This window comes from Cricetulus griseus, chromosome 4 (genome assembly GCF_003668045.3).
Source record: "Cricetulus griseus strain 17A/GY chromosome 4, alternate assembly CriGri-PICRH-1.0, whole genome shotgun sequence".
Classification (NCBI taxonomy): Eukaryota; Metazoa; Chordata; class Mammalia; order Rodentia; family Cricetidae; genus Cricetulus; species Cricetulus griseus.
This window is the reverse complement of record NC_048597.1, coordinates 155,413,094-155,538,546: the sequence shown is the minus strand read 5'-3', so window position 1 is coordinate 155,538,546 and position 125,453 is coordinate 155,413,094. Positions and strand designations below refer to the sequence as shown.

At 50.3% G+C, this 125,453-nt stretch overlaps 1 protein-coding gene across 1 annotated transcript; it reads right to left on the bottom strand.

Annotated features, from left to right (window-relative positions):
• Positions 1-4,462: 4,462 nt before the first annotated feature.
• On the bottom strand, positions 4,463-97,828 carry Nectin1 (nectin cell adhesion molecule 1). Its single transcript, XM_035444207.1, has 9 exons — positions 97,750-97,828; positions 51,659-52,009; positions 50,890-51,192; positions 50,459-50,576; positions 48,863-49,014; positions 14,208-14,355; positions 12,797-12,872; positions 11,906-12,001; positions 4,463-4,609 (listed from the first exon to the last, which is right to left on the bottom strand). Exons 1-9 carry the CDS (start codon positions 97,826-97,828, stop codon positions 4,463-4,465), a joined length of 1,470 nt encoding a protein of 489 aa, XP_035300098.1.
• Between the last annotated feature and the right edge of the window lie 27,625 nt (positions 97,829-125,453).

The following is a 125,453-nucleotide window of genomic DNA, read 5'->3' as shown; positions in this document are numbered from 1 at the left end:
AGAGGGACTGGGGAGAAAGAGGATGGTGGAGGTTAGGATGGGAGTGACAGGGGCCAGGGAAACAGGGTACTATGTGTGAGGCCGGTATGGCAGCCTCCAGCCCTACCCTCGCCTCTGTTGAGATTAATTGATATCAGCATTAGCATAAGAAAGGCCCAGGTGTTACAGGCTTGGGCCCCCATTTGGGCCTTCTATCACCTCCTGTGGTTGGAAGCCACTAACAGGAAAGAGCCAGCTGGACCGCCCTCCTTCACAGGTCTTCTGCAGGCAGACCTGGTCTAGTCCGTGGACATCTGGTGCTGGTGTTGGGATTGGGGTCTGTATGAAGGGACCAGCTCCCCTTTTGGCAGTCATAGCGGCCAAACACGTGCTTGTATGACCTTGTCCTGGACACTAGAAAGTCAGATGCCTGCCTCGTGACAAGGAACCAATCAGAAGTTAGCTGGTGGCGCTATGCTTTACGACCCTGGGTGTGCTTTACGGACAAGCGCAATGACGCACAAAGCATAGCAACCACCCTGGGAGGGCCTATGGGCCATAACAACCAGTTGACCAATCAACACAGGGCAAACCCTCCAAGGCTGGAGGCACACCAATCGTGAGCCTGTGCGTACCCCTAGACACTCCCCTTACGCTGTCCTATAAGATCTCTCCGGAGGCCCTAGGAGCTGTCTTTGCTAGCCATCCGCCATGGCGGGTGGGTGAAAGACCCAAGCTAACAAGGGGTTAGCTCGTTAAATTACAATAAAGCCTCATGCAGTTTGCAGCAAGCTCTCGAATTCGCCTGGTGATTGGGGTGACCGCGGTCGTGGCCTGGGACCCCGGATACCTGAGTTTTCCGGGGGGTCTAACATGTAGAGTCAGGAAGCTGACAGCATGGAACTTGTCAGTGTGGCTTGGTGCTAAGCCATGTTCCATCTTCAACCTGAGAATCAGCCATGTGGTACAGTGAAGACAGCCTGGGGGGGGGCATAGGCTAGCTTCACGTTTCCCCCATGCCTTCATGTATGACTTTTGGGACATCGTTTCACCTCTCAAGCTGAGTCACTTGCTTGGCAAAACAGGACCATAACACCTCACAAAAAAACAGTGAGTGGCCACATTTGACTGCGCTGCGGGACCTCTGAGGTCTCACAGTTCTGTGAAATTATACCATGTGCCTTCCTAAGGAGGGTTTGAGGAAGCTAACCCTGTTATTTTGCAAATGAGAGAACAAGCTTCCTGAGGCTGAGGGACTTACAGGAGTCATATCATCCCCAGAGGATGCTTCAAGCCAAGAACAGCTTCCTAAACGGCCACTGAGTCCCACTTTCCACCCATCCAGGCACCATCATCCCTTGGGGGACATGGGGTGGGCTTGTGAGAAGGTAAGAACTGGCCTTCTCAGCTGTGGGAGCCAAGCTTGAGTGATCCGGTGATGAGGTGGTGTGGCCGAGTGTCCAGCAGAGGCAATGGGGGGCTTTGTAGTGGCCACTACATTCTGTGAGGTTCAGACTCCGGGAGTGGAAGCTTCGTGTGGGTTTGGGGGGCCCAGAAGGGGAGTTTTGGGGCTTTTCGAGACAGCAGCAGGCTTTTTCCTCGGCAGTCTCACGTTCATCTCTATACACTACCACACCAGAGAACCTGAGAACCTATTGTAGGACAGGCACAGTCGATTTGCTGCCTGCATTTTCTTCTTTAATCCATGCAATAGCCCCACAAAGTCAACCCCAGCTCTATTTAAAATGTACTTTCACATGAGTTCAGAGAGGTTCGATGGCTTCTCCAAGACCACAGAGCCTACTAGGGGCTGGCTAGGTTAACTACAGCTCATTTTCCGAGCCCCCAGCCCAGGGACCTTTCAGGCACACTCAGCCTGGCTGGGGCAGCAAGGATCTAGCTGACCCTGTCTTCCCAGGGTGGGAGCATGTAAGACTCTGGCCTGTCAGGGAGAGTTACATTCACAGAGTAGGGGGGTGCCCTGACAGAGCTTTGATGGGGGAGCCTGACTTTGATCTTCTTTTGAAGTTCTGGCACTTGGACCAGGGACTTCAGTGGGGGGAGTGTGTGGGGAGGGAGGAGATGAAAGGGTGGGTTGGGGGGAGAGCATAGAGGGAGGGGGTTGGGGGAGGGCCAGGAGGAAGAAACAGATGTGTGAACAAGAGGAGGGAAGTCAGGCAGCTGCGGAGGGGGAAGAGAGGCGGATGGGAAAGGGGCTGGGTGGAGCAGTGACAGTGAGGGCAGACAGGAGTGGACAGGCAAGGCCAAGGGGGAGAAGGGGATGTATGTGCTCAACGGCCTGGGGTGGGGTCGGGGAGCAGGAGAGAGAGGGCTGAGGTGCATGCCATGGGGTCCTCATTTCCTATGTCCTCCACACAGAAGTTTGGGCTCAGGGTGAACCACACAGAGGTACCCTACCTCCCTCACCCCCAGACCCAGCCTTAAGTCCTTCTCTCCCAGGAGGAGGCTCTCAGGCTGGTTCTGCCCAGGCTGCTTATGGTTAAAGTTCTGGGCTGAGGTCTCATAGAAGGTACCCCATGGCCCCAAGGTGGGAGCAGGGTGGATGGGGGGAGGAGAAGGGAGGCAGGAAGGGAGGTGGGAAGGGAGGATGGCACCTTGAGACTTTTATTAAGGGTCTATAGCCTAGGCTTGTGCCCAGTCAAGGCGGAGGGGTGGATGGGCCCATGCACCTGTTCCTGTCTGACATTACAGTTTTTGCTGTGGGGCTGCCTCAAGAGCTTGGTGGGAAGGGGCTCACAGGCAGGGAGGGCTGCATGCCAGCTGCACAGCTCCCACCTCCCCAGTCCACTCCACACCTCATTCTTCATGCTCACCCCACCTGCTACTCTTCAGGTCCTGTATGAGCTCTTGTCAGCTCCTCCCTTGTCTTGGGCATCCTGGTTCAGCTGCTCCGGGACAAAGCCCCCCCCCCTCCTCCACGTGGGAATGTTTGGCAAGAGAAACCCCTAGAGGAGGCAGCAAAATCTGTCCCTTTCTTGGGTTCCTGCCAGAAGCACCCAGGATTAATTTATCCCCAGCCCCAAGGACTTCAGAGAGGCTGGGAGGTCATCCAAATGAGGATTTATAGGATTAACAGCTTTTCTGTGCATCTTCTCCTCCACTCCACCACCCCCAGCCTGTCTCCCTTACCCTGAGCCTCATGCCTGGAGCCAGACCTCACAAGAAGTTGCAGCAGCCCCTGGGAGGTGAGGAGGACAGGTGGGCACCCTCCCTCTTGCCCACAGCACCCCTTCCTGGTGAGGTGATATGGAGCTGGAATGAGCAATAGGCCAGTGGTCCCAGAGCCAGCCTCTGGAAGGATGGTTTGCACATGGCCCTTGCCAGGCCTAGCTTGCCTTTGCTTTCTCTCCTACGAGGCTAGAGGCCCAGTACCATCCACCTGAACAATAGGTGGGGTGCTGGCTTGCTGAGGCTTAATGAAATGTAGCAGCAGAGTTTGGGGTCAGTTTGTTGGTTTCTGAACCCAGCTGGCTGATAGGAGTGACAGACATTTTGCAGGAGTCTCCACAGAAGTCCTGCATCCCTTCTGGGAGCATCTCCAGCTGCCAGCCCTCACTGAACCTGCCAGCTGCCAAGCCCATGTCACCTCTCATTTTGCTATCTGTCACTCTTGGCCCATCCTACCTCCTCCGTCCTGTTTAAACTAGCCCCAGTCCAGGGCTCCTAGGCCAGGTATATTCATGTGCAGTTAGAGGGTGCCCTTTGTACCTCAGGGAGGCTCTGTAGATCCTACCCCCCTACCCCTGCTATCTTCCCTAGCCAGTGCCCAAGCTCTCTCTGCTCTCTGACATCCCTGGGACTTGAAGTATCTTCCAGGGCTCAGCTATGCTGAGACTCCAATGGCCACCTATCTCTGCCAATCAGCTGCCTTCAGCCTATGGGCCCAGAGGTCTTGAGTTGTCTACTCTAATGGGTACCACTCATGGGCTAGGGACCACCCTAGCCTTGAAGCTCTCAACACCATACCTGGTATAATGACAGTTAATTGAATGTGACTGCTCAGTCAGGCTGATGAATGTCAAAGACAAATGTGGGCACCCAGCCCTGGTGCTTGGGACCCCTTGGTAAGAAAGGGAAGTAGAGCATCTGAGTTCTGGAGAGGGCTCAAGGGCCATCTATATCTCTGATGCTGCAAGTGAGCCGCCTTCTATGGATATGAGGGCCACTGGGGCTGGTGGGAGCTCTGGAGATCACTGGGTCCACTCTCCTCTTTTCATAGGTTTGGAGAGAAGGGAGACAACATAGTAAGGTTGGTAGTAGGAACAGGACTGCATTCCAGACATCTGAGATCTTGGTCGCCTTCTACTTCACCTGGCTCCTGCCCCACCCCAATTGCTGGGACCCAGCTCTGCCCAACTCCAGTCCACCATGCATTGGGCACAGTTGTTGTCGGAAGTGGGAAGAGTAGGACAGCGCTGGCCAGAAATACCTGTTGTCCAGAGCTGGGTGACAGGTTAGGGGGTCAGTGCTCAGGTGGGCTCAGCTGGATGGTGGCATACTCAACAGCTTCTCCTGGCTCCGGCACAGTGGTCTGCGGCCCTGGTACAAGTTGGAGAACGGAGGTGTCCAGCTCGGCATAGTGAACATCACTGTTTTTTAGGCAAGAACTCTGGGAATTGGACAGAGGGTGGAAGGAGGCAGACCCATGTGCAGGGTGAGATGGGAGGGTGTATGTGTGTGGAGGGAGTGGAGGGAGGCATGGAAGATTGGGGAGGAGAGGAGGGGCCAGAAAAGCAATCCATTAGTGACAACAGAAAGCTAAGGTATGGGAGAGATGTTTTATGAGAACGGGCCAGACGGCATCATTTGTGTGCTCTGCTAAGCTGTGTCCCTTTAGACCAGTGATTCTCAACTTGTGGGTCATGACCCCATTGGGGTTGAATGACCCTTTCACAGGGGTCGAATATTAGACATTCTGTATATCAGATGTTTGCATCACAATTCATAACAGCAGCAAAATTACAGTTATGAAGTAGCAGTGAAAATAATTTTAAGGTTGGGGGGGTGGTCACCACAACATGAGGAGCTGAACTAAAGGGTCGCAGCATTAGGAAGGTTAAGAACCACTGCTTTAGCTCCTGGGTGCAGGTGGGAAGAGCCAATGGGTTTCTTGCTCCTACTGGGCTGGGCTCTGAGGGTTGATTTAGATCTACCCGCTCATTTTTCAGAGGGAAGAGAGGGGCTCTGGTGTGCCTGGGGTCACGGAAGTTTTCAACAATACGCTGCAAAAGAGTCAGGATGTCTGCCTTTGGGTTTTAGCTGAGCCACTTGCTGTGACTTGCCAGGCAGCTTGTTCAACCCATCCAAATTTAGTTTTTCATTTGTGACACGGAGACATAAAATTTATGAGCATTATCACTCCTGTTAGAGCCCAAGCTTCCCTCCCATCCCGGGCTATTTGTGGTACTGCCTTACTCAGGCTCTTGGTTTGATGTGGAAATTACCAGGAGCTGCTGAAAGGCGGAGACCCTCCCCATCTTGGTGATAATTCAACACTGGAGCCCAGCCAAGCCCTTCTTCCTAGTCCTCAGTTTCCTTTCCAGCAAAATGTGAGGGTGGCCTGACCATCTTAGGTCTCTCCGGCTTTTACCTCTGGCTCTTCACAGCTACCACCTCCTCCAAGACAAAGTGCTAGCCTTTGGGCAAAAAGATAGAATGTCCGTCCACGGAGCCCAATAGGAGGGCTGGAGACAGGGGACAGGATTAGGGATCCATGCAATTGGAGGGCACCCCTCCTAGGTTGGCCCTAGGCTGTGCCTACTCTTGGTTGGGTCATCTGAGCAGCAGACAAGGTGTCCTGATTTTGGTTGCCCTCCAGCAATGCCTACGTGGAGCCCATCAGTGCCGGAGGTCAGGGACAGGGCAGAGCTAAAATGAGTGCAATTAGCTTCTGATTTGTCACAGGTGAAAGTCACACCCTGGCACCTTCCTCTGCAGCCTTCTGTCCTCCCAGAGCCGGGCTGTAGTGTGTGGGGTGGGGTGGGGGAGGAGGGAGTATCTTTTGCAGAGGACAAGAGACCCTGAAGGAACTCAGAGACAGAAGGAAGGGGAAAGGCCTGGACTGGCAGGTGGTCTGGGTGCTAACTATGAGCTCAAGGGCCTGGAGGGTGGCTGTGTGTGGGAAAAGGAAATGAAGGTGAACAGGGCAGTCTGCATGCAGCAATCACAAAGGGCAGGGAGTGTTAACTGCATGCTGAGATAGCATGGAGTCGTCCTGCTAAGGCAAGGGTTGAACATGGGGAATGAATCCTCATTTCACATCCCCTCATCACAAGGGGGCCTAGGCCTGGGGTTCCATCCAGGTGTTCCCTGTGATTTCTGTTAAGAGACCACTAGTGTTCTGGTAAGCTCTCTGTAGGTCCTTCCCAATGACTCTTATCATATGGAGTCACTGTGTCTCTGACCCCAGGAGACTGAAGGCAGGGTGCTGGCAAAGGTAAGTGGAGGGGAGAGGGGGTGCTCATTTCACAGACCTCAAGGATTGGGGGCTGCCCTTTGAGCCCTGAATACATTATCTTAAAAAGTTTTAATGGAACCTCCCAGAGAAGGACAGAAAGAAGTGACCTATGGTTCCTGCTGGGTAATGCCAAGAAAATAGGCACAGAGGGTGGAATGGAGATTTGGGTCTAGTTTCCTCACTGTTGGGTAGTAAAAGACTCCAGCCCTAGCAGGAAGTAGGGCACAGGTGTGGTGATGCACATCTGTAATCCTAGAACTTGGGGGCCAGAGGCAAGATGTCAAGCCAGTCTACATAGGGAGTTCCCAGTCTGGGCTACAAAACCAAAACCAAACCAAACCCCACAACAAACAAACAAAAGGGCCAATAAGGAGACTGAATAGGTAAAAGCATTTGTGATGCAAACCAGATGACTGCTTTTGATTCCTGTAGAGAAATGACCCCTGAAAGTTGTCCTCCTACTGCCACACACAAACACAACCAAATTACAAAGAAATTTAAAACAAGCCGGTGGCTTGGCATGTAGCTTCCGTATGTAGAAGATGGCAAGTACAGGAAGCTTTAAGTCAGCCTTGGCCGTGCCGTGAGTTTGAGGTCAGCCTAGGCTACATGAACAATATAATAAATAATAATATAAAAATAAAAATAAAAAAGTAAAAATAAAAATATTAATTTTTTAATATTAATAATAATCCAAAAATAAAAAAGTAAAACCAAAGCAGTACACAGAGTGTCTAACACAAGGCAGCAGCCACCACTGAATATTTCACCAGTAGGTGACCTGGGAGAATGTGTTGGTGGAGGACCCTCTGAGATACAATGAGGCAAAGTATTTGAAACAGATGCAGGGAACAGTGACTTTGGGGACAGCAGAGGTGGCTTACTATGAAGTCATGTGGATATTGATTCATGAATAGTGAGCCATCACCAGGAAAGCTCAGTGTAAAAACCGATCTTCTGGTAGCTTCCAAAGATATCTTTCTCCTGCCCTGGAGAGGATTCAGCTGAGAGACAGGACCTGGGAACAGGATTCACAGAGAGCCAGAGGGCTCTGCTAGGAGTAGGGCTTGCTATAATGCCATAAGGACCCTGCTCCTGACAACCCTAACCTAGCTGAGAGTGCATGGACAGAGGTCCTGAAGCTGGATCACAGAGGTGGCCTCTCTTCCCTGTGAAGAGCTGCTACTGCTCCATGCGGGAGGTTTCCTCAGAGACATCTTTGCTAAGGAACAATGCTGGTTGAAGGCCGGTAATTAGGGTTTGAGCCTCACATAATCCAGCTGGGAACATGCTGGACCCAATTGAGGAAGAAAAATTACATCCCCAAAGGAAGGAATTGGTTAGCTGGCACAGCAGAAGCCAGATGGAAACTCCTAGGTTTTTACAGTCTCTTTTGTAGCTCAGGTTGACTTTCACTTTCTGTCCTCCTATCTGAGCCATCTGAGTAGCTGGGGTTACTGGTGTGTGCTTCCACATCTGACTTTAGGGTGGACTTGGAGGATTCTGACCCAGGGGCCAGAGCAAGAACCAGCTTAACCATCAAGGCCTGCTGACGAGGTGGTTGAAGAAGGGAAGCTAACGGGCACAGGAAACAGAAGTGAGCTAAGGGTGGTGGTGCATGCCTGTAAACCCAGAGTTTGGAAGGTAGAGGCAGGAGGATCAGGAGTTAAAGGCCTTCCTTAACAACATTTCAAGTATGAGACTAGACTGGGCAACAGGAGACTGTTTCAAAAATCAGACAAAAAGAACCCAAACAAACAAAAATAAAGAAAGGAGAAGGCAATACCAGCCATGACCCTAAGTAAGGTCTTCCATAGCTACAGGGCTCTGTCTCTCACGAAAAGAACCATAGACAATCTGAACTTGGGCGGCATGGACAACTCTGTGGTCTCAGGATGTTGAAGCAATTGGCTGTAGCCCTACCTGCCACCCTCTGGGTCCTCCAACTGTGTTTGTGCTGAGGGCACCCATGGCCCAGTCTGTTCCATCTACTCATCAGTGAGGACTGGTCAGTGCAGGTAAATTCCTATGGGATGGCCATGGTGGACTAAGTGTTCTCCATTGCTTGGCCAATCTGTGTTAACATCCTGAGATTTCCCAGGTAATTCTCCTCTCCCCCCCTTTCCTTTCATGGGCAATAAGTCAGCCTTCTGGTCAAAAGCCCACTCTCTGCTCCTTCTGTATCTCTCAGATCATCCTCCCAGTGACCCCACCCCCACATGTCTGATTTCACTGTGGCATCTGTTTCTTGGGGCACTTGAATCAACTTAGTGGCTTCAGAGTCCCCAAGGCCAATGAGTAGAATCTTCAGTTTCTATCCTGGACTGTCTGTTCACAGGGATGAGGAGACAGGAACCTCTCTCCTTAAAGGTAGGGCCCTGTCTCCTCTCCCCTTTCCTCCTTGGACATCATGGATCCACTGAGGCCTTCCCAAAGAGCACACCTAGAGCAGCATAGCTTTCCAGTAGTACCTGGGTGAGCTCCTCGCCCAGAAACCTCCACAGGCATCCAGGGAAGTGTCACAGCCTGGGTTAGCACTCCTGGGTAAATGTGCAGCTTGAACTTGGTCCACTCAGGAAGGAGAACTTAGGCCACTCAGGTTAGGGCCACTGAGCTTGGTTGAGCCTGCAGAGTTGCTACCCTGCAGGCTCCCTGACATCTTCCTGGCCTCTCTGGAGCTCTGTTTCAGCGAGTAGTGCCTGCTACCCGTCTCCCTCTCTCGCCACTCGTTGAGAAGCAGAATTGATGACAACATCAATAATGTGACTTGTATACAAGCTGCATGGACAACAAACCTGAGTACTGGGGATAAATCCTTTGCCGACCAGTAATTACTCTGTAAGGCAAAAGGAATTATACCTTCCTTGGGAACAAGAGTGGAGCCTCCCAAGGTGCTAGACTTTCTTACCCTCTGAAGACCTGCACACCCCACCCCACAGGCCATTCTTTTCAGCCTCTTCCACCCAGATATTCCTGTTATACTGCCTTCTGGCTCACACAGGATAGGGGGGAGACATCTCCTGGACTCATCTCCTGCCTGTGACTGGTGAGCAGAGGTGGCGCCCTCTATTCTTGGTATAGAGGCTCTTGAATAGATAAGCTTACAGAGTCGAGGTTCTCAACATGTGGGGCACAACTTCCTTGAGTTGAATATCAGACATCCTGCATATCACATATTTACATTATGATTCATAACAGTGGCAACATTATAGTTATGAAGTAGCAAAGAAATAATTTTAAGGTTGGGGGTCACCACAACATGAGGAACTGTACTACAGGTTCGCAGCATTGGGAAGGTTGTGAACCACTGTTCTAGAAGATTCTGTTAGTTCAGTTGCAGCAGAGCTGGAGAGGGGCAGACTGCTCAGAAGGGAGGAGGCTTAGAGCCATGAGTATGGGGCATGGTGCTCAGTGGGAACAAGGGAAGAAGAATGTGTAGTGGGGTCTGAGGGATTGGTCCTGTCCTTGAGTTAGAGCTGAAGGGTGTAGTCTGGCTCCCCCTACATCCCAGAGAGGCCTGTGACTGCTGGGTGGAAGGGGCAGCTGGCAGAGAGCAAGATGGAGGAAGTTGTGTGGGGATTAGGGCCAGGCACAGCTGTCTCCTTACATCACAGCGATTATTACGGTGTGTCTTGGCCCACTCTACAGGGGATCCCACTGGAGTCTACCCACAACTTTCCAAATTGCAAACTTCCATCATCTTTTCTCCTGTGCCACAGCCTTGGCCCCTCCTCCTTTTATCCCCTACACCTCAGTCTCCAGGTTGAGGCAGAAGGATAATTTTGCAAATCTTGGAAGGGGGGTGGCTTTCTTTTCTGAGAATGGTGGACCTCTCCACTCTGTTTTACCTCGCCCACAATCAGTCACCTTGCCCACGCTTCTCCTTGCTGGACTGGACAGGCAGACAATAGACATGAGTCCCTCTGACCGGTAGGAAGTTGGAAGCCGCACAGGGCTTGCTCTAAGCGCTTGTGTCTTCCCTTCACTCCCTATGTGCCTGGTGGTCATGCTGACTGCCATACACACAGCACCTGGAAGCAGGCTCCCAGGGACCTGGAGGGTTCATTGAGCCTCACTTTCCCAATTTATCCAGTAAATTCCGACAAGACTTGCGGTTTAGATTGTTATGAGAGTAAATGAAATAGCATTTGGAGAACAATTGGCAAGATGCCTGGGGCCCAGACAGCACCCTACCCTGCCACTCTGATTCCTTTTGTGGGAGCTGGCTGGGCCATGCTGTAACCCTCTCTAATGGCGATGGCAGTGGAGTAGGGGTTTCTCTCTGAGGAGTCAGTTTCATGTCACTTCTTGTTCTGGTCACCGGGTGGTCTTTGGTACCCTGCATTGTATCAGAAAGTGGAGGCTGGGCTGTTCTTCGGGGTATAGCCCCCCCCCCCCCCGGAAGGGAATGTAACTGCCCTGGGGCCAGGATTTGGCACCTTTACTGGCACTTCCAGCTAAGAGGGAGGATAGCTGTGCTGAGGAGACAAAGGCCTGCGTTGGCCACCAGTGCCAGGAGAGAGGGTGTTATCTTTGGGCCCAGGTTTCTGGGCTGGCACCATATGGTACCACCTTCAGTCCCCAAGCCTTCTGAAAGGAACTGGCCATGGGCAGAGGTAGCAGGCATCCAAGTGCTGCTGGCCTTGTGAGCAGCTGGGAGTGGGGCCAGGAGAAGGAGCCATGAAGGAGCTTTCTGGTGGTTGGGTGCAGGGTATGGAGCTGGGGGTGATGCCTGGGGGAGTGAGAGCTGGGCGTCAGGCTGGGCTTAGCAAATTTGGAAGTCCCGTCTCTCCTCTGGTATATATTGGATACAGCACCTCTTGCCCAGGGGCACTGAAGTGGGCTTCCTTCTCCCCATCCCTCCTGGCTAAGGATCTTGTTTCAATCTCTCTCTGTCTCTGTCTCTCTCCCTCTCCCTCCCTGTGTGAGTGTGTGCGTGTGTGTGTGTGTGTGTGTGTGTGTGTGTGTGTGTGTGTGTGTGTGTGTGTGTGTAACATGAAACATGTGAGCTACAGCATACACAGAGGTCAGAGGATGGTGTGGAGTCAGTTCTCTCCTACCTCATGTGGATCACCAGGCTTGCCATTCCAAGTACCCTTACCCGCCTAGGCATGCTATTGCCTCCCCTGCCCCTTTTTCAGATAAGGTCTCATGTACCCCAGGCTTGCTTCAAATTCCTTATGTAGCTAAGGATGACCTTGAATATCTGACTCTGCCCCCTTGACTTCCTAAATGCTGGAATTACAGGAGTGCAGCACCATGCTGCACAGTTCTGGGGCTCAAACCTAGTGACTGTTGAGTGCTAAGCGTTAAGGGCAAGCACTCTGCCAGTTGAGCTTTATTCCCAGCCCAACGTTTCATTCTCTTGTTTGTCTTCTCCCCTTCTAAGGCAGCTAGACTGTGGGGGAGCTGGGCTGTGGCATTGTCCTAGGGTTTAGCCATCCTTACCAAGGGTCGGTAGATGGGGGAGACCCCCAGGTCATAGTAGGAGGGCTGTAGGGGCAGATCTTCTTCCTGCTGTCTCCCCAGCTCTAGATGGAGAACCTGAAAGGAAAGAGGGAGCTGTACAGACCACCCTACACCCTCTGCAGGTGACCCTTTCAACCCTAGAGTTGTGGGGGAATGCTCGTCCTGGTTCATGGTCCCCATATTCACCATATGATTGGTTGAGAGGCGATAAAGGCACTCAGTACAGGCCAGGCACCTCACAAGGGAATGTGTTTTGGTATTGAGGCAGTCACATGGGAGAGTAACTCTAAGTAGCCAAGGCTGATCTTGAGGAGTTCTCTCTCTCTCTCTCTCTCTCTCTCTCTCTCTCTCTGATTTTTTTCTCCCTAACTCCTTTCCTCTTTTTAAAAACAGGGTCTTGTATGTAGCCCTGGCTGACCTGGAACTTATAGAGATCTGCCTGTCTCTGATTCCTGAGGGGTGGGATTGAAGGTGCAGGCCACCACCCTTGGCTAGGTCTTGAACTCTTGGTTTCCCTGCCTCCATGTCCAGAGCACACTACCTTACTCAATCTATTCAGTGCGGGCATTGGACCCAGGATGTCATGCATGCTAGGAAAGTAGTCTACCAATTGAGCTACATCTCTACAGCTGGTTGAGCAGCAGTGAAATGTTCTTCTGAGGGAGGGCTCTGGTTAGGATAGCCTGAGTTTGTCACTTCTCAGGGTGGGGCAATGGAAGGATTTGACCTAATCTGGGGACAGTGACTGACTGGTTCATGGAGTCACCAAACTCTCTTCAGGGTAGACTCCCTCCCTGAGACTAGCTCTCACCCCCCCCAATCCCTGTCTCCTTAGGCCGGGGATCTTGCCCTGTGCTGCCCTAGGCCCACCTGAATGCCCTCAGGTGCAAGTTCACTCTGCCTGTTGGGAGGTGGCTCCAGCTTCTGGGAGGGAGACAGGTCCATCCTGGAGGAACAGAACGAGAGTGAGTTTAGTACAGGCCCGAATGGGACTTTTGTCCCTGTCAGGATACCTGAATGTTACTATCCCCAGAGCCCTGAGTTCTGCTACCAGATAGCAGCAAGAGGACAGGGTCGAGGCATGGCTACTCCCTGGTGAGGAGAGTTTGAGGGTTATGCGTCCTTCCTTCCCAGGTATCCTTTCGGTAGTCCAGCCCAGCCTACCTTGGACAGTGTAGGAATCCTGTGAGTCTCAGGTTTCCTAGCTCCCAGCAATAGTGAGAACTCCAGAGGCTGCACCCAGGGCCAGGGGAAGGAGAACACAGGGACAAAGTGTGGGCCAGCGCCCATCTCGGCCAACGCAGTAAATCATATTTAATGCAATATTTTTCAAGTGAAAGTTAATGCAGAAATCCATGACGAACAAAGTAACACTTTAAGTAAAGGAGGATCAGTAATAGCATGCTGAGCCACACTGGAGCCTGAGGCAAAGGGGGAAATCAGTCATTCTAATTCTGTCTCTATTTAAAATGTGGATATTTTGTTCATCCTAGATTTTTTTTACACTGACTTTTAATAAAAAAAATATTGCATTCAAGCTTGGCATGAGGGTTGAGGCAGGAGAATGGTTTGGACCCAGGAATTTGAGGCTAGCCTGAGCAACCCAGTGAGGCCCTATCTAAAAAAAGCATAGCAAAACAAAACAAAAACCCAAATCCTCAAACCCCCCCAAACCAAAACCAAACATATATATGTATATATGAAAGAGAAGAGCTAAAATGTTATTGATGGTGATGACTAGAGTTTTGAGCTCCTTCATAAACTTTATACCTCAACAGTCTCCAGCCCCCAGCTCACCCTTGGTCAGTGGCTAGGTCCAGCGGTTCTCAACCTATGGATCATGACCCCTCTGGGTTTGCATATCAGATATTTACATTATGATTCATAAAATTACAGTTATGAAGTAACAACAACATAATTTTATGGTTGCAGGTCACCACAACATGAGGAACTGTATTCAAGCATTAGGAAGGTTTGAGAACCACTGGGTTCGGAGAAGGTAAAGCTGTAATAGTTATATAGCAGCTTCTTTGGCCACAGTCTTCCTCATCTGTAAATTGTGTGTTGACTTTGAGCTGCTGTGAGGGTGAACTGCATCTCTGTGACAGAGTGTAGGCACAGGGCTCTGCCCACAGGACTGTCCTTCCAGCGGAGACTAATGCCTGGCCTGTCCCACATGTGTTGAGGAGCACCTGATCCCCTGAACTCCTGAAAGGTGAGTACTCCTAGGAATGTGAGAGCCACCAGGGACAGCAAGGGAGATAGGCTTGTCCACACTCACCCATCTATGTCAATTCCTAACTGGTTCTTCTGCTGCCAGTGGTACAGAAGGAAGACAGCCAGAGTCACGCCAAGGACGAGGACCATGGCCAATGCACCCCCAAGGAGCCTGGCTGCACTTCCTGGGCCCCCCTGGGGGAGGGGCTTTTCTGGAACCAAGAGACCAGGAGGAGACAGAGACAGAGAGAGGAGGGAGGGAGAGAGAGAGAGAGAGGCTCATGAGCCAGTAAGAGTCAGTAAGGCCAGCAAAACCTAGAAAATTAATAGAATCAAACCCTGAGGCACACATCCCCTGTCCCCCACTGTACTCTGGTTCTAGAAGGGTGATTGCCTGGCTAGGCCAGGAGGTGAGAATCTCTCCCAGAACTGTCACTTCAGTGCAGGTTTGGATCCAGATCTAGGGCATGGAGGTGTGTATGGGAATCCAGGGTTGGCTGAAGGTGCTCAGAGATGGGGCCCCCCACCCTGTCATTCCATTTCTGGCCCTGCAGGGGAGATCCCTGACGAGGAGTTTAATTCCTTCCCCTCCCCACCCAATTAACCAAGCAAATGAGCTAATTGGAGCCCTGCCCTCACAGCTCTGGAGAGGATGGGATCCTGAGGGGAAGAAGGCTAGGAGATTAGATGGGAAAGGGGTGCCTGGAGGCTCCTGGGGGAACCCTAGTCTCTTCAGTCTAGAGAGGTTGGAATCACAGGGAGCTGTAGTCTGATGTATGATGGCTGAGTATAGCTCCCATCTGGGCTGGGGTGTGGGGGTGGCCCCTCTCAACTTGCTCTGTATGGGATATGCCACGTTTCTGGGCCTGGGATTTGTTGGGGCATAGTGAGCCACCAGCCCACCCTGCAGCCAGGAGTACAGGCAGCTTTCTGGCTCTGCAGATTTGGCATGTGAAGACACGGAAGGTGCCAGGCCCTTGTTCCTCCCTCTGCTGGGCTCCATGTCTCACCTCTGATCTTTGTTAACACTCTGGGAGAAAGAAACTGAGGAGGGAGTCATATGGAGTCCTTTCTCTGCTTCTTCCCCTCCACCACATTATACCTAATTAAACATGGAGAGGACCTGAATAGAGATGCTAAATTGCAGTTTGCAATAAACATCATGTAGCCAATTTTCCTAAAGTGGATTTGACGAGTATCACGCCCCTCCCCCCAGTCCCAACGCTATGAAGGAGAGGAGGAGGGGTGCTGTCTAGCAGGTATCCCAGCACAGCCTGGCTATCACAGAATCTGTAGCCCCTCTTTAGTTCTAGCTTCGGGTATTCAGAGGACAGTCTCTCCACAACAGCTCCACCGAGCCTCAGCATCCCCTCCATCCATACACAGCTGCTGGCCTATGGCTCCATTGGGAGGGCTGTGTCTGCTGAAGGGAGGCCTTGTACTGTAGTTACAGGCTCTTGGGGCTGGGTTGCACACGTGTGTACATGGTGTGCGCATCTATTCACAGGGGCTAGGATGTCTCAGGCTCCTCCTTAGATCCTCTGCCTCAGCATAGTGTCCTTTGTTCACAGACACCTTGGACTGGGATTCTATAGCCAGATAAACAAACTTGTTGATCTCCTCTCCTCTAAATGCTGCCACCATGCATGAGTGCTTCTTGTCTGTATCCCCAACCTTCCTGGTCTTCCCCACCTTCTTCTAACTCTCCACTCTCTTTTTTCCTCGGGTTTAGCAGATACACACAGGTAGGAGCATCTGGAATGTCCCACAGCAATTCTAGTCCTGGCCACAGATATGTGAGGGGATGAGGCCGTGTGCCTGAGCTCCACCAGGCTCTTCTACCTCCAGGGCTACTTTCATATTGTCAGCTGTCATCACAAGCTAAATGTCTTTCTGCAGCCAATCTTGTCCTCTTGAAGCTGTTCTTCACCCTCCATCCTGAGTGATATTATTTCCTTCCTCCCTTCTATCCTTTCTTTCTTTCTTTCTTTCTTTCTTTCTTTCTTTCTTCCTTCCTTCCTTCCTTCCTTTCTTTCTTTCTTTTTTTTTTCTTTCTTTCTTTCCAAGACAGGGTTTTTCTTAGTAACATCCCTGGAACTCGATTTGTAAACCAGGTTGGCCTCAAACTCAGAGATGCCATGGTACCCAGCTTCCTTTCTTTTCTGAGGAGACACAGTTCTATGTAGCTCAGGCTAGTCCTAACTTACTATGTAGCCAAGGGTGACTTTGGACTCCTGACCCTCCTGTCTCAACCCTGGGATTCTGGGATTAGAGGTGTGTACCGCCAGAGTCTCTGCATGACGGAGCTCAAACCCAGTGCTTAAGGCAAACAAGCACTCTACTGCCTGAGCTACATTTCCATCCCCAGAGTGATCTCCACAAACTGCAGGCCTGATCAGTCCCCTCCCCCCTCACAATCTTCCAGGAGCTCAGGGTGCTCAGCACAGGTCTTAGGGCAAGGCTTTTGAGGCTCATTGAGGAGTGGTCCTGATGTTTCTGTGTCCTCCTCTCCCTACTGTGCTGGATCCTCGTGGCAGGATCCCTGCTTCTTCTCTTGCTCAGGTGTTGTGTGAGCAGCTTTTTGCTGGGGCTTCTCCCATATACCCCTCTCCCTGCCAGATCAACCAGGTATCTGCTGCCCTCCTTTCCCTCCGCTCCAGTGGCTGTCCTCCCTGGCACTCTCTTTCACTGTCTTGTCTGTGGACTGTGAGTGCCTGGGTGACTAGTTTGACATGGCTGTCACGTGCAGGATCACACTGACTTAGCTGGCCAGTCAGTCACCAAAGGGCAGTTCTGGGAGAGGGTGAGCCCAAGCACTGGAATCTTAACTTCTACTAGGGGGCCAGTCTCACCCTGAGCCACCTTTAAGTTTTCCTGGCTAAGACCCAATTAAATCGGGTACCATGGGCCCAGCTGAAGTAGGCTGGCATTTTGGGTGCTGAGTAGGTGAAGTGGTAGGGGAATGAACACATCCCCTGTTTGACACTCAGACATCATGTTTCCCTTCTACCAGTCAATCTGTGGGGCAGCAGCCACACCAACAGGGTAGAAGGGAGGGACAGCATTAGGGCCAAGGACTGGGGTCTCAGTCCCATTTGCTCTTCCTGTCTATGGGTAAGGGCCTTGTCTTCTGGCCCTTTACCCACAACCCTCTGGAACGACTTTGGCAAGGAAGGTAGCAGCTGTCTTAACAAAAGGCGTGGTATCAAATTGTGCAACACATAGCAAAACAAAAAACTATCTGGGAAGGGTTTGTATATGCATCAGGGTGGGTGGGTAGGTGGGGGATTAGGAGAACCAAGATCCCCAGAGGTTGGCAGGCTTTGAGCAAGCCCTCACGTGAGCCAGGGCCAGGGTGAAGGCCTCTGACTTTGCTTTTTCTAGGTTTGCCCACTCAAAGTAGAGCTACCCGCCTTATCCTTGGGCCCTGCCCCATTGACCTGGAGGATCCCCCCCACAAGTGGGATAGGGACTAGTAGAGAGAAGATAAGAAAAGGCATCACGAAAGAGAAGGCCAAGAGAAGTTGGCTTATGTCTGTGGCTTGCCAGGCACTCTGCCCAGCACCTTGGCTGATTGCTTGTTCATTTGATCTTTGCATTAAGCTTGCAGAATTAGATATTGTTATTCTTGATGAGCAAAGTCCAGCTTAGAGAGGTGAAGTCATTTTTTCAAAGTTCTCCAGGTGTGTGTCGCTTTCCCTGGCCCAGGCTATCAGCGTTTCTTAGAGATACTGGTTCCTTTACACCACATGGACCTGCTGTGGCCTCCCTGTCTCTTTGCAAACAGGGCCCCACCTAGCCCCTGCCCCCAGTGAGGGCCCCTAGTTGCTTTGTCTCTGAGCCTCCTCTTGACAGCTGTGAGGAGGGGGCCTGGCGCTGGCCCCAGCTGGAGCACTGGCATCAAGCCCCCAGACACTCTCTGGTTACACCGTGACAAATGTGTTCCCCAGTCACAGCTCCACAGGGTTTAGAGCAGGCTCTGTCACCTGCAGGCAGCCGGACATGGGTGGGAGAAGAACAGTAAGGGGCCAGAGGGAGCTGGGAAAGCACGTGGGAGTGAGGCAAAGACTTCCACAAAGAACCTACACTGAGTGTGAGCCCAGTCTTTGCCAGCCTTGTGAGGCTGCTGTGTGCCCCCTTGCTCTCTAGAGGATGCTCACAATCCAGAGTTCACAGCCACTGAGATCCAGTGTGACTTTCTCCACCTCCTCTCCCTTCCTCTGCCTCCTTTCCAGTCTCATGTAGCACAGGATGTCGACTTCTTACATAGCCTAGGCTGACCTTGAACTCCTCTTCTATTGACAGCAAGCTGCTTTTTCCATCCCACAAATGGAGCAAAAGAGGCCAGGGCTCAGGTATGGCCGTTTGGACCAGAGACAGTGAGGCCCCCAGACTCCTTCGGGCTCCAGCCCGAGGGGCTTCCTGGGGAGCTGGTGATCTGTCTTCCCCACATGCCTGTCCAGGTGACCACTCTTGACTCAGTGCTCTTGACTCGGGGCTATAATCTGCCTCTCAGCTTGCCTGCCTGCTCTGGCTGCCTCTCTTCACAAGAATACCTTCCTTCAGCTCTGCATGCTAGGCACTGGAGCAGGGGCTTTTCCTTGGGGAAGGTGGGGCCAGACATAGGCATGGACACAGCAATTACCCCACTTTAAGACACTTGCCTCGAGAGGTCTTTACAAAGCCCAGGATGAGTTTAGAGAATAGAGTGTTTCTTTGGGAGTTCAAGTTTCACGGAGCATGGACCCCTTGAAAACCTAATAAGAGTTCCCAGAAGTAGAAAGGGACAGCAGCATAGGCAGGGGATTGTGCTATGGGGACAGAGGTATGAATTGTAAGGTGTATGAGAAGAAGCCCAGTTATTGTGTATGGCAAGGAAACGGGCTCCAATTCGATAGGGCGGGGCGGGAGGCTGGTAGTGGGGTCACAACAGAGCATGCTTAGAGTTCTGAACAGTAACAGCCTCTCTCATGCTGTCCCTGCCTGGGAACAGAGACCCTGCCTTTCTGAGCAGCTGGACTGACTGACTAGGCTTTCCAAGAGTAGCTTCCTCAAGAGCCCTTTACCCAGGGCTGTCCTGGGTGGGTGAGCTCCCTAGGAGCAGGCCAAACAGGTATTTCTGGGGGGAGTTTATGGATTCTAGGGGAAAGTAGCTGCCCTGGTGGGAGAGGAAGAAGATGGGGTTTTCATTTGGATGTCTGTTTGCTTGGACATAGGGGAGGGTGGGACAGAGGAAGTGCTGGCTGAGCTCTCTGCTCAGGGCCCATCCAGTGAGTCACATGGCCATTTCCCTAGTCCAGATGTACAAGGTGGCCTCTGTCTGCTGGTTAGAGGGAAAGGCTGGTTAGAGGGAAGAGCTCTGGGCCAGCTCCAAAAGATCCGAGGGCAAAATCCGATACTTCACAGGGTCACCCCACTCTCCAGGTCTAGGTAGAGCAGGTATTTCATGATGATGATTATTATTCTTGGCATTTTTGAGACAGGATTTTGCTATATAGCCCAGGCTGGCTTTGAACCAACTGCTTCGATCCTCCTGCCTCAGCCTCCCAACTGCTGGGGTTACAGATCTGCATCACCACACCTAGCTCATGATTCATTTTAATGTTGCTGTGGTATGCAAGCACATGTCATGTGACCTGTTCTGTGGGGACAAGAAGCTTCAGGTGGTACAGGTCACAACAGATGTGAAGCTGGGGGTGGGTGACATCCCAGGGCATCAGGACTTCTGGTGTGGCACATCACAATTAGTTAGCAGCCATCACCCCTATAAGCCTGTGACTTTGGCACTGAGCTCCTCAGCTCCCTAAGACCATGCTCTAACTCCTTAACCCGACCCCAGCCATTTCCCACACAGCCCCTCGGCTTACTCCTTGTTCCAGCTCTCTCCAATTCTTTGTTTCATTTAACTTCAGTCTTCCCAGGACCCCAAGTATAGCTGGCTACTGTATCAGCAGCTTTCCACCTAGAGATGACTGCATCTCTCTTCTGCCTGTAGGAGCCAACTCTTTCAGGCTCTCCCTTTTGACCCTTGCTGGTGTAGAATCCACCTAGAGGTATGTGGAGGAGCAGCCACAGTATTCTTTTCTTGTTCTAAGCAGCCAATGACTATATAACTCAGACACAGCCAAGCTCTACTCTTTCCTTCCATTTGGATACAGGGCTAGGTATGGCCCCTATTCTACCACCAAGGTGCTCCTGGCCTAGAGCTGCTAAGAGCCTCTGACCATCTCTTCTAGAGCCCCTGCCCTGTCACTACCTAAGGTCTAGGTTATCTGGCCTGCCATGGTAGACCCTTCAGTGAGAAGAGCCTTTCTCTTTTCTCCTTGGCATAGAAGTCGCTTTGGCTTAGAACATGGCTGGAGGTCACTCTGCAGTCACCTTCTACAGGCTCCATCTCTTTCCTCTCTTGCCCTTGACTTCCATTTTGCTTGCCTGGGGCAGGTATAAATGATGTAAAGTGCTCAGCCCAATGCCTGGCACATAGTCAATATGTAATAAATGGTTACTATTTTTGTTATTAGCTATTCAATAAGTAGAAATTGATGGTGGCGGTGCTGAAGTTGCTGATGAACGGGATGAGGCTGTTGCTGCTTCTGGTTGTGGTGGTGGTGATGGAGGTGATGATGATATAGACATGTTAGTACTGCTTCTCTCTAGGTGGAGATGGCTCCTCCTCTTCCTTCTTCCCCCTTTCCTCCTTCTCTTCCTCCTCCCTTTTTGATATTTTGAGACAGGGTATTATGAAGTCCAGGCTGGTCTTGAACCCACTGTGTAGACACAAGCTGGCTCCTAAGACCTGATCATCCTCTCTCTACCTCCCAAATGCTGGGATTACATGCATGTACCACCATGCCTGGCTTAGAAACATAGTTTGACAGAAGTGACATTCAGTCAAATCAGACGTGCCACTGAAAAATCATATCAGTTGTGTCTTACATATACTTTTTTTTCTTACATATACTTTTACTTAAATTATCTCATTTGACATCTCCAAGGCTTAACCTCTGTAGACAGATCAGTAACTGAAACTCAGAGAAAGTTCATGACAAGGCCAAGGTCATATTGCTGGTGGAGATCAGAGAGGAACTAGGGAGTCCTGATTCTCTGTGTGGTGCTCTAGGTAGCATGAAGGAGAATCTTGCCTGGGTCCCCCATTGAACCTGCATCTAGCTCTCAGTTGCTCTGAGAGGGAGACAGGCAGCTCAACCTTGAGTTTCCTACCTTCTTAGCAAGTCACTCAAAACCTCCAAGGGCCAGCATCTCTCCTGGAAGATGGGAACAATGGCACATAGGTTTCAGGTGTTATTCAGGTAACATGTGTTTGAAGCTTTAGCACAAGTCCCTGGACACACTATTTACAAGTATTTCTTCTTGTAGGGCCTCTCAGGAAAATATGCATGCTAGTCTTTCTCTGGCCCTTAGCATTCCTTAGTCTCCTCACAATTATGACCCATTCATATAGGTGCCATTGAGTGCCTTTGTAGACTCAAGATGGAGGACTGAAGCATGCTTGTGTGCATGAGTGCATTCGTGTGTGTGTGTGTGTGTGTGTGTGTGTGTGTGTGTGTGTGTGTGTGTGTGTCTGTTGAGGACAGTCACTTTCCACTCTGCCTATGCTTTTCTGCCTATCTGGAAAGCTCTCTTTGGTGTCCCCAGACCCCCTAGCCCCTCCTACCTAACCATTGCACCTTGAGTTGTCATTAGGAGAGAAGAGGCAGCTTTGAGCCCTTCCAACATCAGGCCCAGCTGGAGAGAGTTACTGGGATTTCATGCACATTCCTGGGGGAGGAGGAACTATCTTCCTAGTGGGGACCTTGCCCTGCAGGGACCTGACCCTCAGCCTCTTGGAGGGCAGGGTATGGCCCAGCCAAGTGAGAAGAGCAGGGGAAGCCATTTGTGTCACATAGCTATCCTTTACCCAACTGGATACCCTGGTTCCTCTCCTTTGTCAGTTCCTGTTTCTCTCCCAGCTGGTCTCAGAGAGCTGCCTTGATTTAGGAACAAGGACCCAAACTGGAAATGTGGAAGGACAGTGAGAAGATAGAGAACTGGTTCTCTACTTTCAATAGCATGGTCTTCTTCACTGGGCTGAGACAGCCTGTTCGTGCCTCTCTGGAAGAAACAGATGCATGGCATGAAGGCCACTGTAATCCCGAGAGGGAGCAGGAGCAGGCCACTAACAGCAGTGGACTACCAAGTCCTAGTTTGCACATTTTCTGGATAAGAGTGGTAGGCAGGGGAGGGAACCTGAGTTTGGGAGCCACTATCCAGGGCCCAGCAGGAAAGGGCTCAAGATTGACCTCATAGAAACCAAACCTCACTCACTGGCTCAGAGTTGGGACCCCAACTCTGGGGTAATGTACCTGGGAGTAATGTAAATAGCAGGTCCAAGGCCCATCCCAGGCCTGGCAAAGATCACTGGAGTCAGGTCCAAGACCTTTGGGGTTGATCTTTGCCTGGGATCCCTATCCACTTTCCCACTCTCAACGGTGGTACAGAGCAAGGACTCCTCCTCCGTGTGCCTTGGGAAACCCTTGTATAAGGGGTGGAAACCCCCAGCAAAGCAGCTCTTTAGCCTGATAAGGGCTCATATCCACTCATATTCCCATGCTTACCTTCCTGGGGCTGAGAGCTGAGAATGCTGCTCAGTTAGGGGAGTACTTGCCTAGTTTGCATTAAGCCCTGGGTTCCTCTAAGGCGGTGGTTCCTCAGAGGGCTTCCTCACACTTGAGGTACTTAAGTAGATCTTGAGGTATCCTTGGTAGGGAAGGACCTCAAAAGGTCACTGAGTATCAGGTCATCACAGCGTGGGTGTGGATGTCAGAGGGCAATTTTGAGAAATTATTTTTTCCTTCCACCATTTGGGATCGGGGGATGGAACTCCATATGAAGATGACATTCCTGGGCATATGACACTTGCTTCATGCCTCAGGTGACCTCACAGGGACTCTGGAAGTGTGCATCAGTAACTCTGTTGGCTTCAAGTCTCCAGGTTTCTCAAAGGCAGCCTTGTGACTCCAAGTGACTCTAGGCCTGGCCCCACCTCAGTGCTTGTGTGTCTAGCCTGTGCCTTAAGATTCTTGACTACTGCCTCAGACAGGACTGGGGAGCTTCATGCAGATAGGAAACTGCAAGCCGATTGAAACCTGTGAGCCATAGTTTCAGCTCAAGCCTTTAAAAAATTATTTTTATTTCTTGTGCATCGGTGCTCTTGCCTCCATGTATGTCTGTATGAGGGTGCTGTATCCCCTGGAACTGGAGTGAGCCACCATGTGGGTGCTGGGAATTAACCCAGTTTCTCTGGGAGAATAGCCAGTGCTCTTAACCACTGAACCATCTCTCCAGCCCAAGTCTTTAAAAAACAAACAAACAAAACAGAACAAAACAGAGTTTCACTCCATAGCTCAGCCTGGCCTTGTACTTATGGAAATCTCTGTTTCAGCCTCCTGACTGAGTGTTGGGCTACAGGCATAGCCACTGTACCTGGATTCCCTCAAATCTCTATTGAATGTTTCTAAGGGAGGACATGAAAAGTGGAAGGAAGGAGGGAGTTACTAAAAGAATGAGTGAATAAATGAACATACTTGTGTGCTTAATTAAACTCCAGTATGGTCTGAGTTGCTCATAAAACCACCTAGTTCTTCAGAATGCCAGTTCTTTTGTGTGTGTGTGTGTGTGTGTGTGTGTGTGTGTGTGTGTGTGTGTGTGTGTGTGTGTGTGTGTGCAGAGAGCGATTGGCTTGGAGTCAGGAGGCCTGGGTGCGAATTCTACATCTGCTACTCATCACTATGTAACTTTGGGCAAAATGTCAAACATCCCTGGCTTTGGAACAATCTTTAGTTAACTAGGGTTGGGCATGTCTGCCTCTTACTTACCTATCCAGGGGGTTAGGAAGATTATAGGACACAAGGTCCCATTTCAGAAGTCCAAAGGACCTTGTCAGTAGAGTCCCTGCTTGCTGTTGACATGTTCATGTAGGGCTTCACTCTGCCCTAGTTCTACCACTTTTTCCAGATCACTTCTGTTTTACAAAGTCACCCTGATACCATCTTTTCCAAGAAATATTCCTTCATGATTCCTGCCTGCTTCTCATAACTCAATTTGGTATTAAACATGATTCTCACAAGCTCAGGCTGTCCCTGCCTGCCTGGGGCACTTACTTTTTGTGGATGAGCAGAAACATGTATGAGGCCCACATTCCCCTCCGAGGAGTAAGTAAGGCTGGTGTGTGCCCCCTTTCCTGGACCTCTGCCCAATGTCTCTTTTTAGTGTACACACACACACACACACACACACACACACACACACACACACACACACACACACACTTTGCTTTTTCCAGAGTCTTTCTAGGTAGCATTCTGGCTTTGAACTCACTATGTAGACCAGGCTGGTCTTGAACTCAGGGCAATCCTCTTGCCTCAGACTCCTCAGTCCTGGGATTATAGGTGTGAGTCACTGTACCTGTCCTTGCCTTTGTGCTTTGCCTTTTTTCATTTTTATTGAATTTGTTCTTTGACAATTTCATATGTGTATAAAGCGAATTTTGACTACTGTAACTGCTCACACTCTCACACCCTGTCAGCCTCCCCTCCTCCCTACAAATTCCTTTCCCACATTCATGTCTCATGTAGCCCAGGCTGTCCTCAAATGTGTGATGTAGCTGTACTGAGGATAACCTTGAACCTCTGATTTTCCTACCTCTGCTTCCTGAGCACTAGAATTTTGGGATTAGTTGTGTACCATCATGTCTGTTTTATGCAGTGCTGGAAATTGAACCTAGGACTTCATGCTAGCAAGCAGTCTGCCAACTGAACCTCTGCCCTGTCTTTGGTCTTTATAGTGGTGTTGGGCAGAGAAAGGAGGGACTGCAGAGAGGTTATAAGAGTGCATAGCCTCTGAGGCAGCTTGGCTGGAGTTAAAGGCCAGCATAAACTTTGTGACTTTAGACAACACTGTCTTTCTTCATTTCCCAATGTCTTTGGATGATGGTTGTAATTCTAATGTCTCCCAGGACTGTGGTGAGGGAGAGGCTGACATAGTAAAGTGTTCTGAGCCAGATCCATTCCTTAGTGTGTGATGCTATAAGTCAAGCTTCTATTAATATATCTGAAGTCACTTTGTGATTTTCAAACATATAAATGTAAGGAATTCTTAGCACATTTAGGTTCCAGTTTCCTCATTTGAGCACTGGGGGAAATGACTACTGAGGTTCTATCTGTTCTAATGCTTTATACCATGACCTCTCTGTATCCGTGATCTGTATTGGAGATTTCCATGTATCTGTGATCTCCAGTCTCTGAGGATATTCAGGTGAGATGGCTCAGTGGGTAGAGGTGCTTGTTCATACAATCCAGTGGCCTAATTTTGATAACTAGAACCCACATATTGGAAGGAGATGACTGACTCTTACAAGTTGTCCTCTGACATTCACACAGGTGCTGCTCCACTCACAGAAATAGAGATGTAAATATAAAAAAGGAAAGAAAATATTCAGAATTGTAGTGTGATTGTATATGGCTGTAATCTCAACACTTAAGGGACTAAATCAGGAGAATTCCCATCTAGGAAAGGGCTAGAGTTATGAAGCTTGGTCTATGTGTTGAGACTCTGCCTCAAAAAAGAAAACAAGGCATTGGCTATGGTTTGGATCTGATATATCCCTCATGGACTCATATGTTGAAGATCTGGTCCCTGGTGCTAACGGAGAGGCAATTGTATCATTAACCTCACAGTGAATTGATCCATTGAGGAGCTCACAGCCGAATGGGCTATTAGGAGGTGTGGCATGGCTAGAGGAAGTGTGTCACTGGGCTGTAGTCTGGAAAGGTACAATGTGCCTGCCCCAGCTTCCTGACTGCCGTGAAGTGAGAAGCCTTCCTCTACCATGTGGTGTTTGGTCTTTCTTACATCTGCCTGGATACAGAGCAGGTGAATGGTTTACAACAGAGCCACAAGAAACCTGTTCCCCCACTAAGGTTTTCTCAGGTGTTTGGTCACATTGGTGGAAACACTAGGACCATCCCTGTACTGCACAAATGCTGACCTTTCCTTGTCATTGTTCTTGAAACAATGTACCATGACAACTATTTACACGCCACTTATGTTGTATCCAATGTTATAAGTAATCTAAATATGCTGTGAGTTATGTGGGTTCTATGCAAACTGCACCGTTTTATTTAAGGGGCTGGAACATCTATGGACTTTGGTATGTGGAAGTCCTGGACTCTAATGAGATCAAGGGATGGCTGGCTCTTAAAACTAGACCATAGCCGGGCGTTGGTGGCAAACGCCTTTAATCCCAGCACTCAGGAGGCAGAGGCAGGTGGATCTCTGTGAGTTTGAGACCAGCCTGGTCGACAAGAGCTAGTTCCAGGACAGCCTCCAAAGCCACAGAGAAACCCTGTCTCAAAAAACCAACCAACCAACCAACAAACTAGACCATAGATCTTTTCCTGGGGATTTTCATGTGTTGAGCCTTGAGGACAAAAGTAGGACATAGGGCAGAACAACAGTGTCTTCAGCCCTGGCCTCTGAGAAGGGCTGCTGGTGGGGGTTGGAGAGGCAGCTCCCTAGTTAGTTGGGCCCTGGTGCCCTGCTTATCCTGGAGCATCCAGGACAACCAGTACCAACCAGCCCACTGCTCTTAGTACCACAGGGCTCAGGGTGTCTCCTGAAAGATTTTCATGTAAGGGAATCCGTTTTTCATTGCTTAAATATGCTTCTTCCTCCAGTGAACAGAGAGGAAAACTCTGGGGACAGAGTCAAGGTACAATCTTCTTGGGGGTCCATCTGTGCCCCCACTAGGACATGGGAAGCCACTCTTGCTGTGGTTTTCCCTGTCAGAAGGGTTTCTCTGCTCATCTCGTCATGGAAGGTTGCTGGGGTCACTTTTATTACCAGGGCAAATCCTTCATTTCTCTGCAGGGCAAGACAGAGGGGGGCTGTCACTGATGAGGTGGGTCAAGCAGTGTGACTGGGCTGTCCCTTCCCCCCTGATGGCTGCTGCTGTAGCCAGACTCCTCTGCAAGCCTGCAGCCACACTATCAGCCCAGGCACCTGGCCTTGGCATCCACTAGAGTAGACATAAGCCATGGAATGGGGCATGGCAATTCATCACTGTCAGGCTGTGAGGAGCTTGGGACTTGCTGTCCTGGCCATGCAGCTTTGTCTGCAGGAGCAACTCAGGAGAAGCTACCATGCTCCCATGTCTCCAGCTCTTTGTTCCACATGCAGACAGGGGCCATGCCCTAGTCACTTCTGTCATGGAATCAGAGAGGTCACTTAGTGAGGCATAGAGTAGGGGAGGAGAGCCCAGGCCTGGGATTCAGCCCAGTCCTCTCCAGTGCATTCCCTGCCTCCCGCCTGGAGTCCAGTCCTAAGCAATGTTCTTCCCCTGCCACTCATGATAGTCACTGGAGAAGAAACATTAGGTGTGCCTCCCTGTCTACTGCCTTCATTTTGCTCCCTGCCCCCAGGAACTCTGTGTTTTGGAATATTAGTTTAAGATGTGTTACATTCATTTATACTGTGGAACATTTGTTTAATGATGCAAAGATGTGTTGTATTCTTTTATGTTGCATTTGTTTAACTCTGTAAAGCTGTGTTGATTTGCCTGCCTAAAACATGTGATTGGTCTAATAGCTAGGTAGGAAAAGGGATAGGTGGATCTGGCATTATAAAAAAATAAATAAGAATTCTAGGGAGAAGGGGGAGGAGTGAAAAAATGAGAAGGAGAAGAGGGGAAGAAAGAAAGAATAAAGAAAGAATAAAGAAAGGTAAGAAGCCCAGAGGCAAAATGTAGTTAAAGAGAAACAGGATAGTTTAAGTTAGAAAAGCTGGCTAAAAATAAGCCAAGCTAAGCCGGACATTCATAAGTAAGAATAAGTCTCCGTGTATTTATTTGGGAGCTGAGTGGCAGGCCTTCAAAGATAGTAATAATAATAATAATAATAATAATAATAATAATAATAATAATTACAGCTCTGAGTTACTTAGGAGTCAACCATGGGCGGGAAGAAAGTTTCTTAGCAAATTCTACCAGGGTGGTCAAGGTGGCATCATTATCTTGCTTCACCTAAGATATTTTTATTTCTTTCTTTAATTATTTTGCAGTGCCTAGAATCAAACCCAAGGCCTTTTGCATGTATGCCAGGCAAGGGCTCCATCATGAGTTATATCCCTGGGTTCCTATTTCTATAGATGAAATTTGGGGGGCACCCAGAAGTCTTTGCTTTGAAGTAAGTATGGTCTTTTGTTCCCCACTAGTGAAGGTGCACCAGTGTGGAGATCATAACCAAGGCTACATATGCCAGCTACTATGTCCAGTTGGAAGCTGAGATGAAGCAGATTTGGGAGGAAGATACTAAGAGGGTGGTGGTCACCACGGCTTGTCCTGTCCGGAGTTGGCATCTTATCTATGGTTGGACAAATATTCTGATAGCTGACTTTTTCATGACTGATCCCTGCCTAGGGAGATACATAGTACTAAAAGTTATGGTAAGAAATGATATTCTCGCTAGGCATTGGTGGCACTCACCTTTAATCCCAGCACTCGGGAGACAGAGGCAGGCAGATCTCTGTGAGTTTGAGGCCAGCCTGGTCTACAGAGTGAGTGCCAGGATAGGCTCCAAAGCTACACAGAAAAACCCTGTCTCGAAAAACCAATATATATATATATATATATAATATATATATATATATATATTCTCTCAGCTAAACATGACTGAGCATCCCACTTGTCCAGGAATTTATGCTGAATACTTGATAAGGAGGTTGTTTTCATTTGCTCCACAGCAGTTGCCTGTGGTGTGTACCACTCTTATTGGCTCTCCAGATAGCTAACTCTGAACCATCTTTTTTCATCCTAGCAACTTGTTGACATAGAGACAAATCTCAAGGACAGCTAACAATGTACATAGGTCCACACAGCAGACATGTGGATGTAGAGAATGAATTCTGTCTCTCTCCTTTCATTATGTTTCACGCACATCCACAGTAAATATATGTAAAATCAGAACTGATGACAGAATCAAGCGTCCAAAAAATGGCAACAGGCTGAAGTTCTAACCTTGATCACTGAGATAAAATGTAGCAGAACCATATGAAAACCATCACTCTCCGGGGTGAGGGGTTGCTGATGGGGGCCCTGTATAGGGCAAGAAGACAAGATTAGAGTGAGCACACATGAAGACTCAAAAGTCTAAACATCCATCTGTCTGTCTGTTCACCCACCCATCATTGTTTTCTCCCTATCTACTTATCCACTCGCCCACTCATCTGATCCATCCATTGTTTCTTTATTCCTCCCTACTCATCCATTTACTCACCCATCCTATCCATCCCACCCACTCACCTGTCCCTCCTTCCCTTCTTCCCTCCTAACCCATCCATCCATCCATCCATCCATCCATCCATCCATCCATCCATCCATCCTCCCAATCTTCCCTCCCCCTTCCTTCCCTCCCCTTTTCCCTTCCTCCCTATCTTCCCCCCTCCCCCTCTCCATTTACTTAGAAACTCAGCCACCAGGATTGAGCCTTTCTATGTTCCATGCCATCCCTATGAAGACAGTTACTTTGGTTGTGCCCACTGCATGAGAGTGGGTAGGTCAGCATCAGGGAGTACACACAATTTCCCAGCCCTACACCCTCATCATCTCCTGGCCAGACAGTTGCAGGCAACAATATTTCATCTGTGCTCACGCAGATGAGAGGAAGATGGTGTTTTGTTCCACCAGGAACACTAGGATAACTGGGGGCTTGTCAAAAATAGACTTTATTTTTTGGAGTAATTTCAGGTTCAGGTTCACAGTAAGACTAAACGGAAGGCAGAGAGATTTCCCAGAGACCCCCTGCCCTTACATACAAACAGCCTCCCACACGCTCAGTACTCCCGGAGCAGAGTGGTACATATTACAATGGATGAACCCACACTGACACCTCATTATCACCTGTAGTCCAGAGGTGACTGGGGCTGGGTGATGCCAGCTTGAGTGCTGCTGGCTCCATACTGGCTTTGAGATCATGCTTTCCCAGAACTTCTGACCAATTGCACCAAGACTTAAGCCTAGCCTGGCTTACCTCCCAAGGGCAGGTGCCTCACTGCCATGGTGCTCAGTAGCCTGATTACTATTCAGGTCAGGGGAAAATAGTTGGATAAACAGTGACCACCTCACAATATCCAAAGGACTGTCCTAGGAGGAAGGCTAAGTTATTCTGTGTGCCCAGATCAGTGAGTGAGACTTGGAAAGGGATTTTTTTTTTCTGTTGGCCAGAACAGCCCTTGGAAGGCCAGGTTACCCTTGAGCTAAGCAACTATCCATCACTAGATGTATTGGGATGCTTGTGGATAGCCCTGCCTTGAAAGAGGTTGGCCTGTATGATCCAAAGGTGTCTTTTGACTGTCACTTTGACAAATTTGATTTGTCTTCAATTCTACTGAGCACCAACTGTATGTCCCTCTTGGTTTAGCTCTGGGGATGAGGAAGGTGCTCTTCCTCTTGGGTACAGTCAAGCGAGGAAGGCAGCTTGTGTAGCTCTTTTACTTGTTGCTCCTTGGCTTGTAGGCTATGGTCTTCTCCTGAGGTTGAGCGTCCCAAAGAAGTTGTAAATGCAAAAACGAACTGTGTGCTGGCTAGTTTTATGTCAACTTGACATAAGCTAGAGTCATTTGGGAAGAAAAAACCTCAACTGAGAAAATGCCTCCATCAGGCTGACCTGTGGGCAATCCTGTGGTGCATTTTCTTAGTGACTGATATTGGAGAACTGGCCTGCTATGGGTGCTTCACCCATGGGCAGATGGTCTTGGGATGTTAAGGAAACATGCTGAGCAAGACTTGGGGAACAAGTTGGTAAGTAGCACTCCTCCATGGCTTCTGCTTCAGTTCCTGCCTCCAGGCTCCTGTCTGAGCTCTTGCCCTGATGTCCTTAGATGATGGACTATGATATGGAGGTATAAATGAAATAAACCCTTTCTTCCCTAAGGCGCTTTTGGGCATAGTGTTTTACTACAGCAATAGAAAGCACACTAAGACAAGCTAGATCCTTCAGATGAGAGGAAATTGGGTGTGAGGAGGTCAAGGGACCTGCAGGGCTCTGAGTCAGCCATCCTCCCAAAGTTTTCATTCACTGTGGAATACAGGCCTTCTCGGGACATTTGGGGCCAGCCCTCAGGCAAGGAAAGGACTTAAAGGTTATAAGCACTGCCACCTTTGCCATCAAGGGAGCTGTCAACTTTCTTCCTGAAGTAACTCACTTCTTCCAGCACCATGAACCAAGAATCTCCATTCACAGAAGGCCTATAGAACCTCCATTCTCTTCTGGAAGATGCCCAGAGCCCCCACATCTAGGAGTGGCATAACACCAGAACACCTGTTTACAGCTATGGTTATCTCCTGGCCCCCTACTTGCTTCCAGGCAGTGGCCTTTGTGACAGGCACCATTGTCTAGGACACTGTGTCTTGGAGGGTAACGATGAAGGTGGTTAATAAAGATAACAAGTAGCATATTCGGTACCCAAGTCCTATGTGCACTACTTTGCCCTGCCATCCAGCTACCCATCTACTTTGCTGTTCCAGATACTACACTTGTTTTGTTTTGTTTCAAGACAGGGTTTCTCTATAGCTTTGGAGCCTGTCCTGAAACTCACCCAACAGATCATGCTGACCTCGAACTCACAGAGATCCAGGCCTGGCCCTGCCTCCCCAGTGCTGGGATTAAAGGCATTGCTTTCTATCCAAGGTTTGTGTTGAACTCACAATCCTCCCCCAGTTTCCTGAGTTCCGGGATTAAAGACAAACATTGTCATACTTAGTCATACTCCTATCTCAGGACCCTCCTCTTCTTCATGATTGACACCTGAGGATGGTTCCAACTTTACATTGGAGGCTTGAATCTGACTGTCTTTTAGACTGTCCTGAGTATCTTGTTAAAAGCTATGAAGCCCCAGAGGTTCTGCCTATATCTGCCTGGCTTGGTGTTTTAAAACCTCACTAATCTTGATTGTCAACTTGATAAGATGTAGAATCACTACGGAAACAAATCTCCTGGCTTGTCTGTGAGCAGTTATCTAGATTAGGTTAATTCAGTTGGGAGGATCCATCCTAAATGTGGGCAGTACCATTCCCTTGGCTTCGGGCTGCAGGCTAAAGAAAAGAGAAGCACTGAACGTGAACACTCATGCATCTCTACCTTCTAACTGTGGATGCCATGCAAGTAGCCCTCAGGGTCCTGATGACATGCCTTCTTCACTGAGATGAACCACACGGTCAGAGAGTGGCTAATCAGAATCAGAATAAACTCTTCCTTCCTTAAATTGCTTCGGTCAGCTATTTTGTCATAGCAACAAGGCAAGTAATTAATACCTTGGGTGATCCTGGATTAAGTACTCTGTGCTCAGTGGCACTTGTAATGTACATACATGGTGCTGTTGTCTTGGTTCTCAAGGCAGACATAACGATTCCTGTGCTAGTCTTAGCCTGGAGTTTAGGGTGAACTGGATATGGCAGAGGTGGGGAAGGGTATGGGGTGTGAAAAGAGTGTGTGTGTGTGTGTGTGTGTGTGTGTGTTTGAGGAGAAGTGGTTGTCAGAGGGAGAAAAAGAGGGGACAATACCTCTGACTATCATCTAAGAGTTGGTGGTACTAAGAGATGAGGAGTGAGCGGTCCCCAGAAGACCTGGGCATGGCTGTCATCAAGCCTATCAAATGGGGCGGGGGAACAGGGGACCATGGGGGTTAGCATAAAGGTCAAGCCTGAGGACTGTTTCCTGGAAACACTGGACATGGAGGCAGGTACAGAGGTGCTTCCAGAAGCAGGGTCCAGCTGGTGCTTACTCCAAGCATCAGAAGTCTCCCTCCACCCGTTGTGCTACCATCCATGTCCCTCTCATTGTTTTAAACCAGTTGTTGGCATCTTTCCCAGGAAGTCTTCCTCAATGAGTCTAATATGATTGGCAACTCTAATCAATGCTCAGTGTAGCTCCTGAGTGCCTACCTTATGCTCCACTATTGATTTTTAGTCAACAGAAACTTGTTCTAGATCTACTGTTTTGGGGTCCTTTCGGTTTCTTGACACCCCACTTACCACTCCTCACCATCAAAGGTGGCCCTGCCAGTGAGCAAGCTCAATATACACTTACTGGGGTATAGCTGGGTTCCTAGTTTCCACTCTAGACTTCAGCTCTCCACATACAGAGGGAGGGGTTGGACTGGCATGGTCACTTTGAACAAATAATGTTTGAGGTCTGCCCAGAGTACCTGTGACCCACCAATATCTGCAGAACCCATATGTATTCTTCAAGGTCAAGGCAGAAGGTCATGTCGCTCCCTTTCAAGCAAAACTAGCAATTCTCATGATACCCTGACAGAGCTGTGCACTGCTAGAGCCCTTGGCCAGGAGGCCAATAACTAATTTGGAATCTAGGGTCCTTGGTGCTCTGAATTCTTGGAGTGGCCATAATCACAGACTAGCACAATGGCCTGGCCTCCGGTGACCCAAACTGTGACATAGGTGAAAGAATGTGGCATCAAATACAGGAATCCCAAACATCAAGTTTGTTCCCTTAGTCATCTGCAGCAGGAGACTGAGTTGGAGAATGGTCCCTAGAGAATAGGGTACTAGCTGGGAGGGGGCAATGGTGCATGCAGGAGGCAGACTTAGCCCTATTCAAGTAGGGACTGCTTCAGGCCATCCAGCCTTGGGTTTCCTGCTCTGGCTGGGGTGAGGCACTGGCCAAGGGTTTTGGGTTTGGACAGAAGGAGGAGTCATGGCTTAACTAGCAGGAAGTTTCTCCTAAGGCTAACTCACTAGGAAGTGAATGTGGATGCTGGTATCCTCAGATTTGGGCATCTGGCCTCAGGCCTGGGGAAGGTCTGGGTCTGCCTTCTCCAGAGCAAAGCTCCGCCCACAGAGGCTGAGCCTGAGACTAATTGGCTTGCCCTCCTTCTTCGAAGCCGGAGAAAGTCTTGGCTAATTTGCCGGAACGCTCTAGTTAAACGCCAATTAGGATGTTCTGTCCACTGCTCTCTTCCAATATATTAATAATGTAATTAAGCATTTATTGCTTGCACAAATTAAAAATTAACTTAAACAGACAGCCTGAAAAACTGAGGAAATAACCGCTTAGACAACCAATTTGCATCTCATTCGAATATCAACATCTAAACACAGCTCTGTCTGTCCTGGGTGCCTTGGTTTAGCCTTCCAGTGAGGGGCTCAGCCAGCTGCCAGCAGCTGTGGGTTCCTCTTCCACGCTGGATTCTGCCTTTCCTAGGGGATCCAATCTTAGGTGTGGAGGAGGTGGCCCTGTTCCCACGCGAACCTGAGGACTTGCTAAGCAGCTGTCTTGGCTTCTGTGGTCCCTGCCCCCTCTAGAGCCCAAGGCTCCATGGTATGGATCTTGGTGAAAAGAGATGCCACCAGGGGTGAGTAGGAGGGGGCAGTCCCTAAAGTCCCCTGTCCTCCCACCCTCAGGGTCGATTTGTCCTGCATTCCAGCCCAGAAGATTGGAAGCAGATGTGGCTGGCATAGGGGGTGGGGGTGGGGGTGAGGGTGGAGGAATAAGAAGAGGTCCCCTCACCCTGCCCATGGGAGGGAAGGGGTAAGGCTGGGACCAGGGAGAGCTGTAGGGGACAGGGCTGCACTACAGCCTTAGAAGGATAGAGCCCCCCCCCCCCAATCCTGTCTTCCGGGGGATCTGTCTAACACAGCAGGTGCTCCGCTGCGGGTTTTCTTCTCCTCAGAGCCACAGGGGAACCGGCAGAGAGGAACAGGATTCCAAGGAGGTGGGCATGAGGGAACCAACCTGGGAAAGGAGTGGTGACTGAAGCAAGAGTTCTGGAACGGGGGCTGCTTGCGGCTAGTCAGAGCAGGGCTTCCTCAGCTGTGTACTTCCGTCATCTCTTTTTCGACCCCACCCCCACATGCCTTGGCCCTGGTCAGCAGACGCCAGCCATCCCCCTGTGCCCTACTGCTGTGCACAGCTCACAGCTCATGGAAGGATTGTTTCATTACAGCCTGCAGACACTCAACCGGAGATGCCTGCAAGGTGCGACACCTCAATGAGTCCCTGACATAGGATCAAGTGCTCTGGTTATCTGTAGTGCTCCTTTGTCCTCCTCACTGTCTGGCTGTTTCTTCTTATCCAGCTTTGCCCACACTCCACTTCAGGGACATGAGGCAAATGGGCTTGTTTTAAACACTTTATTTATAAAAAAGTACATTTTTTTCTCAGTACATTTTCAACCCATCTTTTTTTTTTAATACAAGTAAAAGGGGGTGGGACCCCCCCCCCAGGTCAGAACCAGGAGAATCTTCTGGGCTGTCCCCAGGACCAAAGAGGAAAACAGTGACAAAGAAACTGAAGCAAAGGAAGCTAGTCACACTCAGCGGCGAGAGTGGCAGCTTCTTCTGAATTTTGTTTCCATTTGTTAAAAAACAAAACAAAACGAAACGAAACTCACCCCCCCACCCCCAAGCCCATTCCTCACAGCCAGGGTCAGAAAGCAGCATCAGTGAGACTGGATTTCTCACCTCTGGGTATCTCTGGCCCAGGTCAGCTTGAGCCACCTGCCCTCACCAGGAGAGGGTGTTTCAGTTGGCAGTCAGGCTTGGGGAAAGTCTCTACCTGGATCCCCAGAGGCCTGGGAGCACCCCCCTCCTCCCAGGAAAGGGAACATGGTATCTGCTGGGCTCAGAGGAGTGGCCCCACCCACCTGACACAAGTCCTGATTCTCCCATCTCGAGGGTGGCAGAAGTTATTGCACCAGTGACTGGGGCACAAAGGGGGTGACTGGCAGAGGTGGCACCTTCCCAGGGCTTGGGCCCTGTCCATCTGTCTTGGACCTGAGCATTAGTAAGGGCTTCTGGTTCCTCCTGTGTGTACTTGTGCACACACGAGCCTGTCTGTGCTTGGTCAGTGGAAGGCGTGTGTCGGTGTGCCGGGCATGTGTTCACTGATGTGTGCTGCTGTTCTTTTCAGGTCCTTCTGGTAAAAGAGACTCAGAGGGTTGTTGGACATCAGAACAATATCAAAATCTGTAGGGAAACAGGAGTCCAGGGGTGGCAGAGGGGTAGTGGAGTAAGGGGGCATCAAGAGATGACAACTGGAGAGGCCTTGGCACAGTTAACACACCAAGTTTATTCTCTGTGCAGTAAGGCAGATGCTCAGCTTGGGTTGGGGACACGAGGGTGAAGCAGAATGCCCTCCGTTGTGCTGCACTGGTCCTTCCGCAGTCAGCTGGATGTAGCCACTGTCCCACAAGCACAGGGCAAAGAAAGCCCCTCCTCTTTAGGCCCAGCTACTGACCCCTGCCTCATTTCCTCTCTTAGCCCAGGTAGCAGCTGCCTGGTAGCAGCGCTATAGCTGGGATTTGGATCCTGCTGCATGGACACCATAATTGTGCTTTGCTTGGGGGAAAGGCGTGCGGGTGTCATAAAGGGAGCTTAGGTGTTTTGTCCGGGCTCAGGGCCTCCTCAGTCCATCACAAAATAAGGAACAAGGGATGACAGCAAAAGGTACAAGAGGCACAGGAGGATCCTTTCAGTCTTATGGTTCCATAGGGACAGAAATACCTCCATGCGGCAGTTAAGGTTCTGCCTCCTGCCTTTAGGGTAAGGGGACCAAGCAGAGGGGCCAGAATGGGCATGAGAAGGGAAGTGATGTGACATGGGAGGGACATGAATACTGCTGGGAGAAACAGCCCAGCTCCCCCATCTTCCTCTGCCCTGTGGCTAGAAAGGCCCCAGAATTTTCTTCCCCAAACTCCACCCCATCCAGTGTCCCCAATGCCAAGAGGGGAGAGCCGCCACAGGCTGGCATGGCTTCAGACTTCTGCTACGTGGCTACTGGGCGGCCTGGGCTGGGATTAGGGCAGTGAGGGCCTGGCGAAATGGCTCCAGATGTTGGGCTAAGGGGTGCCAGAGATGGCGCTTGGACGGGAATTCAATAGCAGCACCAGGGAGGGGAGTGGGGTGAGGACTGGGGCTCCCTTAGGAAGCCTATGGCAGGGCAGGGCAGTGCCCGTGGGGCACAGAATGGTCTGCCTCCCCTCTTCCCGACACTTGCTGTCCCTCAGTGTCACCTTGGGCTAAGTTAGCTGAGATCCTAGCTGGCAGGCCCTAGGGCTCTTGCAGCCCACTTTGCCTACCCCAGGGCATAGGCATGCCCATTTAGAATGTGGGAAATCCGGGGGCACAGATGGAGAAACTGAGGCACTTTGAGCTTGGGGACAGAGGGCTGGGAGGGGGCCTTTCTCCATGCACTCAAGGGATGGCCCAGCCCCAAATGGCTGAAGAAGCCAGAGTCCAATTCAAGGAGGGACTCTGCATGCAAAGGAGGACCCTTCCGTGGTCCTCCTCATCTCAGCATGGCACCGGGAGAAACTGAGTAGGGGTCGGACTGTGGACAAGCAGCAGTTTCCTGGGTGCCTCTGCACTTTCTTTGAGACCTGTGACATCTATGCTGGCAGTTCCCTTCAGTCTACCAGATTGTGTTTGCAGAGTTTCCACGAGGCTGGCCTCACCATATAAATACTTCTTTGCCTCCAATTCCTTCCTGGGATCCCAGCCCTGACTTTCCAGAAGAGTCAAGTGTTGACAGATAAAGAGAAATCTGAGAAATGTGCACATCGTTTGAAAGGCTGGCACTACACTGATATCTTAGAGTGGCAGCAGCTGGGGGGGATGGTTCATCCTCGCTGTTTCTGGATGCTTCTGTGGACCAACCCCTCCCTGAGCTGGGAAGGAGAAAGAGCCGAAGTAGAGGTGGGGCCTGGGGCAGTGTTTCACCTGGGCAGGGTGTGAGAGCATTGGGGGAGATTGGCATAGACCCAGTGGTGTGTGTGTGTGCATGTGTTGGCAGAGGCATACAGGAACTGTGGGTAGAGTCCACTCCAGGTTACCCACTGTATAGAGGATGGACTGGGGATAAAGGAAAGGGATTTAGGAGAGCTGGGTCAACCTCCATTTTGTAGACCATAAGGAAAAGAAGAAAACATAAAGCCACCCTCACCAGGAAAACACACTGCCCAGGACCCCAGTAGGAACCTCAGCTCCATTATTTCACAGACGAGACTCCCCTGGGTACCATGGAGAACTCCCCTATAAAACCTTTTGGGTTCACTGGCTGCATCAGCTTAGAGTGGGGGGCGGCATTGGGTTACTTCTGTCTGGGAAGAGGAGCAGCACATGGGGCGGGGTGAGGGTGCTCTTCATCTCGAAGCCCCCTTTGCCTCCATCCCCAATAAAGAGAACACAAACAAATTCCAGTGTTGGGGGTGGGAGAGGACTGGCTCCCCAAACCCTGGAGGGATGCCCAAGTACACAAGACAAGAACAGGGCTCCCTACACAGAGGGCAGTGGATAGGGTCCTTAAAGGAAAGATACAGCAACACCAAAGTCACAGTCGAACACAACACCGTAGGGAAGGGTAGGAGAGGGAGGAAATAAAAAAAAACAAAGCCAAGTGGGGTCTGCCCTGAGCTCCCCTGGCTCCCCAGGAGTTTGGGGCTGGTTTAGGGCAGCTGGTCAAGTCTCTGTCGAGCTCCTGGGGCAGTGGGCTGTGGGGGTGGGCAGGGGACGTGCGGGTAGGGGCCAAGGAGAGGTGGGCACAGACAGAGGCTACAGAAGGCAGGGCTACACATACCACTCCTTCTTGGAAATGAAAGACCCATCGTTCTGAGAAACCATGTTCTCAGCCAAGTCCAGCTGTTCAGGGTCATACTGGTAGCCCAGAGTCCGGTCCCCATAGCCGTCCTGACGGGCCTCAGCTTCATCCACAGTGAAGTAGGGCCGTTTGGCGTCCTCGTCATACTTGGGGTGGGGTCCGCCCACCTTGCGTTCGCCCCCTCCACCTCCCTCCTCTTCTTCTTCCTCCTCATAGCTGCTCCCGCCCAGTGGTCCGGCCTTCTTTTCATCATCTGAGTCATCCGGGTACTGCAGGTTCTGTGCCATGGGCGGGTGATGCTGGGGGATTCCTGCCTTGCTGTAGCCATTGCCGTATACATGCTTCTTGGTGCTGTAGTCACCCTTGAAGGTGTGCCGGCGCCGGCGCAGGGCCACTATGATACCTCCAACCACAATCAGCACCAGCAGGACACTCCCTGCCACGCCCCCAATGATGGCTGTGGGCACCTGCCCCGAACGCTTCCCATGTTCAGGAGATGGGGTGTAGGGGAATTCTGGGTGAGGAAAAGAGATGGAGGGGACAGTGTCAGTGTCTGCTTTTTGCAAGTCAGCAGGGGTATAGGGAGGCAGGGGAGGGAAAGACCCAGGACAGGATGTCCACACCCCATGTTTGAGAAGTCCTGGGGCCAGAGGTTCCCAGCACCTCCACCTTCCTGATGTCATGGCAGTTGCAGCATTGGGAGCTGGAAAATGGCAGGCAAGAGGAGAGGCAGCTAAAGTACCCAGAGCACCTAGCCTTCCATCCTCACCATCCCTGGAGGTAGTGTCAGTTCTGTTCTATCCCATCAGGTGTGGAGGTACATCTGCAGGGACCTAACTGCCCCTCATTCACTGTCGCCTCCTTCCAAGGGTGGTCTGCTGTCACTTCCATTCAATGCAGGAGACAACTAGGGAAGTTAACTTACCCAAGGCTACTTAGCCAATAAGACAGAATATTGCTGCCTTTCTTTTCTTTCTTTCTTTCTTTCTTTCTTTCTTTCTTTCTTTCTTTCTTCTTCTTTCTTTCTTTCTTTTTTTTTTTTTTTTTTGCATATAGACCATGTATACATGCCACCAGTGTCCCTTTGCCTGACATATAGACACTACTGATCCAACACCAGGAGCCTAGTAAGTATTCCGGGACTGATTTCTTTTGCTTTCCAGACACACAGAAAATGGGTTTCCAAGCTTTGGCTGAGTAGATACCCTGTGGGTGCCAGTCATCTGCCAGTGTGCTACAAACTAAGGCTGTGACTCTTGGATATGGTCTGGCAGGCACAATGGGGACCTGTTGGGATTGCCAGCTTGAGCTACAGGGTTGAGACACCAAAGGGAACAGGCTGTAGACACAAAGTAAGGACAGGCAGAGGCCCATGTGTGTATTACAGACCAGGAGCATATACATGTATGAGCACGTTTAACGGCCCACAGGCCTTGCCAGGCACAACAAACGTGTGCATAAAGATATGCAGATAACGAGGACAGACTGAGCCAGGAATAATGGCTCCTACTTGTAATGTCAGGATTCAAAAGACTAAGGCAGGGGGTTGCTGTAAGTTCAAGGCCAGTTTGGGTGAAACTGACTCAAAAAAAAAAAAAAAAAAAAGGACAAAAAGAAAAAAGGAACCGGGTGTTGGTGGCGCACGCCTTTAATCCCAGCACTTGGGAGGCAGAGGCAGGTGGATCTCTGTTAGTTCAAGGCCAGTCTGGTCTCCAGAGCCAGTTCCAGGATAGGCTCCAAAGCTACACAGAGAAACTCTGTCTCAAGAAACAAAAAACAAACAAACAAACAAACAAAAACAAAAAGAAAAAGAAAAAAGGAAGAAAAGTCAATAACATGGACAAAATGGAAATAAGGTAATAAAGGTAAGGAAAAGACTAGAAGACGGTGGAAGGAAGAGCAGATGTGGTGGGTAACTTTTTTGACAACCCTGTTCTCTCTCTCTCTTTTTTTTTCCTTTCTCTTCCAGGTCTCCAAGGTGGATAGGAGAAGGTGAAGCTAGGCCAGACCACAGTCCAAGAGGTCCCAGGGCAAGACACTGGGAGACGGTTCCCAGCACTACCACAGGGTGGCACCGGAGACCACGACTGGCCTTGGTAAGGAGCTGGGGTGGAAGGCTGCTGTCCAGTCCTCTCTCCAGCCTGGCTCAGGAAGGCCAAGGCCAAGGTACTGTGCTTGTCTGGGCCCATGTGTCTGCTCCTGGAAGCCCGCTGCAGCCAGCTCACTCCCTGATTCAGCATCACTCACTCCATCGGAATCACACTCCTCCCATGGGTCCCATGTGAGTGTGTGGGGTGCTGTTGGCAAGCAGGCAGGAGCAGGGCGGAGGTTCTGAATGGGGAAAAGGCTTTCCTGTAGCTCAGGCTGGAAAGGCTAGTGAAAACATGGGGGCCCTAAGAGGGGGGACACTTGCCTGAGATCACAAGGATAAGCTGTAGCCACCCAGATGCTCCTGAGCCCGGAGGATTTGGTTCCCCATTTGTCACCACTGTGTCCTCAGCACAGGTCACAGAGGACCTGGTCCATAAATGTTTACTGCTATCTGTCTTGACTGCCTATCTCTGCAACAGTCTCTGGGAGCAGTCTCAAGCATCTTTTGGTTTCCCGTGTCCCATCTGCTCAATGCCCTTAGAAGGGAAATACCTTACACATCTGTACTCTCAGCCTGCCTCCTCCACTTCAGTTCTCCTCAGATCTGATCTTCTACATCTGCCTCCATGTCTTTCTTTGCTTGGTTGGTTTGAAACAAGGCCCCACAAACCCAGGCTGGCTTTGAACCTGAGATCTTTCAGTCTCAGCCTCCTGAGTGTTGAGGTTACAGGTCACCACCATTCCTGGACCATACCCTTCTGTCTATTTCCTTACTCAGTGAACAAACATACTCCAAGTATCTTTCTCTCTAGTCACAGAATGGCCATGGAACCAAATGCCATGCTTGGAGTTGCAGCAGCAAGAGACATCAAGGATGTCAGGAGTGTAGGAGAAACAGAACGTTGTGGCATGCACTTAGAAGAGGCTTCTTGGAGGCTGGACTTGGCCCAGTCTTGAAGGATGGTATGGCCTCAGAGAGGCCAAGGTAGTAAGCGAGGTGTCCATATGTAAGCGCCTGCCTGCTGCTTCTGAACTGTGCCCCTAGCCCGCTGAAAGAATCCCTGGGTCCTTGGCTTTCCCTCCTCAGTGTTCTGTAACCACCTGTACTGTTGGGCTTTCTCCAGCTGTCCCAGTGGAGGCTTTGTTTTTGGACCTTTGTCCCTTGCTGTCTTTGCTTATGATAGAGCTCATCTCCATTTCGTGACTTAACTGTGATTCCCCCTGGCTTCCCAAGCCACTTCAAGTACACAGCTCTTGCTCAGCAGCAGACCTGTATCTCTGGTCTCTGGTATAGTTTCCCAAACTGTACTGCATGGAACCTTGAGCCTGACTCAGAGCTCAGCAAAAAACAGTAGGACAAACACTTTGAGAAACACTGGCTTAGATGACACATGGGAACCCTACACCCTGGACTATGAAAGAGATATAGGATGGAGTAATTCCCAGCTTCCTGGAGCCTGACCCCATCTTTCTGCCCACAGGACCACCCCAGGGAAGTACCATTTAGGGTTATACAATCAAGAAACTTCTGGAATCACCAACTCAAATCCCACAAGGATTTGAGTTCAGACAAGGCTGTCCATCCTCCTTTGTCATGCTCTCCATTCACCAGCCCTTTCCTGGGGCTCCCACTGCCACTAGCATTTGTCCCCTCTGACTGTCTTCCTCTATTATCTCATTGTCCTCTTGCTGTTTGTAGAAGATTCTTGAGCCTCTCACTTTCTCTGGGTCTCTACACTCTTAGTTGCCCCACCCACACTGAGCAGATTAATTTCCATTATAAAGTCATGGCCTCTCTCTAACTCAATGCCCGTTGCCTGCTGGGCCTTAGAACCAGGCCCAACAAGCCTCTATTACACACCTTCACTGTTGTCCCCACCAAAGGCCTGGGTGCTAATGGTTTGGTTGCTAGCATGGCACCACTGGGAGGTGGTGGTACCTTTAGAGCTGGAGCCTAGTGGAAGGAAGTCCAGTCACCGGGGTGTGTCCTGGAGAGGGATATGGGGACCCTGTCCCTCGTCTGTTTGCTGTCTTCCACAGAATGAATGAGTCACTCTCCCTCATACTCTTTCCATGATGCGCTTTCACCATAGGCCCGAAAGCCTATGTCAAGCAACCATGGACTATATACTAGAATGAACCCTGACCCAAGACAAGTGTCTCACTATGCAGTCCTGGCTGTCTTGGAACTCACTCTGTAGACCAGGCTGGCCTTGAAATCACAGAGATCTGCCTGCCACTGCCCACTGAGTGCTAGGGTCAAAGGCGTGTGAACCTTTCCTCTTTTTAAATTCTTCATCTCATGACAGCAACAGAAAGCTGATTAACACATTATGCTTGCTATCTAGGTGGGTACTCTCTCTCTCTCTCTCTCTCTCTCTCTCTCTCTCTCTCTCTCTTGTGTGTGTTACTAACATAGAGCCTGGTACAAGCTAGGCAAGTACTCTACCACCAGGCTATATTTTTAGTTCTCTTTTACTTCATATTTTGAGATAGGGCCTTACTAAGTCTTTCAAGGCTGGTCTTGAACCTGTGATCCTCTGGCTTCAGCTTCCCAAGTAGCTGGGATTACAGACCCAGTTTCAAGTGAGTCCCTTATTCACAAACAACCCTTTGCTTACACCACACACCCTGCCAGCATCCTTCACTTTATTTAAAACAATTTCAGATTCCAATTTATTAATTACAAATTGCTAATAATATTGTTGCTAATAATAAAGGCAAATTAGGATTAACCATGGTTGCTTCTGATTCCCCTTTCAGTTGGGATAAGGGAAGGGCAGAGGGAAGTGGCCATCCATCCTGGGGCTGACTCACTGCAGCATGACCGCTGTGCATAACACAAGTTCCACCATGGTTACTTTCCTGCTTTCCCAGCAAAGAGCCAATGAAAAATACCGTGCTCTTACATTTAACTCAGCTAGATTGGATTTTCTGACCCCACTAATCACAGAATGACAGGGTTTGCTGTATCATCTGTCTGATGAGAATGGTTGGTGTCCCAAACTACTCTGTAAATTATATTTTGAAATAAATCTAGAATCTAGCCACTTCTCCCCCTTCCATACCAACCACCCTCCTCCAAGACACCACCATCTCTCACCTGGATTATTTATGGCTATCGACACCTAACTGCTTCCACTCTTTGCTTCCACGGACTGTATTTGATATAGCAGCCAGCAAGATCCCATTAAAGTGTAAGTCACATCCTATCGCTACCCTGCCCAGAGTCTCTAATGACTGTTTTCCTCTCAGAAAAAGCCCAAAGTCACAGAGCCTAGAATATTCTCCATGACCTCTGACACCATCTGGCCCTGCTTTCTTGTAGGCTGGAACTTTATGCCATCATCTACTTCAGGGCTTGGCTTGAATATCACCTACTCATGAACACTTTCCCTACCCACCGTCTATAAAAATGCGATGTACAAGTCCCTCATCTCCAGCTCAGTGACCTTTCTCCCCCTGTTCTTTTTCCTGTGTCATCTTCAGGACCCCACAGTCTTCACAAGGATGGAGTTTGGTTTCTTTTGCTCACTGGTTTATTCCAAATACCAAGATGACATGGCAAAGAAATCTTTGGTGAGTGAAAGAACACATTCTCTCATGTCATGGCTTTGCCTTAAAGATGAGGCTCACTCCAGGCAGTGCAAGCATTCAGTCTGGTCCACAGATGAAGTGGGCCCAGGACACACTGGGGATCTCATTATATAGTCAGGATAGGAGTAGAGTAGTGGCTTAGGGGCAGATTATATTGGTTCTCTACCTCTGACCTCCCCAGCCCAGGTCCTCTTTCTTGTTTATTTTTTCTATGCTCTGATGAGGTTTACTGTTCCTGTGGTCCCTTTTGGGACCAAAGGGAATCCATGTTGTTTTGACTACTTTAGTGTCAGGTCTGTGTAGAGCACAGGGATAGCTAAGATGCCAGAACAAAAGTACTAAGTGAGGGAGATAGAAGAAAGGGGTGGTTATGGGAACTTAATTCATGTGCCAGCAGGAGGAAAGGGACATCCTGCTCCTCTCCTAAGTCTGTAGTGCCCACTGGATGAGCCAATAAATAAAACTCTGCCACTTCCTTCAAAAAAACAAAAAACCCTCCATTTGTCATAGCCAGCCAGCAACTTCTGTCTCTGTGGTGGAAGCAGAGCCATAAGGGTTACAGCTAGGTAGAGAGGGAAGAACCTAGAACTGGGATCATCTGCTCTTGTTGCTGGGGGCCCAGCTGGACCCTCTCACATCCTCTTACAAAGTGGCCCACCTGGCCCTGCTTCTGAAGGGTTACAGGCTTCCCTCTGGGAACCTGGGATGGACAGGACCTCAGAGCAATGGGATTTCTCATTCTGGGTCCCTAGTTCCCAAACTAAGATGGGTGGCCCAGTGTGGAGGGCGCTGGATAGATCTGAGGTGAACTGGAGTTAGGGTTTATAGTTTGGAATTAAGCTCCAGGGTTAAAGAAAATGTCTGAGCTTGCTTCCACAACCAAAGCGCAATGTTTTAGCAGGCAGGAAATGACCTACATCAGATCAGGCCAGGAAGTTGTGAGAACTACATTTCCCAGCATGCAATGAGGCCAGCCACAGGGAGAATTGCAAGGCATGGGGTCATACCCTGAAAAATCCTGCTGTCTTCCTGCAGCTGAAGCAGCTGTGTAGTTTCCCCATTGTCTGACAGGGCTCTTGCAAGCTGGAAGAGGAACTCCCAGAGGTATGGGCTCAGCGGCATTCTCATACTCCCAAACACACTGCCATTTGCTGGCTTGGAGACAGGCACATTTGCCCTCAGCATAGCCCCAGGCTTCCATTTGCACACTCAGCATGCAGACAGTGGCTTGCCCGCTCACACTGGCTCATACATGCTTATAGAAGAACACACCCACACTCATGTCTGGGCAGGCACACTTGCAAAGACACTCCCTGTGAAGGCCCACCATCCTTGGTCCAAAAAACTGGCTCAACTGGCATGCCCATGGGATGAGCCCAGACTTCACTCACTGGAAGTAAGAGTTGGGACAGACACACTGAGCTTGAGTGGCTTTCCTGCCCTGCTCTTGGGAGTGGCAACAGGCCAATCTGCCACTTTCTTCCTAACACCCTTAGGGACAAAAGCTATATCCTATTTGGCCAAGGCTGCATCCTGAGCCCCTCCCCACCCTTAGTGATAGCCTTTGAGGATGGAAGAAGATAGGTACTCTATCTACTACATTGTGGGACCACTGACCCTGCACTCTGAAATTGCTTCTCAGCGCAAGGGCCTTGGAAATTGGCCTCTTTGAGGGGCCAGATGCTATTAAATGCATCTACAAATTTCATTGGGTGGTTTCTTCAGCTTTCTTATCCCTATTGCCACAGCTTGGGCCTATTTCACACTAGGGTTCATTCACTGTGACAGTGACTGCCTAGTGTCCTGGTGCCACCATGCAATAATCTGAACATAGTCAAACCAGCCCTGGTATGCTATGAGCCTTCCAGAGGCTCTGGGGCCCTTCTTCCGTCCCCACAACCGCTGTTCCAGGTTCTCACACTCCACGTGTGCCCCCTGCCTACCCCACCCCAGGTGTTCTTCATTCTACTCTCCAAATGTGCCCTGGCCAAAGCTATTACCTGAAAGGATGGTCAGAATGAAATATTAAATTTCCACTTATCCCTCTCACTCATGCATTGCCTTCAGACCAGTGGGCTGGGAGCACAGGGCCCAGCTATGCCCCTTGGGGTGGTCCCCGGAGACTGCAGAGGTCACTTACTGATGAGGGGAGAAGGGTGATGAGGTCACCTGCCACTTAGATAATAAACAGCACTGGAAAGGCTTTTAAACATCTGACTGAATCCTTCAGAAAGGCTGAGAGCTTCTCCCTGTGGGGCTGACCCACAGCTCCCGAGCCCATGCGGAGAGCGAGGAGTGCCATGCTTTCTTGTCTCTTGTCTCCTGGCTAATAGATTTGCCAGCAACAGAGCTGGCATGGTGTGACCCTTTTCCAACTAGAGCTCTGGGTGGCTTTAGATCACCTGTCCTCAAACACACTCCAGAAGTTATGTGCAGATGAACACACACCACCACCTAGATAGACCTGACCATGGGTTCCACAGCAGGTACCGGGTACCCAAAGTGGCTTCCTCCCCACGGCTAGTCTCTTCTTCCTTCTCCTTATCTCTGCTCCTGCACCTGAGCCCCAAGGAGCAGCCCTTCCTCAAGACCATTGCCTTTGCTCCTGGGCTTTTGGAGAAGGGAGGATGCACCCTTCTGCTGGCTGTGACTCTGAGACTGGGCATACTTGCCCTAGCAGTGTCTGTGGCCAGTCTTCTCACACTGATGAGTAACATCAATGAAAGGATGCTTTTAGGCTCCTTACTTGCTCCAAATTTCCAATCAGCCATTTTCCCAGAGTTCTTGGGTGGCAGAGTGGGATGCTGTGGTGGCTTTGGTGTTCCTGTGGAGGGAGTAGTTAGTCCATGGTCATATGGACCATGGGATGTAAGTTGGACTACCTCCATCCATATTACAGATTGGGAAGCTGAGGGTCAGAGAGGCAAAGAAATTATTCAAGGCCACACAGCCAAGAGTCCTTCCACGGACACATTACTGGCCCTCAAGTGACACTGCTCATCACACTGGTTATGATGACTCCTCAGAGGAGGCAGCTGTGCATTTCATCATCCAACCCCAGAGCCTCAGGGTCAGAGCTCAAACTCAGGAGAAGCGTGTGGCAGTCCTCTTCTTCTTGTCTGTTACCCTATAGAACTCCCAAACCCTATCATGGCAGGTTACCTTGGCTGTTAGCAGGCTCCATCCCAGCACCTCTTCTCCTACAAACACTCTCAGAGTCAGGGGTAGGGGGTGAAGAAAGTACTAAGTGACCACACCCTTTGTTCCTAGGTGACAGAACAGCCCCAAGGACAGGTCAATGTGGTCCCTGAATAGCGCCAGCTGCTCTTTGTGCAGATGTATTTGGAATATACCCATGGATGATGTCTTACTCTCAGAGCCAGCAAATCCTCAGGGCTCCCCCAAACCTGTGTCTAGCTAGAATCTGTTGCCACTACCTAGTTTCCTGGGAGCACAAGGTCACTGTGCATATTATATCCTGTCTCCTTGATGGCAGTGGGATGTTCCTTTTTCCTGTTTTGGAAGGTTCTATGTGTCACTTTCTCACACTGCAACCGGCTCAGGTTTGATACTAAAAACACTCCCCCTTTTGAAGTTTGGTGGCAATTTGGTAGCAATTTACTCCTTGGTGCATTTGTTTTGATGCTCCTGTTAATGACAATGATAATGATGGAGGTCACGACAGTAATAACAGAGCTGTGGCCACTTACTGACAGACTGAGTTGTGCTAGGTTATATGACCTACATTATGTGTCATTGGACAGCAGCCCTTTCTTCACGGCAGGTCACACTACCCCATTTTACAGATGAGGCCTGCTCGGGTCACATCCCAGGTGAAGTCTCTCTGTGGAGCATCAGAGCACTCATTTCCCCTGACTGACTCACCCCTAATGTAATGACAGAGAAGAAGCTGGGAAAAGAGCAATTCGGTCTCGAGACATAAGTGTCCAGTGCCTTCAGGGTGCTTGCTCACACCAGTCTCTACTTTACTGTCTGTCTTGTGTTCTGCAAGAGGCCAGCCTCACCTCTGCAGCCCTACAGGTTTCCTCAACTCCAGCTGCAGAGACCTTGGAGGACATGAGCTAGCTTGGCCTGCAGACCTGTCCCACCAAGCCAGCATGAATTCCCTGATGCAAGCAGTCAGTCATTGCTGAAAACAGCACTTCCTTCCCCTGAAGGTCACTCTGACTGAACCCATAACACCCCCCCACCCCCCTCTCCTTAAAGCAAGAGAAAGATGTAAAGAAAGAACCATGGCCGAGGTGGCGGAAGATACAAACTTCTCACCAGGTACAATGAAAGGAGCAGGTGCAGCTATGGAGGAACCTGAGGTTGGGGAGCAGCAGGGGCGGCTGAAGATTCTTACCTGTGATATTGACCTCCACCTGGCCTGAGCGGGTGCCAATGGGGTTGGTGGCCTCACAGATGTAGGTTCCTGCCAGGCTGTAGTTGATGGGTCCTCGGAAGAAGAGGGTTCTATTCTGGGCCTCCACACCCTTGGGGAGAGAGCCGTTCAACCTGTAGGTATTGGGAGACACAGTGAGGGTTTAGGACTTTCCATCCAACTCCAAGAATCAGCAGCTGGGGCATCCACTTGGCTCTGGTGCTATCTACCGGCTCTGAGGGCATATAGTGGGGTCTGTTTAGATGGAGGAAAAAGAATAACAATAATGTCTTGCATCTCAGTTTTCTATTATTCAGTAATTCATGCTTTTTTTTCTTCCTTCCTTCCCTCCTTCCTTCCTTCCTTCCTTCCTTCCTTCCTTCCTTCCTTCCTTTCTTTTTCTTTCTTTCTTTCTTTTTTTTTCTTGAGACAGGGATTTGTTATGTAGCCCAGGTAGTCTCAGAACTTGTAGCAGTTCTGACTGGGCCTCTCTGGTACTGAGATTACAGGGCTTGGGCCACCATGCTTTGCAGTTCATGTTTGATTGTCTCACCACGGAAATGTATTCAAAGCAGGTGGGTACCACTCCCACATTAACAGATGAAACTCAAGATTCAATGCCAAGGACACACAGCTAGGAAGCAGCAGAGCAGAGGCCAGCTGGGTCTGCAGGCTTCAGTACAGTGCTTGCTCTACTGCTCCTGGGTCCTCTTTGGTAATGGGTTGACAACAGCGACACCTGGGTCCTGACCCTAGTTCTCCTTTAGTGGGGCTACTGAGGCCGAGTGCATTTGGAGAAGCTATTAGGATGGGGAAACAGGGATGGTTGAGCTCCTATTCATCATCTTGCCATTGCTGGGCATGTCTCAAGACGTTTTCGTGTGGGGAACATCCTGGGAGTTTGCCAAGTACAAAAGACCTTCATCCTTCCCTTGTTAGCTGTTCTTCAGTTAAGCCAGCAGCTGCTCTGGCTACAGGGCCAGTTGGCCCTGGCAAGCAGGTTCTGCCCACCCTCACCTTCAAAAGCATTTTTGTGCCTGGAAATGCAGGCTGACAGGGAGGACCTGCCAGGGTCCTCCACTCCCTAGAAAATGGTTTAGACTCACTCTTGGCTGCTGCCTTCTGGCCACTCATGTCAACTTTCTTAGCTTTCCCCACCCCCAACACCCTGTCTCAGTCCCACCTAGGTCTCTGTGGAAGGAATGATGGCTTGGGACATCAAGTTGGCTAGAGGGGTATGTTCCTCTCTGAAGGTCAAGAACCAGACTGTAAAGCTACGAATGGGATAGTGGGACACAGGGGTCTACTGCTGCCTCCACCCAGAGAACCTGGGGTTGTTGTACTGAAGGACTAGGAACAAAGACTGGGGTGTTCCAAACACCAGCTTCCCAGGGGACACCTTGATAAAAATAAATAATGGGGACTGGGGTGGGATGACTCACCCAAGGAAAATGATAAAATCCTTTATTAGTGAGTGAAGGGAAGCAGGTCATGAGGGAACCCCCCCGCTGGCAAGATTATTAGTCCCAAACCCTAGCATCCAGATGCAGAGGTGTGTGTACAGTCTACAGCACTCACGTAGTCCAGTGGTACTCGGTGGCTGGGGGGTTGGCATCCGCTTTGCATGTAAGCTTCACATCTGTCCGCTGCAGGTACCAGTTGCCATCAAAGCCCTCAATGGTCACCTCAGGTTCATCTGTGAGGCAAGGGAGGATGTTGGAAGTGGGTGAGGTCAGGAGGGCAGGCAGGGAAGTGACAGAAAGCATAGTTAAGGGAGACGGTGGGGACACAGGGGCAGCTAGAAGGAAAAGCAAGTTGGCACTGCAAGACTGAAGGCGTGGTATTACGAGATGTTACTACACAAGACCTCAGAGTGCAGTTTAGAAGGAGGGGTAGTGACAGAGAATGGTGAAATCGCAGCATCTTGGAGGAGAAAGCAGTGGAGAGACTAAAGGGCAGAGAGGAGGGCACGTAGCAATAGGTAGGAAGGGCCCCTGGCCCTGGCTCACACTGCACGTTGAGTGTGAGGCTCTCCCTGAAGCGGTCCAGGTGATAGTTGACGATGCAAGCCAGGGACTGCCGGTGGGCTTCCCGGCTGGGCACCAAGCGGTAACGGCTGATGACTGTCACTGTGCCATTGGGGTTCCGAATTTCCTGGTACTCTGCCTCGCCCTTTAGCCGTGTTTCCCAGGACACCACACTGGGAGGCTTCCCATTGGCTGAGGTGCAGGTGGCCACCAGGACCTTGTCATCATGTCCCTTCCTGGCTCGAAGCACTGCCTGGGTGCCCTCGATCCAGTTGGTGGGTTTGGCTGTGGGCACAACACCATGGCATCAGTTGAAGTTGCCTGTCACCCCTGCCTCTCAGCTGTGCTTTGCCAAAGCCCTTCTCAGAATTTCTCTTGGGAAGTTCCTCATGCCAGTAAATCCTTCTTGCTGCACAAATAGTCCTGTTGTTAGGCTTCTTAGAGTCTTGGCATGCTCAAGCCAAGCAGCTTTCTTCCTTACTATGGTGTCCATAGCACCTGCTGCATCCTAGTCTCCAACACATTGTCCCTTGGTGGGGGGCTCCAACCTAAATACTGCCCCTGCCCAAAGCTAAAGCCCTACCCCCAATCCTCGGGGAATTATGGACAGTCTGGCTAGTTAAGTGAGAGGCACTATGCCTGGAGTTAAGGAAGCATGCCAACCCTCAGGGGTGTTTGGGGCACTGAGGTACATGCTAAGGATGGCCAAGCCCTCTAGACAGGCAAGGGAAAGAAGCCCAGGGCAGCTTACCCATCACGGTAAGATTGAGCTGGCTCTCACGGTTGCCTGTAGGGAAGGTGGCAAATTCACAGATGTACATGCCCTCGTCCTCCAGCTCCAGGTGGGAGAGGCGGATGGTGCCATCAATGAAGGAGGGTCGCAGGAATTCCACTCTTTTCTCGTAGGGAGGCAGTACGGAAACCCCCATAGTTGGGTTGTAGATGGCCATGTTCTGCTTGGAGCCATTGGTGGACTTCTGCCACGTGACCTGGGTAATCTTCACACTGGGCAGTGGGTTGGCAAAACTACAGTGCAGGACCACATCTGTACCGATGAAGCCATACATGGAGTCGTTCACCTGCACCACCTGTGTGTGAGTGCCTGGCAGAGGGGACGACAGGAAGTGGTCAGTGACAGGCACTACTCCCCACCCCTACCATTCTCTGTTCTTTGGTCTTAACTTTTACAGCAGTCATTACTTCTGTAATTCTTCTTGCGAAAATAATCACAGGGTCTCGTGGTTTGTGCCTATAACCCCAGCTCGTGCGAGGCTTAAGCAACAAGATTGCCATGAGACTTTGAGGCCAGCCCAGGTTACATAGTAAGTTCCAGGACAACCTGAGATTCAAGTGAAACTCATTTCAAATCCCCTTCCCCAAAAGAACTAATTACTTGATATAAAAATCACCCGTTAAGGGGGTAAAGACATTGGCCACCAAGCATCATGACCTAAATTTGATCCCCAGAACCTACAAGGTGTAAGAGACCTCTTTAAATTGTTCTCTGACCTCTACATACTTACCATGGCATATACACATGTGCATAAAGTAAATAAACAAATTTAATAATAAATCTCACTCTAGATAATTCTTAAAAAATACCAACAAGATGATGACATCATTCACTTGTAGCTCAGAATTGAATTCATGCTTCTCATGTCTCAGCTTCCCCCCCGCCCCGCCCTCCCCCCCTCCCCCCCCGCTTCCCCTGAGACAGGGTTTCTCTGTGTAACAGCCTTGGCTGTCCTGGCACTCGCTCTGTAGACCGGCTGGCCTTGAACTCATAAAGATCCACCTGTCTTGAGTGCTAGGATTAAAGGTGTGCGCCACCACTGCCCAATGTCTCATCTTCATGAGTGCTGGGATTCTCCGTGTGTGCCACTCCTATGCCTTGCTACTCTCTCTTTTTTTTTTTAACATGTGTATGTATGTTATGCACACACATGGGGGTCTGAGGTTGATGCTAAGTATCCTCCGCGATTGAGTTCCACCATATTTTTCTTTCTTTAGATAGGGTCTTACTCTGTATCCCCAGCTGGCCTAGAGTTTGCTGTGCTAACCAGGCTGGCTTTGAATTTGCAGAGATCTTTTTGCCTCTCCCTCCTCAGTGCTGGAGTTAAAGGCATGTGCTTCCCAGCCTTATACTTTTTAGGCAAGATCTCTCAGTTGGACCCAGATGGTGTTCATTTGGCTAGCCAGCTTGCTTCAGGGACCCCATCTGTGCCTCCTAGGCAGGCCACTATGCCCGTCTGGCATTTGTATGGGTGCAGGGGACCCTAAATATGGTCCTAAAGTTTTTATGGCAAGCACTTTTACCCAGTGAGCCATCTTCCTAGCTCTCTGTATTAAAAGAAATCAGAATCATACTGTACAGATTGTCCAAATGCTGCTTTTCACTTAGTATACAGGTCAGTGTTTCATGTTAGGAAACATGCATCCACATCCTTTTTGTCTGGTTCTATGGATGGAAACAACCAACATGCTTGGCAAGTTTTCCACTACTGTACTACATTTAAGCCCTGCCTCCCCTTGCCTTCCCAAGATGTCTTTGAGGGCAGTTTTTGGCTATATAGTCAAGTCTGATCTTGAACTAATCATCTTCCTGCCTCAGCCTCCAGAATATTAGGATTATAGGTGGTGCTAGCATGCCCTTTTTGTTGTTGTTGTTTGTTTGTGTTTCTTTCTTTCTTTTCTTTTTTTTTTGGGGGGGCAGAAAGGTCTACTTTCCAAGAAGATCTCTAGCTAGGAGCTTTCCTAGACCTTGGCTCCCTGACAAATGAGCCAGATAATACAGTCCTCTCTAGCTCACCGGTTGCTGGGGAACAAATGGCATACAGGTAAGAAAGGACAAGGGGGTGGGGCTGGAATTGGAGAAGGTGTACAGATGCACAGTGAGCGGGCCCTTCTCCTCCAGCTCCTGTGAGAGTCCCACTCAAGCCCTTCCATTAGGAAGCTCCCAGTCTGGTACTCCACGTTCCCCCAGTACAGCCCTCCCTGCCTCAGAACATGGCTGTTTATACCTGACTTCTCTCCTGGACTATGAACTCCTGCAGGGAGCTCTTTCGCTTCCTGAGTCCCCACAGCCCAGCCCAACTCAGCATCTGGCTTACACAGCAGGCTTCTGTGTTCCTTTCTCCAGTGTAGCAAATATTTATTGCTGGGCAAACTGTGGTGGTAGCCGAGAATGGAGACTCCCGGGAAGGAGCTGGCAGTGGGTGGCAAGGCATAAATTCCTTCCAATCTCCACATCTAGAAAGTTCTTTACTTTGAGCCTGAGACAACCACCCCAGGCCCAGGCTCTGCCCTCCACCTCTGTCCATCTCTGAGTTGGTCAAGTCCCCACGGCTGCATCTTAGTCACATGATTGTATGTGCTTCCTGTCATGGGTGAGTGAGCGTGTCTGGGTACTTCAGATTCTACATCTTCAGATTACGGAGTACCAGCAACAGTACCAAGCCTTCTCCTGACCCAGAGGCAGGAGGATGGCTTCAAGAGAACTGAGGTCCAAGAGTGGGAAGCTGGGGCTTCCCCTTGCCTCCTCTGTGTGGCGGAGAAGTGGGGACTCCTGGGAAGGTCCCAAAGCCCATGTCACCTCAGCACATTGCTCCCCATCCCAGTCTTCCAGAGATCACACAGACTGTGGGATCTTAGGGCTTAGTGTACAGCAGGCTCTCAGGAAATGCATGCTGAGCCATGCACGGTGGGACACGCTTGTAACAATAGCATTCAGGAGTCTGAGTCAGAAGATCTGAAGTTCAAGGCCAGTCTGGACTACATAGTGAGACCATAGTGAGACCTTGGGAAGTGTGTGGAGGAGAGGAGAGGAAAGAGAGAGAGACAGAGAGACAGGGGGATAGAGAGAGATACAGAGAAAGAGAAGGGGACAGAGAGAGACACATAGAGACAGACAGACAGACAGACAGACACACACACACACACACATACACACACACACACACACACACACACACACAGAGAGAGAGAGAGAGAGAGAGAGAGAGAGAGAGAGAGAGAGAGAGAGAGAGAGAGAGAGACTTCCTGAAGACATACACTTTTGGCTTTCCCAAGCCATGTCCTTGGCATTGAGAATTTCATACACATTCCCATTCCTTTTGCCATTCACACTACACAGCCTTAACAAGCACATTGAGTGTTCCTGTCCCCCACCCGCCCCACCCCGGCTGTCCCTTGGAAACAGGAGACATCTCAAGCAGAGGTGTTGGGGGCTGGAGGGGTTGTGAGAAGGGAGGAAGTATGGCACACAGTTGGGGGCTGAATTTCTGCCTACCTGTGGGACCCTGGCAGTAAGTCCCTTTGCCTCTGCAAAGAAGCAGGCTGGCTGCCTTGGGTGTTCAGTTTCTTTCTGGCTCTAACTGTCTCACAGCAGCCCAGGCTGAGCCCCACCCAGAAGCAACCCGTCCAGAGGAGGTCAGTGGGTCAGATGGTCTAGCACTCTTGCTGACTGGTCAGCTGGCAAGCAACTAATTCCTCCATCCTCCCTGACGGGATAAATGGGTGCTCCCTGATGCTCCTCCAGCCTCCACTCCCCAAGCCTGCTGGAGGCTGCCCAGCAGCTGAGATAATGTGGGCATAATTGGGGAACTTGCATCACATAAAGCCAAGAACTGGAAAAGCCAGTTGGGAGGGCTTGGACCACAACTTGAGAGTTGGGGAAAGGGGCATGGGTATCAGGAAGCATCTTGGTGCTAGGTATGGTGGCCCTGGAGGGACACACGACCCACTGAGCCCTCCTACCCCATCTCCTCTCATCCCTTCTGCAGTTGCGGGGCAGGCAGGGGGTTGGCCCTGATACAGAGGCTGATATTCCTATGATGCTTCCCAAGCAGTGACCTCATCCTTCAGGTTAAGTCGGTGCCAGGAGGGGAGGTGGTTGCTGATGTCCCAAGTAAGTTGGGGAGGTTTCTATGCCAAAGCAGGTGTGTGTGTGTGTGTGTGTATGAGTGTGTCCTCCCTACCTACCTAAGTCTATGCTGGTGGAGGCCATTTTTCTCTCCACTGAGCTCTCCCTGAAGCAGCTTCATGGTGGTGTGGAGAGTGGCATTCCTGGTATCCCCTCATTGTACACAAAGGCATTCCTGAACCTTTCTGGCTGGGTGGGGGCATGGAGGACCTCTCAGTAGAGGGCATGCTCATATTTACTTATAGCTGGCTGTTAGCAGAGCCTAGGAGGTAGTCCCTGGGTGGCATGTGGGGCTGGAGTGTTGAGGGTAAAGACTCTAGTCTTCTGGAGTTGAGAGGAGATGAAAGATTAGCAAAATTAGGCCCTGTCTCAACACTCCAGCCTGAGGGACTTGGTTCCCAAGCCTCTATGGTGGCTCCCTGGCCTGGACTAAGCATGTCAAATCAGGTCTAAGTATCTAGCTCTTAGACTGGGTGGCTTTCCAAAGGGAATAGGGCTCATCCTTGAACATGGAGGGGCTGGGTGGAAAGCCTGAGAAAAGGAACAGGACTGATGGGTGCCTGCAGGGGCACGTAGCAGGAAGGGAGGTCTTAGAGTATACATACTGAGTTTTCTCTGTGCCCGCTCCAGCTTCACAGTTGGGAAAATGACATGGGTGGCTCCCAAGCTCTGCATGGCCTTTCTGGCACCCTCATTTGAGGTGAACAATGGGGTTGGGAAGAGTCTGCAATATGAGTTGGCATCCTGTCTCTGTGCCTGCCAGTGGGCCAATGATTTAACCTTTCTGTGACTCAGTTTACACTGAGGGTACACATCTGCAAAATGGGAATTCTAATAGTTAATGCCTGCCCTATAAAACTGCTATTAGGATGAAATGAAGGAGTGCATGGGAAACTCAGAAAGCAGCATTAGCACAAAATATATAATCAATCATGTTGACTGTCATCATCATCGTTGTCGTCAACATCATCACGACCGTCATCAAACAACGTCATCTGTGAAGCAGCAAGCATCCCTTTCTGGGACTTAGTTCACCAAATGTTTACTAATCATCTACATGGCACTAGACTCTACATGGGTGCTATAGGCCCCCCTCTTCTAGGATACTAAGATGGTTCTCATTTCTGACTCACTGGTGAACACTTCTACTAAGACCCCAATGGCAAATAACCACACAACTGTACCCATTACTATTTCCTGCACTTGTGCGGCATCTGTATCCTGTCACTCAATGGATATCTGGCTACCATGGGAAAAGCAGGGACATGCTTGCCCTTGGGCTGTGTCAACCACATTGTGCTTGTCATGGTTGGCCCAAAGGTTTGGGGAATCCGCTGACTCTCTGGTTACCCAAGTAATAAGAAAGCCCTCTTCCCCTGAAGACTATAGACTGGGGCTTAGGACATGTTAGTACAGGAGGGCTCAATGGATCAGGTAACCTGCTACTAACTAGGTCAAGAGGGGTTGGGTCATCTGCCCAAGTATATAGACTAGCAGACCCCTGGCCTAATTCAATTCCTATTCTAAACCAGTTCAATCTATCTTCCCAGGGATCTTGTTCTGGGTGTTGAACTTCTGGGAGATATTCTCAGAAACCTTTGAAAATTACACAAATGCCGATCTCAATACTTGGCCATAGTACTCATAGGTGCTTTGTGTTGGAGTCCAGTGACTGTGGGTCAGAAATGGAATCTAGGGAGCTCAGGCTGGAATGCCGACAGAAGGCTGTTATGTGCACAGTGGGAGGAGTAAAGAGTAGGGGACAAGGGGTGCAGAAATCATGGAGCCTGTGCCCACAGAAGAGGGGCTCTTATATTGTAGGGTACACAAATGGTCTTTCCCTGCCCTGACCTTAATCACTACCTAGATTCCTTCCTGAGCACCCTATACAGTCCAGGTCCAAGACACTGGTCCCTGGGACTTCTGCTCTGATGCCTCAGTTTCCTTAACAGAGCACAGGTGAGGCAGTCGGGGCGACCTGGCTTCTCAGAAGTGCTGAGCCAGCAAGGCAAGTGTTGGACCAGCCCCCCACAACGTCACAGGCCTGCAAAAGCCCAAGCTCAGCAACAAAACACAAAGGCTCTTCAGTTGTGGCAGACAAACCTGCTCCCCAGGGCCCTGCCCTGCTTGCCATGGAGCTAATCTGCAGGGGGGTGGCAAGAGTTCCCACGCATCGGGCGTGGCCACATGAGCAGTTTCTCTTCTTGCCCTTTTTGACTTTAGAACTCCTGTCCTAGCTGGGCAAGCTGGCTCTGGGCTCAGAAGGTGGGTGTGTAAATGGGTACTTTTGTGGGGACCACCATGCCCTGACCTGGCTGGGCAGATCTTTTCCAGGCCTTCATTTTCTGAAACTTGCCTCAGTATCTCCAGCAGTGGCTTGAGTAGAGTGTTATTAGCACAAGAGAGAGAATAAATCTGTGTGTATAGGTGTGGGGTTCTGGGCTCTCTGACAAGGACCTGTGCCAAAACATCTTTTTTTTCTTTTGGTTTTACTTTGTTGTGAGACAAAGACTCATACTGTAGCTTAGGCTACCCTAGAACAAGACTATGCAGCCTAGGCTGGTCTCAAACTCATGACTATTCTCCTGTCTTAACCTTTTGACTAAGTTTCCTGCCCAGCGTGGGATTAGTTATATGTGAGAGCTACCATGACCGTGACACCTGGCTAGAAGAAATCACCCCCCCACACTCTCTCTCTCTCTCTCTCTCTCTCTCTCTCTCTCTCTCTCTCTCTCCTTCTCTGTGTCTGTGTGTGTGTGTGTGTGTGTGTGTGTGTGTGTGTGAGTGAGTGTTTAGGTTGGGAACTATATTGGAAATCCAACCCAGGGCCTTGAACATGCTAGTTATGTCAGTGCCCTTCCAATGAGGTACATCCCCAGTAGAAACCAATATCCTTTGCTTCTAGGGCTTTCTAGGCATGCTCCCTCCCTTCCCTCCAGGAACCAGCAGACAGGACAGGACTTCCGGTGGTGAGAAACAGCTAAGTACAAGTAGGAATGACTCACTGTGGGGAGGGGGAAGGGTCCCTGAAACCCTGCTGAGCCAGCAAGGTGACCTAAAGCTTTAGGACCTTCCCCCTCAGCATGGCCTCTTTCCCAAATGTCATCTCTCAGGAAGTCCAGGCAGGAAGCATTCCAGAGAGGCTGGCAAAGAAGAAGTGGGACCAGGAGAGAACTCCCTTTCTGGGGTCATCTCCTCTTGGAAGATTTCGCCATCCTGTCATCTGGACCTGATCATCCTGCCAGCAAGAACCCATAAGGGCAGGGCGCTTGCTGAAGCCCTTTGAACTTGTCCTTTCTCGTGTCTATGCCCCAGGCATGGTTCCCCATTAATTCAGGAGCTCCTTGGCTCCCAGGCTGCATCACCTGCTTCCAAACTCCCCTTTACACCCAGGACAGAGCCACAGTGACCTGGCTTAGAGGGCACTAGGAGCAGATAGAAGTGTCCCATTTCTTGTCCCAGTGCCCAGCCAGCCTTCCCTGGGGAGACACAACAAGAAGGCATAGCACTTGTCCTGGCCTGGCACAGTGGTTAGCATCTCCATTTCTCAACTCCCGCAGTTCAGGGACCTCTGCTGGTGAGAAGGCCTTGGGGAATTCTCTTGGGGACAGAGCTTCTGGGATAACTCCAGGGGCTCTGGGCTCTGTGTTCCTTCCACTCTCACCACCAGCCACTCGCAGTAGTGATAATGTCCTATGATCCCACAGTCAGGGGCTAATTGCTACTGTCTGAGCCCCGGCGCCTCCACCCCCAGCTCTGGGGTCACAGAAACTGCCCATGTTTTCCTCTTGGCTGAATGCTCCCCCGACTCCCCACATGGAGTTGGTTAATGATGGGCTGTGGGGCTGGCGCCGGTTGCCTTGGGTGGGGGAGCATAGTGCGTGGGAGAAGAGGGGGTGAGGCAGCCTGGGAAAAGACCCAGGAGGAGCCAGGGCCCAGGATCTTCCAGACAGACTGGGCTAGCCCCACTCCCCTGGCTATGTGGAAGCTCTGGGGGTGGCAGCAGCTATGGTGGTGCTCTGACAAACCCTATCTCGCCTTGAAACCTGGCAGGGCAGGCTGGGGGACAGAGATGAATCAGGGAGCTGGGCTTTGGTTCTGCCATCAAGGAACAAGGGGTTGGAGATGCCTGGACCATCCTCCTGCAGGCCCATTTCCCATTGTCACCCCATCTCCAGGGACTCTACTTTGGTACCCCAAGAACACAGAGGCTTGCTCTTGGCTCTGCCTGTCTCCATCTCTAGCCTTCAAAGTGTTAGCTCTTGGCTCACTCCTCTTCCTCTCTGGTATCCTACCTGCCCCTTTCCTCTGGGCAGTGGGTAGGGGAAGGGTACCCACTGGATATTGTGAGAGGCAGGCTCTGATCCTTAGTACCTGGTCACTGTTGTCACCTGGGCTTGAGTAGAGCTAGTGTCCTTTTCTGTAAGTGGGAGTGGCGGGCATGAGAATCCTGGAGCGGTTCTGTGGCTCTGACTTGCTCAGCTAGCTCCCTCAGATCCTCCTTGGGATTTACCTTTGGGAACCTGTGTACTGACCAGTTAGCTCTCTGTCTTGGTATGCTAGGACTTCTAGAAGTCCTGCTAGATCAAATCCAGGTTGCACCTCAGCAAAGCTGGGATACAGCAGGTTCTCCCATAGCCAGGCAAATACCCAGTCCAGCCTATAGTAGGTCCTTAACAGCTTCTCTCCCTATGCTGCATTTGTCCAAATCTAAACTCCTCCTAAGTTCCTCCCACCAGCACCCCCATCTCCAATGGTCTTTCACTTTGTTTTCTCAATTCTACTGGGCTGGACCCCCATGCACAACCCCTTCCTTGGTAACCTCAACACTCATGTCTTGTGCTCCCTCATTCTCCCAAGCCTTACCTCTGTGCCCAGACCACCTTTCACTGGTCCACTGCAGTCAGTGTTGAGTGTACAGTCCCCAGACTGGAGCTCCCATGTCATAAAGTAAGCTTCCTGAACTCCTTAAGATCAAACCCAGGGTTGCCCAAGTCTTCCTGCCTCACCCTCCTGAGTGCTGGGATTATAAGTGTGAGCCATCATGTCCCAAGGGAAGAGGTTGAAGAGTCCCATATTAAGAATGTTGAGAAAATGAGGGCACAGAGACTGCTAGAGGTCTGGCTTGCTATCCCTTCTGCTAAAAACATACGCTTGTGACTTCTGTTCTTCCAGAATCCTCTGAGACTTGGCTTCCTGGAGCCCTCTCCTGGCTCTGTTAGGGGTTAGGTGGTACTATATGCTCAGGGTACAAACATGGGCATGTTCCTGTCCAAAGCCTGGCACTCAGAACTCACAGGACACTCCCAATGGTTGGTGGAGAAGGTTGTAAGCCTTCTCCTGGGCCAAGGCTAGCCACTGTCTCAGGTCCTGTGGCAGCTTCCTGGGAAGTGCATTAGCCAAGGGGCAGAGTCGAAGGGCTAACCCTCACCTGTAGAGAGGGGACACAGCTTAAGGACTGACTTCTTCTTTTATGCTGCCCAGAAATGGAAAGTGACATTCCTACAGGATGTGGGTCAGCTTGCCCACCTGCCCACCTTTCAATTCCATACCTTTCTGTTTGCTTCCCAGCCACCATTCCTGATTCCCTTTCTCTCTCTTCTGTCGCAGTTCCTAGCACCCCGTCTCCCTTTCTTCCTCTTATCAGAGTACAAGGTGAAAAATTGTTTTCTCACCTAAGCTGCTGCAGAGAGGTCTTGCTCCCACCACCTAAGCCTGTCTGTGTCTGCATGGTTCTCTAGCTCCACTCCCTCCTACCTGACCTGGCCTTCCTTGACCTGCAGGCACAGAAGCCTCTGGCTCTAAGGCCTCGATTCAGAAAGGTTCAGTGATGCGATGGCAGCTGGAGCTGCGGTGAACACTATTGTCTCCCTACGGACACAGCCTGGGTTTCCCTCTGTGAGCATACATGCATTTGCTCCTGACACATTTGGGGAAGTGTAGGCAGCAGCCTCTGTGGCAGACTGGTGTTGAGGAGGGAGAGGCTGGGGGCTGCTGAGAAGGCAGAGGAAGAATTCCCTAGGCTTCCCCAGAGGAACCTTCACAAGGCTCAGGATTGACTTGTGCCTTCCTTGCCTCAACACTCAGAGTCCCAAATACAACCAAGTTCAGCATCTGTTTGGCAGTCTGCCTTGGATCAAGAAGAGCAAGGTGGGCCAGCCACCCCAGCACCCAGCTCTGCAGATTTTCTTTCTTTCGAGATGGCTACAGGGATGGGAGGCTATCAGGTGGGTACAGCTGCCTGCCTACAGGGAAGGCTCATTGTAAGAGAAAGGGCTTGGGTGGAAGGAGTGACAGCATAGAGAAGGGGTTGAGAGATTTAGACAATGGGGTCTATAGAGAGGATTGGGGGACATGAAGTGCTTAGTCCATAAGCACTGACTTCCAATTCAATGCAGGCAAGATGTTTTGCCTGTGCCACTTGTGAACTGGCAACTTCAAGTTGCATGGATCTCTCCAGGCTTCAGTCTTCTCACATATAAAGTGGGGATGATGACAGCACAGTTTCTGAGGGCTGATATGAGAGTGAAATGAGACCATTCCCGTATGCTCCTAGCACAGTGCCTGGCACAAGGAGATGCTGCATAAGTATTGAGAATGCATGGGGAAAGACCTGCCTGAATTCAGGTGAGCCGGTTTCCTGAGCAAGAGCACTACTGACCTAGATTCTGCTGACATTTGGGGCCAGACATTCTCTCCTGTGGGGTCTGTCCTGTGCCCTGTAAGACACTTAGCAACATTCCTGGCATCTACACACTAGCCGTCAGGAGCACCACCTTCACTGGTGACAACAAAAAAGTCATATCCAGACACTATCACACGCCCTCTAGGGGAACAAAATTGCCCTAGTGAAGAGCATGGGATTAGATGATGAGACAATGAGCTCAGGTAGGAGAGGTGAAGTGCATGATGGGTATGTAGGGCCAGCCATGGCCAGGTGGGTGTAGAGGGGGTGAGTGGGACACGATGGGGAAAACTTCCTTGTATGTCCTGGGTAAAGAGAGAGGTACAGGCCTTCCAGGCTGAAGGCCAGAGCTGAGCTGTGTGTGGGGAGACAGGTGGTCAGAGCAGTGAACTCATAGGGTTGCTGTCTGACGGAACACAGGTTGTGGAGAGACTTTCTTGTCTCCAGAGGATGCAAAAACACAGGGAAGGGCAGCCAGGGAATGGATGCCAGCTGGGAGACCTGCTAAGGGAGCATGGCCAGCACCCCTAGTCAGGGAGGGTGGGGAGACCATGAAGGCAGAGGGCTGCTGTACACTCAGGGCTGTGCTCAGCAGAACTGAGGTGAGGTAGCATCTTCCTTCGAGGGTAAACTGCTATCATTTTGGAAGGATTTTCACCTCATTTGGTTCCTGCTTAAGTGAAATCCACAACATGTGTTCTCTGCATTAGTGGAGTGTTTGTGCTTAATTAGTGGCAAATTCTTTCATATTAAAGTCATTAAGTTTTGCTGTTTGCTCTCCTCACCCTGGGCCTGGCTTTGCTGCTTTTTGCTTTAATGTGGGAAGGCCTGACTGGAGAAACCCAGGTCCCTTCAGCATGGTGGGCTCAGGAGGTATTCATGCAAACACACACACACACACACACACAGAGAGAGAGAGAGAGAGAGAGAGAGAGAGAGAGAGAGAGAGAGGCAACATATGCACATATGTATCCTGTGGCATTCAGATTCCACTGTTCCAGCCCTGATGGCTGTCCCACCCAGGACTGGCATCTGTCCCTCCTGGCTCTTTGTCCATAACCCCAGGCACCCGCACGTGGCAGGCAGCTCTCCTTTGGTCCTGCCTTGCCTTTGGAGCTACCTTATAAGAAAGACTAAAGGTCAGAGGAGTGTTCCAGACTGCTGAGTGTGGGCCTGCCTCTCCTGCAGAGGGACAGGGGCAATGCAATGTGGAAAACTCAACTGCAAAGGAGGCTGAGTTCCCATGATCCAACTGGTCAGCAGGACTGAGTATAGACCAGCGCCAAGGACCACTGAGGGATGCTGGGATAGGGTAGAAGGCAGGCCTTGCTCCTGTTCCAGCCCTCTGGAAGGGACTGTCTTATTGGTTCCTAAGGCTGAAATATATAACTTGAGGGTGATGCTCTGTAGCCCAGAACTACAGTGACCACAAACTCTTGTATATGGCATGGATGCCTTTAGAATATTAGCTTTAAGGGCCATAGCCCAACTCCCTAACACACCCAATGTAGACTTCCAAGCCATCCTCCCCCAACTACCCAACATAACCCTCACAGTTCCATGCAAGTTTCATGGCAACCCAAGACCACAACAAAACCAGGGTCATGACTCCAACCTGAGTGCTAATGTCTCCCAGGTCTTAACCAGTTACAGAACAAACCCAGCATTCCAACCCTTTAGGGACAGCCCTAGTCTCCCCTTTTTAGACACAGTTTTCCCAGGCTGGAGGGAGCCTCTTGCCTCAGCCTTCTGAAAAGTAGAGCTGGGACTACAGGTGGGTGCCACCATGTTGGCTTCCTTTCAACTTTTGTAGAACTCCAGTTCTAAATTCAGTTAAGCTTACTGTTAGAAAGAAGCAAAGTGTGTGCGCGCGCGCGCGTGTGTGTTTCATCTAGCAGTGTGTGTGTGTGTGTGTGTGTGTTTCATCTAGCAGTGTGTGTGTGTGTGTGTGTGTGTGTGTGTGTGTGTGTGTGTGTGTGTGTGTTTCATCTAGCAGTGCCCTGCATGATGTGGAAAAGAAGACAAGATTCTCAGGGGTCCTGACGTGCAATTCAGGGAGGAGGCTGCCTCACTGGGGCACCCCACTGCCACCTTCAGCAGACCTGTGATCATGTCCAGGCTCTGCACAACTAACTGTCCCTTGGTGGCTTTTCCCCCCTAACACCCAAGAGGCTGGAGGTGCTAGTGGTTCAGCTTTTCCTGTCTGACCTGGATGGCTTCAGCGGTTTCCAGCGTCAGTGTCCATGGCCAAGTCTCATGCCCATCCCAAACCCAGCCTTTTCACCTCTACAGTGAGTCCCAGCTTCACTCGGCTGGGGTGAGGTCACCTCCCCAGTACTGGGCAGCTTCCTCTGTTCCTGGCACATGGTTGTCATTGTTCCTTCCTTCTTTCTCCACAGCACTCAGAATCGTCACCTTACACTTGGCACAATACTGAGGGGAACACCCCGCTGCCACCACTGCAGTCTGTCCTCTTCCTGCCCTGCCTGGCAGGGACACATGGGGTGAAGGGACCCGAGAGTCAGAAAAAGCTCTGAGTCCAGCCACCACCCCGCACCCTCCCAGATCTCCTCCCCAGTTTCCCCTTGTGGTGTCACCGTTTCAAGTGTGGGGTCTTTCCCACTTTCCTCCCCACAATCACCATCCCTCTGCCCAACATGAGTCTATCAGGAGCCTCACCCAGTCCTGCTTCCAGCTCAGACTTGTCAAGGTTTCAGGAGTCACTGGTAGGGGCTGGCATGCCAGGGCCTGTTCCTCATCCTGACTCGCAGAGGAAGCCAGCACGTAGGCACAGGGCATGGCGCCCAGCTGCAGAGATGTAGCCGGCCTCTGTGGCCGCCTGCTTCCTCTCCTTCCCATTCCCTTGTCCTTCTGACCCTTCCCAGAGTGGCCTGAGAGCCTAGGGGCAGCCTGTGGCAGTGATGTGCTGTCTGTGTAGGCACTCCACATCCTTCGAGTGTGGAAAGAGTATCACCTGTTCCCTTTGGCCACCCTGAGATTGGACAATACCCTGAGCAACACAAGCCTTCAGATTCCCGAGGAGACACAAGAGGGTCATGTTCCCTGCTGGGGCCCTCCTGGAGTTGGCAAGAACAGTTAGCATGTATGTGTCAGTCACCTGTGCCAGGCCCAAGTCTGAATGCTCACAAGTAATTTGTAAATTCTCAAAACTCCTAGTTGCTAGGTGTCATTCCCATTCTCATTATAAAAATAAATTCAGAGAGGGCAAGGAACCTGCTCAAGGCCAAACAGCCTGTGAGGCCAGTTCTGGTCTGGACAGCCTCTCCGGAGGCTAGGCCTTCCATTACGGCACCTATTGGTATGTATACATCTTGTTCCTCTCCCTTTTGGGGGCAGAGTGGTCTAAACCTTCACGACAAGACACTCAGAACCTGTCTGATGGGCAAGGAGTCCCTACAACAGAGGGAGTGGGGCACCATGCCCTCTGCCTGGCACATAGCTCTGGGAAGAGGTTCAGTCTATCACCCCTGCCCCCCACCTCTGCCTCTGTCAGGGCTGCAGGTCAGCTGAGCCACAAAGTGACCTGACTGAGGACTCTAAGCACACATCGTCTCTAGTCTTCCACAATGCCTGACTTTGGCTTAGTGTTTCTGGTCTTCCGCTTCTCAACCTAGGAACTGTGTGGTGTGAACTGTGAGGAAATGGAGACAAAATGCTGAGTATTTCCATGGATCATGGAGTGGAAGGTAATGGTGGCTATTAGACACCAAGAAGCTAGAGTATGTATGTATGTATGCATGTATGTATGTATGTATGTATGTATGTATGCATGTATGTATTTAATCTTCACAGCCGCAGACCTAGAAAGTGAGTGACTGCCAAGCTGTTTTTTTCCCACGGCTGGAGGTGGAAGGTGTTGGTGTGTTGGTGTTCTTGGTGTTCCTGGCTCACCTTACCCAGCCCATCCTACCACCTTCAGTCCCCACATCCAGGAAGCCAGAAGCAAGAGGTACTCCACGAGACCCCAGCCCTTCCCTGAGTGGGCCTGGAGCTCCACTGCAGCCCTCCCGGTGAGCAGGGCTTGTCTCACCTCCACCACCACCAAATGTTGGCCAGCTCCATTGCTGGCCTTCTCACCAGAGGCTCCTGGGATAGCATGCCAAATTAGCTTAATGAGTGAGGCCCCAGATTTAATTGGGGCCCTGGGCTTTGTAGCACTGACTCCTGTTTTCATTTTTAAAGCTGGGAAGGGGTGGGTTTTCTCTCTCTCCCTCTCCCATGCATTTTCACCCTGGCTAATAGTTCCTCACTCAGAAAGGCCCCTATAACTGCTAATTGGATTTAATTACTGGGGTAATTAATGATTTGATTGGGAAACTGAAATGTGGAGGGTGAATTCTGGTACATAAATAGGAAAGTCAAAGGGACAGAGGACTTAGATTGAGATTCAAGGAAAGTCTAGGCTGTGGATCTTCCAGTGGTCCCCTTAGTTGGGGACCAGCTGCACTGGCTCCCTATTTGTCCAGGAGAAAAGAAAAAAAAAATCATATAGGAATGTACTGATCCAACCGTTGTAAAGAGGATGGTAGGGATTAGAACTGAGGAGCTGGCAGAAGAGGGGTGGGGAGGCATGACTTGGCCCATGATGGCTCAATATGGCCACAAGAGCACCTGGGGAAGACTTATCAGCCAGCCACAAGACCTTAGAAATGTAGTATGCTTGTTTCTCTTGTTGTGGTTACAAAGGCCTTGCCTCTGGGTCACAAGATAAGCAAATGGCTCATCTAAGAAACCAGGTTCAGCAAGAGCTGTGGGTGTGTGGCTAGATGGCTACCACCTCTAGCCATATATCTCACTCTCCCTTTGGCCTCTTTCTCCAGGTACAAACGTTTCTAAGTCTCCTGTCCTCCCATTTCTGTCATGCTTGGTTGACTCTGCCCGGCTACAACATGAAATGAGCAGAATTCAAAAGAACTGGGGGAATAAGGAGGGTGAAGAATCAGCCCCTGGTACTTTATAGTGACTTGGGGACTTTCTACTACTTCCAAAAGAGGTAGGTGGGGGAGGAATTAAAGATAATAGAAGAGTGGGTAGCTGGACAGTAGCTGGGTCTGTAGGTCTGTGATCCTAGCTACTCAGAGAGGCTGAGGTAGCATTGTGAGTTCAAGACTAACCTGAGTAACTTAGCAAGAACTTGTCTTAAAAGCTAAAACAACAAAATAAAACCAACCAACCAACCAGGAGCTGAAGAGATGGCTCCATGGTCAACAGAGAGCACAGGCTGCTCTTACAGAGGGTCTAAGCTCAGTTCCCAGCATCCACACGGTGGACCACAACGGTCTTCAACTCTAGTTCCAGGGGATCTGAACACCCTCTTTTGGCCTTTATGGGAGCCATCATGTACATGATGCAGCTACATATGCATGTATGTACATCAAATAAAAAATAAATGCTACTGAGCATGTTGCCTGCCAATCGCCTCCTTACCACCCACAAGACTCAACTCTTCATCAGTATAGCAGTTTAACTCTCCTTGGAAATTTCTAGACATGGTCTTGAGTGTCCTGTCTTTACAAAACTGTGGGTAACCCTGAAGACAGTGACCCTTCCCCGAGAAGCACCCACGTCTAATTGTGTGATGTTAGAAAACACGTCTCACAAACACTCTGTTAAGGCAGGTGCCACTGTCGTGCTGGGAAACTGAGGCTCAGACTGGTAAAGTGACTTGTTCAAGGGACACTGCTAACAGGTGGATCTGAACACAAACCAGATCTTAAGACACAGCCTCCTGCCCTCTCCACTGCCTTGGGGCAGATCTAAACCAGTATCAGGCCTTCAATCTACCCCTGCTTAAATTCCCAGCTTCCTCTCCTACCCCTCCCAAGTCTCCACCCACCACACCTCTTTGAAGTGGAGAACCCCTACTTCAACACGCAGGTCCCACAGAGTCACCTGTTCTATTCTCATATTCCCACAGTCCCTAGCTCCACCTTGCTCAAATAGCAATCCTTGGGAGCTCCATGATTGGGTGTGCCAGAATCAGAAGCGCGGGCCTAGTGCCTGATACTTGCACTGGGAACGCACTCCATCTGATCTCCTGATGAACTCTGTACTAGAGACTCCAACCCTGGGGAACAGACTTGGGGATGTGGGTCCCCATTGACTTCCCAGGTCACTGAGCGCTTTTAATCAAGACTTCTTAGGGAGCTGGCTGATCAAAGGAGGGCCAGGCTCCCCTGCAAAGGCCATGGTTGTTTGCCAAAAGAGGATTGTCTAAGAGAGGAGGGCTGAGAGCCACAGGGGTGGGGGAGCATTCCCTCTTAGCTGGCTTCTCAGTGAGGAACGGACACACCCCTCTCACCCTCTGCTGGCTAGGCTGGCTGGCCAGGGGGCATCCTACCACTCCTTCCTCCAGTCTCTTTGACTTTAGGCATCCAGAATCCTGAAGCAATCAAGGGGAAAGTGCTGACTGTTTTGAGGATGATAAAGTTGAGACTCAGTAGAGAGAAGTGACTTAGAGTTATATAGTAAATGAAAGAACCAAGAAGAATCCAAGACCCTTTTCACTTTGCCTGCAGAAAAATGGGGAAGCAGGGCCAGCCACTGGGTGAGAAACAGCATGACAGTGTCTCAGGGGGTGGGGGGAGGCAGGTTGACATCCCATGCACACTGCTGAGAGACCTAGAACAGCAGGATCAGGGTGAAGAAGGGTGGTGTCCCATCCCCCGCTACCCCTAGGCTGCAGCTGCCCCAGCAGGGCCTCTTGTGGGTACAAACAGGAGGTGCTCTAGAGTTCAGCCCTGCCACCCCCCAGGGTAAGGGGGGAAAGGAGGCCTGAAGAAGCAGGCCAAAGTCAACTCTCCCCACTGCCCCACCCCCAGCAAGAGCAGAACAGCCAAGCCTGTAGGACCAGAACCCAGCACATTGTCCTGACATGTCCTGGAGACACAGCTTGAGTGGGAAGTGAGGGAGTGAGTCAGGGCTTGGAGGTGGGGTAGAGGGGGATGGAAGTGGGGGCGAAGAAGGTACATCCACTTTAGAGGGTCAAGGGACTGGCAGGCAGCAGGGCAGGGTGGCATCCCCAGGTGGGAAGGTGGCACTTAGGCTTGGGGGTTCCTTATCCCAGACCTCTGCCTCTCCTGTATGATGCAGGACGGCGAGCAAGGCAGTCTCTGGTAGTGGGGGCAAGGTGGGTGTACCTTCTTGCCTCCATTGTGCAGGGAGAAATCAGGCCTGGGCTAGATAAAAGCGAGAGAGTTGAGGCTTGGACTGGCACAATGCCCTTCAATCAGCAGGAAGCCTGGCTGTGTCCCCTCTTTGCCAGCACTTCAGGCACTGCCCACCATGGCGGCACAGTCTGGCCTTGGGAGTGGCAGAGCCCACACCCCACCAGAGAAAAGCCTCTTGCCCACAGTAGCTGTGGGGGCGGGGAGGTCCAAGTGAGGATTAGGGCGGGGAGACGCTTTGAACCCCAGAAAGACTGGTGGGAACTGGTTCTTGACTCATGGCAGAGAAGGGGGGTGGGGAATGGTAAAGGCTCCTGCATTATATTATTATTATTATTATTATTATTATTATTATGCCTCTTTCATGAGATGTGAACTCAAGTAATTAAAAACACAAATCTGACTTTAGACCTCCATCTTTGCTTCAGCCCTGGTCCCATCAGAAGGCCAGCAGTTCTCAGCAACCTCCCTTTCCCAAACACAGAGTGAATAAGCTTGCCCCGAATCCTTCAGGCTCTCTGAACCCTAAAAAAAATAAACACTAGTGGGCAAAGTTTGTACTTTGGGCCCTTGTAATCAGAAAACTGATTGCTGTACTCCAGACTCTTTCTATGTATTGGGCACCCAGAAATGCTTCTCTTCTGTAATCTTCCACTTTCACTGCCTCTTCTGGAGCAAGTCTTGACACTCCCATTTTATAGAGGAGGAAACTGTGGCCCGAGGTTGAGTGAGAAATCCACCAAGTTACACAGCTAGCACTTTTGTCTGAGCCATGTCCCGGGCCCTGGGGTCCTATTCCCTGTCTTGCAAAGCAACATATTTGCTGAAGTCTCTAAGTCTAAGAGAACAAGGGCATCACAGGCTGACAGTGACATACCCAGCCTGGGGTCCCTTTGGCCCCTTTCAGGGACAGAGAAGGAAGGAAGCAGGTGGGGCTTGGAGTGGCAGAGATCCTAGCTGGGAGTCAGCTGGTACCCAGACACCAGCCCAGCCTGACATGCCACCCCAGGCCTTCGCTAGCAAGGGCCCCCAAGTGGACTGGAATAAAAGTCTTCAGGGACATGCAGATAGCAGCAAACAGAAGTCACACCTCCCAGAAACTACCCAACGGGAGGATGGTTCAGAGAGAGGTCATCATACACTACCTATGGCAAGGCTGGCCTCTACACCTCCCACCCCGTCACTGAGTAAGCTACTTGTCCTTTCAGGGTCTCTGGAGTATGGAACTTTACCATTGCCCCTGGGAGACTCCTAAGTTGACCTACAGTCTTTCCCTCCTGAGGATGTCTGTCCTCAATTCTTCCTACTGCAGAGGAAGCACATCCTGTCCCAAGGTGTGCTTAGACCTGTTTGGCCAGGCAGCAAAGCTGGGGACCATTAAGTTCCTAAGGGGACAAGTGGGGGAGTGGGGAGAGAGCTTGGGAGGAAAACAGCCTGTCTGGGCTCTGCCATTCACTGACAAGTTGCCTCAATCCCAGAAGCCTCAGTTTCCTTACCCACAAATGGGTATCTTATCTCAAAATTGCTGAAATAAAACAACATACAGACATGGTTATCCAGCTGCTGGTAAAGGGACTGCTCAGGAGCAGGAGCTCGATAGATCTACTGTGGGATCAAGGTTAGAGCCACAACCTGACACCAACTCTCAGGACCAGTAGCCCCTTTTCCATCTCCCTAAGGTGGCATCTAGGTTCATCTGTTGGGATTCTCTGAGCTGCCTTGTAGAAGTCCCACAGCTGGGCATCCCAACTGCTCTCCATCAAATTAGTACCCTCTTTTGGAACTACAGAGCTAGGCCAGGTCCTGAGGTCCCATGGCCAGTGGGCAGCCATCCAATAGAGCTCCACAAGGCACTGGGCTTCCTTCCTGCACAGACTAAGAGCAAGTGGCTCTGTGTCTTTCCTGGACAAGGTGCAAGGGTGTGGTAAGAGGGGGGCGTGGCTTCAAGGTGCCAAGGGGCTTCTCAGTCCCAATTTCCTCAAGTCCCAGACAGTTCCAAGTGGCCTCAAGGGAACTCTGAGAGTCCCTTTCATGTCCAGCCCACAGACACCAACCTTGCTATGCCCTCTCTGTCCCCAGTGCCCTCCCCATTGGCCACCCAAAGTCCTCCTGCCTAACTTTGAGACCTGGAGAACAGAGGCCCCCATCCCAGCTGCCTGTTCACTCCTGTACTCCAGCACCTGTTCTTGGCAGGTGTGCAGCAGGGCAGTGGTGCAACCCTGGTCAGAATCACAGGATGGCCGCAAGGGCCCCATTCCATCTCTGCCTAGTGTAGAGGGAAAGTGGCAGGAGGCTGGGCAGGGCCTTTTGAAAGCCACTGGGCACTGGAGCCACCCAAGAACACCACTCCCATGGCTCATGGAGTCCTTATATTTCAAAGCAGGTATTCTAAGACAGCTGGGAAACCGAGTCTCAGCTGCACTCAAGGACAGCCAAGGTCACAGTTACAGGAGAGCCAGGATGCAAACCCAGGCCTGCTCATTCTAGATACTTCATACTGCTAATGAAGAGATGTGGGAGGGCTCCAATGTCTCCAAGGTCAGAGGAGGGGTAGGTGGGACTGTGACCTTGCCCCTGGACACTAATTTTGTAGTTTGACCTCATTGAGTATATGCCCCACATCCCCCAGAGGTTTTCTTGGTTCTGAGAGTCCCTGATGTGACAAATTAATTTACTTCCAATGTCATTTATATCACCCTGACACCTGCTCATGAGAGGCATGACCTGGAAGTTAGGAGACACAAGTGCTAACTCTGAGGCTGCCTTGACCCAGGAGGCCTCAGTGTCCTCATTTGAGCTACAGGAGGCTACTCAGCCCTCTCTCCCCTTAGCCTCTTCTGGCTTGGCTAGTCTGAGGGGGTCTTAACTCTGTGCAACCTCCAGCCAACTCCAGGGGTGGGCAGGCCTGGGAAGGAGAGTAAGTTTCATCTCCACAGTTCCTAGGCTTCTGGGGTTTTGTGGGCTGGTGTTAATGTTATGATCTAGCATCAATGTCTAGATGTTGTCAGTACTGTGGGACCCACAGAACAGACTGGATTTTGCAACCCTACAAGGCAGTGTCTACTACAAGGCGTGGCAATGGAGAGGTTTCTCAGAAAAATCACTCTGACAGCAGGGTTGGGCCTGACTCTGGGAAACAAAGCCAGGCTCACCCAAATCAAGGGACAACTGGGGTGGCTTCCCGGCTGGGAGAATTTGCACTCACAACCAGGAAGTAAGAAAACTGTTAGTGAGACTCCTTGAGTGAGTCAGGCCCTGTGGTGGGTGAGATAGGTGGGCAGGGCTCAGGAGCCACAGCCCGGGAGCTCTGGGGAGCTCTGTCCTCTCTACTAGCACATGTAACCACTTAACCTGTACTCTGGAGATGACTGCAAATGTGAAACCCTAAGGACCTTGAGGGTGAAGACTTTTTTTTTTTCAAGATGGGGGGGGGTGTCTCTCTCTATATAGCCCAGGGTGGTTTTGAACTAGCAACAATCCTCCTGTCTCAGCTTCTTGAGTGCTAGGATTATAGGCGAACACTACCACTTATAGGCTTAGGATGAAAGAATTCTGAAGAGGTGCCAGTCCTGTCTCCCAAGTAACACTGAGTACTGACTTCACCCAGAACAGCACTCGACACTAGATACTGTCCCCACAGCCTTGCACGGGTCAAGCAGTAACTCTGCTTCAATGACAAAGTGACGTGAAACAGGGGTGTTCTGGGGCTCAGTGACCCAGGGAAATGGACAAGGCTGTGGGAACTCTCAGCTGGACTCCAGGGACCCCCTTTGAGTGATACATATCCATTCTCTACGATAGGGGTAGATGCTGTCAGGAGTGTTTGGGACAGGGACCCTGAAGCCGGAGCTTGACCTCTTGAAGACTTTCCTCCTTCCCACTCTGAGGATGTCTGGAGAGGAGACAAATCTCAGGGAGATGTTAATTAGTTCTGACAAATTAATAAAGAAACCCTAATTTATTTTCCATATCTAATTTCCTTTTCTGTGTTTTATTTTCCTGCCCAACAAGCCGGTGCTGGGGAAGTGGAGGGGGGAAATGGCAGCGGTGGTGGGGTTGGTCTGAAGACAGCCCAGTCTCCCACTCCCCATTTCTGGCTCCATGCCCTGCCCCCACCCCACCCTGTTCTGCTCCAGGAAGCCAGCCCCAGACATTAAGCTGTCAAACCGCTCCCAATTATCTCCCTCTATGCCCGCTGGCTCCAGGGGCGACACTTGTAGCAAGCTGGTGTTGACTCATTCTGTCACCGGCCTGCCCTGCTCTGGGAAAATGCAATTTAATGAAGTCCAATGGCAGGGCTGGGGCAGATGGGGGTCCTAGGAAGGCGTGGTACCAGTGTGGGGATAGCCAATAGTCTCTCTTTCCTATGGAACAGCATCTTTGGTCTGTATGACATGGTCTTACCTCCAGACCCTAGGGAGGTCAGCCTGCAAACCTTCCCTCACTTCACCTCTGACAAGAGCTCTGAGCAATGACAGCATTAACCTCTCTGCAAGGGCCTCCACCTTCCTGGGCTGCCTGTTTTAAAAGCGTATGGTCCTGACAGCTGAGAAGTTCTTCCCGCTGTTTAATCTCCATCCTTTTTGCTGAAGGGGAAGTCGGTTTCCCCATGCTTTTTTGATACTGAGCCCAGGAGTGGATCTATTACTGCCAGACACCACCCAGGCTAGGCCTATTGATGGATACTGTCCATACACTGGCCAGCCATGTCTGGTGCTAAAATAGGGGGTAATTCCCTTTTGTTTGGGTTAGGGCTAGGTCCCGCTCTCATGCTGCCTCCTTGTTCCACCAAACCAGGGATTCTTCTGTCTCACTGTGTAGCAAAGAATCTTCTCTCTCCAGATGCTGGATCCAAAGCCCAACTCTATAATCACTACCTTTTTTGACTTTACACTTTTGACACCTGTGTCCTCATTTTTGACAATGGAAAGAAATCTGAGTATGCTAACACATGCCTGAAATCCCACTACTGAAGAAGATGCTAAAGCAGGAGGACCATACCTTTAGGCTACCTTGTGCTACCTAGAAAAACTGTTTCACCAAAGAGAGGGAGGAAGGGAGGAAGGAAGAAGGAGGGGGAGGAGGAAGAGGAGGAGGAGGAAGAAGAGGAGGAGGAGGAGGAGATAGTCATTTCCTTATTATTCATTGATTAGTTGTTGGAAAGGTCAAATGACTAAAAAAAAAAAAAAAACCCAACATTTTAATTTATTTTGTGTGCATGTTTGTATAGGTAGGTGTATACCATGGCCCATATGGAGGTCAGAGAACTACTTGTAGGAGTCGGTTCTCTGTCCACCATGTGGGGATTGAACCCAGGTCCTTAGGCTTGGTGGTGCCCACAGCTACCTGCTGAGCCATCTTGCTGGCTCTGAAAGATCAAATGACTTTCTATAAGCTGAGTCTAAGAAGCTGACCCTAGCTCAGAGCAAGTACTAAGTAATGGCCACGAGTTTCATGAACAGCCATGGCCCTTCCTTGCTAACAGTGGGTGCTTGGGAGACCCAACAGTGAAGAGCTGACTGATGAGCAGTGTGACCAGGAGGCCAGGGCATCCTATGGATTCTCCGGATCAGTGGAAAGGACTGGGGCTTAATTTAAGATCTTTGACCTCAGGTATCTTTTGTCTGACTGTCTGGAACCCACACACTGAAGGCCCCAGCTGTCACGAAGGGCTCCTGAGTACACCAAAGGGACAGCTAAGTAAAGGTCTTATACAAGAAGTGTGGGGCATATCCAGAGGTCACAGAAGTCTCAGCCCCTCACTCTTGTGTAACCTGCTTGTTAGTTTTTTAGTACTTTGACAAGAGGTAGGATGAGTGATAGACTCAAGTATATCTGCTGTACACAGAGCATGGGACAGAAGCTTCTTGGGAGCTTCAAGGCTAGAGGACAGCCAGGGTGATTAGTCTGCTTGGTGACTGAGGTGACACTCTTCCCATGTGAGCATGCTTAGCCCAAGATAGCAAACCACTTCCTGAATGATTCCCACCCTGGATGTCCACCATCGGGTTTATCATTAAAGTACCCCTGTCCTCAAACACTAAAAGCTTCAAAGGAGTGATCATGGAACATGCAAGGCAGCTTACGCCAAGTGAGTGGAGTGTGCGTTAGGGACAGCACTCGAAGGCGCTCACCACATGACGAGGCAATCAGCCTTCCTTACACCTGACTTTCCAAACAGGCTCAAATCACACACTTACTGGGCTTTCCTCTCTTTCAGCTGATTTTCCTTCCAGGACCCTCTTCTTAGGGTTCCTGCCCAAGCATCCAGGGAACTCGGTTCTCCAGGCTGGAAGGAACCACCTTAAGTAGGTGGCTTACTAAGGCCGTTGTACCATTTTTCTGAATTTTCACCTGAGGATGGAGCCTGTCTTCCTCCTTCCTCTGGTCTTCTGGGACAGCCTCAGTGTTCCCTGAGATGGAGATGTAGCCAGAGAGGAGGACTTCAGGAGGGAGGGCAAATGGGGTCGGGAGCCACAGACTAAATTCCTTGGGTCTAGCAAAGGGAGAGATTCCTAGACCCTTCCAGGTCCTGTGTCCATCTGTGACTATTTGTTTAAGTTTCAGGAGGGCTTGGGAGTGAGTTCTCTCCTTGGAGTAAGGCTCAGGTCTTGGAAGAGTAGAGACCCCTCTACTCCCAAAGTACCTCAGAGACACTGGGGCAAATGGAAGACTCGGGGAAAGGGACAGAAAGCTCACTGTGGCCACATGGATACCAGCTCAGGTGAGCAGCAAATGTGTGCATGTGTGTGCAGCACGAGTATGCCCAGGAGGGTCAGTGTGTGCAAAGGCAGCAACAGTGGCCTCCCTCTGGGGTGTCCACTCATTAAAATGTTACTGGTATCACAGGATTCCTATTAGGTCCAGGGATCTAGCACTAGATAAAACATAAATATTCCCTGTTCCTTGGGAAGCTTGGATACTAATGATGGAAAAGATAAGAAGAGGAAGTGTCTGCAGGTGATATGGGTTTCTCACTGAGAAAAGACATCTGAGCAAAATACCAACCAAGACAAGTATCTACTAGGGAGAGCAACATTCCAGGAGAGAGCAGAAGGTGCAAAGGCCCTGAGGCAAGAGGTCTGGAATTTTTGGCCTGTGTTGCTGAGGTGAGAAACACGGGAGCCACATGACTGACATAGGGCCTAGACAGTTCCTCTGAGTGAGCTGGGAGGCACTGGGGGACAGGAGGAGGCGGTGCCTGATCAGTCTTGTTTTCACAAGATCTCTGATAACTTCTGGGAAAAAACCTATAGGGAATGGAGGCAGAGAGCTGCACTAGGCTACTGTACCTGGGGGTGCTTTGTGGGAGCACCCCAGGCTTGATGGTAAAGCAAGGCATGGGGAGGCCTCCAGCTCTTCAGAGCTCACCTCTCCCACCTGTGCAGGTGACAGCTGGCAGCCCACTCCCTCTCCCTGCAGACAAGCTGTCTCACCCATCCTGGCCTGAGGGAGGAGGAATGGGGTGGGGTGGGGGCACACCACATAAACAATGCCCCTGGGTCAGCTGTCATTCAGAGAAGAGCCTTCTGGGGTAGCCTCCCCAGGGGCTGCAGCCTGGCCCCACTCCTCCCTCTCCTTACACTTTCCCCGGCTCTTAGAGATCAAATAACTTTCACTCAAGGGGAAGTTCTCCTTTCCACTGGGCATCACATTAGCAGGCCCACACCCAGATTAAAAGGCAATTTGGCTTCTGTTAGGACAGGGGGTCTGTTTGGCACCTTTCTTGGGAACTGAACTCCCTTGTAAGGCAGTAACCTGGGCCTTGGCAAACCCCTACTTCAGCTTCAAGAAGTAGAGAGAGGCAGATTCCTTGTGCCTTGAGAACTTCTGCCTCCAGGTCTTTGCATAGACAGCCCAAGAAGATCCTGTAAACCAGGGTCCTGCACCTCTCTGGACAGGGCTGAACCCTAGGAGCAGAGGGGGCAGAAAAACCCATTCCCTCCCATACCCAGAAATCACAGCGTGGGCTGCTCTCCAGTCTGTTTCAAATGCAAGACCTAGAACTGCCCCCACTGGGGCTTTTAAACCTTTGGAAATGGCATAGAGGACATCAGAGGCTTTTGGTATGGCCTCTACTTCTTCCATTCAGTTAATGGTGTCCATGGCACACCTGAGGGCAAACACCGGCACTCACTTCCAGTCCATTGGTGTCTGCCATTTCTTTCAGTCCTCATGAAGACCCTTGGAGTTGGTGGCATAACAAAATAAATAAATAAATGATGCTTTTTTTTGTTTATTTGGTGGTAGTTCAGGCTAGCCTTGAGCTCCTAATATTTCTGCTCTAGCCTCCCAAGTGCTGGGTTGACAGGAATGCCTCACTGTGGCCAGCTAGTCAGTACTTCATCAGGAGAAACTGTGGGCCAGGGGTCTGATATAAAGTCCAAGAGCACAGGCTAGCAGGTGCCGCCAGGGATCCCCAGATCAATCCTTGTCCCCCATCCAATTATATTTCTTAAGACCGATTTTTATTTTGGTGTGTGCATGTGGGTATGTGCACGTGAGTTCACATAGCCCTGCAGGTCAGAAGCACTGGAGTCTCTGGAGCTGGAGTTACTGGGAGCTGTGAATCAGCTGACATAGGTGCTGGGAACTGAACTTGGGTCCTCTGCAAGAACAGCAAATCAGCAAGTGCTCTGAACTGCTGAACCATCTTGCCAGCCCCTTAATTTTTCCAATAAGGCTATGTGGGGTGAGGAAGGAGAGGGATTAGGATCTACCATTTGCATTCTAGTAGTCTCCATCAAGTGATCCATCCTTAAACAACCTTGAAGGATGAGGGGTGTGATGGGTAATGTCGATTGTCAATTTGACAGTATTTTAAATCACCTAGGAGATAAACCTCTGGGCATGTCTGTGGGGGGAGAGGGAGGGTCTTTATAAATTAGGTTAATTGATGTGAGAAAACCCACTCTATGGACTGGTGTCCAAGACTGAATAAAAAGGAGAAAGCAAGCAGAGTTCCAGCCAGTCTCAGTCTGTCTCTGTCTTGGTCTGTCTGTCCGTCTTCCTGAATGTGGCCATAATGTACTTGGCCACCTTCTATCCCGCTGTTATACCTTTCCTGCCATGGTGGACTGTATGCCCTCAAACTGTGAGCCAAAATAAGCCTTCTTCCCTTGAGTTGCACTCACCCACCAGGTGTACTGTGGGACAAGAAGAGTCACACAGGGAGGCTCCAGCAGGTGCAGATGTGAAGAGCAGCTGGCCCCCACTCATTCCACCTGCCCAGACTCACCACCGCTCTTTCCCCCTCCTGTGCTGGGCTCCATGCCAGCATATTTTAGGCACTGGCTCTCTCTTCCCTCAGGTTTTCAAACAGCTTCCCTGTCTGCAGGGAGTGCCTTCCTCTATTTTCACCACTTGCACTTCCTGGCTGAAAGCTACCTTACTACCTCTTTTGTGGTTAATCCCCATTCTTCTTCATCCTCTGCCAAATTTTCCAAATCCATCTCCCATGCTACTACTGACAACCTGGTCATATCACGGAAGCTACCTCCCCCATCCTTTGTCCCTCGATCCCTCATGAGACACTACTGCCCACACACTGTGTGTGGACACTGAACCTGCTTGTTATAGGTGAAGACAACAATAGCAATGGCCACTAGAAGACAGAGGAATGAGAAAGGCTGAGATAGTTTCTTTTTCTTTGGAAACAGGCTAACAAGAGCCCCAGACATGCAAACAAACAATTACTGCATGCCAAGTGCTGGTTTTTGTTTGTTTTGTAAAGTATGAACCAAAAATGAGGGAGGATGCTGTCTGAGAGTGATGGGGATACTACAACCAAGATGAGGCTTTCAGTTGGGTCTCATGGGAGTCCCTCAGAGAGGAAGACAAGCGGGGACAGAAGAGAAAGGGTATCTTTAAAAGCGTGTATGTGTGTGGGGGGCATCGGGATCTGTGGCAGAGGGGAGAATGGTGGGGAGGAGGCAGGGGAGGTAACTGTGTAGCTAGCATGCATGAATCCCTGGATTCAATCCCCAGCACAACATAACACTGATTGCTCAACTGTGATGTCAGCATTTGGGAAGTGGAGACAGGAAGATAAGGAGTTGACAGACAGCCTCTGCTAAACAGTGTATTCTAGGCCAGCCTGATCTACAGGAGACCCCTAAGTGAGTAAAAAAGTAGTCCTTGTATCAGACAAAGTTGTAAACCTTACTTATGAGCCACTGGGTGTCATTAGTGCTCCCTGGGCAGAACAGTCACATAGTCACTCAAGGAGGAGGCTTGTGGAGTGCTAAGTGAAAGAGGCCAGACATTGCATGGTCTCACTTCTGTGATGTGCTTAAATAGGAAGCAGTGGATTCATGGGCACGAGGACAGGGGTGGAGCAGGGGTGACAGGCCTAGGGTTTTTCTCTGAGGTGGTACAAATGTTGTGAATGCTAGGATGGCGATGGCTTCTCAACTCAGTGGATACACTAAAAGCCATTGGGTTGCATGCTTTAGAAGGGTGAATTTTATGGTATGTCAATTATATTGTAATAAAAAAAAGTACATGAGAAGGATGGGGAGCTCTATTCAAAGCCAGCCATGAGGGGGTGTCTCTGTGAAGGTCTGAGACACCTTCTTCCCTCCCCAGACCAGGGCTGATTCTGCTAGGGTGGGTACTGCAAAGGCACTAGTCCCTGGTATAGTAAATGTTTCATGCATTGTCCCACACATGATGTCTGGAACCAGCATACACACAGGTCACCTGACAAGCCATACCACTTATTTTTGAAGACAGGCAGGTCCCCTGGCAATAGAGCAGGCACAGAAAGGCTTTGCTGTAGATGAGGAAATTAGGGCAGAAAATAATATCATGAAAACAGAACTGGCTGTTGGGTGAGAAGGGCCCCAAACCTCCTCACATCCCAGTGTGTGGCGCCTGTCGGAGCAGAGTGCCTGGGAGACCAAGGGTCACCTGACTTCAGACTGCCACACTGTCTCCCTGGAGCCAGTTATCTCTGCCACTGTACCTGCAGGGGCCTAATGTACTCCCCGAGGCAGGAAAGGGAGGGAATCAGAGGAAGCAAGGTACCCTTCTAAAGATGGCCCCTCTGCAGGAGTCACGGGCTCCATGCTCTGAAGACATCCACTTCTCCATGGGGGACACAGGAGGCCCTGTTCCTTAGGTGGCTCATCTGTGGGAGTTGGGAATCCCCTAACATTGGCTGTAGACTGGGAAAATGTGAGGGTCACCACAGGGATACTTTGGATACACTGAAGTGGGGTAGGCAGGGAGACAAAAGGTACCTGGAAGAAGGTGGCAGAAGCTGCAGGCTCTCATTCTGCTGGGGGGGGGGCAAGGGCAATCCTGCACACCCCAGTGTGCGTGCATGGAGAGTCCTTGTGAATGGAAGTGGAGGGAGGGGGAGTCGTGTGTGGGGAGGCCAAAAGAAGCCCGGGAAAGGGCTGGGGAGACAACAGGGTGATGCAGGGAACTCCAGCTCTGGGACAGGGGTGGTTCTTATGTCACTCGAGTTATGGCAAAGACCAAGGGACAAGACAGAGCAGGTTGAGGGGGAGGACTTAGCTATTTTTTCCCAGCATCCCCCAGGCCACTTCTCTCACCACAAACCTCAGTCTCAAGCCACTTGGTTGTCATGGAAACAGGATGGAATAGAACAGATGGTCTCCACTAGCCAAATTCCAATTAAACAGGGCAGAGATAGATAGGAAAGGGGGTGTGATCTAATGGGGCCATGAAGGGCTCTGCCCCCCAACCCATCTTGCACATACCCAGGGCTCCCCTAGGATGGACAGGAGACTTGGGCAGAAAGTCTCACTGCCAGATACTCCTGCCCTCATACCTTCAGTTCGTAGAGATGTGGGGCAAGGAGGTTGAGGAAATGTCAGCTGTGGGGAACAGCACTGGGGGATTTACCTTTAAATTCAGAGCATCACACGGAGGCACATGCATACGTGCACGCACATATATCCAAGCACACTTGTGCACCAAAACACATCTACATGAACAGAAGCACGCAGGAGCAGTGCAGAAAGGTTAAGCAAAGTCATTACAGAGACACACTTTTAACACGGTACAAAGAAAATGCTTTGGAAACAAAATAAGCAATTTATTCCCATTTATTTAATTAACATCTTGGAAGACTCTTATCAAAAGCTTGCAAATAGGAATATAAACATACACCTGTGATTGGATATAGTCCCTGGCCTCAAAGACACAGGACAGATGAACTAATAACATGAGCACTGCTTCGGTGAGACTGTTCACAAAGTGCTGTGGCCACAGAGGAAAGAAATGATTAATTTGGGGAAGGCGCCTGGAGATGAAAGGACATATGCAGAGGATGCACAGGGCTTTGAAGGGTGAGTAGGAGCTCGCCAGGTAGTGAGGCAGGGCTCTCCAAATGGAAAAGATGGCCAGAACAAAGCCGGGAAAGAACGTAGCTTGCAGGGGAACAAATTCATTTGAGTAGAATTGGTGTATAGAGCAATTAGTGGGAGAGAAGACCCCTAGATAAGGCCTGGCACAAATGGCTTCTCCGAAAACACCAATATCCGACACACAGACACATGCCACCACTTGGTTCCCGCCTACAAAGCCACCCAGCCACACACAGCTTCGCACACACAACCACAGTGCCCCAGTACTTAGCAAATGGGAAAAAAAAAGATGATTTTGTTTGCTGTGAAAAAAGCAAGTGGGTATAGAGGTGTCAGGAAAAACGGAGCATCTGAAGATCTCTCTTGGCTACAGGGTGAGAAAGGGTGCCAAGAGCGGCACAGAAAGGGGGTGCTCCGGAGCCAGCTGGCTCCCATCACGTTATCATACATTCATGAGGCACCTGCTGCTTACAAGGCTCTGAGCTGGGCTGTGTGAAGGCCTGCCTTAAGGAGCTAAGGGTCTAGAGGGAGGGAGAAGAGAAAGTCACTGTGCAAACTGGGTGTCTCACAGGCAGATGTGCTCAAGGCTCATCCATCAGTAGGAAGTAAGGTCCAGGTACAGGAGTTGGAGTGGTTCACTTTAGGCCCAGGTAACAGTATGGGAGGTAGCTTCGGAAAAACAAGTCTGGCTGCAGTAGAAGGCTAGACCAGTAATGCTTAATATGCTGCTTGGGGGGAACTGCAGCAATGTTTTGGTGGTTTGTTCTCTTTTGGTTTTGTTTGTTTGTCTGAGGCAAGGTAGCCTAGGCTGGCCTCAAACCCACAATGATCTTATGGCCTCTGCTCCCTCTCCCCCAAGTTCTGGGATTACAGGCATGTACCACCATGCCTGGCTTGAAGACATCTAGTGTCATAGTACACGGGAAGTAAAGGAGTGGATGCTACTGGCCTCTAGTGAGTAGGGCCAGGGAAATTGCTAAACAAGCTACAGTGTACAAAGTGGCCTCATCAAAGCATGTCTGGCTCCAAGTGAGCACTGTTAAGGCTGAAAGGCATGGCCTACATCATGGAGCAGGAACTGAGGTAGGCGGCAATGCAGAGGCCATGAGGACTTCAGAGTGAGACCAGGATATGCTCAAACTTCTCTTTATTCTGCCAGTGGTGAGTGGCTGCTCAGGGATTGGGAAAGACACTGGAGAAAAATAACAGGACTAAGCTCAGAGATGTCCTAAAGATGACAGTGCCAGGTCTTACAGTGGCACAGGGGAAAGGGTAAAAGACAGGGTACAGACTGAGGATTCCAATGGCACAAATGGGAAGAGTCCAGGGTGGGCTGTAGAGGGGGAGAGATGAGTGAAGATCTTGGGGCGCAGAACTACACACAGGTCAGGCTGAAATAAGAGGTGGAGGGTTTCTCCTTAGCCTTCCCCCTTCTCTAGGGCCTCCCAAGGCTCCATGCCTACTTCCATCTACAAGCCCCGGAAGACATAGGTCTTCCATTCTGGTCTGTTCCTAAGCTTTCAGAGCTCAGTGTCAAGCTCACTGTCCTAGACAAGCATCTGGGACCCACCCTCATGAAGGCAAGCTCTTTGTGTCTCCATCCCAGCCTCTGCATACTTAAGCCACTCAAGCAGTTCTGACATCTCCAAGGAGCCAGGAACCCCGCCTGTTTTGAGGATAGCCCACCACTTTGTGTATGCAAAGAATGAGGAGAGCCAACTCTAGTATCCTGGCTTCAACTCTGGCCTTTCTCTTGCTTCCCTTTCTGCCACTTTGTCCCCTGATAACAGGCTTGTAAAACCAGGTGGGGAAACTGTTCTAATGGCCATCAGGACAGGATTATACCCAAGATCATAAGTCAGGGGAGGGAAACCTGGCCAACCTCCAACCAGTACATGCTCCAGCAGTCAGACGAAGAAAATGCTAGAACCCCAGAACGTGTGACTCCCTCCTCTTTTTACCCTAAATGGCAGGACCTGGTGTAACTGGTCTCAGGTGCCCCCCCCAACATGTACCAGCTGAATACAGTCTCTAATCATGTTTCTAATTGCTTAAAGCATTTCTTTTTGACACACGGTATGGGGCACAAGGGAGCTGCCTGGAGAGAACGGAAAATCCATTGGCTCAGTCCTCTCACAGGTGCTATAGGGCTGAGGAAAAGGCCCACATACAATGGCGGCCCTGCTCACTAGGGCACCTGGAGACCCTCTATGGGTGGTCTGCTCTCCCAGCAGGAAGTATCTAGGGATATCCACAGCCCGTGGGGGGAGGGCAGGGAAGGCAGGTCACTAATCTCTCTTGGAGATTACACAACAGGCTGATTCTGGGTGCCTGAGACCAGCTGGGGGATGGGGCATGATGGGAGGCTCTTGGGAAGGTGGGGGGGGGCAGAACCAGGCAGGTGGGGCTTTTTTTCTGGGACCTGGACATAGCCAGAAAGACCTCTAGGATTGGGAGCTGAAATTTGGGGACAAAACTGCCCTGATTTATTAACCAGAGTTGCCAAAGATTAACTCAAATGCCTGGACCTTTAGGCTGGGGCTTCCTCTGTCGTCAGAGTTGAACAACCCCCACCCCCTCCCCCAACCCTGCCAGCTCAGGCTACTTCTGGTCTGGATCTTATCTTCCGGTGCCCTGATGGCTGCTACTACCCAATGACCCCCACACCGAGGATTGACAGTTGTTTGGGACAGTTCCCCAGCTTATTTGAGCGAACAGGGAGGGCCTCAGCTCTGTCCAGTTTTCATTTTCAACCCCACCCCCACCCCCACCCCATGGCTGGCTTGGTTGGATGCTGTTAGCTCAGACTCAGGCTTGGGCCAGGCTAGGGGTCTGAAGGAGAGGAGGGAAGCATCGTCAGACATTGTCTCTAATGGAAGGGTGGCAGGCAGCAGTGAGTAGACTGGGGTATGGGCTCTACACGGTGCTGCCAGCCTCAGGGAAGCAGGAGCTGGGTGGGGGCAGTGAAGTAGATCCTGGGTGACCCCTCACCTCTCACTTGGCATTCAGAGAGTGACCCTGCAAGTAGAGGTCCTTCAACTTTCGCTTTGGGGAGCTGGGAGGCCGATGGCCTTGTGGGTCTCAGTGTAACTCTAGATATCCTGTAAGGACCCTGAGACAGGCAGCGAGGCCCACCTGGAGTCGTTTCAGAGCCAGGACAGCTCTGTCAGACCTACCCCTGCCCCAACTTGCGCCTGCAGAATTTGCTTCAGTGTCTTAGGGCCAAAAAGTGGAGTGCCCCACCCTGCCACATGCTGGGGCTGGCCCTTCCTATGCTATGACATGCCACAGAATTGTTGTACTGGGTCATGAAACACCAGAAAACAGAGAGGCTGATAGGAGATCACTCCACCTGCGGTAACCACTGTGATACCCTTTCCCATGGGGTCACCACACTCACCGAAGCAGTCAGGAATTTGGTCCTTAGGAGGGCACAGAAAGCCTGGAGCCCAAGCCCAAGTTACATCCTCCTCCCCCAACCTCCTGGGTAACAGGTGCAGGCAGAAAGGGTTCTGCCCCACCACTCTGACTGCCCCCAGCCACCTCAGGGCCGCCTAACACACTCTGATCCTCTGCAATATGCTTGCTCCACCATCCCCCTTTCCCCATCACTAACTTAATTCCTTAATTCCCACTGGAGATAAGCCGATCTTTCACTGCAATTTATAGTTAATCCAAAAGAAAACAGGGGTGGGAAGGGGTGAGGGCCAGGCTAGAGGATGGGGGTAAGGATGGCGGGAGGTGTGAAGCCAGCCTGCCCACTCCATCTCCACTTAGATCTCTCAGTCAGTTGAGATTTGAGGCCCAAATCCCAGGCTGCTCAGTCTACTTCTGATGTACTGGGCTCAGTTTGGGGCTGCTATATCCAGACAGTTTGTTCTCAAAGACTGCACCATTGATGGTGATAGCAAGATGTGTGACCCTGGGCCACCAAAGTACCTGGGAGGCAGAGCAATGGCTTCAGGCCTCTCTGAGCAGATGATCACAAGGGCATCTGATGTGCCCCAGGCAATTCCAAGGGTCATCGATGGAGCTGGTGGGTCAGGACACAGATCTCGGCATAGCTGCATGGGGAATGTAGGGCTTCCAAGGAGGGTGGAGAGCTCCCTGTCCCCAGAGAGGTTCACACTGAAGCTGGAAGCTCTACAAACTGGTAGGGGTTTGGGAAGGGGGTTCAGGATGTTAATGTGGTGGCACTTTATTTGATTTTTGCCTCCAATGCTGAGATTCCAGGATTTTGACCAACCTGCTCTGCCCTCTCCTACAGGGCAGGGAAACTCCTTAAGCTGTGGCTCTACTGGGAGGCTCTCTCTAGTCCTAGATCCGGTGGGCAAGCAGGGGCTCTCCTTGAAGGGCGAAGGAGAACACAGTACCCGGTCTAGCCCAGCTGTCCTTGAGTTCTACACAGGGAAGATTCAGGGAGATCAGTGTTGACATGACCCACCAGGCTGCAACACTCTGTCGACACTGTCTTCCAGGCATCTGTGTGTGGGCATTCTCACTTAAAAGACAACTGACCTGAGGTGTCACATGCTGTATGTGAGACAGAGGACAGAGGGCAGAGGGCTGATGCCATCCTCTGCTAGGAAGGACATTTTGTTTGCTGCTGTGTCCCTGGCTGCCATCTCCAAGGAAATGTAGGAATGTGCCCACCACGCTTGCCTAAAGGTGGTCAGGAGAATGTAGAAGACTCTTGAGCCGTTCTCTTTTAACCCTGGCTCCCAACTTCTTAAGAAAGGAGACCAACTGGCTCCAAAGAGCCACCTCTAAGGTCACATCTCTGCCCCTAGCCTGGAGGAAAGAATATCTTGACTGTATGGTGGGTTACTGCTGCTAGGAGGGGCTTTGGAGACTGAACCTTCCTTCTCTACACTTAGGGTCCTCAGGTGATGAGCTAATGATGGCCCATGGTATGACAGGCTCTCTATCAGCTTCCAGTTACTTCCTCTGTCAAACCCTCCACCTAAACTTAACAGTTAAGGGAACCTACATTTAGAGGTCATATGGCATCGATCCACAGGCCAACATAGGTCACTCATAAAATCTTGAGACAAGAATAACTTGTGGGTTCAATGTTGAGAAGAAAAATAGTGAATCAAGTTGTTACTGATCCTATAGACAAAACAATTTTGTAAGTGACCTTCGAGTGTGTCTACGTGGCCCTGGGGGCAGAGCAGATCTTGGCTAGGGGAATCAGCATCTCTGGCTACCTCTCACCTCCAGGACGCAGACTCTGAACCAACACCAGGAGCTTGGCGAGAGCACCCTCTCCATGAAAATGTGAGCATCTAATCAGGAGCAGACACACACACAGAACGCATGTGACCTCATTTGTGCACACATACACACAGTCCTAAACCTCCCTAGTACATCCACAGAGGACGTAAAAATACTGATGAAGAACACACATAAACCATGCAGATTATTAATCATTACCACAGCACAAACTGTGTCTACAATGCTGAGGGGATGGGGTAATGAAGTGATAGGGGGCGGACAGGATAAGAAACAATGCCTGGGAATGATGCTTCCATGCACAGCTTGGGGCGGGGTGGATATGGAGACTTCCCAGCTATCCCTGCGGCCACAGCACTGTGAGGTGGGCGCCAAGGATTGTCACTGCCTCCCCTCCTTTATCGCCCCTGCTTCTCTTCAACACAGACCCAGGCCCATTATCTGCCTCCTGGGAGGGCTGGGAAGGGTGCTTGGCAGGACAGAGGAGGGAGCAGGGGAGTAGGGTCTGTCACCTAAGTTCCCCTAAAGGCCCATCCATCAAGCCATCGGAGATAATCAGTGCTCAGCTGGTTCAGGACACTGATGACTCTCTGGGCACCACAGACACAAAGAATAAATTTAGGAAGGGGCTGTGTAGGAGGTATCTGGGTAGCAGGGCTGCTGCCTTGCCTAGGAAGGGAGAGAAGGCCCATCCATCATTCTGAGAGATGCAGCAATCTAGGCCAATGAGATGGCGATGCTTCAGGGCGGGGGGGTGGTGGGCAGTAATAATAAAATCATCTCGTGCACGGTGTGGTTGCTCCGTCAGTATCTTATTTATACTTGGGAGATGTCTGCCCCTGCCTGCGCTCCAACTGAGACCCCCCAGAGAGGCTGTAGAACACAGCCACCATAGATGCAAACCCTCCTGGGTGGGTGGGTGGGGGCTTTTGTGATCACCTAGAAATCCCTGGGTTTGGGGGAGGATCCAAGAAGGTCCTAAGTCTGCTTCTTTTAGGGGCTTTCAAGTAGATCCCAGTCTGGGATGGCTCCAGCTGATGTCTGGGCCACAGGGGCCACATTGTGATTCAAGCTAATGGAGCATGGACAATCTGAGGGTCTGGGAGGAATTTCTCTTTGGCTTCGAAGCTGATCAGATGACTGTTTCAGCACAGCTAACTTCCTAATTAAGCCAGTGGAGCTGTGAGGCCAGAGTCCACTGGGTGACCTGCAGGGTCATGGGTGCCAGAGAAAAGCTCTAGCTGCGGGTGACCCTGAGAGGGCAGTATGTTCATGTCCTGTGCAGAGGCCATAGTTAGTCCCAAGCCACAACACAGGGAAAGGTTTCAGTTTTCTACTTCCAAGCTTGTCTCTGCTAGGCATCTTCTCCAACTCTTTACTCTGCTGCACCCTGCTGCATGGCTGAGGATCCCAGGCCCTGGGGGATGCACTGTCTCCACTCCAGCTCCTGGATCCTAGCCTCCCTGGGGCAGAGGAAGCACTGGTCCTTTCATCCCAAGAGATCAAAGCTTCCTACACAGGTGAACACCCAAAATCCACCCCTGCAGAGGCCCCTCCCTTTCCATCTTTTGGGATCCCTAGGAGACAGCAAGATATATAACCTTCCAGAAGCCTAGGATGACCTCTGGACCCAGCCATGATCTGTGGCCAGCCCAGGAACCTTGATACCTGTTGGGACGTTCCCTGAGAGAAGTCACTGCTCTGCTTCTTAGGTCTGCACGGAGCATGGTGGGAGGCTCCCACAATGACACCGGTAATGTGCAGACTCAGGGATGAACAAATGATAACATGATATCTATTCCATTCCAGCACAGCCAATGAACACTCCCTGAGGTCGAGGAGGGGTAGGGACATGAGAAGGAAGGGACAGGATGGTCCAGGAACATACTGATTGCACTTCTAAAACTACTAATGTAGCTAAAGGACACCACAGAAACAGCACGAGGATTCTTGAAGATGCAATGCTCCCAGGCCATGAAAGCACACAACCAGGCTATGTGCAAATCCTCAAAGGGACACAGATGTAAGCACTGGAGCATAGGAGTTGGAACACTCTTAACGTACCGTCTTGTGAGCCTTCCAGGCTTAGCACACAGGCTCCTCTACCATTTGCCCATGATGCCCTGGAAGAGAAGTGGCTCAGCCAAGTGGAAGCCATCATGGACATTGGGTTCAACTCCTAGACCTAAACTCTCGCTCTGCCACTCATCAGCTGAGTGACCACAGGCAAATCACCTAACCTGTCTGGGCCTCATCCTTCCATACATAAAAATAGGTACACCACATCTACCATGAACATTCCACGCGACTTGTGGCGGTCATTAAGTTATTAAATGATGCTACCAACAGTGTCTGGCACCCAAGATCTCTGAATACAAGTTTGTTTTCACCATCATTTTTATGTACCTATCTAGCCAAGCAGCAGCATTCCTAGCCAATTATGGGGCTGGCTCTGTGTGAGGTCACAGGAAAACCAACCAAGAGGTACTCTTGGCTTTGCGAAGAAGACAAATCCCAGGTTCAAATAACCAATGAGGTACAGGCAGGGTTCAAGATGAGAGAAGGCAAGAGGACAGACCATGAAGGCTTTGTGATGCTATGAGCTCAAATTTAGTGTTCAGACTTAGTCTTTAAGGGAAATAGTGGCTAAGGTACAGGAGTAGCATGTGCAAAGACACTGGGGTGGAAAAACCCTTGGCATGAACTGAGGAGTGTGCCATGTGCAGGTGAGGGGAGTGAGAGATTGCAGGGAGGGAGCAACCATCATATGCTCCTGGGCTTAAAAGTGTCCGTCTCAGGCGTATCCTGGGAGTGTGGGGACACTGGAGCCAGGAATTAGGGCCAGATGCAAGCCAGGAGCCAAGGACATGCTGTCATCAGAGCCCATAGAAGTGTCTGTAGCACCGGCTTGGCCCTGAGGCTCCTTTTCTAACAGTCATCTTAGTAGCTGACTGGGAGGGGGTGACACCAGGTATGGCTCAGAGGCAGAGAAGGGAACCAGCTCTCCATCCCAGTGTCACTTATAGCAGAAGTGGCTTGACAGGTCTCACAGGGGCCCTAGAGCCATTAATGGCCCCTTGCCCCCTTCCCTCAGTGCAGCGTTGACTATGTCTATACAAACAGATCATGTTTCCATCTCCCCTGACTCATCTGGCGGCCCTACCAGCTCACCTGCCAAAGTGTGGACTACCCTGCATGACCCTCTTATGGGAGCAGGGCAGACCCAGGAGCCTGAGTGTATTCACACCAGTTATTTGTGTCTGGCCTGCATTTTCCCAATAAGCCTAAAGCACCAAGAGGATCTTGTTTGTTTTTCATTGTGACATCTATGGAGCCATGTTGGTGGTCTGGTAGGCTGGGTTTCAGGTGAGAAGTATAACATAGGAATACAGGGTACAAGCAGAAGAAGGCTGGCTGTTTGTGGGCACTAGAGCCTGCTAAGAAACAGATAGCCCTGTCTTGGGGGACAGAACTACAAGGTGGATTCTGGTCAAGGTACCCAATTCCAGTGAGGAAGTGGGACAGGAAGCCCTGCCAAGGCTACTAGGTGGTTCTAAGTATCAGCTGACTCTCTCTTTCAGTCTTAGGTAAAACTCTAGTTAGAGATGGGAAAAATGCTTTTGCCACAGGGTCTCTAGGTCTGTATCCTCTGCCTTTTGGATGGAAAGACAGGTCAAGACAGTCCAAGGCCAATGGGGACTCTGGGTTGTATCTCTGCTCCAGTTGCATGTGGGGTTGGTATGCTGTCCTGGTCCCTAAGAGCCCTTATCCATGGGATGATGATGGGAGGAGCCTTTGGTCGTCTCCTTTCAGAGAACAGCTCAGGGAGGGAGCTGGTTCTTCTCCCCTTCAGGCTGGTTTCCAGCTTTGAGGTGCATGCATGCATTCCAGGACTTTGGAGGAATGGCCTGCATCCATTTAAGCCCATTGATTGACCTCAATCTCTCAAGGGGACATTCTTATGCCCATGGCCAATGGCCCATTTTGCTTCCTGGACCACGCCTGCGGCTGGGTCCCAAAGGAGCCACGAGCCAGTGGAACTAATGTCCTCTAATGAGATTTGGGCTAGAGTGGTCAGGCGGGTTTTATTGTCTGTGGCTGGGCAATGAGACTCCTCATAAACTGGGAGTGATTTGGGGTCTGTGCAGGCTGGAGGTGGCTGGGGTTGCCCGGGCAGGGAAGTTGACTCAAAGTGCCAAACTGTACTCCCAAGCCCCTCTTGGGTGCTCTATCCACTTCTTGATGCTTTCTGGGCTCCTGCTTTTTGCCTGAATCAAGCCCACACCCTGTCCTGGCATGCCCATGCCCTGGGGTTCCATGCTCACACCCCAGGGCCCTGCCCTTGTCTCAGCCCACATTTCCAGGGGAGGATGCTCACTGTCTCCCTCTCCTTTACTGCTCCACTGTTAGGCATACCCTGTGCCAACCTGGCCTCTGTGGTCCTCTCCAGAAGCACTCGTCTCTATGTTTTCCACTTACCCCTTACCTCCTCCAGGGGCTGCCATACCTGCTGTGGTAGGGCAGGAAGGTGGAAGCTGTTGGTAGCTGACAAAGCCAGTGACTATATCATGGACACAATGGTGACCTGGCTCAACCCCTTCTGTGTGCCCATTCTAGCTTGTTTCTTCTTTCTGCTCTACTGGATTTACCTTAGGAAGCCCAGTGTCTAATTTGGGCACACTAGCATGGGACAGGCAACAAGTCATCAAACTAAGATTCACTTTCCTTGTCTGTAAAAGGGAACAATGTTAATTCTAACACAACTCTTGTGAATTCTAGCTGAAGCTCTGAGTGGAGAAGCTTCCATCTGCATTATTTTCATGACAATTTAGTGGAAGTGTTCAATTTGCAACAGGAGACCTGGAAGGACTCTCTTTACCTGGTCTCTACCACCTCACCAAGAACTGTTACCTCCCCTCTCCTCAAATGTAGAAGTTTGAAGAAAAGCAGGGGCAGAGAATAGCAGGCTCTCCCTTCCAGTCCTGGGCTGCTGCCTCTGCAAGCACTCCAGATGGGCAATGGCGCCCCAGCTGGGCTGCAGCCAGGGAGTGAAGCTGGTGCCTGGAGAGCCCTGGGCAACATGCTATAAAACAAAGGCTGCCCAGCACCTGCTGCCTGTGTAGTACTCGGCCTCCACAGGACTGGCCTGGGCAGGTACCTTCAGCCAGTCAGGCCACCTGAGTCCTCCCACCATCCTAGCAGCTCCCAGGTGGCTGCAACATCATGTCCAAATAGGGGCAGGGACTTTCTCCCTTAGGAGAAAAGGGCAGCGAGGCTAGCAGTGAGCAGGCAGCTGAGTGGCCTTCTCGAAGGAGCATAAAGATGATAATGCCCAATGAGCAACCCAGAGGGGCAGGGACATGCAGAGGAAAGACATGGGAGAGAACCTGGGCTCCCCATTACTTCGTGTTATCACATGCTAGCTGTGAGCTCAGTACTTTTCAGTCATTCTCCACTTCATCTTGAAATCTTGGACATCCTATCAGCAGAGTTCCATTTTGCAGATAGGAAAACTGAGGCTCATGCAGCAACTCTGCTAAGGTTTCTCAACTAGTCATCAGTAGAGCTGGGATTCCAACCTAGCTTAGCCAGTTTTACTAGGTTGGGCTACCAAGATGGGGTGAACACCTGGTTACAGGAGAAGGATAGCTAGGTGATCTGCTTCTCTGCCCTCTCCTGAGAGTCTGAGAAAAGCACAGCTCCCATGCCCTACCCCTGAAGAACAAAACCCTATAACTTCCCCTTCTGCATTTCCCAGGAAAAAGATTACCTACCTATTGCTCTCAAGACCCTACACTCTGCTATCACAAAATTCCTGGATCTGTCTTGGATCTCTCTGTTACACTGGGTTCACCTCTACTTGTGGAAGGATCAAGGTTCTGTTAGCATGTCTGATGTCTTATCTCATATTTCTTCCTTTTCCTCTTCTTCCAGCTCCATCAGGCACTTGGAGCTTAAAGGGTTAACTGGATACAGGGGTGTTATCTCCAGCTTAGGGCATTCCCTCTGCAAGTTGATCTGGTTCAGATCTTAAGTTACCTCCTGCCCCAGCCAGCACATCTGCTGTTGGCTCTGCAGGCTTGCTCTCCATGGAGTGGGATTGGCAGCTCAGGGGAATACTTGCCTGCTAGGCTTGGGCGAGGAGGCTAAGCCCTGGAGACCGCTGTTTCCTTATTCCTTGTCCCTCATTGCCACCTCCTTTTCTAACAAGTGGGCTCTCTCCTTTGGCTGCCAAAGCCTAGGATTCTACCAGGTACATTCATGCTGCTAACCTGGCCACCCATCTGGCTCTGCAGGCTTCTTGTGGGGACCAAAGATCTCATTCAATGATCTTTTAAAAGGGACAGCATGGTACTTAACTCCCAAAAATTTCTTTTCCTAAGTGCCCATGCAGGAAACAAAGGTGCCTAAGGAGGACCTGAAACCTATGTCCCTCAGCCCCTTCTAGACATTTCAGGATCTTGAGAGTCTATGGGCCAGGCCCATTACAGCTCCAGTCGAGGAGACAACAGAAGGCTGACAAGAGAGGGAAGCCTTTCCAGGTGTTGTCAAGGTCTTGTGCTCCTTCCTGCAAGGATTTAGTGGAAAGCCAAGGACAGAGGAGCAAGAAAGCAGCACCAAGGCTTCCTATATCCCAAAGGACTGGGACCCAGCAAGCTTTTCTTGGAGCGTGCTAGATAAGACCAAATTTTGGGTCTCTTCTCAAAGTCACCCTCAAGTCACTGACATAGACACAGGTATTGTTAAGGCTTAAAACCACCCATGCAACCCATCTGAGTGCCATTAAAAAAATCAGTTATATGTGAACATGCAATTGGTACTTACAGCTCCAGTTCCATGGTGATTGCAAATATGAATATAGATAGTCCCTAATTCTAGCCCTTGCAGATAGATCTGTGCTTGTAACATACACATGCTTATATACGCCCACTCTGGACCAAAGGCAAACCTGTCAGAGTGTTAGCTCAAGTCCCACAGCTGGCTACTGTCCATTCTTACCTGGAGTGTTGGCTAATGTTCAAAGTTAAAACAAAACAAAAGCCCAACAGGTGATGCAGACACCTCTCTGCCCCTTCCTCAGCTGGAAGGTTTTCAGTTTGCCAAGTTAACCAGGAAAGATACAATCAGAAGAGTAGAAGTTATAGTCACACCTCCCTTGGGTGTTTTCTATTTGTGCTGAACAATGAACATTAGTCAGCTGCTGAACAATGGCAGCATCATAGATGCAGCAATGGGAGCCGACCCTCTGGCCCTCCATACCAGCCCACTGGCTCAGCTGTGGGCACATCCATGCTGGCAGCCTGCAACTGAGCCCACAGGCCAGGCAGCCCAGGCGATTGCCCAGGTGGACTCATTGTGCAGAGCCAAGTGGCCGAGGAAGGAACTGGCAGCCTACAATTAGTTCCACCTTGCTTTAGGGAACCACTGGCTACATGGCCCATATTTGTACTAGTCCAGGTTCAGAAACCTTGTAGGCCACTGGGCCAGGCCTGCTGGGTCCAAGCTCTGCAGTGTTGAGCCTTCCTCCAGCCTTCAGGGTTAGGCCTTGAATCTGACTCAGATGCTCTCCACAAGGCTGCCTCACGCAGCCTTGTGGAGATAGGCTTGGAGACTGCTGTGTTTTACACTGCAAGCCCAGGCCAGGAGAATGGATTCTGCTATAATGCCCAGCCCAGTAAATCCAAGTCCACTATAGACTTTGAAAAACAGGCAAGAAGAAAAGCACCCAACAGCTTGGCTCTGGGGGCTTCAAAGGAAAGCACCAGGAACAAGCGTTGTGCACAGACAGCCTAAAGGGAATGAATGCTGTGGCCTGACAGGTCTTTGCATGGCGAGCTTGACACCTAGGGTGTGGGTTTTCTTTCTAGACCAAAGGTGTGGGGAAGCCAATTAGAGAGGGTGTGGTATAGGTGGGACACCTACTTCCCAGGCAACTTCTCTACTCCTTCCTCTTCTGTTTTCCAACCCTCTGTAAGTAACACTGACCCACTCCTCTAAGTGAGCACCCTGGAAGGAGCCTGTCATCTCAGGAAACAAAGACAAAGCTCCTGGGCCCTTCCTACCTTACCTGTACTGTCTGCCATATAAAATCATACTTCTCTGTGTACACTTCAAGAGCCAGGTCGGCTGTGTTGTGAAGTCAGGAGTCATACACATACTGGGGGCTCCTTCCTCTCCACTTCCACAGTGCTCTCTGTCACAGCCCAGGAGAACCCAGGAAAGAGCAGCAGACTGGCAAATCCCCAGGGAAAGGCAGGAACAGACAGAAGCTGAGGAAGACAGAGGGAGTGCACAAGGGAGTGTACAGTGGGCATGGGTAGCCAAATGGGCATCCTAGCTTTCTCAGTCCGAAGAGCAGACTGAGTGTAGCCATACCCACCTGCTTTCTGTCACAGCGGACCTCAGAAAGCAAGAAGAGAAGCAGGCTCCATCTAGGAGCTAGGTGAGTCCAGGAACTTTGGTTGCCTCAGCTGCACCCATCCACCGGTCACAATCAGTGGCAGAACACTTATTAAATATCTCTTGGCTGTGATTCTATTCTGGGCATCCTAGCCCGGAGTTAGATTTTTGGTGGGGGAGCATCTGCTTTGAGCCAGGTGAGTGTCACCTCCCTGTCTCCCTGTTGTTGTGTGGGCAGAGCCTCTAACCCCCAAGAATGGAAATTAAATGTGCTTCAACCAAAAAAAAAAAAAAAAAAAAGGGAAATACAGCAACAAATAGAAAGGGGTGAGCTTCCTTCCTCAAATCCTCTGGCCCTTTGTCCATCCCGGGATTAGGTTAACCCCTAGTGTGCTATGAATCTTTCGGGCTCTGGGATCTTGGCAAGTTCTCCTTGCTCTGGGTTCTGGGAAGGGTTAGGGATTTAAAAGGTTCTCTGAAGCCCAACCTATGCTGACCAGGTAAATTCTAGAGGCTGAGTTTCTGTGTGTACTGCACTAGACACCATCAGTGAGAACGTGGGTGAAGACCTCTCACTCCCACCCAGGCCACACTGGTGGAGGGTTCAGCATGCTCCTGTGGACAGTGACATGGAATGTCCCCTCCTGGGACACCCAAGAGAGGAGCACTCTACACTGGCCAATGTCCCTGCTTTCCCAAATTGCTTTCCTGGCATCCACCACTGATGGAGAGGTGCAGTGTCCCAGCAGCGATCTGGCTGGCAGAAGAAGGCAGTAAAAGAAGTAAATGAGGCCAGGCTCTTGTCTTCCAGGAGTGCATCCAAGCCACACCTGGACAGTCAGGCTACCCTCTTCCTAACAAACTGCCCGGCAAGCCTGAAGAACCACAGTGGCTGGGAATCCTATATTCTTAATCCTGCCACCCCGAGTTGACGACCACCAGCTACAGTCAAGCTTCCCCTAGCTCCCCCGCCAACACCCCATCTTGCTAGGACTAGGGCTCATCTCAGGTTTGTATGGGGGGGTGGCTAGACAGATACTTCCCCCACCTTGACCCAAATTAGTGTCCTGCTGGCAGCCCAGTTGCTTCCCCAGGGACACAAGGGGTTAAATCCAGGCGAGGGGACTCGGTAGGATTTGCCTCCTAAACGCATTTTCCAGTTAATTCCCCAGCACAATATGCCTGGGCCGGTCCCAACCTCCGCCCCCACCCCATTCGTCAGAATGGGCCACCACGGGCCACCCCAGGGTCGGGCGCGGAGTTAACCCCTCTTCTGCCGGCAGCTCACACCTCGAGGAAAGACTTGCGGGACACCCTCGGGGCCTCTCGGGAAAGTGGGTCATACGGCCACCTGGCTGGCATGAAGCCCATGGAGCTTCCTCCTGGGAGAGCCCTCCGCTTTAGAAGTGTAGTTCCAAGGCGGAGCCCAGTCCCGCGCAAGGCCGGGAGTTTGCGATCCCCAGGCGGCCCGGCCTCACCCTCCAGAAAAGGAACCGCAGGTGAGCAAGAGGCTGCCTGTGCCGCAGAAGCGGCTCCAAGCGCCCGCTGTGGGGCGATGTGGGGCAAGAGGGGGCCCCCGCGAGCCCGAAACCGTCTGACAAGAGGCCGCCAAAAGAAACGAAGCCCCCTGCAACCCTCCAAACCCACAGCCCACCAGCTCGGAGACTGACGCCCTCCCCCTGGGGCTGTTGTCTCATACCCCGAGCCGGTGATTACGGTGATTATTTTGCATTTATGTAACACTCAGTGTTTCCAAACTGCTTCTCGAGCTGAGAACTGGTTATTAAATAAATAGAACCCTATTACATATTATTATTTTTGTGAAGAACTGAGCGGAGAAAGTGCTTTCTTGCTACATTGAGACGTGCATCCGATTGCTTCCCTGCAGGGCAGGCTGTTCGGCTCCTCAACCCCTTTCTCCACGGTTGCCACCCCCCCCCCCAATCCAAGCGTGACCCAACTTTTCTGGCTCCATTCGCTCTCTACAACCCAGTCGTGCCCGTCATCCAGCTCCCAGTCCCGGGGAGGCTCTGGTTAAGTGGAGGGTATGGAGGGAGGCAAAGGCGATCGCCTTACCTGGGAAGAAGAAGGCGGCCAAACCGAGAGCGAGTCCCCACCAGCGTCCAGCGGCGCCCGCAAGCCCCATCCGAGCCATCGGAGGGCGGGGGTCCCGCGAAAGGGGCGGCCAGGAGGGCGCTCCTCGCGCTCCAGAAACCAGCCTGGAAGACGAGGGCGGATCGCTGGCGGCCGGTTGGCGCTCGGAGGATCCAGGTCAGCCGCAGCCGTCGGCCGGGGCGGGATGGGCTGGGTGGGATCCGCGCGGCCGCAATCCGGGCCCGGGCTGCCGCCGGCTCAGAGCCTCGGCAGATGCCCGCCGCAAGTTGCACGAGTCATGCCCCCTTCGCCTCCTCCGCTCTCCTCCTTGCCCCGGTCCCCGCCCTCTCCTTCCACGCAGAGCGGGGCTGGGGAGAGGGACCCACCCCCGGCGCGCCCGGCTGCCCGGCTAGCGCAGCGCAGGCTCCCGGCCCTGGGCGCGCTCACACCCTCCCGCTCGGCTCCAACTTGCAGGCGTCCATGGCCGGCCGTTCTCCGAGGGTGGCCGGGCGGTGCAGAGGGCTCGGGGCCCAGGCGGTGGTGTGCGGCTTCGGCGGCCAGCTGCCCTCGAGGCTCCGGGCCGAGTGGTCTTGGAGGAGCGATGGGAGCGAGCCGAGTGCGCCACGGGTCCCCACCGCTGTCGCTGCGCCCGGTGCGGGCGATCCGCAACAATGTGGAGCTGCCTGGGAGTCGAGGCGAGCCGCGCTTGCTGCTCTCCCTCTCTTTCTCTCACTCGCCGATCCAGCCTCTCACCCGCTCTCCCGTGATGTCAGCCCGGGGGGAGGGGTTAGCGTTAACCCCCTCCTGGCTCCCACGCGCCCGGCCCAACCCTGGCCCGGCCTCCGCCAGCGCGCCTACACCTCCCAACCCCAGGCAGCTGCGACTGCGAGCGTGGCCGTGGGGTCCCGCTCAGGCCGCTTCGCTAGCGAGATGCCCCTCGAGTCGCCTTTCGGTCGTGGAGAGGGCCGGAGGGCGGGATGCCCTCCCCGGTCGCTGACAAAGGGAGGCAGTGACCCCTAGCGGCCGGCAAGGGGGAGAAGCTGCTCGGTAGGGGTGGAGTTAAGATGGGGAGGGGGCGGCCGTGGGGAGCCGTGTGAACGCTGGATCTGGCTTTGTCCGAGCTCCGAGGGCTTTTCCAGCCCTCTTCTCCAACCCTGGGCCCATTTCGCAGATGAGGAAACAAAGGCCCAGAGGAGGGCGTAGAGAGTGCTCCCGAGCTGAAAGAAGCAGAGAACAGTCTAGAACCCAGCTGTCAAAGCTTCTGTTCCCCAAGATGTGGGCACAGGACAGAAGCAGCTTAGCGGAAGACCATTCGCGGAAAGCTGTGGAGAAGCAGAGGGAAGGCATTAGTGAATGAGATCAGGGCACTCGGGTTTCTAGTGAGACTTCGTTTATAATCCTCGTTCTTTCGGGGGTCCTTGTCCCGACATTGAAGCATTCTGCTTCTCCCAAATAGCAAGAAACCAAATCTGCTCCCATTGACCGCACCTCGTTTCTGAGCGAGCGGTTTGCGGGATTCCCGCGAAAGTGGCCCATCCAGTCGGTGTCCCAGAACGGCCAGGACTCTCCGCCCCATCCTGTTCGCCACCCACCACATCCGGGTGGCTTCGTGCCAAGGTGACTGAGCCGGAGGGGCCCTTAGCATTCTGAAGCCTGGACCTTCTGTTCACCATCCTTGGCCTGGGAGAAGCAGACAGACAGGGTTTCCCAGTCAAGAGAGCTGAACACTCCCAGGAGGCCTGACCAGACAACGCCCCCTTTGCCCAGCCCCAAGGGCATAGAGGCATAGGGAAGCAGCCACATTCTGATAAAATGTAAATTTCCCTTTCTGAGAGAGTGGGAGGGGCAGGAGGATGGAGGAAGGTGTCACTTTCCCAATATGGGGGGTGGAGGGACGGGGTTCATGGCCTAAAGAAGTCACTCCACTCACAGGGACACTCACTCACTCTCACTCACTCACTGTAGCTTTTTATGTTTCACACGTGTAACTCAAGACCAGAGTTATACCCCACTAGCTGCAGACCTGGGGATGCATTGCATGGTCTCACAGTTGATCCTTGCCCAACAGGAGCTGGGTCTAGTTGGGGAGACACAGAAACAGAAGTTCTGAAGAATCATTCACCACAGTGCAGTAGGTTTTCAGAATCACCAGGAAAACATCTACCTTAGCCTGGGCTGGGCTGAAGCCTTCTGTGGGAGCGGAGCTCGGGGTGGGGGTGGGAGGCTAACTGAAGGTCTCAATCAGACACAGTTCCTCAAGCAACTGGATTCAAAATCCGGGTCAGCACAGGGAAAACCAGAAAGATGAGCAACAGCTAGAGTATTAGAGAAGGGGGCTCATAAATAATTGGTCCAAACCCAGCCTCAGCTTGAGGTAAGGTCAAGTCTATGAGTCAGGACAATGCCAGGTAGTGGCTGCAGGAGGGTCTTAATCTGGGGAATGCTCTGTTAAATTTAGCAAGTGGTGGCCAGGCTCCCAGCCAGGAATCTCCCATCTGGATGGCAAGTGCTTTTAAGTTTGCCAAAGCCAAAATGAATTTCTTGCTTGTGCCTGACACATCATAGGAGCTGAATGATTGTGTTCAAGTTGGGTAATTCCAGGTACACCAAGTTTTGTCAGTTTTCTTACCTTCTTCATGCTTGCTGTGGATTGTTGTTCTCAAAAGGCATCCAAAGCCAGGATGGCAGCACACACCTTTAATCGCAGCACTTCAGAGGCAGAGGCAGAGGTGGGAGGATCTGTAGGTTCAAGGACAGCCTGCTCTACAAAGCAAGTTCCAGAACAGCCAGGGTGCTACACAGAGAAACCTTGTCTTGAAAAACAAACAAACAAAAAGCAAAACAAAATAAGGCATACAAAAAAGTGTGTGTTCTCAGGAGGGATATGACTTCCTGAGGGTGGAGAAGTTGCAGGCAAGAGGCCAAGGCAGTATACTACCTTCTGCTGTAAATACGAGGGAAGGCCGCTTGAAGAGGCAATAGTTAACTGCTGCCCTTAAGGATGGATCAGATTTGAACCAAAACAAAACAAAAAAAAACAACAAAAAAAAAACAAAAAACAAAAACCACCAAAAAACAAAAAACAAAAAACAGAAGAGAGAATTTCAGGAAGATAGTACTATTGTGCCTTTGTGAGAACAGCAAGAGATCTGGTTTGTTTTGCAGTCTGAGGGAGCTGAAAGAGGGGCAGGTATGTGCAACAGGATTGCAAAAGATCAGAAAGATTTTCTTTGCTGATAGGAAGGAGAATAAGGCCAGGCATCTGGAGGGCACAGGGTGTGGTCCCAACTCCTTTGTTTGTTTGTTTGTTTGTTTATTTGTTTGTTCAACATAGGTTTCTCTGTGTACACCTGGCTGTCCTGGAACTCATTCTATAGACCAGGCTGGCCAAGATCTGCCTGCCTCTGCCTTCCAGTGCTGGGATTAAAGGCATGCACCACTGCTCCCCATGCCTTATGCATGGATGACACTACCTCATTTCTGCTCTCATCAGCCTTGTCCCTGTGCTCATGATTTCTGTGTGGTCCTCTCAATACCCTATGGCATAGACATGGCAGAACCATCAGATTTTGCTTTCATGCTGGAATGTGACAATTAAGCAGAAAGAAGGACTCAAGGACTCCTGGGCTCCTAGCTTAAGAGTTGGGACCATAAGGTGGAAAGTGATGGCACACACTTTCTTTCTTTTTTAGAGATGGGGTTTCTCTATGTAGCCCTGGCTGTCCTAGAACTCACTATGTAGACCTGCCTGGCCTGGCTCACTACACCCACACCCAGTTTAAGAGGTGTTTTTTTTTTTTGTTTTGTTTTTATTTTTTCTTTTCTTTCCCAATCCTAAAGATTTAATTCTTGTTATTTTGTTATTTTGTTTGTTTTGTGTTTGAGACAGGGTCTTTTTTTTAATTAATTAATTAATTTATTTATTTTTTTGAGACAGGCTTTCTCTGTGTAACCACCCTGGCTATCCTGGCTGTGTAGATCAGGCTGACCTTCTGCTCCAAGTGCGGTGATTAAAGGCATGAGCCACCACCACCACAGGATCTCATTCAAGCCCTGGCTGTCTTGCTATGTAGACCAGGCTGGCCTCAATTTCCAGATATTCACCTGCCTTCACCTTCCAAGTACTAGTATTACAGCTGTGAATCACCATGGCAAGCTCTGGGTTCAAATTATTTTTAAAACACTTATTTTATTATTTTTAACTATGTGTATGTGCATATGAGCGCAATGCCTGAAGTGGCCAGAGCTCATCTGATCTCTTGGAGTTGAGTTACAAGGGGGTGATGGGTGATGGGTGATTTCATGTTTTCTGGGAGGGCAATATTCACTCCTAACCTCTGAAATTCTTAAATGCCAGCTCTGGCCCTCAGTAACTGTGTCTTTAGACAATAGTCCCTAGTAACTATGTATCGTTAGACAAGTTCAGTTCCCAATCTTGCAGAAGCTGTCCCATCAACCTGGAATTCTCTCCTTTGCCTCTCTTGGTTCAAGTCTGATGCATCCTTCAGGTCTGCAGTCTTGCCAGCTTAACTTCCATGTGTTCAGCTCCCTTGTCTGTAAAACAGGAATAGGTAACATACAGGTTTTAGAATTGTGAGAGTTAAATATGGTACACACTTGGAACAATGCCTGGTACGCAGAGAAAACTGTTTTAATGTTGGTCGTCATCATTCCTGTAATCTGTGTTTCCACATACTATTGTATTCTTCTCTGCCAGAGGGATATAGGCTACATACAAAACATGATAATACAGGCATTGCATTCCCACTCTGTGCATTTAAAGTCTATTTTATTTTGAAATAGGTTTGGATTTACAAAAGAGGTGTAAAAAGGCTGAAGAAATGGCTCCATGGTTAAGAAAGAGTATTTGCTGCTTATCCAGAAGACTGGAGTTCAATTCCCAGAACCCACTTCAAGTGGTTCATAATCACCTGTAACTCCAACTCCAAAAGACATGATATGCTTTTTTTGCATTTACACATGCACATACACATGTATAAACACACACACACACACACACACACACACACACACACACACTCTTTGAAAACAAAAAGATAGTGTAGTTTTCATTAGATTGTAGAAAGTAGATTGACTTTCCTAAATCTTAATGACTTATATATGAACCATGTAGCAAAATTAAGAAATTAGCATTACTATGTCTCTATTAAATGAACTAAAGAATTTACTTGGATTTCCCCAAGTTCCTCACTAACGTCTATGTCTATATTCTCTTTATTTTCTCTTCTAGGATCCAAATCAGGACACCACCTGGCGTGTAAGGCAAGTGACCTTCTAATGCAAATGACCAGCTCCAAGCATGAGTACCCTCCCCTGGCCTGCCAGACTCTGAGGCCATTGTTAGGGCCTCAGCAGTGCCTACTGGATGCCGCCTGCTTTAGAAGCCTCACATCCCTCTGCTCTAGAGCTTTGCATAGATGAGACTGCACTGTCCTGGGGCTCATCAAATGTATTTCCTCTGTAAAGCCCAAATCCACTTTTGGGTCAGCTACCTTTTGTTTTGGCTTCAATTCACTCGTGTCAAGTCCTCATGGTAGATCAGACTTGTCCCCTGTGTCTTCCCACAGCCCTTTTTTGTGTTCCTGCAGCCTCACTGGTAATTATTTACAAATGCCTGATCTACTCTAGGCCAAGGAGCATACCTATTTTGTTCTCTTATATCCCCAGTACATGGAACACACCACATACCCACTAAGCACTTAGTGGAAATTCGTTGTCTTCTCACTTGCATCCTGTGTCCCCTTCTGCCCATCACATGCTCTCTCTGGGCCTCACCTTTCTCATCTGTAGCCTGAGGAGGCTAATGTGCCTACTGGGTTTCAAATTGTTTTTTGAGAGCCCTAAGCTGTCTTTGGGTTCCAGCTCCCTGCTTCAATAGAGACATGTTTAAGAGCACGTTGCTTTCATCCCCTGTAAACATGGGCCTTCTGTAAAGTATTTCTCTTAATGGAGTTTGAAGAAATGGCTGTTCAAAAAAGTTTGCGACTCCTGACTGATGATTGCACTATATGTTATGATTGCATAAAGGTTCATGATTTCGCAATTCCATGATGGTTGGTTCAATTTTTTTTTCTTTTTTCTTTCCCCCCTTAGGCAATAGTGAGCCATTGAAGATTTCTGAACAGAGAAGTGCTTATTGAGAACTGCTGGAGCTGGGCTTTCAGGAGATGGATCTGGCAACGATGTGGGTAGGACAGACAGATGATGATTGGTCAGTGAGGGAGGAGGGGAGCAGAGAGAGTGGGTTGTCATGGAAGCCAGTCAGAAGAGAAGAGGATTTAACTGAAGAAGAGGAAGAGGAGAGAGGGGTGGGGGGAGTGGGGGAAGGCCACCACCAATAGGGAGTGATTCTGCAGGTGCGGGCAGGGATCAGAGGGCTCTTGGAAACAGTGGCTGAAGCACCAGTGACCTTTGAGAGAATGGTGTTGACCTCCAAGTGGGAGCAGAACCCAGATCCAAGCAAAGGGTCAGAGGACGAGCAAGCGAGTAAGAGGGAGAGGTAGGTGTCCTGCTTCCTAGAAATGTGGTGTGATGAGTAAACAAGAGGACCAGAAGCATTGAGAGAGCTAGCCAGACACGGCAAGGGGCTCACTTTCTCCTTTTGGGTGGCAAATCAAAGGCTACCATGTGCTGGTGGGCAGTGAGGGGCTGGGGAAGCAAGTGAAAGAAGTGAAAGTGAAAACCCTTTATGGAATAAGCCCTGGACGTGGGGAGGGGATGGGATGGGAGGATGGGGGGGCCCAGGGTGGAAAAGAGATGAGGCATGGATTTATGAGTGTGGAGAAGGAGATGAACAGAGCAGGGGTGAAGAGAATCTGGGGACAGAACACAGGAGAGATGAGTAACAGGGTCAGTGCTGGGAGGTGAGGGCTGGAGTTACCTGCAGGGAGAGGCTGGAAGGTGGCTTCAGATTTTGCAAGTGGAAAGGCTGGAGAGAGTGGAAGGGAGGTGTGATTAGCAGTCTCCCTGCACCACAGGGGAAAGGAGTGCACGCGCGCGTGATGGGTGTGCCTTTCCTGGGGAGTCAGGACCAAGGGAGTCTGCTTAAGAGAAGTTGGATTCAATTTAATCTGGCAAAGGCTGCTTAGAGATTGGAGCTAAGAGGCAAGGGAATGAACTCCAGGTCATCTTCCCACTGAGGCTGCAGTCCTTTCACTAGGAACACTCCTGATGGAATTTTGCTCTGCCTTGGACATGAGTGGGTTCTACCTCCCTTTCTGGCTCTGAGACCTGGCATGCCTGAGTGTGACAGGTCACTCTAAGAGCAGACCGCTGTCTTTATTTTCTTACCTAATACAGCCATGGGGGTAGAAAAGGTGGCAACTCATCTTCCAGAGAATAGCCCTGAGAAAGCAGGGCTCCTAGGAAAGTCTCTGAGGCAGGCTCTCAGTTTCCATAGGCCCTTTCAGACAGGCAGCTGTTGGGCCTGGAAAAGGCCCAAAGTCAACACAATAATGACTTCCCCTCCCGGCCATCTCCCAGGCCCCTCTGTGTCATTCAGTAATTAGCTAGTAAAGCTTACTTTGATGTGAGGAGAACCTTATGAAATCCCCAAGGTTCCCCCAAACCCTGAAATCTGTTGGCAGGAGAAGATACATTGGAAGTGGTACACTAAATAAAAGATTACCCCATCCAGGGTCTCCAACCCTCAGTGTGAGGTCAGTTGAGGCTGAGGTGTGAGGAGAGGAAGATGAGGATAGTGGAGGAGGAAGAAGAGGAGGCAGAAGAGGAGGAGGGGGGAGTACAAACACAAGCAGGATCAGAAGATGGAATCCCATGGGAAAGCATGCCCAAAGCTCTGGCCATTCTCAGAGATGCCCCACCTGCTATAGGTACCCCCTCCCCTCACCTGACAGGCCAACATCACCCTAGGCTGTGCTCCTGGGGGGAGCTGGAAACCACAGCCCCTAATTACTGTTATCATCGCCATGGTAGCTGTGGTGATTATGATTGTGCTTCTGTATCCCACAGTGCTTAGCAGCATTTAATTATTGTTATTCCTAGAGAGATCACCGCAGAGCTTCCTCATTGCCATGGCTGCCATTGCTCTTGGGACAGCCAGCTGAGTACAACTGCACCCTCTGCCCCAGGTTCAGTGATCTGGTGTGTTGAAAGGGAACCAAGATGGTTAACCGAGGGGCATCCTCAGATGTTCCAGGGACCTTCATGGCTGGTGGAACTAAAGTCCAAGAGTTGTGTGTCAGGGTTTCTTATTGTTTGTTGTTTTTGTGACAAGCTCATATAGGCGGACCTCAAATTTACTTTATTTCTGTCTTAGTTAGGGTTTACTATTGCTGTGAATAGACACCATGAGCACGGCAACTCTCACAAAGAAAACACTCACAGTTTCAGAGGTTCAGTCCGTTATCATCATGACGGGGAGCATGGCAGCATGCAGGCAGACATGGTGCTGGCTACATCTTGACCAAATGGCCAAGGGAAGCTTGAGAAAAAGAGACCTCAAAGCCCACCCCCACAGTGGACACACTTCCTCCAATAAGGCCATACCTCCAAATAGTGTCACTCCCTTTGGGGGCTGTTTTCTTTCAAACCACCACAGTAGCCAAGGGTCACTTTAAGCTTCTGATCCTCTTGCCTCCACCCCACAAATGCTGAGATTACAGGTGTGTACCTGTTATGCCTGGTTTCCATATTGCTAAAGATTGAACCCAGGGCTTCATGCATGCTAAGCAAACCCTTTACCAACTGAGCTACATCCTGTCCATCTTAAACCATCTGATTCTCCAGAAAGAATGAAGTGTAGAAGAAAGTGCATTCCTTGCTTCCGGTCCACATACCCTCCTAGCCTTTGGGTCAACCTACTACCCTGAATCCCAGGGAGTGCTGCATGTGGCTGGCGGCCTGCCTTGTGTGGGGTTCTTAAACTCTACAGTGGTGTCTGGAAGAGGGTTGCATGTGGGTCTGAAAAGACGAGTGAGCTTAGGTTATGAGGACAGGAAGGATTGGGCAGAGCTTTGGTGACGGGGACCAAGGGACAAAGATTTTGAGAAAGGAAGAGGACATTTCATCTCCCTTCCATCTAGGGGTTAAGGAAATTATTAAGGGGGTGTCTTCTCAGTTGGGGAGAAGACTTTTCAAGGGCCATGTGAAGTTAAGCAATAGAGCTTTTAAGTGCAGAGAAGTGTCCAGCTTGGCTCCCGTCCATCAGAGAAGGGCGCACTGTGGGCACTTGTCCTGGGCACACTGAGCTGAGGGTGGGCCCAAGAGTTAGACCTTTTAGACTTGTTGGCCTCAAGGTTTCCCAGGAAGGATGGAGGAAAACCTTGTCCCTCTGTCTAGCCCTGCTGCAGAAGAAGTCCTTTGTGGAGGTGCTTCCCTCTGTCTAGCTGCTTGTCATCTGACCTAACGAGGGATGTTAGTGACACAGAGATTTTGGAAAGAAGAGAATCCATAGCAGGTTTTTATGGCATGAAGCAGAAACAACCAAGCAGAGTTCATATACTGTATTACAGTTCTCAAAAATAAGCAGCTATAGGGAAGGCAATGTGGAGAAATGGAAATAATTTGTGGGTGAAGATTTTTTATTTTAATTTTATTTAAATTTTTACTTTAATATCATTACGAAGTTACTTTAATAATTTAATTTTTTCTGTATTATGAAAAGTGCTTTTCCTGCAGAAATGAGCTCTGAATTATATTTGGTTTAGGTTAATATCAATGCCCTGTACTCCTTGAGCACATGCCTCTGGGAAGAGGTGCTCCAGGAAGGTGGCAAGTGGCCTGGGGTAACAGCCAAAGGGTAGACAGTGCCCATGCAGGTTGACATTTAAAGGGACAGAGATCATGTGTTGCTGTGTTGCTTGGGAGGTGGCCTAGCCAGGGGATGAGGGTGTGATATGGAGTCAGGAGAACTGGGATAGGGTACTGGATCAGTCATTTGTTAACTGTGAAGTCTGGGGCAACAAGAGTGGCCTGTTCTACTGGTCTGCCTGGGATTGAGGGGATCCCAGGACACAAGACTTCCCTTTGTTAAAATGAGGAAGGTCATGGACAAACTAGGACAAGTCATTCACCTTCTTCTTTTTTGTTGTTGTTGTTGTTATTAAATTCATTTATTTTATGTGATTTGTTATTTTGCCTGTGTGAGGATAACTAGAACAGGAGTTATAGATGGTTGTGAGCTGCCATGAGGGGGCTGGGAATTGAACCCTGGTCCCCTGGAGGAGCCGCTGCTACTCTTAACTGCTGAGCCATCTCTCCAGCCTCTCATTCACCTTGATGAGCTACCAGACCTCTCAAGCCACCTCCCAAGCAACACAGCAACACATGAGCTCCATCCCTTTAAATCTCAACCTGCATGGGCACTGTCTACCCTTTGGCTGTTACCCAGTAGCCTCACCTGTGAGATGGTGCTGATGACTACAGGAACCTCTGTAAATGCACAGTGAGCTTCCTACTTTGGGAGGATGATGGTCACTACTGGGGTGGGGATGGGTTTAGGAGGCGGAAATGGGGGAAGAATGGTTCTCTCTGGCTAGTTCAAAGTCTTGTCTGGATTAACACCATAATTTATATGTGAAGAGTTTTTATTTATAGGGACCAAGGATGTAGCTCAGTGGTAGAGACTTGCCTATCGTGTGAGAGGCCCTGGTTTAATTCCTAGAAGCCAGAAAAGAGTTACAGCCTATCTGCAACAACCAGGTGCTATGTCCCTTTCCTTCCTGGGAGCAAAGTCTAATAGGGTAGGCAGGTATCAATAAGGAAGTGGCATCGTAGGGAAATTAGGAATCTGTGGGAATGTCATCTGTGTGGCACTTGTTGCTAGTCTAGGAATTGGGAAAGGTTGGGAAGTGTCCTGTAGAGGTGACCTAAACCCTCTGAGGTTGAAGATGGCCCAGTCAGGCACATGAACCTGGAAGCCAAGGCAGGAAGCCCATAGGATGGACCCCTGGGGATGGGGGAAGATGCCATGCTGTAGGAGTTCAGGAAGACCAGGGCTGAGCAAATGGAGAGCATGAGGGAGGGGCTGAGGAGACACTTGCCCCATGTGTGGGCTTTGTGTATTGCCTTCTGAAGTCTAGAGTGAGTCTCCAGGGCAGCCAGGAGCTATAGTAAGGCCTGTCCACTCAACAGCCCCTCACCCCAAGACTGCTCAGATACTGCTTTGTCCTGTCATCTCCAGGTCCTTTGAACATGGCAGTGCTGACTCTGTCTTGTTCTGAAGGCTTTTGAGCCTTTCCCACCTGCTGCACACCCCTGTTGCTCCTAACCTGGTGCATGAATCTACACCTTCCTCTGGCAGGGGTCCTGTCACCTTCACAGACAGTGACTCCCTCCCAAATGTACTGCTGTCACCACATTGTATCTGTGTGGGCTGGATGGCTCACAGCAATAGTTAGTGCTCAGAGCCAGCCAGGGGCTCACTCAGACCAGGCAGCTGGTAGACCAGGAACAATTACATTAATCAATCCAGTAGTAGAAAGGTGGGTGTGCACCCATATGCACACACACACACACACACACACACACACACACACACACACACACACACACACGAGTGCCTGACATTTATGTTCATATGTGTACTGAAACTCAGGCAAGCACATGGAGGCCCTCCCTGCCAGTTGGGTGAGATGAATAGACTTTCAATTACATTGGATTCATCTGAGACATACCTCTTCCGACACCGACATACTTGTGTTGAAAACATTATTATACAGCCTCAATAGATGATTGTGTAATGTGTTGGCCTGTGGGCCTTCTCATGTCCTTAAAGACACATCACAGAGGTTAAAAGGAACATCTGTATCAATGGATGTAGGGGTTTTGTATTGTATTTTAATACAATACTATTAACTACCATTATATGAAGGCACACATACACAGTTCCTCATCTATTGCCTTTGGAAGCAGGTGCAAATATGAGAACTCCACCCTTCCCCACAACGGGTGGGTACACTTCTGTGCACACAAACAAGCTCACCCTCACTCCTGCAGCCATCATTTCCTCTCCCTGTCGCACTTACACAGACTCTCATCAGCAATGACAGTCACAGCAAACTCAGGTTGGGTGATTGCTCTATCTATTTCCAAGGACTTTCAGGCCTGTAGTCTCACTGGGGCCTTCTAGCAGCTCTTGGGGTAGGTAGGAGGAACAGGCTTTATTGTTCCACATGAATGACTGAAGAACCAGAACCAGAACCGGAACCAGGAAGTTCCCCATCTGGGAGGCAGTCAGCCATCAGATGGTGAACTTCTTGGTAGTGAACTTCCTATGGTCCTTGGATGCCAGTTTGATAACTTCCAGCCCTCATTATGGAAAGCAGTGGCCAGGGCAGCGCCTGCTGGAATCTTGATTCCTGGTCAAAACATTTCCCAGAGTCAACTCAGGCCAGCAGAGAAGTGGGAATTGGAGGCTGATAAAGGGAAACTGCCATCATTAGAAATCCCATAAAGTCTCATTTACAATCCCTGTCAGATGAAAGGAGCAATTGAATGTGTTGGAGGGAAAAGCAAATACCGATTTCCTTTAGGACATCCAGCCTCACACAGCTGATCTCAGAGGCCCCGGAAGATGGGGGGGGGGTTGCATTGCCCTCCCTGGGCTGTTCCCGCTCTGCATGCTTCCTTGCCCTTCTGTCCAGGCTGTCTATGAGTCTCAAGGCTCTGGTTCAAGGGAAGAGAGGAGCAAAGGACAAGGAAGGGATATCCCCTCCCTTAGAGCCCTCTTTTGCATTACACTTACTAAATAAAGTACAGTTTGCTAAAATGAAGAACAGTTTGCAAGCCTCCAAATACCTGCTTGCAGTGTTCTCTGAGATCAGGCAGGCTCTTAGACCCTTCACAAGGCTATGAGAGGATCTCCCTTTCAAAGCCCAGTAGGGAGGTAGCCTGATGGGAGGGCAGGGAGAGTGACTGTCACTGCTGGTCATTATAGTAGACATCAGTTTCTGCAAAATGGGGCCATGAGGGCCAGATGAGATGAGATGTGCAGAGCCTGGTAAGGTGCCTGGCACACTGCTGATTCCCAGTGCCAGCCCCTGCCCTCTGTGTTGCCAGCTTCCTGAGGGATGCCTCCACTGACAGGCTGGGAGGTGGCCTGGTGAGAAGCATATCTCCAGCCTCCTGGGTGTGCCTGATGGGGTTGGGAAGGAGGGAGGAAGGAGGGGCCCGGAGGAGACATCTGTTTGACACCCTTGTCAGCATCCGTTACCTGGTGTGTATTTTCCCAGGAGCTGATTACATTACAGCATGTGTTGATAAACATTTGGAGTCGGAGCAGAGGGAACTGAGCAGAATGTTAAGCGGATGGTGGCATGGTCAGGAGAGTCGGAGAAAGGCTGCCTTGGAAGAGCTATGAGGGATGCTAAGCATCTCAACCAAAGGCTTCTTAGCCTGGCTGGCCCTATCGCCTTCTGATTTCTCCCCTATAATGTTCTAGCCCTCTGGTGCAAGCCATTTAGTCTTGGCCTGGAATCAGCCAGCACCTATAGCAGAAGAGGTGTGGAACCCAGCCTGTCATGGATCCCAGTCCTCACTCTGCCAGAGATGGTCTAGTGGTGGTACTCCGGGCCAGTCCCTTAAACCTCCCTGAGCCTCAGACTTCTTCTCTGTAGTGGTCTTAACATCCACTCTAGAGTGGAGTAAAGGCTAAAGAAGAAGATATTCACTATGCCTTGTACATGGAGTCAGGATCCGCACTTCTTTTTCCAGTTACTGAGGAAGACAGCCACCTCAGCTTTCTGGATGTCAGGCAACCTTTTCCATCTCAGCCTTGACCTAAGAGGGGCTTGCCTGGTATTCTTCCTGTTGTAGACTCCCCTCCTTTCAGCCGTGGCTGGGATTGGAGCATGCAGCCTCTGCTGAGCACGGAGGGCACTTGTCCCTGGAGATGAGTGCTGAGGGCTTTCTTCTCCAGCACATGAGCTCCGGAGCAGAGACTGTCTGCCAGGTCACAGAGCACTGGGCTTAACTCAGGCCGGCCGGGACAGGATAACCCACTGGAGGTCAGGAAGGTCTCATTCCTCTCTGGGTCTGGACTCCCAGTACTGCCTTCGGCTCTGGCAGCTCCCCCCGCCCCCCAACCTTGGGTGATCATTTCCTGTGTGCAGCTCTAGTTTCCGAGGTTGTGACCTTGAGGTTAAAGGCTTTTAGATCTTCAAGGAAGTGTTACTGTCACACTGTCCAACTTAATGGACATGTGCAAACGCAGGAATGAACGAGTGACTTCGTGAGTCTGGCTTCCTACGTCCCTTTCATTCTTCTGTGTCCACTGCTTCCAGGTGCTCCAAACGCCTTCCAAGCTGCTGGGCCTGCCCCATGTGGGCTGAGTACAGTGGGGCCAGCGCCACCTAGCGGTGCGGGGCACGGGGACCGCACGTGTATGGGACCATGGACTGCTCATCACTGTGGGGCCAGGGCAGTTCCGAGAGGCTCTGGCCACTGCCTGGTTTGGCTTCGTATTCTTTGCGTCCAGAGAGTACATAGACTTTACCGGACGAACTCTTCCCGGGTTGCGGGGAGGGGGCACCTCAAGATCAGTAGACTCAGTCTCGTGCCCCGCTGTCCCAGAGGCAGCCTGTACCCCTCCCCCAACACTGCGTGTCCTAGCTCCCCTCCTCTCTGTGCCACAAAGAGGCCATTGATTGGCAAGAGTAGCCGGGCTGTGGTAGGGAAGCTGAAGGGACAGGCGCGCGCGCGCGCACACACACACACACACACACACACACACACTCACGTACACACACATACATTCACGTACACACTCGCGCGTGCACAAACACACAAACACGCACACGCACACACTCACATACAATGCCTCTTTGCAGCCCCGTCACTTTCGGGGAGGGCATAGTGGGGACCTGGTGTGGAGGAAGAGATCTGCTTCGCTATTGCAGGTTCCTCCCTCTACCTCACCCTCCACGCCTCATTTTTGCAAGCGCTTTTGGATGCATCTGGAGCGCTAAACCTCTATTCTGGCCAGCTAGCCACCCCCATCTCTCCCCTCCCGCGCCGGCTCTACACTCCCTGCAAAGCTCTTCCGTGGCTCTTAGGGGCCCTTTTAATACCCGGCAAAGCCGATACTGTTAGGAAAGAGGAACCGCTATGCAGCTGCTGCAGCAAAGACAAATACGATGCCGCAAAGCCTGTCGGCGGCTGTGGCTCACCTGGCCCTCCCCTGAGATGCCCAGAAGGCTTTGTAAAGGAGGAAGTCTTGAGGCTGGACGAGGTGGGGGAGGGGAGGGGAAGATAGGAGGAGAGCTGGGGCAGGGGTCCTTGATGCCTCTTCTACCCTTTTAATTGGGAAACTGCCAAGGCTTAAGGATGGCACTGGATTTGTGCCCGTCTGTGGGGCTTTCTGGCCCTTCCACAAGGGACTTTGTGACTTGGGCTGGGATAGCAAAACATCAGCATTCTGAGTCCCAGGACTGCCTGGCTCCCTATAGGTTTATCTACATACCTAAGGAGCTGGGCTTCTTCCTGGTCCCCGCCCTCACTGCCTCCAGCTGGGCAGCTGGGGGTGTAGGATGGGGCATGCAGCTGGTTGGGGTAAAAGAGCTGTGGGAGAGGTAGGGCACAGTCTCCTGGACAAACCCCTTTATTCCCTCCCTCAGCTCCTGCTGGCCACCTGCCATTGATGTGTATGTACACAGGAGTTGGCTGGGAGGTGCCGGCTGGCATGGTTTATAATGTGTCTTCCTGTTATCCACAGCCATTGTGGAGGGAGTATCCTAATTCATAAGCAAGGATTTCCTCATGAGGGTGCTGAGAATGTGTTTTCCCATATAGTCACAGACTTTCAGAGATGGAAAGGACTACACACACACACACACACACACACACACACACACACACACACACCCACACACACCTAGACTCTTCTCCATTATTCCTGGTGATTGGAAGTTTGCTTCATTCCCAGCTGGCCCTATCCTGCTATAGGTTAGAATGGTGAATTGGAAACTGCCAGGCTACCTGGAAAATAGCTTCACCCACTCTGCAGGAAAACAGGGCCATGACCACAGGACCAGGAGCAGGTGCCAAGAAACTACTCATTTGGAGGTAGTGACAAGTAGAATTTACTGAGGCCTGCTACCAGTAGGGAGATGTAGGAACCTATGCTCACACCCAGGATGGCTATAAAGGAAGAGGAAACTGAGGCTCAGAGAAGTGAAGGAACTTACCCAAAGGTCTCATAGCCAGGAAGTAGCTAAGCTTCAATTCAAAGCCAGGAAGTATGGTTCTGTCTGAGTGTAATCAGTGATACACACACACACACACACACACACACACACACACACACACACACCAGTGCTATGTACAGAGACAGGATACTCATGTTCAGAGAAAGAATGACAGCTAGAGAACCAGTAAGCATGCACACACACATGTTTATATTCACCGCTGTTTGCTGGAAGCAGAGCTTAGTGGGTAAGTAGGAATCCTAGGTAAGAAACTAAGACATCAGGAATTGCCTCCTCCATCTCTTCCTCCTCCCACACCTTTTCCCTTCTCTTCCTTTATCTTTTGCCCTTGTTAAGAAAAATGCACTTTCCCCCTGAGTACCCCAGACACACCTTTCTCCTTTTCACACTTCCTCTCTGTATCCCTCTTTATCTACCTCCATCATTGTCACCTTCATCTTTTAAAAAAAATGCTTTAAAGGAATAAACAAAAAAAATGGTCTTCCTCTGTAGCATAAGCTAGCCTGGAACACACTTTGTATCCCAGGTTGATTTTAAACTCATGGCAATCTTTCTGCCTCTGCTGGGATTGTAGGCACTACTATGCCCAGCTAAATTGAAAACCTTCTTCGTGTACACTCTGAGGTTTTCCCAATCCCAGTAACTCTACCTGGGAGCTGCCAGGCCGAGCAAGACGCACTAGTCCACCCAGACATTACGCATGTGCGGACTCACTGAGGTGGTGTGGAATGACTGTGGTTGGTAGACAGAAAATAAATAGGGGGCTCTGTATTTATGTTCCATGCCAGCCACAAGTTGGGCTGTGCACGGTTCAGGGAGCTTTATGTTCAATTTTATGTCTAGACAGAGTTTGGGATGAGGTTATCACTTCTCTAATTAGTGCAGGAAGGCTTCCCCAGGCACTGCTTTCGGGAGCTCTCCTGCTGCCTTTGCTTTGCCATCTGTCCCCAAGAGTAAGACTTGGGTAGAGAGGGGCAAGAGAATGAACGATGGAAGTAGTCAAGATCTGCCATTATTTTTTACCTTGGTTTTGTCATGAGATAGCCACATGGCCTTGGATAAATTATCCCCTCTTTGGATCTTCACGTCCTCGTTAGTAATATAAAGGGGTGAGCTGATTCATTTAGTGGGTATGTTTCCTGAAGTCTGTCAAATAGAACTCCTCTTTCAGCTTGGCCTCCTGCAGGTGGAATTGGAGTTGGGGGGTCCTAAAGAGGGCTTGTCAGATGATGAGATGTGAGTTGGGGGTAGAACAAGGGCAGTGGGAATGGCGCTTCAGAAGTAAGGGAACTTTGGATAGATAGGCTACCTAGGCTGCCAGTGGCTCCTGCATGGGATGGGCCCTTTGATGGATCAGTGTGCCCCGTGAAGAGCCAGTTCCCCACCCTGCAACCTAGCTCACTCCTGCTCTGTTCTCACAGGTATCTCTTCTCTGGCAAGAGTGGCTCCCACTCAGCCCTCTGTTGGAAGAGCCCTGGGGTTTCTAGGGTTCCTCTTCAATGGGCATTTCCTTCTCTAACCCCTGGATTGGGGCCTGTTCTCCTTCTTGTGAGAAAATACCATACAAAAGCAATTTAAGGAAGAAAGTATTTGCTTGGGCTCACAATTTGAGGGTGCATTTCATCATGGTTGGGGACAGAGTTGGTCATATTGAATCCATAGTCAGGAGACAGAGAAAAATGAGTGTTGGTGCTCATCTGGCTTCCTCCCTTTGCCCTTTTTATTCAGTCTAGGACCGAAGTACATTGGATGGTGCTGTCTAAATTCATGGTGGTTCTCCTCAGTAAAAGCCTCCCTGGAAATTTCCTTAACCATTGCAAACCCCACCCCCTGTCAACTTGATACTCAAACACATCATTTTAAAATCATAACATTCCACCATGATCCTCAAAGCTTCATGGAAATCTTGTAATAAATTGTTCAAACTATCTTCTGAGTCTCAAGGCAATCTCTTAACTATGAGCTCCTGTAAAATAGTAAAAATAAAGTTAATATACTTCCAATATACAATGACACAGAATAAACATTCCCAAGAAGAGAGTCTCAGGAGTATACCAAGGAAAGACTGGACCAAAGTAAAACTGCAACCCAACAGTGCAAATATCAAACCTTGTAGTTATGTGGCATCTGGGGCTATGGTGGCATTAGCTGGACTCCATTTCTGTGTGCTGCCTGTCTCCTTAATTCTTCTGCCTGTATCTCTCAGCTTGGTTCCACCCAGTATCTACAGCTTTCCTCAGCAGATATCCCACATTTGGGATTCCCCCAAACCTGGGATCTTCACTCCAACCTCAGGTTCATGTCTGTAGTTTCATGCAATTACCTCTCAGGCCTTCCTTGCTAGGGAATCCCACCCTGCTATGCATTGTGGTCTCAACAACTTTCTGGAACTTTGGTACAAACCCTCGTGATCTTGTAACCCTTGCATTTTACGTACTGGCAAAACCAGCACTGTATGGATGCTGCTGCCAAATTCTACTGCCAGTTTGAGGTGTATTCTGATTCCCTTTTACCATAGCGAAAGTGCACTTTCACAGACTAACCTGGAAAAATACTTTGCTGGGTGATTTAATTGTTTTCCAGCAGGGAACCCTTTTCATGACATTCCCATTTCAGGCTCTCTCCTTATAAACTAATTTGCATTTTCACAACTTAGAGCCTTTAATTGGGGGAGGGGGGAGTATCTTGCTCTAAGGGTATATTTCCTATTACACCAGATCAGAGCATGAGGTTTATATTTAATGGCATCAATCTTTGTAACAATTAAAGTTGCTTTCTCTTCACTGGCCTTCTTTGCAACTTTAAACTTGCTCACACTCTTTACAAACTGAATATTTTCCCATATATATTTTGTTCTCTCTTACTGTCTATCTGACTAAGAGCCGTGGGTAGTAGTCAAGTCACAGCCTGGATATTGTGCTAACTTGAAATTTCCTCCACCAAATAACTTAGTCAATTGCTTCTAAATTCAGCCTCACTTGAAATTACAGGACACAAACAGAATGTGGCCATACTCTTTGCCAGAACGTAATATAAATAGCCTGTAATTCAGTTCTTAATGGAGTTCCTGTTTTCTTATGAAACCTTGGCCTGCATTTCCTTGGACATTTTGGTCTTTCAAATGCCTAGCAGAATAACCTTTTAAGTTCTCCTTATTGTATCTAGGGTTTTTTTTTTTTTTTTTTTTTTTTTTTTTTAACCCAATGCTCCAAACTCTTCCATATTTCTTTCATAAACCAGTTCCAAAAGCCTATGAACTATATTGTTAGGTTCTTCAGAGCAACACCCCCACTCCTGGTACCAATTTCAGTTGGTTACTTTCTTGTTGCTATGATGAAATGCCTAAATTAAGCAGTAATTTAAGGGAGGAAGTGCATGTAAGCGGGCTGATTTCGGCTCACATGTCTTGAGGGTGCTGTCCATCATGACAGGAACAGTGATGAGAGTGGCTCTAGCTGTGACAGTAGGAACAGAGGCAGCTGGTCATGTTGCACCCCGAGTCATGAAGCAGATAGAGATGAATGGTGATGCTCAGCTTTCTGCATTTTTTATTCAGTATGGGACCCAGCTCATGGGACAGTGCTGTCCACATTCTTTCTGGGCGAGCCTTGCCTCCTCAGTTAATATCCTTGAAAACACTCTTACAGACATGCCCAGAAATGTGTCTTCTAGACTATTTGAAATTCAGTCCTGGTTGGGTATAGTTCTAGATATAATCCCAGGACCCAGGAGGCAGATGAAAGTGGATTTCTGTGAACCTGAGGCTAGTTTGGTCTACATAGTGAGTTCTAGGACAACAAGAGCTATATAGTGAGACTCTGTCTCAGAACAAACAAACAAATAAACAACAACAAACCAAAACAAAAAACTCAAAACAAACAAACAATTCAGCACCTCTGGGAATCCTGTGGTAAATAGGTAGCCCTGGACCCTATCAGCAGTAAGCTCATATCACCCAGGGCCAGTGTGCCATGGTCTGACAGGAAGTGTCTTTGTCCCAGGGAAGTGTATGAACACTAGACCATTCTACACTGGGCTCAGTCTGGTTATAACAGAAGCCTTTTACCTTATAACTAAGGACAATGAAAGGCCACCAAGTGAAAGATCTACTGGGGACAGATATATGCGTCTCTTCACTCTCTAGGGAGGCTGCCTGGAAGCCTGGAGACTAGAGCTTCTGCAGAGGGGAAGGTGAGGTGGCTGGAGGTTCTAGGGAAAGTCTCACTGGTTAGAATAGTAACTGAGGGGGGCACTGAGGATGTGTATTCTCTGGGTGGGGTGACCCATAATTGATTAGCCAGATTGAGCTTGTGGGGGCTGTGTAAGAATTCAGGTGTCATGCTGTCCTGCCCCTGTCACCTGGCAGAACGCACTCAGGCAGTACCCTGGTCAGCCCAGGGCTCCATGAGTACTAGTCTGCTCGCAGGTGCAAAGGACCCCTTTAAAAGAAAGACCTCTTTCCAGCTCTTCTCTCTCTACTCTCTTCTCTTTCTGTTCTTTTCTAGTTCTTTTTATCTTCTCTTTTTCCTGCTGTTCCCCTGGGGCAGGCAGGACTTTTCCTTTCTCCCTCTTCTGTGCTCTCTCTGAGCCTCTATGCCTCTTTACCTCTTTTCTCTTTCCTCCCCACCCCCTCCCCTTTCTAATAAAGCTTCTCACTTAAACTCTGTCTGCCTGGTGTGTTTGTCTCCCGCCTGCCATGGAATCTGCCGTGGTCCCCCTCGAGCTCTATCCTTTCCCATTCCCACCTTCTGCTCATAGCAGGACAGAAGAATCAATACCCCTTCTTACTTATTCATGTCTCCAGAGTAAGTCCTACATTATCTGGGTACCAGAGAAGTCCTCCTTTTGTTTAACTCCAAGTCCTTCCTGCAGCATGTCTTGTTCATTGCATATTGCACAGTGGGTGCAAGGTTTGATGCCAACCCATTCCTAGGGCCAAGACTTTCTCAGCCACCCTGGCAGTACCATTGTAAGGAGTGGAATAGGGTGCAATTAAGCTCCCAGCTGTCATCTCTGCAGGGGCAACCATAGGAACATCTTTGTGTCTGTGCTAGATGGGCCCACCCCTCTCTCCCGGGTGCCCACTACTCCTGTTCTTTAAAAGAAAGGGACTGCAGGGATGCTGATCATCTGTCTTATATTTATAAAGTGGCTGTGCCAAGTGACACGTTGGTTCAAGGCTGCCCCTACCCACTGGCAGTCTGACATCCAGCCTCTGCTCTCCAGTGAGTGAGGTACAGGTTCTGAGCAGTTCACATAGGAAGCAGCTGTGCATCCTCCATCCTGTCCAACCATAAAGATAATGAAAGTGACAATGAGGTGACACATCTGTTGAGCTTTTATGTGTGCCAGACACACTCAAACTGTGAGCATGTGTATGTGTTTCCTATTGATGCTATAACAAATGGCCCAGACTCAGGGACTCACAGCAACACCCCATGTCAATCTTACAATACTGCCCAGGGCTAGAAGTCTGATGAAAGATTCTCCTGGATAAAAGTTAAGATGTAGCACCTGTTTCTGGCTCCGGGATCTTGGCTGGGCTCTTCTCAAGGGAGGCAAGATCTGGGTGTCTTGTTTCCTAGGGAACCCTGTTATATCAAGCTCCAAGTGGCCAGGCTGGGTCAGCTCTAGGCTAATGGGATGGCTTGCTGTTTCTGGACATCCCTAATGATGGAGAATGGGCCTTGGGTGAGCTTGGGACCTGCAAATCACAGAAATTATGGCCAATTAAAGGGGGGGGGGGAGAACAGCAGCTCCTGGTGGAGCTTAGGGCCACAGAGGCAGCACTGGAACTTTATGGATGCTCCCTCCCATTTTGTGGTCCAACTGGGAGGCAGAAACATGCCAGCTCAGCACAAGGCCATGTTCGGATGCTCTGTGTGAGATAGGAGTGGGTATCCTCTCAACAGAATCCACAGTTCCCACCTGCTGCCTCTCTCAAACATCTGAAGGGACCACTGATGTCAGCATTCATCCAGTGGAGTTTCTTCTTAGCCTCCCGTTATAGGCTTCTTTCTTTCTATACTGACTCTGTCCTTCACACAGACTTCTGGAGGGCTGATTCTGGGGACCTGGAGGAGGGAGGGAGCCTATGTCAATCACCTTGAAGCTGTGGCTCAGTCAGCTTATCTCTGCCTCTGCCCCCCTCAGTGTGCATATCCTCACACCAGCTGGAGGGCTCTTTTTGCTTTCCTGTGTGGGTAACTCTGGGACAGACCAATTGTCTGGTTTTATATTCCAAGGAAAAAGGAGGGGTGCAGACCCATTGACTATGGCAAGCCAGTGCCAGAGGCTAAAAATACAAAATCCACGTTAATCCTCCAGGTTCCCAATCTCTCTTTAGCTCTCCCTCTTGTCCTTTTATGCTTTTGCCTTTCATTAGACCCTCCTTGTTCTATGTTCTATGAGCCTATGCAATGTGGGGAGAAGGCTAGCCCTGTAAAGGTCTCTTGAAGGGCTGGGACTGATGGGAACTAAGTTGAGCTGATCCTTGACCTCCTCCTCCCCTTCTCTGTGTGGAGAGCCATGCTGTCTCTGTCCTGGGTTCTGGGTTCTGGTTTCTAAGCCCAAGGTGCTGGGTTGAAGGTACCTTCTGACGAGATAAACCCAAGTGGAATGGTAAGAGGGAGTTTCAGTGTTTGGCCACCATCTTTCAGAGACCTCTGAGTAGACTATCAGCTGATTCTTTTTCATCATCAGGGACAGAAGAGCTCTAGAATTTCTGGTCAAGCTGGGTGGATGACAGAGCTAGGCAAAGCAGTACCCCAGCCATCATCAGCCTGGGTAAAAGAAGGGGCCAAGTGCAAGAGAAAGTAAGACCTCTGAATTCTTGAAGATATGTCATAGAGGCAGCTTGTGGTGGGGTGAGCTAGGGCCTGAGCATCACTGCCCCATCCACATCAGGACTCATTCCCTCTTCCTTCTGAGCCTGTGGTCTAGGGTTGTGAAGACTTCTGGTTCTTCCACTCTTTGAACAGGAAGACTTGCCTTGCTGCCCTTGAGTAGGTGACTCAGCCTTTCTGTGTATCAGAATAAACACTTGTCTCACAGGTTATGATGGAGATTAAATAATTTCAATATGTACAACATGTGGAAAGGGAAGTGCTATGTAAGAATTAGCTATAATAATAGTTATTACTTATACTATTTAAAAGACCATATTATGAGGCCAGGGAGACTGCCCAGGGGGTAGAAGCTCTTTGCCATGTAAGCCTAAGCCTGAGTTCAACCCTTAGAACCTGTGGTGGAGGGAGAGAATGGACTCTCCAAAGCTGTCTTCTGATGTACACACACACACACACACACACACACACACACACACAGTGGCATGTGCATGCATACACAAATTAAATTTAAAAAAAAAAGAAAAAAGAAAAACACATTATGTTGGCTTAAGATTGCAAAGTCTGGGGGAGGGAGATAGGGGAACGAATATGATCAAAATACATTATGTACATGTATGAAATTGTCAAAGAATATATTTTAAGCATTTTTTGAAAAGGAAGAAGATTGCAGGGTTTCCAGGTAAGCAGGGTTTGCTGTAGACCTAGGAGTTTTCCGTCTCAGCTGTGATCTTGGTAAAGATGTTTCACTGTTCTTGAGTTCCTTTTTCCATCGGTAAAGTGGGGACAGTAACTGTAATGATAAACAGTAACACACCTTGCAGAACACACTGATTTTTCCTCCTGATGGGCATTGGCCTGGGACAGTGGGCAGAAAATAGTCTGACTCACAAGGAGGCCAACTGGTGCAGGAAGCCCGCAGGAAGAGGACCTGCTTACAGGGAACCTTGGAGTAGGAAGCCTGGTTCAGCCACACCCCAGCTCCAACTCTGTTACCTGGGATTCAGAAGTGAAGTAGCAGCTGAGGTGAGAGGATCTTAGTGCATCACACGTGCCTTGGCTGGACCAGTGGGTCCCAGCTGGGCTTTGTCCACTTCGTGTGCCTGTGGATGCTGATGAGCACACAGATGTGCAGATGCAGTGGGGAAATATGGACTTGTCCCTTCCAGAGAGCCTGACCTGATTGACCTTCCAGGCTCATTTGGTCTTATATGAAAGGCCCTCAGAGTGCTTATCTTAGTTAGGGTTTCTACTGCTGTGAAGAGACACCATGGCCATGACAACTCTTAGAAAGGAAACATTTAATTGGGGGGAGGGTGCTTACAGTTTCAGAGGTTTAGTCCATTATCTTCATGGCGGGACACGGCAGTGTGCAGTCAGATATGGTGCTGGAGAAGGAGCTGAGAGTCCTCCAGCTTGATGCACAGGCCACAGTGACACACTTTTCTCCAACAACGTCACACCCGCTCCAACAAGACCACACCTCCTACTGGCGCCACTCCCTTTGGGGGCCATTTTTCTTTCAAACCTCCACGGTCCTCTATCCTTTCTCTTCATAACAATTTGTTAAATATGTAGTTTTTACATGATTACTGAAAGACTAATTAGGGATAGAGGCCAGTCATAGAATGCTTCCCTAGCATGTGGTGCTGGAGGCCCTGGGTTCCTTCCTCAGCATCCCACCTCTAGTGATGACCCTGGCAGATGAACACTATTGACTTTTTTGTTGTTGTTGTTTTGATAGCTGAATAAATTAAAATCACAGCTCGTACTTATTTAACTTTTGTTATGTGTCTTCTGTTAATCTAAGCACTTCATAGGTATCTATCAAATTAAACTTTGTAACGTACCACAGTGTGTGATGGTTTATGCCTATAAACCATCCCTGTTCTTGGGAGGCTGAGGCAGGGGAATTGCTGTAGGTTTGATGCCAGCCTGGGCTATATAGTGAGTTCTAGGCCAGCGTGAAGTGAGGAGACCATTTCTGAAAACAAAAACAAAATAAAAAAATCACAATGCATTTATGAAGTTTCTATTAGTGCAAATGATGGATGCAGGCAAGAAAACAGAAGCACAGAAAGGATGCATGACTTGTCTTAGTCACACAGCCTCGGCACAATGGGACAGGGATTTGAAGCAGGCAGTTTGGTTCCTACCACGTTGTACCTCTGTACTGCTGTGCTTTCTCTTCTAGCAAGATTACTTCCTGCCTCATCAGCCCTGGCTCACACACCTACTCCTCTCTCAGAAACCTCCCATGAGGGGTGTGGCGAACACAAGAAGGAACATGGCCTCTGTTGTCCTCACAGCATTCCTCCTTCTCCTTCCTGGGACTCTTGCTCAAGGCAAGGACAAGTCCCAGCATAGACAGGCTATCCTTAGCATTGTGGGTCACAGCTGAGGTGAGGAGCAAGGTAGGGGCAGGAAATAGAGGGGACATACTTGGACAGTGCAAGTTTGGGCAAGAACAGAACTGATTAAGACTCCTGAGAGGGGCAGGACTCTGCTGCCCACCCCCTGAGTGGGGGAGCTCAGTGTCCAAGCCAAAGGAGTCTTCACTGCCATGACTCCTTTCTGGCTCTGGTTGAAGGATGAATGCTAAAACCAGAACATGTATGCTCATCTCTGCTCTATTACCAATCCCCAAGCCTCTCCAGGAACCAGAGACTTCATTTACAGCTTGGTGAGGTGGGGCCTAGAACGCATGACTTCTAAGGTCACGTCCAGTTTCAGGCTGGAGGTGTGACATGGGAAGCCCCTGGGAGTTCGAACCACTTTACTCCTGGGAGACTGAATTAGAGCTTGAAAAGGAAGTGATTGCTTTGTAGTTGGTGCAATGCCAGGGGCTTCACATTCCTTATCTCACTATCTCATTTAATCCCCTACAAGAATTCTGTTCTTCTTTTTAAAACAAAGAAGAAAAAGAAGAAAGAAGGGCTTGGGAAGGCCTAAGTAACTGCACAAGGTCACAAGGTTTAAGAGGCAAACTCTCAAGTTGAGGCTGTGACTCAAGGTCTTTGTTTATTAGGTCCATTACTTAGATTCAGAGTCAGGTGAGGAGGATGGGATCCAAAAAGGCATTTGATGGCCATTGCCATCACCAGAACAGAGAGAGGCTGTTCCCAGAGTTGGGGACTGTCATATTAGCCCCTAGGGAGGAAGAAGTAGAGGGCGAGAGAAGCGTCTCGGGATTGAAGGCAAGAGAGATTCTGAGTAGTAACTGATGGGGCTGTGAGCAAAGACCCCCAGGGAAGGAGTCCCTGGAAGTGTCTGATCCCCCAAAAGCATGAGTGCACATTGTAGGCTGTTGACTGCAGGGGTAGCCACAGGTCCCTGAAGCACACACCCATGTGGCCCACATGCACAGGCATGTTCTGTCCTCTTCTGTCACAGCCTGCTGTCACAGACACAAACAAGTCTGCTCTTGGCTTACTCTGACAGCAGTTCAACCCTTGGCTCTCCTGTTCCTGGTACCACCTACACACAGCCTGTGTGTGACTCTGTGTGTGTGTGTGTGTGTGTGTGTGTGTACATGAGTGCATATGTGTACATGTGTACGTGTATGACCATGTGTATGTATGTGTATGCATACATGTATGAGCACATGTAAATGTAGGTGCATGTCTAGTTTGTGTGTTTTCCCTTGGTCTGCACAATTCTCTGTTAGCCCTTCTTGGGTTTGCACAAACATTTTTTTATACAATTTAATAAACATGCAAACACACACACACACACACACACACACACACAGACACACATTGTTTCTTAACTTCTGTCTGTTGGTCTTTCTGTCCAGTCTACATAGAACTTTGGGTTCTGGAGAACCCTATTCACCTTAAGGGCTTGGGTGTGTTCTCTTTTTGTTGTTTCTCTTTCTGTGACTGCCTGTCTCTAGATTTCTCATGGGCTCAGACTGCTGAGGGGCTGTCAGGCTTGCTGTTGACCTTGAAGTCCCTGTAACCCTCTGGCAACTCTTTAGCCTGGCTGCAGGCAGGGCAGGTTCTTTCCTGGAAGTGGAGTCTCTAGGAGCAGCTGGACAGGGTATGGCGATGTGGGTGGGGACAGCACGGCTGGAAGGGATTTGTCTGCTTTGGATTATTTTCTGTGAAATTTTTGTTTCTTTGCCACGATGCTCCATTCATTTCAGCTGATGTCACTATGGTGTGTGGGAGCTCCTTTGACATCTGGGTAGAGCTAAGGCAGATCCCTGACCCAGGCAGTAGGAAGCCCTGGTTCTAGTTGCAGGGGAATACTTGTCTTTTTATCAGCTGCTCTAGGGGCTTAGAGTCTAGGGGCTTGAACTTGGGGGTCTTGAGCTGTGAAACTTTGAGTGTTGGGGAGACTTCATCTTCCTTCTCTTCCTCCTCCTTCTTCAACTTCTCTTTCTTCAATGCTAGATCCTCCTCTTCCTCCTCCTTTTCCCATCTCCTTCCCTTTTTCCTCTTTTTCTTTTAGACAGAGCATTCATTATATAGCGCTGGCTGTTCTGAAAATGACCATGTAGACGAGCTGACCTTGAACTCACAGATATCTGCTTGCTTCTGCTTCCTGAATGCTGGGATTAAAGACATGCTCCACTGTACTCAGCTTCCAGGAGGCTTCTTTCATGAAAATTTATCTGCATCCTGATCACTCCAATCAAAGCTCTCTTGGT

Excerpts from the sequence above, each read along its gene's own strand:
- Nectin1 (XM_035444207.1), bottom strand. The coding sequence starts at position 97,828 with ATGGCTCGGATGGGGCTTGCGGGCGCCGCTGGACGCTGGTGGGGACTC. Across the intron at positions 52,010-97,749 it reads GGCCGCCTTCTTCTTCCCAG|GCACTCACACACAGGTGGTG; the intron begins GTAAGGCGATCG and ends CCCCTCTGCCAG. Across the intron at positions 14,356-48,862 it reads GGTGGAGGTCAATATCACAG|AAAAGCCCCTCCCCCAGGGG; the intron begins GTAAGAATCTTC and ends TCTTGGTTCCAG.